The sequence below is a fragment of the Chlamydotis macqueenii genome, chromosome 3 (assembly GCF_036417535.1).
Source record: "Chlamydotis macqueenii isolate bChlMac1 chromosome 3, bChlMac1.mat, whole genome shotgun sequence".
Lineage (NCBI taxonomy): Eukaryota > Metazoa > Chordata > Aves > Otidiformes > Otididae > Chlamydotis > Chlamydotis macqueenii.
This window is the reverse complement of record NC_141558.1, coordinates 91105749-91249087: the sequence shown is the minus strand read 5'-3', so window position 1 is coordinate 91249087 and position 143339 is coordinate 91105749. Positions and strand designations below refer to the sequence as shown.

Here is a 143339-nt window from a genome sequence, read left to right as displayed (position 1 = left end):
ATTTAGAACAGTTATCATTGATAAATCAACATAGCTATAGTGTGAGTGTCTGTAAAGACTATCTTCTAGTTCCGATTCTTGCAGGTCTGATTGAGTTCTGTCCTCCTTTTAACCTTTCATTTCATGTTTAACTCTTTGAGAGAAAAGATGTTGATTAAGGAGCATTCTTCTAGTGAACAGTTACATTCTCCAGATATGTGTCTCCTCTGGAGTTCCCTTCTTAGTCTTTCTGATGCTCAAGGAAAGCTAATTCTCTTATTTGGTTGCCAAAGGAAAATATGACTTGTGTCTCCAGTGTACAATTCATTATTCTTCTAGAACAGAATAGAATATTTCAGATGGAAGGGACCTACAACAATCATCTAGTCCAACTGCCTGAGTAATTCAGAGCAGACCAAAGTTAAAGCATGTTATTAAGGGTGTTGTTCAAAGGCCTCTTAAACACTGACAGACTTGGGGCATCGACCACCTCTCTGGGAAGCCTGTTCCAGTGTTTGACCACCCTCTCGGTAAATAAATGCTTCCTGATATCCAGTCTGAACCGTCCCTGGCACAGGTTATATGTTATAGGATAGGCAGGATTTTTTGGTTTTGTTATGGCTGGAAATGGTTAACAAGTTCTTCAGGTTGGAAGCAGAGATGGAGTTATCCTAGTTGGTGTTGACTTTGCTTTTGTGTTGCCCAGCTGGTGTTGGATTGTCACCCTCTGCATGCTTCCCTGTAACTCCTAGAACATTCTTCTTGATGATACCCTTAAACACCTGGCAAGCAGTCCTTGTAACCTCACCTAGCATATGCCTTTGTGATTTCTAATCTTTACAGGACATGTGCAAATTGAAGTGTTATCTAAGGGTAGGTGTAGCTGCCCAGGTCTTGCCACTCCTGTAAAACCAGTAGAACAGTATTTGATGGAGGGGCCCAGGAATGCCTGAGTGGATGAGAAGTAAACTTATGTTAAGATGGGGTAGGTTACTAAAGGTGACACTAACACACTTTCTGACAGCTGTTAGCTTAGCAAAATTTATGTTGTTTTATGAACAAAGTCTTTAGAAATCAGCTCTTCAGGAATGCTAACAAAAAATATTTTGGGATAAGCATAGAGGGCAGTCACAGAGGGCCAGAATAATTGAAAGTAGCGAAGAAATGGACAATTAAGAAAAGTTAATGCTGTAAAGTCTCTACTGGCTGTGTACCCTGACAGCTAGTGTAGATGGTCAGCAGCAATTGCAGTAGCTCATATGCATATGAGCACAGGATAGTTTCTGTGTTGTCCTCTTCACCTCTGCAGTCCCGCATCCTTCCTTTTCATTCCCTCCTGATCCCACAAATGAAAAAATAAATTGAAGAATATTTTAGCATATCCTTAGATTAACCCTGCACACACTTTTGACTTCAGAACATAGTGTCTGAGTGAGTCGTTAATAGAAGGAATGTATGATTTACACCTGTTTTTTCCCCTCCTCAGAACTAGCAAATTTGATTTTTAATATGAGCGTTTTGATAAAGAGTAGTTTAAACCTTGTACAAAAAGCAAATACAGGAGGAATTTTCTCTTTGTGATGTGGCCCATGTCTAATTAATGATCCCAGCATTCACAGTCATAAAACTATAGGATGGTTAACACTGGAAGGAACCTCTGAAGATTGTCTAGTCCAGCCTCCCTTGCTCAAAGCGAGGTCAGCTAGAGTGTGTCACTCAGAACCGTGACTAGTGACCAGTTGGGCTTTGGTGGCAAAGATGGCAGTTCTACGACCTGTATTCTGGGGAATCCTTTTCCAGTGTTCAATCACCCTTACAAGTAAAGCTTCTTTTTATGTTTAAACAGAGCTTCTTGTATTCGGTTTTTGTCCATAGCCTCTTATCCTTGTACTTGATACTACTGAGATGAGTCTGACTCTGTTGTCTTTATTTGCTCCTGTCACATTTGATTTAATCCCTCTTGAGCTTTCTGCCAACTGAACAATTACAGCTCTCTCAGCCTCACCTCCTCAGTCATCATCCAGCTGCGCACTGGACCTGCTGCAGTAAGTCCATATCTTTATTGGACTTGGGAACCCAGAACTGGATCCAGCACTCCAGGCATATCTTGCCAGTGCTGAGTAGAAAGGAAGGATCACCTCCCTTGGCCTGCTTTTCCCAATGCAGCCCAAGATGCCACAAGGGTGCATTGCTGGCTCGTGGTCAGTTGTTGTCTAAGTCTGTTTCTGCAGGGATGCTTTCCAGCTGGGTGGTCCCTGGTGTCTATCGGTGCATATGCAGATGCAGGACTTTGTATTTCCTGTTATTGAACTGTATTAAGCCCATTTCTGCATCTTGTCAAGGTTCCCATGAATGGCAGCACAACCATCTGGTCTATCATCTGCAAACTTGCTAAGGGTTGTCTCTGTCCAAAGTCCATATCATTAATGAAGACATTAAACAGTACTGGCCTCACTGTCAACTCCTGGATGCACACCATGAGTGTCTGGCCTGCAGCTGGACTTCATTTGGCAGATCACAACACTCTGGGCCCAGACATTCAGTCAGTTTTCGATCCACCTCACTGTCTGTCTATCTAGCCTGTACTTTGTATGCCTGTCTGTGAGGGTTGTATGGGAGACAGTGTCAAAAGCCTTACCAAAGTCAAGGTAAACAGCATCCTCTGTTCTCCCCTCCTCTACTGAGCCAGTCACCTCTTTGTAGAAGCCTATCAATTTGGTTAAGCATTATTTACCCATCATAAATCCATGCTGACTACTGTTGATAACTTTCTTGTCCTTCATATGTTTGAAAATGGTTTCTAGGATTACTTGGTATATCACCTCCCAGGGACTGAGGTGAGGCTGAGCAGCCTGTAGTTCCGTGAATCCTCCTTCTTGTCCTTCATTAAGGTGGGAGTGTGATTTTCTCGGTTTTTTTTCAGTCCTTTTAGCAACTGCAAAGGTTTGGAGGAATAATTTGGGGAAAATCTTTTTATTAATCTTTAACAGAAATATGTTTCTGTATATGAAGGAAACCCTCCTTATTCTACAAGGCATTCTTTCAGTTTTTCTGCAATTTGAATTCTTCTAGCAAGTAAAATGAAACATTGTCTTGCGTATTTAACAAGTGTGTCTGTTATTTCAGTTGTATATAACAGGACATAAGACTGAAGAAAGCCTGGTGAAGGCAGGTTTCCTAAAATGCCTTTTCATTTCAAGGAAAGGATAGGAAGCTGCTGTGGGAGGCTTGTCTAAGCTCTTCGGTAATACAAGAGTGCTTGCTGATCTTTGGCTTCGCTATTTAAAATATGTGAGCTAAATCTAATGAGATGTAGATAGTGGAGCTGTATTTCATCTATGTAATTGCTAAGATAAACCAGCAGTATTGCCATGCTTCCTAAAAGCTAAAGATAGGAACTGATACAATTACAGTCCTGTATAAGTACTGTGTAACTCTGCTGCTAAGAGTTATCCCTTTTTCCCCCTGTGAATAAACATCTAATTGCAGCATTGATTAGAGTTGCAAGGGAAAATTGACCCTTGTTGAGGGTAGGTGGGGGATTAGGTTTTTTTTTTATTAACAAACCATCTGCTTCAATGTATACTGAAGACATATTGAAAGTTTTCTTGAAAATAAAGGGACAATCTGAGTCAGTGAAGAGGTTCCACTTGCATAATCTATCTGCATATTTGATGTGATACTATCACTGACAGAATCGAAAGTTGTTCTGCTTTTATTTTTCCCTGGTTTATTTTTATTTCAGGCAAACTATGATCTTATGTCACAAGAATGCTTTTGTTTTAGCTATGGATTTAAAGGGAGGGTGGAGGGGGTGGTTTCCGTTTATCTTTTTGGTTTTCTCGTTACCTCCGCTGTAACACAGTGAGCACTGCTGTAAAAATCAGCTGTGCTGTTGGTCAAGTAACTTGATCTGATTATAATTTCATAAAAATACAGGTTCATATATAGTTTTTTGTATGTAGATATGCTTTGCTTTAAGACTTAAAATGGGGCAATGGATTACTGTTTGAAAGAATTTCCCCATGCTTTCACACTGTATCACTTGGCTAATGTGATTCTTCATTGGCTGGCATTAAGTACGAGGTTATTTATGTATTATAATACATATATTATAATTACTTCTTCTGATTTTATATTTTAGGTCTAAAAATATTTGGAGGGAGATTAAGTGGTTCAACAAGTAACGCTCTAATGGATGACAGAGAATTTCCACCAAATGATCTACAGATAGACTCAAAGGATGGTCTTCCTGCTGACTATAGGGTGGAAAGTTTGGTATCTCATTTGGTTTCTTCAGCTGATGAAAATAAAAATCAACTGGACAATGATGGGAATGAGGTTCTGACCACTAGTAGCATTGCTATGGGACGACAGGATAAAGGTCAGCAGGACAGCATCAATAATAATGAGAATATGGACAGTGGAGACTGTACCCCGAGCTGTAAGGAAGGTGAGACTGAAAGGAGATCTATAAAGGTCCATATGGACCCCCAGCTGGAGGAAAAGCCGATTACAGAGAAACAGCCAGGTGGAAAAAGAAGCCCAAGAGGCAAAAGAAGCTCCAGTAAAAAATCCAAAGGTACTTTATAAAAAATGTTTTTGTTCTGTTGGCTTAAAATAGTAACACTGTAGTTCTATTCTGTAATCTAATAAGAAAGATATATTTTAGTCATCATACTAATTATTTTTAAAATTTCACTGAAGTTTGTTGTTGTTGTTTCTTTTTTTTTTTCCCCCCGAGCTGTTAATAGTCCTAAATCAGATGGCAATTCTAGATGTATTCACCTTCTGTATTTCATTGTTGGCTATGTAGCAAATAGAACATATCAAGGAAGTATGAGTAGAGGGAGGTGCAGAGTTTCAGTATGGAAATTGGGCTGACTTCCAAGTCAGAATAGACAGAAATTCAAGCAATATGGTTTTGTTCATTTGATCATTGTGCCAATTGCATGATTGAGTGCAGTATTTTGGTGTCTTGATCCAGTGTCCAGATTTGAAATCTTAGTATGAGTACCAAACAACTTGATCTTGGCCTGCTGTTCTCAAAATTTATTTATGTTTTTCAAAGCTTAATAGGTAGTCCTAGGATATGTGTTTTGGGTGTGAACTGTGTAACAAATGTGTTTCTGCCAATTTTTTATCTTACTTCTCCATTAGATCTTTTGGATATTAATTGGATAAGGAAAATGTAAATGTTTATTACATTATCTTATTTGAGATCCTTCTTCCCTTTTTGAATGAGTAGGATTTGTCTGCATCAACACAATGTGTTAGTATATTAAGTTTTTGCCATAAATCATAAAGCTTGTGTGTCAGAGTGCTGCAAATTTATTAGTTAAAATGTGTTTCATCACTTAGATATCTTTGAAAGTTGCTTGGAACAACTGAATCATGCCTACTTCCCCCCCCCCCCCCCCCTTGTATTCTTTTTTTCATCTAAAGACTAAGATGGGGAATTTGGCTACTTAAAATAGCTAGTTTTAAAACACAGTTTTCCTGCTAAACAGCAAGTGTTTTATGGCCTAATCTGAAAACTGATGGTGATCTCAAAGGATTATAAAATAGGTAAAGAAAGGAAAGGAAGGGAGCCTTGCAATTCATATCTTGTACTTTAGGCAAAATCTAGAAGAGAAAAATTATGTTTTCTAGTAGAGATAAGAGGATCCTAAAACCTGTCATTATAGGGAGAATAAGTTTTCGTTAATTTGTGCATAAAGTCATTAAGTATATATTTCAACTGTAGAATTAATGTTTAAAAATAGAAGAAAGTACTTAATTAAAACAAGAGATTGGCAGAAGTAATTGAGAACCAGTCATCTGTATGATGGGAATAAAAAAAAAAATCAAGTTGATGAAATGTGATACAGGCATGTGGACATAATTATCTGAAGCACGATGAGAGGAAGAAAAGGAGAATTCATCCAAACACTGAAAGTTAAACTTTGCCTGTATTCTCTTTCCTTTAGTTTGTATTCTTGTTGATAAATACAATCAAATATGCAGAAGTACCACAAAACAAGCTGTGCACAGTAGATGGCAATTTAAAGGCAAAAAGCAGAAAGTTGAAATATAGAAAATTTAATGGAAAAAATCTAGAGGTAATTTTTACAACTGCCTCTAGAGTACAACAGAGAATGACCTGCCTCCAAACTCTCCAGAGTTTTGTTGAATTCCTATGAACAAACTCTTACTACTTTATTAATAAAGAACCTTGACTGTTACGGAAGGAAGATCAAAATACAAAATTACATTATATCTCCTGTTGCTTACAGGCTAATTTACATTAAGCTTGTTAGATAATCTCACATAATGGTTCTCCTGTTTTCACACAATGCAGTGACTGTGTCACAATTTCTTGACGTTGCAAATGTCTTTATTTTAGTGAGAATCTTCCTTTTAATTGTTGACACCAGCTATTTTAAACAATTCCTGAGTATCCCTCTACATAAAAGAACCAAACTAGCTTTCCTGTCCTTATACCAACTCAGAGATAACGGAGAGAATAATCAAACCAGACTGGAAGATCCCTGAGTGGGTGACAGCAGAGCACCACACAAGCAAGCTGGAATCACAAACTAAATACTTGCATAGCATGTGTTATAGTGATTTTTTTTAGTTTTTATTTTTAAAATCATGAATGAGTTCCTTTGACTTATAGCTAAATAAGAAATTTATGAATTTTCTCTTTCTTACAAGCAAACCTGTTAAGAGTTACTGTTAAAATGTTGCCATTCTAGAAAAGGTGACGTTTCACTTAAAAAGCATGTTGTTGATATTCCTTATCTTGCTAGTGATTAAAACAATGAACCTAGAGTATGGAAAATTACACTTTACTTATTTTCATTTATTCAAGAATTGCTCAGGAGAAGATTGGTGATCCTTAGAGAAACCAATCTTCCACTCTGGATGTACGTTCTTTAGTTTAGAAGAGCGAGCTAGTGCTTGCACTTGCAATGTGTTTGAAACCCTCTAAGTATTTGCTTTAGCATAAACAGTTTTAAGTGTTTGATTATTACATTTCTGTATGTGCTTGCAATGTGTTGGAGTTAGAATTAATCCTAGCTGCTACAATCAGTAGACTGAGATGCAAGATTAAGAATCACTATATCTGGTTGAAGATTCACCTAGTTCAATATCCTTCCCCTGACAGTGGCCACCAGAGGATGGGTAGGTAAGAGTATAAGGACAAGGCAAAGAGGTAGTGATTTGTTAGTGTATTCTCCTTACCATCAGCAATTACTCATTCAGGACTTCCCCAAGTGAGAGCTGATAGACTGTGATAGCTTACAGTGAATTTGTCATCTGACTACAGGGTTTTTTTAGTCCATTTCATTGTCCTGGGGTAAGTAGTTCCAAAATTTCATATATGCATCCTTTGAAGAAGTACCTCCTTTTAGCTGTCTTGATGCTGCAGTAGACAGTGAATTCACAGATCTGTACCTTCCAGATCCCAAATTTCTTTCATCATCTTTTTGTATCCTACTAATAATTTTGAATAGACTATGATTATATCTGTTTAAGGTGGACAGTGGTGATCAAAGAAGTGATAAAAATTTAAATTGACAAATTTAAACTTTGGAGATTATTCATACTTTGATTCTTCGTAATGAATCGTACTAACTTTAGTGCCATAGAGATAGTGATTCATGAAGTGTCATCTGCTTCAATGTATTTTTGTAAATATGGACTTCAAATTATCCCTGTTCTCTGAAAATAATTTCATCTTCTTCCAAAATATCAGCCCTGACATAAAATCACAGTGTGTAATTCCTTAATGTAGTATAGCACAGTAACTTGCACTTAATCATTTTTCCTCAAGTTAAATTCTGCAACACATGCTTTTCCTGTAAATTATTCAACTTATTTCTTGAAGCAGCTTGAAGATAGAGGAAGAAAGTGGAGTGGTTGGGATGGATTTGGTGTTGCAGCAAATGAAATATATGAATATAAACTGGTCAAATTATATGGAAATTCAATACCACCAACGCTCCTGTCTTAAAGTATCTTCTCTTAAAAATGAATTATTTTTAAAACTACTTACTGGTTGTCTTTTTTGGTGGGTTTTTTGTTTTTTTTTTTTTTTTTTACTCTTGAATGAATCAGTCTGAACCAGCTTTCTGGTATTCAGTACCAAAGAATCATAGAATCATAGAATGGTTAGGGTTGGAAGGGACCTTCAAAGGTCATCTAGTCCAACCCCCCTGCAAGGAGCAGGGACATCCCCAACTAGATCAGGTTGCTCAGAGCCTCATCCAGCCTAGCCTTGAACGTTTCCAGGGATGGGGCCTCCACCACCTTTCTGGGCAACCTGTTCCAGTGTTCTATAACCCGCATCGTAAAAAATTTTTTCCTAATTTCTAATCTAAATCTACCCGCCTCTATTTTAAAACCATTACCTCTCGTCCTATCGCAACAGGCCCTACTAAACAGCCTATCCCCATCTTTCTTGTAGGCCCCCTTGAGGTACTGGAAGACCACTGTCAGGTCTCCCCGGAGCCTCCTCTTCTGCAGGCTGAACAGCCCCAACTCTCTCAGCCTGTCCTCATAAGAGAGGTGCTCCAGCCCTCTGATCATCTTCGTGGCCCTCCTCTGGACCTTCTCCAACTGGTCCATGTCCTTCTTGTGTTGGGGGCTCCAGAACTGGACACAGTACTCCGGGTGGGGTCTCACCAGGGCAGAGACCTGCTGGCCACGACCTGCTGGCCACGCTCCTCTTGATGCAGCCCAGGATGTGGTTGGCCTTCTGGGCCGCAAGGGCGCATTGCCTGCTCATGTTAAGCTTCTCGTCCACCAGCACTCCCAAGTCCTTCTCCTCAGGGCTGCTCTCGATCCATTCCCCGCCCAGCCTGTATTTCTGCCTGGGATTGCCACGACCCAGGTGCAGGACCTTGCACTTGGCCTGGTTGAACTTCATGAGGTTGGCACGGGCCCACCTCTCCAGCCTGTCAAGGTCCATCTGGATGGTATCCCTCCCTTCCAGCGTGTTGACGGCACCACAGAGCTTGGTGTCATCGGCAAACTTGCTGAGAGTACACTCTATCCCACTGTCCATGTCGCTGACAAAGATGTTGAACAGGGCCGGGCCCAGCACAGACCCCTGAGGGACGCCACTCATGACCGATCTCCACATGGACACTGAGCCGTTGACCACCACTCTCTGAGTGCGGCCATCCAGCCAACTCCTTATCCACCGAGTGGTCCGTCCATCAAACCCATGTCTCTCTAGTTTAGAGAGAAGGATGTCGTGTGGGACAGTGTCAAAAGCTTTGCACAAGTCCAGGTAGATGATGTCAGTTGCTCGTCCCTTGTCCACTGATGCGGTCATGTTTAAAAAAAGAAATTACCATATGTTTTCTGTACTAGAAACTTCTGTTACTGGTGACTTGAGCTAATGCTACTGAATGTGAATATTAAAATTCAATTAAAAAACAGAGGACAATATTCTTTTGATAGCAAATGCCTCATACTGGTACCTCTGACTCATTGTCAGGTGGCAAGAGCATCTTAATTTCATATACATGCAGTACTGACAAAGCAAAAACAGGTGAGACATACTGAAAAATGCATTTGTCATTTTTATTCACAAGGTGTGTCAAAATTGGATCTTCTTGCAAACAAGAGGCTGCTTCTGTGAGCTCTTAGGGAAATTCTGAGAAAGTTTACTTCTCCCAGTGTCTTAGGGACATTGGCGCACCCAGCTGGGCATAGAAGATGTCAGTTGAAACCTCTTTGAGTCTAGCAGAGCAGAAACTTGAACCCAGCTCGCTGCCACGTTCCTAGTGGGTGCTCTGGCCATTGAAGAGTTTGTATCTTCTGGGATTTTTTTCACATTTATTTTCATAAAGGCTTTGGTTGCATTCCAGTATGGAACTAAATATCAATATATGGATTAAATATCAATGCTTTGCAAAGTGAAAAAACTTAATTCTTGCTTCTTAAAATATCAGAAATATATGTAAGACATATTTAGTCCTTAGTAAAAAAATTAATCTGCTTTGAACAGTAAGATTGATAACAGGAAAAAGCAGTGTTGTGTGCCCTTTTCAAGAGCATGGAGAAAAAGAAAATAAATAGGGATCTTAGCCCATAGCACCTTTATGATGAAATAGCATTACTAAGTGTTACTGCCTCAAGAAAAGTTCTTAGTTATAGTGCTACTAAGGCACAAATGCTGTCTTGTGTTTAAAATGGAGCAAGGTGGAATTAAACTGAATGGCTGTAAGGCCTTGCTTCAGAATCAGAGGAGTAATTTGAGAGCAGAATTTGTTTCCAAGTGAGTGACAACTCAACTATATGTAGGAATAATATGCAGTTTATAAACTATGTGTTAGCAACAGTACCACAATAACATTAAGGTGAAGGTTTTTCATGATAGTTGCTATTGAGCATGTTTCAGTCAACATTCATGTTTTGATATGACAGGTAATTATTAACTGCTTAATAAAGTGCAATTTCAAGTGGCAGGGTTTTGTTTGGTTTTGCTTTTTTTTCTGAGAGAAAAGATTTGCCAGAACATGTGGACCCTCTTTTCTGATTTCATGGTCACGTGCTGAATATAAAGCTGTGTTTTTAAAGACAGCTTTAGTTCCATCTCTAAAAGTACTTCCTGGTTTGTATCTTGCATCCAGTTATGTCTCTTGTTGCTGTTGGTCCACAGCGAGCCCAAATAAATTCTGGAAAAGCAGAGACATGCATTAATATTGAAAAAGCAGTGTTAAGTTACACCCATATTTTGTCTGGCAGTAAGCCCTGTGAAAACAGCCACCCACAGAGATTATTAGTACTTCTGACCTGGATAGTTTACTTAATAAAGAGTTTCAAATAACCAAAAATAGAATGCTGGAGCCTTCAGTGGACAAGCTAATGCCTTTCTTAAGCCCTAAATCTTAAACCTGAATCATCACTATAGGGTTTCAGTTGCAATAAACACAAGGGGGTCTGAAAGACGCTGAGTGCCCAAGCTGTAGATACAGTCAAAGTGTGATGGTTACTTGAAACAGTGCTCCCACCTGTCCTGCGTTTAAGTGATAACAGGATCTTCAGAAAATGGGTGTAGTTGGGGAAGAATAACATACTCATCATAACTTGAGTTTATAAAAGTTTATTGTGCACATTTCAATGGCCAGATTCTTTGTTTTAAAAAATTATAGGATTATTTTTTTTTTATTTCAGTCCTGTGTAAATGTGTTAAATTCAATGTTGTTTTATGGAAAAAAAAAAATTCATTACTTGACAGAACAAGCTGTAGTTTTCTGGTTACTCCTAAGACTCTATGTTATAGGAAGCCATCATTTATTGCTTTTATTCCCTGACCTTCATGATAAACTGGGTCCAGTCTGTATATGGGTAGTTGATTTATCCCACTACTACTGCCTGCTGTACACTTCTTCCCTAATCTCATTTAACCTTTCCTGATAACTATAATATTAATGATCAGCACTATAGTACACATGTTGCATTTCTAGCAATAAAATGTGTGATTTGCACCCAGAAAGTTTTGCCTGTAGTATTTTTATACTGTTATGCTTTACATTATCCTTCATATATGTTGCTGGTCCTCCACCTGTATGTCTGACTTTTTTGGCTTGTATACAATTGGAGACAGGCAATGGTGGACTGCTAGGGAATGTACCACAGAGGACCTAGTTTTCTGCCGTTTACACTTCCTTGTGTCATTGTTACCAACGTGGATCACCACTACTGGGTCATTTCCCAGGCTCTGAAATAAACTATCCAGCTATCTAGGAAGGGTTTACTCAGCAGGACAGTCCCCGTGGTCATCTATTCCCCACAACAGAATCCCCCACTGTTAGCATCTGCTTCTTCCTGTCCTTTAAGATCCTGTCATTACTGTGAGGAGCCACTGTGTTGTCATCCAAAGAACAGGTCGAATTGTCCATCCTTCCTTCCTTCCCTGGAACATCTCCCCATACAAGGTCCTTGGCAGGAGTGAAGAGACAAACTGAGAACCTTATTCACACTCACCTTGCCTACCTTCTTTTTGCCCGTTTTGAACGAATCTGTGTTGCAAACAGCCCTGCTTTCTGTCTCTGTCCACTTAGATCTAAGTATTGATTTTTTTTTTTTTTTAGCTAAAACTGTAACACCAGTCACAACACTTCTTATTTTAGGTCATCCTGATTTCTTATTAATAATTCTGTAGAACAGTTTAGACTAGGTGGGGTTTTTTAGCCCCAAGTTAAAGTCAGGTCCCAGTTAGAAGCGTACAGAAAAAACTGATGTATGTTTTTGTGTTTTTCCAGGTAGAAGAGACAGACCTATCACAACTAATTTTGACAAGACCAGTATTTTATTTTCTTGCAGGGGTGTTATTTAAGATACTAAGTTTTTATTCATAGCTTTTTTATTGAGGTTTCCTGAAAAAGCAACTTGATGTATTTTTTGAATCCTAACCTACGTACTGCTTCTTTTTAAAGGAGTTCCTACAGCAGCAACCACAGCAACCAAGGAGGAAAATACTCTTATTACAGATACAGATTCTGTGCGTGCTGAAGGTGCTGTTGAAGCAAATGAAAACTTTCACCAGAAAGAACAAAAACAAACGTTGCAGTCTCTTTTCTCTTTGCTCCGAGAAGAGGTTGAGCAGCTGGATTCAAAGATACTGCCCCTGTGTCTCCATCAGGTACTTCTTATGATTGTGGGGGGCTGCACACAATTTTGTTTTTATTTGAGACATTTATTCATTAGGAAAAAATATATTAATTAAACATGCCAATATTCATGTCTGGACAGTGTATTTTGATGTATAACAGATGGTCAAGGGAAAGATCTCCTCTAAGGACTTCTAATATATGCTAAATTATAAATTACCTTTAAAGTATATTCAGCGGTTAAAGGAAACTCTTAAGGACGGGTTTTCTAATTCCCCAAATGATGAAATTCTAGTTTGGCAGGAAGATTTAGGAAAATGACACTACAACATACCTTAAATATGGTTTGGAAGACACTGGTATAGATAGAAGACAGCTGATGTCTAAACATTTTAAATCTGCAATTATTTTTACTGTTGCACACTTTTTTCTAGCATGACTTTCAAGCATAAAGACTAAGATTCAAGATTTCTTAAGTGTATTCTTTTTTATAGCACAGTTGCCACACCTGCAAGATCAAAGGAAATACTGTGTGATTTGAAAAGCAATCTTTTTTACTTACTGGCCAGTATGGTTTTCTTTCTGGAGATTATGATCCAAGATGAACATGTTGATAGGACTTGACACAGTATAAATTTCTAATTTAGTTGTGTCATACTAACAGTGCATTAGAAGACTTTTTGTTGTCTGTAGTGTCTAGTCTAGACTATTTACATAGATACTATGCAGTGTCTGATTTGACTTAGTTGCATTACCTTTATTGTGGAATATTGGATTATGGTAATTTCAAACTTCTAAACTGGGATGATGCTTCTGCATTATTTTTTCTCTTTGATATAAATAAGCGGTTATATTTGAAAAAGAAGTTTCTCTTTAATAGTACAAATTATAGATAATTTACATTTGACACAAAAATTTAATTTTTTTTTTTAAATCTATGTTTGAGTGAAGATATTCGATATAATTCCTTAATTTATTTTAAACTTAGCATTAGGGTTAACTTTTAGCCATGCCAAATTTGGTGGTCATTCATGAGTCAGTACAAAGGTGTCTTTTGGAAAACAACACAGGGCAAAAACTTAAAAATACTTTACAAACATTAAGGAGTATCGTCAAACATGATGGAGGTAAATCAATTTGCTGCTTTTTAGATGAGGAAGCCAAACCATAAGGGTAACAACCTTTTGAAAGTCATACAGGAACTGTGACAGAACTGAGAACAGAATCTACACTTCCGAATTCAAACGTGATCAAACACCATCTCTTTTTTTCCTAAGAAGTATCAAGTGTTTTGAATGGAGTGTTTGAAAGAAAGCTAAAAGAACTTACAAGGATCATAACACACTTTTTAATCTGAGGAGAAATAAAGGATTTTAAAGTTAGCATTCATGTGTGCATGTAAAGTGAGTCTATTTAGAATTTTTTTTTCCTTTTCCAGCAAATTAACCTGTCATCTTCAGTCTTCTTTTCAGATTGCTAATACAGCTTGCCAGTAACTTTTTTTTTTAATGCCACGTCTAGCAAATACTCTTCTGTCATGTTCTCTTTTTATTTTGTATGACAAAATTAAATGTAAAATAAAGAGCTGTGTCAGATGTTCTGGAGTATTAACAATCCACGTTTAAATTATATATTAAATATTTAAAGGCTGTGGGATATTAGGGGCTGTTCTAACGGTTAACTTTTAATTAAAAATAGCATGTAATTTTTTTCTTGTCTTGAATGGGATTCCTGTGATTTGTTTAGCATCTAACACAGAATCTAAGAAGTACTTGTATATAAAACAGATACAGAGCTTTGACAGCTCCAGAAATCCTTAGGAGACTGCTGTGGGTAGCAGACAGAATGTGCAGATAAAGAACCTTAGAAGTCACTTACTAATTCTTTTTTTGAGGCACTAGGCTCAGAATGGTCTAGTGGTTAGTAATAAGGCTTAGAGCTGATAATACACAGCTGGTAATCTAGACTTCTCGATCAGGTTGCTGTCTTTTTTGAGCAATGATCTTTAGACTTTTACAGAAGTGCCCACTTGTTAAGCTGTTCACATTATGAGTGCCTAAATTGATATGCCCCAAAGACTTTGAGACTGACTATGTGCTCCCACAGAAGTCATTTGAGTATCAGTTATAAGGTGTCTCAACCTGAATGTTCACATAGCAGAGTACCTGCGCTTACGGGACACATTTTCCAAGCGCAGCCCTTGCCGCACCATGCATGGCAAATAGGAAAACTGAAAATATTCACGGCCCCTGAAGATTCATTAGTTAATGCTTGTAAAAGTCACTGATACTCTAGAGTTCTGTGGAACAAAATATTCTTACTTCTGAGGTTTATATTTTAGTATTTTATTCTGTTTACAAACAAAGCCATCAGTATTCTTCAGCTTCCTAGGAAAGTCTGACCAGTTTTCTAGCAAGCACAGATAAGTTTTTGTTGTTGTAAATCTCAAAGATTATTTGGTAACAGACAGGAGTTAGAAGAAAAATGTGTCAGTTACCACATTAGCATTTCTATACAGTGTTACATCTTTTCCTTTCCAGGTATCAGCTGTGTCTTTTCTATAATACTGTCCATCACCAACTCAGAGTCAAAGTGAAATCCTGATTAAAAGCATGCTTATTTTCTGACTGTCTTTGGATACTTGCTTTCTCTGACTTGATTGCATGGTGTCGTAGTTCAGCCAAAACCACAACACATGGCCTCTAGTAGGCCTCTTTTAGTCCAAAAAATAATCCTTTATGCTAGTTCAGGGGGGGGGGGCGGGAACCCAAAACAAAACCAAAAACTGATACTTTTTACTTGATTACCAGAGAAATTATTACTAACTGGCATCTCGACTTTTCTTCTGGAAGTTCTGCCACTTCCATGCTTGTAATTTTGGCTTTGAAAGCGAAATCGTCACTAGGAAGAGGATAGTAAATTTATTTCAGTAGTCTGCAATTAAAATATGTAGCTTTGATATAGCAGTAACTTGGTATACAGAACAATTCTCTCTTATGTTTGCATGCCATGTTCTTGGTTTATACACAGCTTCTCAGTGTATAAACCCTTGGTGAGGACACATTTACTGTTCCTTTTTGCAGTGATCTGTTAAAGATAGCCATTATAAAATTACTTAGCCAGGGTGAAATTATTTTTTTAGATGTTGCAATTAGACATCTTGAATGCTTGGGCATAGACATCCATTTTTCAATTCCTAGCCATCGACTAAAACAGCAGCTGCTATAACAGCATGTTGTGGTTTAGCCCTAGTCATCACACAGTTTCTTGCTCACCCTCCCCCTACCCAGCAGTATAGGGGAGAGAAATTGGTAAGAAAGAAAAACTCATGGGTTGAGATGAAGACAGTTTACTAGAACAGCAAAGGAAGATAACAATAATAACAAAATATAAGGATACTAAAATATACAAAATGAACAATGCACCATTTCTCGCTACCTGATGTCCCAATGACCGATACAGCCCGTCCCGAGCAGTGATCACGGAAATGAAACAAAGCAGCAAGCAGAGAAGTTGAGAGGGAGAGAGAAGGGATGCCAGAGATGCCCCACCCCGGGCAACCCTCACTTATACTGAACATGGTGTTTATGGCATAGAATACTCTCTTGGGCCAGTCTGAGTCAATTATTCTGTCTGAATCCCTCACAGCTTCCTGCACCTGCACATTAGCGAGACCTGAAAAGCTGGACAGTGTCCTTGGTCTCATTAGCAATAACTCATAACATCAGTGTGTTCATGAACATTCTTCCCATACAAAATCCAAAACACACCGGCTACTGAGAGGAAAGTTAACTCCATCCCTGCCAAAACCAGGACAGTATCCATCCTTTATTCCATACCATCTATGTCATGCTGTTCTGGTTTTGTTTAGTGAGGGGGACCTAAGGTGGTAGCTTCTGTAGGAAACTACTAGTAGTAGGGAGATGAGATATGAAGAGAACCTGAGAGGTGTCTGCCAGCCTGTTGTGAAGAATTTTTCTTGTGAGAGGAATGGCTGCAGACGCCAAGGTCGGTGAAGAAGGAGGAGGAGGAGTAATGCGGCTCCTGGCCAAGATTCCCCTGCAGCCTGTGGTGATGACCATGGCGGAGCAGGTTGTCCCCCTGCAGCCCATGGAGGAGCAGAGGTCCACCTGCAGCCCATGGAGGACCCCACGCCAGGGAAGGTGGACGCCTGAAGGAGGCTGTGGCCCATGGAGGGCCTGCTGGGGCAGCTGTTCTGGAGGGACTGCACCCCATGGAAGAAATGACCCACACCGGATCAGTTTCATGAAAGATTGTGGCCCGTGGGAGGGACCCCACAAAGGAGCAGGGGAGGAATGTGAGGAGTTCTTCCCCTGATGATGAAGCAGCGGTGTAGAACAACGTGTGATGGACTGACCATAACCCCCATTCCCTCTTCCCCCCTGTGCCACTCGGGGGGGAAGATGGTAGAGATAATGTTAAGCCCGGGAAGAGGGAGGGGTGGGGAGAGGTTATCTTGTTCTCTATGTCATTATCCTGCTGTTTGTAGTGATAAATGGTTTTCTCCAAGTCGAGTCTGTTTTGCCCGTAACAGTAACTTTAAGAATTTTCTCCCTGTCCTTATCTCAAACCTTCTTTTTCTTATATTATCTCCCCCTATTCTCTTGGAGGGTGGGGGGAGTGAGAGAGACTGCGTAGTCTGGCCCTGACTGAGGCTGAACTACAACACATGCTTTTATATATACATATATATATATATATATATACACACAGATATCATTCCCCCAGTCTGTCTAGCCATTAATGTCAGCTTACACATTTTGTTAAGCTAGAAGTGCTGAAGACTGATTTAGGTGTTCAAGTATTTTTTATGTAGTCTGTGTTATGTTTGATTTTCCTGGTCCTCAGTAACTGCTTTGGAATGATTTTTGTTCTCTATATTAAACCTCATTAACACTTTGAGCTCTACATGCAACAGGGAAAGGTTTGCTTATTTCTGGTGTCAACTGCCTGGTATTTCTTTGTTTTGACATACCTGTATTAACTCAACATCCATCTAAGAGAACAAGTCTTGAAGAATTGCTGTGATTTTTAGGGTTTTTTTTTCAGTAGTCGTCTTTGGCAGAGCTATCCTGTTACAAATCCAGTTTTAATTGTTCTGTTACAGAAGTGTCAACCTAAGGAGGAAGAGCCTCAGGTTTGTTCCATGTCATAACAACTACAGTACAAATCAAAGAACTGCCATCTGGCCTAACTCTGTGACTTGCTCTATTGTTGAAAAGCTTCAGATATCAAGATGTTAGCTTTAGTGAACTGACATATGAGATAGAGGATCTTTAAATCTTTTTAACACAGCAGAGCAGCTTCAGGAAACGAAGTGGCAGAAGACTGCTGCAATGGTATTGGCTGGCTTCTGCGAGTAAACTAAGAAAAAAATGAAGAACTTGAGTCCTTTTATGTTTATCTCATGAATTTAAAATATTAATCTTGTAAATATTTCAAATCCTATGTATTTGAAATATTTGTTGTAATTATTTATTGTAAATATTTACTGTAAATAGGATATAAACAAGAAATTCATTGGTATGTCTCTGATGCTGTGACAGGTGATATTTTTAGTGTCTTTTGTCCAAAGATTGTTCTTTTCTCTTCAGTCAGGAAATCTCAATTTACCCATTTTATTACATTCCACTGTAATGCTCAGGAGAGCTCAGCAGCAATCTTAATTTGGTCAAACGTAAGGAAGCAATGGTCAGTAACAGAATTCAAACTCTTCGACTCATATCAGTAAACACAGTACTTCTAGGTCATTTTAAAACTTTCTAATGTGGTCATTAGAAAAAGTTTCTGAAATAATTGTTTATTGTTGTAACAAGATAAAACCTGACTAACATTTGGGCAAAACCATTTGTGTGAGAGGACTTAATATTTCTTTGTTATCTGATATTATTTTTAAACATCTTTCCTGGAATAAGAGTACCTGTGTTTAGTCTGAACATTCGTATTTTACCCATACTAAATATGAACCTGCAAAACAGATGTTTAAAACTATGATTAAAAGATCATATTATATCCTTACCACTTTCATGAAAATTATAGAATCTAATATTTCTTTTTTCACTTTTGCAGATAGCTGAGACCTATTTTCAAGAGGAGGAATGTATCCTTTTACTTGTAGAATTTGTTACATGATGTTAAAATAATCTGGCATGATGAAACATAAAAGACAAATGCTTTACCGTTGACTCAGGTTGTGGGACAGGGTTAGAAAGAAGTGAACAGCCGTAGTTTACACATGAAAGAATATACAATATGTTAGCAAGTCCTTCTTGGTCAGACAACTGGAATATGATTTAAGTAATAAATCCACTTCCAAAAGCTGTACTAATACAATCATTAGTAGTTGTGCACAAAGAAGGAAGTAAGAAACTATTTTCAAAGAATTTCTATTTTTATAGGATAAGATCTGTTTTAAGTATTAGTAACTGGGAATATGTCCAATCTAGATAGGGTATGTATTCTATTCTTTCAAGAAGGGCACTGTTACAGTGAGAACAAAATTATCACAACAGTTAATTAGAATATGTGTTACAAGTGTCTACATTAGAATAAAAATACCAAACACACTGAGCTAAGGGAGATCAGCAAGCTGCAAACAATAGCAACATGTTGTTTGGCAAATGCTAATTAGTCAAAGTCATATCAAGGTAGTTTGAGAAACTGGAAATACGAATTTGAGGAGCTGGAATAGGAAACTATTGCTGCTGGGAACAGCTAGTTCAATGGTCCAGTTTATTTTGATTTCTTCCTAGATAATACAAATAAGATTGGTCAAAAAGTTGTAATAGTTGAACTGCTGCTAATTACTCTGATATATTTCTGTAATTGTGGGAGAGAATAAATAATCATACTGAACCTTAAAGTTAAATTATATTTTTAGAAAAGGTGGACTGGGTTTGCTTCTGTTTGCTTTTAAGGGAAAATGATGAGACTATAAAAAGAAGAGGTGAGAGAGGTAAGCCCTTAAAGTGTATATGATTCACTAAGATGCATCATAAATTACAGAACCTGTGCATACAGATTATTTCTTTATTAAGTAATTTGTTACAAACAAAATACAGCAAATAAGCCATTGTAATGGTTAAATAACAAAGCATAGAAAACCTGGAAAGGTATACCTGAAACCTAACCGAATTATATTAGCCTGTAGTACAAACCAGAGAAATAACTGTTGCAGTATTATAAAAGCAATATATAAAATAAAATATCCACCACTCTCTTAGAAGTCTACAGAAGTTTACAGACAAGAAGACAAGAAGTTCACTTCTGTCTTGATCATCCTAATTCAAAAGCATCCATCAGTAAATCCAAAATGCACAGCATAAATTATAAAGGCATGGAAAAATTCTGTAGTAAATTATGACTCTGCAGGGGGAAATACAGTAAGTTGAAATGCACTCATAAGTATGATAGAAAGGCAGTTTCTGTTTCATAGAAGTTGCTTTAATCGAAGTGCACTGTATTTAAAGCTGGTCAACGGAAATATTTTACATACAATGTACACCTGATGTGTGGAATTCAACACGACTATATGATACATATTTATGAAGCATATCTCCTCTGTACTTGCAACCATCGGTTTCCTGAGGTTAATAAAGAACTTACTTGATCATGTTGCACAGTATTAATTATCCATGACAGACATCTCAATTCATCCAGTGGAGAACTTCATATTAACAATAATTCAGGGTTTGTTGCTGTGATCCTCTAAGGCTATCTCTCTGATCTGTAATTCTGTTTCTAATAACAGATTTCTTGAAGGCAGAGAATAGTCTTTCCATTAATACTGTTGTTCGTAAGCCATGCTTATGTTGTATGAGGCTAACAAGAATAATAAGTACCGGTGGTGTTTTTGTAATAATTACTCCAGTATTTTAATTAGCATGAATAATGGAAAATATTTTTTCTATATTACTGAGAACCTCATTCACTGTACTTCTGTCCTCATTATACTGTAGAATTAAACTTCACATAGCTGGTAAAACACGTCTTTAAACAGAACAACTAACAACTCTGGCTTGATGGAACTAGAATTATCCTGACTATTACAAAATATATAACTATCAGTATACCTTTGTGAATATATTGATAACCTTAAGAGAGGCAAAAGAGTTCTTCATCTAGAATAAAAGTAAGCTGAAACTTCAGAAACAAGACAAAAGGTGAACTCAGCTGTCCATCAGTGATGTATACAATGGCTGAAAAGGGGGAAAGTATTTTTTGAAAGTTTGAGTTGGATAAATTTTTTTAATATTGTCTCCAGCTGGTCAGTAGAAAGGAGCCATATTTTCCATTAGTTTGGGTTATTGACATATAATTGTATTTCTTGAGATACACATACTGATGTTTGTATAATTGTTTTGGTTTTAATTTCCCAGAGATTTAATTTTCTGATGAGTTGTCAGCATAATAACATTTTGCTCATTTCTTTCTAGAACTTTTGTTGGACTTAAGGCATGTGGGAAGAGGTAACTGCTGAAGCAAATAGAGTTTTCATTTTTGGAACTTTTCTCAACTTCTTTTCCTTTGTACTTGCTATTTCCATGCCTGCAATTATTTTCTTCATCACACAGAAATCTGGATAGTAGCCATGATTCATTTTGATTAAATTATGTCAAATCTCAGGTACATAATGATTGCCTTTTCCAATATGGTGCCAAATATAAATAAATCATACCATGTCCATATATGTGTGTATTTTTCTTTAACCTTCCATTCAGATGAGAAGGCAATGAAGTTCATTCAGCTTGAACGACTGTATCATGAGCAGCTGCTTGCAAATCTTTCGTCCATACAGGAGCAGTGGGGTGAGTACAGGCTAAACTGCTATTGTAGAAGAAGAGTTAATTTGTTTTGTATTTCTAAATAATATACATTTTTCCAGCTTAAAAATGTTACATAGCAAAAGCAGCATTTATATCAGAATTTCTCTGAGCTTGTTACAAGAAAAGTATTCCTGCTTTAGATTTCTTGTCACATGTTTCATGAAACATGTGCAAATAGTTTGTCATTCTTTATACTATTAATTGAGACTTTGATTGATCCACAGTTGTTTTGACCTTATTTTTTGTTTAGGGTGGATGAATCTGATGTGATGGAAATAAAGTGTGTTGTGAAGAAATGCAATGCTTTTTTACATAGTCTGAAACAAGATTGTAGAGCATACACAGAAGAGTTGTCAATATTTCACCATTAATTGGTTTCACATAGATGTTTTATGTTAAGCAAGTGCTCCTTTTATAATACTTTGCATAAAAATTATTTTGGTTTAATTTAGAAAGAAGATGGAAAACAGCAGTTTCTAGTCCAGGTACAACACTGAGGAATTCAGCTAAAGAACTGAGTGGGGAAGAGTTGGAAAAGCTTACTAGAGTTTGCTCTTCGCATCAACAGTAAGTATAAGGATATGTTATTACTTTTCCAGTGCTAATATGTTAGCACAGCTGTTGCATACTTGCCAGTATAGGCGTTTTAAAATAGTCTCAAAATAAAAGTTGTATCCCGTCTACTTCAGTGAATTTGGTTATAAAGTGGTGGTTCTTTTTGATACATAACTAAAATGTTTTGTAACCTTCAATTTTCACAGTATTTTAATGTGGTTTGAGGAATGTGTAGGGACTAGATCTGAACTGTTTTCAGCAAATCCTTATTTTCCTGGAAATTGAGTTTTGAGTAAATTTGTAAATATTTTCAGCCAAAGTAAAAACTGAGTACTTTTAATTTAGAGAGAGAGGGACTGTAGAACTGATGATGGTGATTGTATCTACACCTATTGTTTTAATCATTGTTTTGAAATATAATTGCCCAGCATCTGAGACTCCAGCACTCATATCTACCCTATGGGATTTTATTTACAAATTTTCCACATTTTAGGATAATTCCCTAATACTTTAAGTCAGTCTTGTTATCTTCTGTTGATTTCATGTAGGTTGCATAAGCATTATGAAGCAGTGATTCCATAATTCCTTAGTGTGGCAGTCTCCTGAAAAGTTGTGAAAACTTAGTTCGTACCCGCTTTGCCTGATTGAGCAGCCTCCTGAATCAGTATACCACCGTATCACAAACTTCTGGACAGTGCTGAGGGTGCTCTTCTGGGCAGTAACACATACGGGATTTTAACATCAGGAAGGAGAAGATCTGTTATTTCATGGATGAACGTCCTACCTACTAGACACTGAGTTTAAGGAACAGATGGAAAAAATTATACCAGCTGCCACTGAAAAAGGATCAGCCAACGATAAAAAGGAAACTAACCACATTCAAAGACGGTGAAAAGACCAACCTATGACAGGGGAGATGCTCTCAGTCAGATGGAGAGAGAGAACTCTTTCAAATACATTGGCTTTGATAGTCTGGATGTAACAAAAGCCAAAATGCTCTTGTTGTTCATAAAGAGTATGATTTAGCTTGCACATTTTTTCTTCTGGTGACCGAAAAGAAGTTTGGAAACACCTAGGCTGACTGCCAGAACCCAGGCAGGGATTGTTTATTTGTAGTCTGGATGTATTTGGGAGGCAGTCCTTGGAAAGCATATTCTACATTTCCACGGGAGGAGGAGACAGCTCTAGCACCGTAGCTGCATGTTTACACCCACAGCCTACTGCTACTGATAGATTGCACTCTGAGTGCCTGCAGGGTTCCTCAGCCTACATTTCCTTGCACATGACCTTGCAAGCCCACAGAAAGATTAAGATTCAAGTCTATTGCAGTTTATATGCTACAACTAGCAGCACCTCCCTATTGTCACCTCGATTGTCACCTTGTTGAGAATAACTCTGCTTTCTCCTTCTAATTCTTCCATGCAGCCTCACTTTAAAATACAAAATTTCAGTTCTGTAACATCGTTCTCAGTTCTGAGAAACCCTGCAACCTGGTAAAAATTAAGGCTTGTATTCATTTTCCATGATTAGTTCTCTGGGTTTAGTATTATTACTCTTCCAAACTCTTTAAGCAAATGCCTATTTGCTTTTATTGTTTCATATTTTTTCCCTAAGTTTTAATCTCAAATTATTTTGTAATTAAAATTATACTTTAATTTTTCATTAATAATATGCAGGTCTCTGAAAATGTGAGCATTTTGCTTTTGTAATTGAAAGTAATGTAACTTTTTCTGATACTCAAGGTCTATAGCTACATACTGGAGATGTTTGCTCTTTAAAGATAACATTGCGTGTCCCTTATTTAAAGTTTAAATGGTAAAATTGAGAAAAGTCAATGCAAGTTTAGAAGTTTTTTTTTTAGAGTGCATTGTACATCAGTACTTTTCCCTCTTGTCTCTCCTACTTTTAATTTCTTTCAATAGCTTTAAACAGAATGCTCAACATTTTATCTTCATTGCTGTATGAAAGGCTGCCAGAGAGATTGTGCATGATAAAACACATCGTACGTGAATCTCTACACAGTTTGCAAAGTCCACGCTGACTGTTAGCAGTGCTGACTCACCTGTGAATCTCAGTGGAATCAGTGGGAGCTGCTGTATTTTACAGTACCCAGAAAATGTGTCCCAGTGTCAACAGTCTGTGGAGAGGGAAATACATTTGTGGGTTTTTTTTCCCATTCCTCAATCTCTGTTATAGTGATCTGTATTTTTGATACTAGTAGATACTGAGTCTTTACATGATTTTTAAAGTTAGTAGAGTTCCTTCTGAGCATAAAGTTTTACAGGAATTTAGATCACTTGATATGTTGCAGTAAATTTTCTTTGACTGCTTTCTCAATTAGGTGGAGCAATGTTTGGGCTAATTGGTCTTCTGATGATATTCACATATGTACAGATCTGTGCTTGAAAGTATGCCAGCATGCTGACACTTTCAATGTAAGAAAAGTTCTGTGCTAATATTAGAGCAGTGCAAAGGCTTATAAGATTTCAATGACATTTGTTACGAAGAATGTTGCTACTAAGTTGTTTAATTTATTCTTTTTTTCTCTATTGCTGCAGGCCACAGGCATCCAAAAATAAGGTAAGCAGGTGATAAATGCTTGCTGATAAATATATGTCTAATATTATTAGATACAATCTTTCCAGTTTAGTACACAAACTATTTGAAGTTTGGATATATCAGAAAGTCATGTTGTTCCTGTTTAATTCCAAAAATTACAGGAAATGCTATCATATTTTACAGCTAGTAGCTGCAGAAAATACATGGGAAAGCGGTTGTTTGCTTCAGTTAATGGAATCAAAAAATTTAAAGGAAAGAGAAGCTGCTGCTTCTGAATCAGGTATGTGTGTGTATGTACATGTGCATATGTTTGTTTTAAATATTATACTGTAATGACATATTCCTATAAATACTATGAAGCTATTTTATTTGAAGCTACAGCATTTGTTGGATTCCCACATATTCATCTGTTTGTGCACATTTTAGAGTTTTTTACAACTGCACAATGGACAGACTATGCAATTTTAGTTAGTTGTTGATGTTTAGAATTGTAATTAAAGTAATTCTAGCCTCATTCAAAAAAAAGTCTTTCAAATGTGCGTTATAGCAGCCTATATAAGCTACAAAACTGTGCAAAACTAGAAATAAGATACATAATTTGTAAGTATAAAATGTAAGGTAAACAATCTTATGACAAATATTCTGAGTTGTGGCAATTCAGTATAGTTAACGGTATTAGTAACTGTTTTAAATTACCTGCGATATACTTACTGATTTTGAGACATATTTTTCTGTAACAGCACAGAAAATTAAGAAGCTTAATTAACTTCAGTTAATGTTTTTCAGTACACACTTTTATGTCAGCTTCATTTTCCTCCTCCTGTCTTGGGACAGTGGCTGTTTTGTTTGAGTAATTTGTTAGAATCTTTGAGTTCTTATGAAATATTTGCAAATTAATGAATTGTAAAAATGGAGACAGAGAGGGGGAAAGAGCATTGGTAGACTACCAGGCTATGCTTTCTCTCTGCTCTCTTTGAGCAAAAAGTTAATTTTTTTTCCATGTTTCAGTTGCCAAAATTGGCCTAAAGTTAGTACCTTTCCTCAAAACAGCTAGAATTTTTCACAAGGTGAGGTGTGGTCTACATGACCTCAGGAAGTCCCTTTCAACCTAAACTATCCTACAAGTGTGTATCAGCCAGGATGTTCAGGAAAATCAGGAATTAACAAAGATACAGAATCACAGTTCTCTACATCTGTGGATCTTCCTCATCTTCCTCCTCTTCTACCTTGACCCCTATACTGCCTTCTCTCTATCTTTGTTCTTGTAACCTAACTAAACAGAAAACATTGAAAACACAAAACAAACATGTTCTGCAGCTCAGAAAGCAGATCAAAAGAACCTAATGCTTTTTATTTTTGGATGACTGGAAATCATGTGTTTCATGAAACCTTTTCTAATGAAAATACAAATTTAATAAAACCTTTAGCATAAGTTTGCAGTGTGTACATATAGACCTGTTTCCAAAGTGAGGAGAAACTGCTTATACTCTGTTTTCTTTTAGGTCATGAGATTTGCTTTTAAGTGGGAAGAGGGACAAAGGTGAAGTGTGAATTTTCCGCTGGTAGAGTGGTGTAGGTCAGTACCTAGCCTCTGCTAGGCTGTCTTAGATTAACAGGATAAAGTGGTGGCTACAGGTTTCTGTGATGAACAAAGCAAGCGTCAATTTTAAAGTAACTGTGGGGAAAAAAAAACCCAAACATTTCTTAAATTACCGTGTTTTCATTGCTAAAAAAATTTCAGTAGACACTTTGTTATATCTCTAACAGTCAGGAAAAAATTAGTGCTGTGTTTGTGGGTACACATCTTCATTTACCTTAGTAGGAAAAAGCATCTTTTCTAATTAAGTATTAAAGTATTTGTCTTAACTTGCCTTGATTCTATACCAGGCTATGGGTTGTCTAAAGCAAGTGTTTTGAAGTAGGTGTAAAGAAAATATTGAAAGCTGCTGAAAATTCAGTGTGGAATGTAACAATGATCATGACATGTCAGTTCCTGTACATCTGTAGCTAGATAACAATGCTAGGATCATTTATTACTTTCTTAGGAACAGAGCTCTGAGCTCAAGGGCCACCTTTCATGGTAAAGAATTTTATTTAATTTCCAATTCCATTTAATTTTTTTTTTTTTTTTTGCAATTGGGGCTGCCAATAAAGATGCTTGTTGTAATGTGGGTGTGTCCATTAGGAAAAACTGACAGATGGTAACAAAATCTTGTACCAATGATCCAGGCTGTGTTTGAACTCATGACCTATATGTGAAGGGCTCAGTATCCTGTTACAAATCCCTTGAGCTATCTACTCATCTGTGTCTAATTTTCAAAAAGTCTCTGTCTTATACTGTTTTCTTCTTTCAGTGTTTTACAGAAGTTAGGTTCCCCGTATCTCTTCTATCTGTTAGTGTTGTTCTGATTTTTTTTCTGCATTTTGATACGGTTCGATAGTCTCTTTTTCAATTTCCAAGCCTGTCTTTTCTATGCTGCCTTGTTATCCTTTAAAATGGGGATAGTTTAGAATTTAATAAAATTGTTCAATGCAATGAATTAATGCAAACATTTCTTCAAAGACTAACGAATGTGACCCTGTTTCATGTAACAAGTTCAGAAATTGCTCAGATTTTAAGTGAGGTGTTAACAAGTGACAAAGGATAGGATTGGCATAGACAGCTTCAGTGATTCTTATGAAAGCGTATACAGTTAATTATGGCATTGTTTGATCTCTTCATTAATCGATTCATAAGACCTTCTGGCTTTTTGCTTGTACCAGTGCAAATGAGTGTTTTCTAGAGGTATTCATTTGTTGTTTGAGGTTATTCCTATTACTGTAACAGTGGTCCTACTAAAACGTAATCTTAACTTAGTTTTATTAAAGTATGGAATAAAAGTTTTTGTCATAGCTAGCTTGCTTTGGTATTCTAATTCTAAACACTCCCTTTCTCTCTTCATAAGCCTAAAAGGGGCAATTTGGCTTTGAGCTTCTCATAATGGCTAATTTCTAACAATTTTATTGACAACTTGGGCTAACCATCTACTCTTCCGTTAGCAGATCATGCCAATAGTAGGTGAATTCACAAGCTATGCAGAATTGCCCTTGTTTATCTCTGAAACTTCAGATTTGAAAAATCAGTTTTCATTTGTATTGTAAATGCAAATACAGAAATAAGCTGCGTCTAATTACATTTTAAAATATGTAAACTAACTTACATATCCAAAAAGCAACATATTTTTATGCAGTTCATTATGTAAAATATTGTAATTGGATATTTAATTTAGGGTTAACCAAAGGAGCCTGTTACCCACTTAAAATAATTGCATTTAAAATTTATTAAATTAGTATGATTTCAGCTTCTTTAAAGGAAATGCAGATATCTCCCTGTGTGATAGATACAGTAGCATCAAAATACAGCTTTCTGTAATTAAGTGCATTTGTCTGAACTCCAGACCTCCATGAGATGCACTCTCATAAAATATACTTTAGAAGAAATGTGGCTGTTCAGAAAGGTACATACATATTGTGTTTGAAGCATGGGAGCAACTCTTTTCAGGGGGGTACTAAGGCATGTACTTTGCCTGCAAGGATGTGTGCAAATGCTTTGCTGAATCAGAAGTCAGCTTTTCAGACTACTAACAAGATTTCTATTCTGACTGGAGCATAAAATACTTGCCCTTTGTGGGAGTGCATTTTAAAGCATTAGGTTACAACCTTATCAAATCACAGTATACTCTTTCCCCCATGGGCTGATGTTTTGAATCATTTAAAAACACTGGAACTGTTTTTCCTGTTGCACTTAGGTACTGAAACTTGTCCAGGCGTTGGACCAAAGAAAGAAGATAAACAGCTGAGCACTAGTTCCCTGGGTGGAAATGGAACTGAGAGACAGACAGAGGCAGCAGGCCTTTGGGTAGCTGCAGGAAAGGACCACATGGAGGAGCAGCACTGCAGTGCTGAATCAACGTTGGAGCCACACACCCAGTCCACAGGGACAGTGGGCAGGCCTTCTTTGGGCTGTTTATCATCTGGGGATGCCGGTAAAGATAACAGTTCACAGCTGAGAGAAAGACAGCTCTCTAAGGATGCAGAAAAAATAGAAGGCACAGCTGGGGAGCCTGGAGTGAAACTTGCTCTGGAGCCAATGGTAGATGCTTTGGTTTTAACAGATGCCGATTATATGCCTACTGATTTGGTTCCTACTGATAAAGATGTGCAAGCTGATAGAAATCTGCTCAGATCAAAACATGCTGCTGGCTCTTCAAAAATTGCTAGTGGCCACCTTGGAAATAGTGATTTAAAGCAGCAACAAAAACAGCCTGCTGATGATGATGAAAAACCTTCGTGGGACAGAGCTGCCTCATATGTATGCTCTGGGTGCAACAAAGTGTCTGAGCATGAGAGCACTGCCCATTCACGAGCATGCAAGGAAATACAGAGTACAGCAGGACAGGAGGAGAAGGTAAAAAATGAAGAACAAGAAGATTTATTTCTCAAATTTTTAAATGGTAACATAATAGACACTGAAGAATCATTTGCAAACCAAGAGGACTTTCATACGGTTCCAGATATTTCACCTGAACGAGCATCTTACAACTCACTGGAAGCTTTATCACTAGATGACAGCTTTTCTTCTCTTGATGAACTTGCAAGAAGGATAGAGATTACTGAGGTAAATACTCTGAATGCTATAAAATCTTCCATGTTTATCTCAATTAAAATATTTTAGATATTGCCATCTTCAAAATGTCATATATCACTTTTAAAAATCTGAATAGAAGTCTATACTTATTTAGTTGTTCTGAGTTAATTCAGAAAAACGTTTATTTTTGCCTGTTTGTTGTCTCCTTGACCAGCAGTGCTCTGTGTTTCTAAAAATTAGATTAATTTTTACATATGTGTGTGAATACTTGGTTTTTTATTCTGACAGAGACTGTTAGGAGATGGGCTGATAATTCCTGTTAAATCACAATTTCACATCAGAGATCTGCATAATGCATATGATGTAACATGTGGTTCATTTCTATTCATATAATAAAATTTGCTTTTCTGTGCCTATTCCATATAGGTGAGAACAACATATGTAATAAACTCTGTATATGAATGTATGGGCTTCTAATTTGCCAGTTTAGGCAGTTTTGTTGTTCAGTCAAAATTAAGAAAGAATTCTGAAGCCTGAACCCACCTTTCTGAAGCACTGCTGTTAGGTCATAAGAAGGATGAGTGCTTCATAAGCTAAATTGCTCTTCTGAAAATATAGAGGCTTTATTGCTTTGGAACCTTTTTGGAGAGTATATGATGACATCTTCGCTTTATTTGTCTTCTGGTTTTGGTGCATTTGCAACCATGAAACCCTAAAAGCTTTTTCTTTAAATTAAAAAAAAAATGAGATTATTGAGAAATGATGTGATTCCAGATGCTGGAGCGGGAAGACTTGTAAAAAGGTATCTTCTTAGTTTATCTCTATTTTTAATGCATTTAAGAATACAACATCCCTTGGGAATAAAGTTAACGGTACTTCTCTATAGATCAGACGCTAATGCACAAAGACCAAGAACCCACAGTCACTCAGGGACAGCAGCCAAGCAGGGAACTAAATACTGGAGATCCTTGCTGATGTTATTACATGTTTGGCAAAATCTCCAGAGCTGGAAACAGAGCATTTTGTTTTTTCTCTCCACCTAAACAGCTTCTTATTTCCTTTCAAAATCATTCATCCTGACCTGTCCCTAAAACACCTGTATTTCTGTGGGATGTCAGGAGGCATACCATGTACTAGGACTGAGGGCCACGTGCACAAAGCTCTACACAAGCTCTTGACAACACACAGATGTGGACACCCACATACATATTTGTAAATGTAATCAAACTTTTGCACTAAACCCATTGGTTTGTGTTCACTTAGAGGATGGTTTTGAAAAAGCATTTTGTTGACAGTCTGTGCTAAGCCCATATACATGTATAATGGAAAAGTAAATTAAATATCATCCCTCAGGATTAGATGTCTTTTGAGCCCACTGGAAGTTCAGCATTTTAAGCTACAGGAGAGAACTTTTCTGTATCACACAGAAAAATCCTACAGCAACTATTTTAAAATTGCAATGTTTGTGCCATTTGCATTTTAGAGGTTGGGATAGGAAGCAACATATTGATACTGTTAGAAAAATTATGCTTGTATTGATTGGCCCAGTGACTGATGATGATGCTTTACAGAGAATCTAGTTTCATTTCTAGTTTGCTATCCTGATGCTAGGACTGCCAGTACTCCGATGGCAGAATTGTGTCTCTGGAGAGGAAAAAGTACCTTGAGTCTTTCCGTAGTACTTTTTCTGGCCATATAAGGCATAATGTTGGATGGCACTGGTGGGAATCTTTTTAAATCATTCTTAGCGAGAGGCCCGAGTTGTGTGTGAGGCAGGGGATTTAAATCAGGCAGAAGAGAAGAAGGATTAATCTCAATACCGATTAAAATTTGTAATATGCAGCATCTGGAGCTCTTTTGCAATACCTGAAATTTCTCGGTGCAGCAGGGTGTGTTAGGGACAGTACAGCAGCCTGCATTGTTTCATTATACACTTATATTTTGTTTTTCCAGTTAATCTTGGGACCTCTCATTACGCTAGAGATTGCTTTTAAAAAGTAGGGAGCATCTCCATCTTTCCAGGAAAACACAAGGAATTTAGAGAGTTTGGCACCCCTGAGAAAGCAGCACTGTTTTAGTTTCGTGCTAAAATAAGATTCCACTGATGTTTTGACAAGCAGACTGATCTTTGCACCCAGCCATAACATTTCTTCCTTTCTTGACCTCCTGAAGTCTTTGAAGCTGCATTGTTCAAGCTGTGGCCATCTAGTAAGATGACAATGTTTTCATACAGAAATACCTAGAAAATGCATTGGTAGCCACATGAATGAAATGAAATGAATTACATGAAATGTACCTGTGTGGCAGTAAAAAAAAAAACAAAACAAACAAAAAAACAAAAACCCCACACAGAAATCAATTTGACTGTGATTAAACTTGTCATGCAGTGTGTATTTACAAAATTGCCACAAAAAATGTTAGACTAGAAGGCAGAAGTAAAGATTATTTTGAAATAACTTAGGTACAAAAATCATATGGTAGGACAAAATTTCATTAATACAATTCAGTGGAGGTATAATACTAATTTACTGAAAATGGGGAAGGGTAACTACTTGTGTATGTATTTACAGTTAGGAAGTTTTGTTTGATCCCATATAGACATCAAAGAATCATTGCATGTAGTTCTCTAATTTAGATCCTTTATGTCACTTGCTTTTAGTCTACCCTTTACAGTAACTAATTACAAGACTGAAAATCCACTAAATTCTGACTCTGGCTTTAAATAATTGCAAAACTAAAATAGTACTTTACATATTGTACAGTCCCTTATACTGGTATTTCGTCACTAGTACAAACTGTGCACGACAATGTGCAAATGGTGGAAAATCACTGTCATTTTAGACACTAGATTCGTACAGCTAACAGAGAGCTTTGAAGTACGTTCAGCAGTTGGCAGCAACAGATATCAGAAGTGTATAACCTCTTCTTAGATCTCTCTGCTGTAATTTCTGTTAGAATGAAATTACATACCAGCCATCAAACACCTCAGTATTGTAAGTTGCATTTCCCGTATGAAGTAAAAGTTTTTAACATAAGCTTTTTATCTGATTGATGATTAGGGAAATGAGGAAAATCTTAACTTTTTTTCTTATTTGAAAACTATCACTTGAAATTGCTTTCAGAAAGCAAAGATAGTGAGACTTCCTACCACAACGTAAAGTAGTAGCTTTTGGTTGGCACTATTTGTACACCAAGACTTTTTAAAAGTACTGAGTATGTACTGACTAGCAGCTGACTTGACCGCAGAAATGAAGTCTCCACCTATCTGTTCTAGGTCTGGAGACAGGGCCTTGTTGAGGTCCCCTGTTCTCTTGTATGGCTTGAGTTTTGAGTTTGCAAGAATTATGCTTCTGTATGAAATGCTTACACAGCATCTGAGCTATTTATTGCTGTAGAAGGGAGCCCCGGTACTTGCGTGGCAAGCATATTAGCAGAAAAATTGTTAGAGTCTGATGCTGTGGTATGAATGCTGAATCTGCGAAGTTAGCTCCTTTTCAAAGTCAAATTATTCATGTATCTAATGTATTTTTTTAGTGAAGGGGTTTGCTGCTTATAGCTTAATCCAGGGTAGTCTTGCTTTTTGTCAGTTTGTCATACAGTTATGGATTACCCCTTTAAAAAAATGTGATATAGCTAGAAATAAAACTGTAGGCCTTTGCCAAGTAACTGGATAAGGAATACAACCCACTGAAGAATATACAAACAAAACTCCTTCTTGAGTAGCTCTCTGCATTCAGACCAAAATACTTTATACAATGAACTTTTCTTCCTAGATCCCAGTTTGCCATACCTCCAGTTTGGAGAATTTTATCTACTTCTGTGTGCTACGAATGATCCCAATAGTCAAGTTTAATCTGTTTTTTTCTAAGAGCTCGAAGAAAAGGACCTTATTGTCATAGTTTTGTCAAATATGTTTATAAATACATATACATCATATTGGGCAAAACTATGCATAATGTAAGAATTTTAAAAATATTTTATTAGCAAAAGCTGTTTAAAGCAGAGAAGAGACAGGTCGCTTAATTAGAGCTTGTTTTTCTTATTTTGCAGCCAGGATACTAAACTTTATCCAAGAAAGTTTAAAACTTTTCTGTGAAGTAGAATCACTTTGTATTAATAGTGGGGAAGAAGACAAAAGCTAAAATATTTAACAGAGTTTCAGTTAACCAGCAGTCATTGCTGCTTTCCTTTTTGACTGTTGGTCAAAATGCCATCGCGTACCTGTATGCCATTTCCAGTTTCTGTACATTAATTATAAAAGCTCCAGCCAAAAGATTTTGTGAAGGCCAGCAAAGCTGAGTGAGTAAGGTCAGTTACATAGGTGGTCCAAGAGCATTTTTTGTTAATTATCTATCTAATGGAATTAAGAAAACGTTCAATGTTTCAATAGGGTGCTTTACGTAGCTCTTTTATGTAACAAAGAACTACTTGCAGTGCAGCCTGGTGCAAGCCTGCATTTTTCCTCCTGGGCTTCAAGTCGAGGAGAGGTTGGACTTGTGGTCAACTGTATTAACCACAGTTCCCTCATTAACTTCCCAATTTAAATAATGTAGTCTGCCTTTTAAAATTCCTCCTGCCTCCTAAAGACTGAGATGGAAAACTTCATCTTGCATGGCAGCTAAGTCCCTCTCCTTGGATGTTTAATTAATGGGAGATGGATCTAATATAATCAGTTTGTATATTGCTTTGAAATATTTCTAAATGAAAGGTATGGTAGAAAAACACATTTACAGTTGTTTTAATTGAACGAGATTTTATTTGTAGCAAGATGGACTCTATTCTTATATGACAAACTTACAGTAATGTTTTTTTTATGACTAAAAATAAGAAAAATAAAATGTGATGATGTTTGCATTAAATATTTTGAGCTGCATTTGAGAATATGGTAGAAGAGAAAGTGTAAATATTGCTTTTGTTTGTATTTGTATTTGCATTTTAACAATTAACTGTATTCTGATTAGGAGGCATAGCTTTGTAGGTCCTTTGCAGAACAAAACAATAACCTTAATTATGAGACTCGTGAAACTCAAAGGCAAATGAAATATTCTAGATATAAATGACATATCATGTAAAGGGGACATTGTTAAAAATACGATCTCTGGCTTTGTCGGGACAGGAGAGTAACATTAGCCACAGTGATTTTTTTATTATTTTTTTCTTTTCCCCCAAATCAAAAGCCCTTGCTCCCCCTTTTTAAGCAAAAGAAGATCTTCAGAGTAGAGACCTGTGCTGTGTCAATTAGTTCTTTATACATTTAGAAATAAATCCTGAAACATAGCCATGTAGGCTGACAGGGAAAGTAAGTGAACCTCATTGTAGCAAGACCTTTCTTCAAAAGCCTTTTATGTAACTGTAATCACTGAAACACACATTTCCACATAATCCTGTCAAAGATAGCACTCTGGTATTAAGCTTCAAGAAGACAGAGCTTGTGACACAGTCATTTGAAAACTATCAGGAGCCAACAGACAAAATGGAGTGTCTCAGTTTGAAAGGACTATTTGCAGAGTGGACCACCACATACTAATCTTAGGGCAGACTGGTACAAACACTCCGCTGGCACTGGGTGACAATTCCCACCAAGTGCAGTCCGAGCCAATTGTGAACGTGCACGCCAGGCAACAGCTAGCCTGCTGCGTGGGTGGTGCGGGAGGAGCTATTGATCCTCTTTATGAAAGCAATGCTGTCCACAGAAGCTTAAAATAATCTACTCTTTTAAATCATGTAATTTCACCTCTGGCCCTCCCAAATAAATAAGTCAAATTAATGCACTCCTACATGATTCCTCTTCCTTGTCACAACAAGGAAGCATAAATGTTGATTTTCTGGTGGCCTGATAAATTCTCATGGCAGTTCTGCAAGGCTGATTCAACATTACCAGTAGAAGCTTCAGCCCAGTGCACTTGTCTGTTGGGATGAGACACTTGCAGGCTATTATTTCTGGTTCATTTGTGCCAAACAGTGGTCCTCCCTACGTTGACTTAACTGATTTCCACTACCTCCACACTTTCACTGCTTCGTAAGTTCTTCATTGCACTGTTTCATTAAATAATCTATTCAAGCCCTTGAGCAGGTAATCAACAGGGAAAATGAATACCAAAAGGGGAAGTGTGACGGATGTCCCCCCAGTTGTGATTTTGGGAAAAACTGGTAGACTGTAGGCATATACTCACAGTGACCAACTTTGTGAGTTTTTCAGAGCAACGTTATTTTGTCCAGTTGAGGGCTATAGAATACTGTCAGACTAGAGACCTGCAAATGTAATTGCCACATTTACCAGTTAAGTGTTGCAAATGCCAAATGCTGGTACAGTGCCTATTGGATTGTGCTCTGTGTTTCGCTGTGTTCATTCCTCCATCTCTCCAATTACAGCATACATCGATGCCTTATATAAGCTTGTAGCATGAAGCAAGTTTAGGGGCATAAGTTAGGAAGTCACTTGTTTTCTGTTTTTCCACAGCTCTTATAATTGCATTGCAAACAAGTTTTTATGCACGGTCTTCTAACTTCATTAGATTATGGGGGAAGTGAAGCAGTCAGTTGTCTGCAACTACAGTGTTATCTGAAAAATTGCTTTTTTTTCATTTTGAGTTTTTGTGAAAATTGTAGGCATTTGGGGTCATCTACATAGATGAGTTGCAAACTCAGTTGCAAATGTGATGTGTTTTCTTATCTGTTGTGATGTGTTTTCTTATCTGTAGCACAAATGTATACAGATTACTTTCCAATTTAACCAATATTATTGCTAATCTACAGAATGAGTTTTTTAAAAGTGCTACTCAGATTTATGAAGAAGTGACTAAGAATTTATTTTGGGTAAAGAGGAGCTCAAGGTAAAAAAAGGACATATCTAAATATGCTTCCTATTTTAATTTCTGTTTATTTCTAGCACACCGGGAACTTCTTGCTTAGGAAAGCATTTTTCTCTTAATATTTCCCCTACTTTAATTTCTCTAATAACTAGGAAATTACTCACTGTCTGTCCTGATAGATTGCCCCAGCAGAAGGATTGGTGTCTATACTAAAGAAAAGAGATGATAAGGAAGGAAAAACAATTGCTCAAGTCCAGCAAAGGCAAACAAAAAGAAGAGTGCGATTCCAAGAAATAGAAGACACATTGGATCAAGGTAATTTAAAGCTGTTGAGTAATGGGTTGCACTCTTGGGGTGCAAATGATGTTGATCTTTTTGTTCACAAGAGCAAAGTGGGCGTTCATTGTACACACGTCTTTGCTTTTTAAAACTTAATCGAGTAATAAGTGAAAGTGCTTGATCAAAGATTATTCAATACCAGGTTTGGGTAACAAGGCTACAGAAGGATAAAGTAAGTACATTTACGTTTTAAAGCTTGGTTGAGACTGAAATTGTAGTTTTTTTCCTCTGAGTGATTTGTAAGTGACGTCTAATGGACGTCCTTTCGTTAATGTTTAGAGCTTAGAGGTTGGAGGTGTACGCTCTCTCCCTAAATCTAATCCATGTAGGTGAAGAGGGATGCAAAAGAAACAAGTCTGTTGTGCTTTGTCCACAGGGAGCTTTCCAGCCCTTTCTAGTAGACCATAGGATTGGAGCGTGTCAGATTTTAACCTTGCTTTATAATTAAACACCCATACATATTTGCTAGCTGTTGTTAAATTTGGCTAAACTCCTTACTGCCTTTTTGATGGGTGAAGCAGCCTCATAAGAAATACAATATGTTATTTTGTTATGCTTTTCTTGGAGTTTAACATCCCTATTCTTCAAGCTAAAGAGATGTTAAGAAGATGTTAGGAAACAACATAGGAAAGATGGGGAGAAACTCTTTAGCAGGGCCTGTTGTGAAAGGATGAGGGATAATGATTTTAAAACAGAAGGAGATAGATTCAGACTGGACATAAGGAAAAAAAAAATTACAGTGAGGGTAGTGGAACAGGTTGCCCAGAGAGGTTGTAGACACCACATTCATGGCCAGGTTGGAGAGGGCTCTGAGCAACCTGATCTAGTTGAAGATGTCCCTGCTCCTTGCAGGGAAATTGGACCTTTAAAGGTCCCTTCCAACCCAACTATTCTATGATTCTATGATAAAAATACTTTTGGTTACTAATGATAGTGCTTTCTTTATCTACTGTGTCTGGCAGCCACTAAATGGTATTAATGGAGGTCTTTACTGCTTAAAAGTATATTCAGTGTGTCTCATACACTGAAAAGAAAATTAATTCACTGCCCAAAAGGAAGCTTATCCCATCTTTTTTCTATAAATTATTTTTAAACAATTTATGTTTTAAATAAATTTATGTTTTAATTAAAATTGTAGAGTTTCTTCTATGATTTTTTCCAGGGATTTAGTGATTCAAAAGGAAAGTTGTTGTTTTATTATTATTATAAATCAGATTTTGAACACACAAAAAAAAGTGCTTGAATATTTCTTCTTTTTTATTCTTCTTTTTCCCTGTTTCTTCTCCCAGATGGAGAGTGAAGGGGCTTCAGAAATTTTCTTAGAGCCTCTGCAATCTGACAGAAGATGCAGATGTTGTTCAGGCATACAAATTACCAAGGACAAGCGAGGTTGTGAGGTTCTAGCAGCACCTCTGCAACCTCTTTATTGCTCTTACTTGGAGTAAACAATCATGCAAAGCGTTACCACAGAATAACTGAAATGTAAAATAGCCTACCCTACATTAGCCTACCCTGAAGTTTTTTTTCTCTATCCTTACAGGCAAAATGAGAGAGTAAACAAACAGTTCAGGGTAGCACAATCAGTGTCAGTACAAATGAAGCAAGAATGTTTCCATTCAGTTTCAGTTTCTAAGCTTTCATTTCATTTCAACTATTTCCATGGAGGGAGGCTTTGGTTGTGCAATATTCTCATAGTTAAGTGTATTTTGCTTCAGTATGGAATGATTTCACAAGTGATACCAGCAAGGTCAGGTACACAGGTTCCAAAAATGGAGCTATATAATTAGGTTTCTGAAAAGACTAGGTAGAGAAACATATAGTTCCTGGTATGTATTATGGTCACTTTGACACAGTCAGCATTATTAAGTGTATTTACCTCCTGACCTATTCATGGTAAAAACCTATCTCAGACTTTCTCACACGCATTCATATTGCTTTGTATATCGTCCTTTTTCACCTTTTCTGCTCTTGTATTTACAGATGAAGTAGCTGGTGGCTCCTGTATTTTGCTGATCCTGCTATGTGTGGCAACTGTTTTCCTTAGCATTGGAGGAACTGCATTGTACTGCACCTTTGGTGACATGGAATCCCCTGTGTGTACTGATTTTGCAGCCAACATGGATTTCTATTATACCCAGATATTGCAGCGTATGGAAGAACTTAAACACTGGATAGCCTTCTCATAGCTGAAATGAGCAGAAACAGCACATTGAGGGCTCACCAGTGGTTACCAGAGAAGGTAGAAAAAATGGTGATTTCAAGTTCTCTAACACTTGCTGCCTGCAGGTGATGTGTATTCAATGATGTACTTACACTTTTACATAGAAATCAAGAAAATTCTAGTTTAGCAATCAGGTGGCAAAATGTTCACATCTTAAGCTGTAGCAGTGTGGTATGGGACAATAAAAAGTTACTCTCTTCACCCTTTTGAGAGTAGGCAAGTAGCATTTCGACAACTGGAGCAAGTGAAGAAGAAAGCAGAAAATTGACTGTCTTCTGTATGCTCTCCCATTGCCACACATAGTGTAAGCAATCTCTGGAAGTTTGGTAAAAGGACAGCTTTAATTTACAGCTGTTTGTGCAAAGGTGTTGCCTCCAGCTATCATGCAATAAGTCTGTGTTTTATGGAAACATTATTTTTATTCTAAGTCTTACCATTTTTCTCCATTTTAATTCTCCTGGTGAGCCATGTAATTATTTGGGTGGAGTGAGAAGAGTGCAGCGACATTCATGGAGCCCTCATTTGGTGATTAACAGGCTGACCCTGTATCTTATAGGCTCTGGTGAATATCATGAGTGGGATAAATCTGCTGGCAGATTTCACTAAATTTCCTGGAACTTTACTCACAGTATTGTGTGGGCTGTTTTAGAAAGGGAAGGTTAAAAAAGAAATCCTTGGTCTCGCTAAACACAGAAACAAAAGTAAGATGTTTAGTAATGTATTTGTATTAAATAGTAAAGTGGCTTTGGCCAATTTTAAAGCACCTGGGAGCAGGTATGGGGCTAAGTGGGTTTTCTCTCCAGCTGTGTCACTGAATTGCAGTAATCACTTTGTGCCTCAGTTTCTCCTCCGTACATGGGGACTAATGGTCCTTGCCTTTGTGAATATTTATTGCAATTAGTGCTCATGTCTGATTCATCCCAGATGAGTACACAGGATCACTGAACTGTGTGGCTGCAGCCTCTCCTAATGAGTGAATGCTTTTGTAAAGTGGGACTCATCCAACAGAAGAGATTTAGAAGCTCGCTGCAGATCTGTGGCACGTTAGTAGTCCAGGATACTCATTCCAGCAGATAAAGCACATTTGCATTTGCTCTGCGGTTCTGAGACCCGTATTGGTAAAACCTCTTCTTTTTCTATCAGCTATACAAACAAATTTAAATCAGTACAAAGAGTCATTTTAAATGGGTGTTTCTATCACTTGGTGCTCAGCCCTCCCTGTGTGGTATGTGAGAGAAACACTGACGTGACTGTGAAGGTGAGAATTAGATACCCAGGCCTTTGGCCCACACTCTTGTCAAAATGTGGCAACTCTTCCTGCACAGAGCGTAATGGCCTAGCCCTGCTGAAAGTGTTAGTGTGAATTCCTTTACATCTCAGGAAACAGCATTTTTGAGGGGTCCACTTCACTCCACTCTGTAATTTCCTGCTTACTAACATTGTATGAGGCAGTGTGTTCAGGTTTAGAGTATTGTTTTGTAAAATACTATGAAATGAAATCTTTCAAGATATTGCTCAGAATTATAACATTAAATGATCATGCTTTCTGGCATTTGCAAGCAAATTGTCCCTCTAGTGAGCTTGATTGTTCCTAACGCACTGTTATACTTAACAGGTTTTTAAAGTGAAAGTTAAAATAACTTTTTTTTTTTTTTAGAATAAATTGCATGTATGATTTTGCTTTTTGTTTTCACTTCAGAGGATTAGTTTATTTCTACCTTAGGGAGCCTTATATTAAACTAGCATATTTAAAATGCCCAAATTAATGAAAATTTTTGCTTTCAGAACGAAAATTGAGAACGGTAGTTTCGTATATTTTTTGTTTGTTGTCCTCAGAGTATTACAATGCTGGGGTAATCTAAAGGAGAAAAGGAAAGACACTTTTGTATTTTAAAGTGTTACTGGCTGGTTCAGTTTATTATTTGAAGTCTAGATTTGTTTATTTATTTAGTTTTTATTTTAAAGAGAATCTTAATTTTCTTTTTTAGTAATTTACTCACAGAATAATCAAAAAGCATGCATTCAGTTAAAATACATATTTATAGTGATTGTGTAGTTAGAATGTATTTTGGGTTTCTGTAACTTTGCATTGAGTGTTTCAAGATATTAAGTCTATTCCTAAAGAGACAACTGTTGATTTCAGCTTAAAAAAATATCTTTTTTAAGTTTTATGCACTTCATCACCAAAAAGATCAAGAGGTATATATAGAACTATTTATTCAAAAGTATATCAGATATGGAGATCAAAGATCCTCTACTTCTAGGTTAATTTAATTAAAACTATTTTAAAATAATTATTTTATTTAAAACTGTAAAGCTTTTTAAAGTCAAAGCAATTTTTAATAAGCAGTTCAATTTAAAATCAGTGGTCCAAATTCTGGTATGTCTGCTTTGTGCTATATTCCCAGTGCAAAGACTCACTGGTATCAGCAGAACTGCCTACAAGAAGATCATGAAGAGGCTGGGCACCACTTTACCAAAATGTACCTGATGAAAAATGAGTGGCCAGGTGTTCTGTGTAACTCAGCTACCTTACAGCTATTAACTTGGAGCATCTCTCCAGCCTTCCTAACCTATGCCAAGGTACCACACCTGCAAAGTCTCTCAGGATTTGAGGGAGCAGAAAAGGCACATATGCACAGGCTGCCCGCCTCCTGATCTGAGCTGTTCACTCCTCAGTTGCAACCAAACGGTTGAATCTGGATCTAATTTCTGTTGGCATTCCTTTATAAAAAGCTGATGGTACTAATTCTTGCTTTGTGTGACAATTCTGTTAGTGCAAATAGTTTGCATGGTCTGTAGTACATTATCAGTCTTGCAGCTGCCAACGTAACAAAATTTGCTTTGTGTTGAACTCCAAAGAGTGTGTGGGTAGGCCTGATATTGGCCTTCCTGGATGCTCTGTTCTCTTTTGATTGCTGGTGACCGTTTCTGCCTGGGTGACCTCAGGCATTAGGACCTTACAGTCAGGTAAATCCAAGCCAAAAGCAATAGTTGATTTGAACAGTTATTCCTCTTGACTGAGTATTTTGAGTTAAAATAATACTGAGCAACAGCTAAGATTGTTTTAAGTAGGAAGAAAACAGAAGAAATAGACACTTTCCCACTGCCCCTTTTAAAGCCATTTGTGTATAAGTTTTTATTTATTCTATTTCTTTCCCTGCTGCTGTCATTATGGCTGTTCTGCTTGGCAGTAGGGGAGACATACTACGCCAGCATAAAACCATTTGTAGTTGGTAGGAAAATTCAGGGAATGGTTCAGTACTTGACAGTAGTTAAAAGTAGTTTCTTAAAATACGACTGGATTTCAGGCTGACAGTGTACCTTCAAAGGAGCTGTGGCCACTTATTCACCTGCAGCACTCTTACAAGAAACCCCCACCTTCCAGTTTGTTCTTTGAGGATAATTATTTTGAAGAGATTTTGCAATAGAGCAGAACCAACAAAACTTTTGATGTAAATTCAGCATACGCTGCCAAAAAAAAGGGCTTTCTGATGACATAATTAACACCCTTACCCCAAATAACATAGACTACACCAAGAAGAGCACTGTGCTGCAGCGTACCCACACTATACTACAGGCTTGTTTTCAAAACAGTGTCAGTAAGGAGGAAGCAGATATTCCACAGCCCAGAAATGCCAGCAGAAGTTTGTAATCTAGACACAGCCCATGTTTTACAATTTTTACAAAATCTGTGCTTTCATCCTGGGAAAAAAGCATAGCCTGGTGACAAGCATGAGGAAGTAGTCTAACGAAAAGGGAAACTCTTACTTAGGTTTTCGGGAGTAAAGGGCAAGCTTGAACTATCAAATTAGCAGAGTAGATTTGAAGTCCAGATTCTTGTGTGACTGGGTACTATTCCACTCAATAACCTAAGGGGATGTTACCCTCCTAAGAAAACATGTTTGCCTACTTTGTACTGTAATGTAAGACCACCTGAAAGGACTAATAACTATTTGTAACAAATTTAACTTAAGCTTCCTTTAGCAAAAGGAATCATAATTGTGTTTGAAACTGTCACCTAAGCTTGTAATTTAAGGACTGTGCAAAAAAATAAAAAAATAAAAACTGTCCCAAAGAAAATATATGAACCTTTTTGGGTACTGTGATTTCTAAATGTATAAGAAGGTTGATAAAATTTTCTGTGAAATTCAAGTGAATGAGCAGTACCTCCAATAAGAATTTCATGGTCAAACCCAAACCGTAATGGAAAATGAGGATAAAATGCATAAGGTTTGTTTTGGTTTCTGGTGTAATGTAGTTTTCCTGAGTGGTTTGGTTTGGTTTTGCTTTAAGAGCTAAACGAAAACCCAGCTTCCTCACAGAGCTTGGTTTCTCTAGAGAGGTGGGTTTGAAGTACTAAAATGTTGCCTTACTGCATCATTCTGAAAACAAATTGACAGGCACTAAGTTTCAGAATTCCTAGTAACTGGGTGGGTGACCTGCATAGTGGTCACAGGCCAATCTGCTCTTTGAATTCAAATAAATAAACAGGTTATTAATAAACCCCTTCTTGTCCACAGCATCTTCCCTCATGACAGGGATCCAACATTCTCCTATTAGAATAGGGATCCTGTATGCTTCTCCCTTTCCTCTTCCATCTTTCACTCTCAAATTCAATATAAAGATTTTAAAAGCAGTAATAAGTAAGTAAGAAGCCACAGGCAAAACTGAAATAGCAATGACAACTGCTATTACATTATATCAGTGACTCTCACTGATTCATTAGTGTGTAGCAGTGATTTCAGAACGTATGCTGATTCTTGTACTAATCTTAAACAGCTGGTGTTTGAGGGATCACATGCTGACTTCCATGTGCCTTAACAAAATAATCTAAATATTTTTCTCTAAAATAGCTACTCAAGGAAGCCTAAAGGATTTAACTATAAAGCCTTTAAAAAAAAATGAATTATTTAGACATTGCTTCTTTGAGGCTGATTTATATCATTTATGATTTGTATTACTTTGAATTAAATGTCAAAGTAATTCTTCTTTGGCATATGATGAGCCTAGGTTTTACTGCATTTGGTAATGTCCAAAAATTGTGGTCATCTCTTGAAGAAAATGAAGATAGGGAGTAGATGAGTGGTGTTTTACAGAGTTGTTCTGTGACAGCTAAGATGTTACAGAATTTATATCAGTGAATTTCAACCAAAGGTCTGATTCTGCACTTGGGTTCGTCCTGAACTTGTTTTTAATGGTAAACAGGCTAAAATAAAAAATTTAGAGACAGCACTGAAGCACACTCAGAATTTCAAAGGCATGTCTGATACCAGACTGAAGTTTTCCATTAATCTTAAATTGTTGAGCTGTCCTTTCTTGAAAACAAGTTTGATCCAGCTTCACATGACAATAGATCAGTCAGCTCTCTCCTTTTGGTTTTCGCCAAGAAACTGTCTGGCAAAATGTCGTCTTTTAGCCAAGATGGGCCCCTGATGTAGGATTCATTTGTTAGGCTGCTGGGGAAGTTTCCAGTAACACTTCTGTCAAATGACAGTTAATGATTGTGTCCCAATTGCCTGGCATTGAAAATTAGTTCAAGCACCACTATTGTGCTTTCATAGGCTGATCAACTTTAAAGCTGGTACCAAAACCCATTTTCAGAGTGACAGCTATAGGCTTTTTTTTTTTTTTCAGGAAGTGCCATGTGCCAAGTACTGCAGTGAGAAAACTTCACTGGTTTTCATAGTTTTGCCAAAACATTACCAGATTCCACAATTGCTCTTTGTATTGTATGGAAGCAGTGCCAATGCAGGGTGCACCCCCTCGGCTGGTCAGTATTCATTCTGTTCTCCTGAACTGGCAGCCTTGCACGAGAGAGTCATGGTTGCATCAGAAGTGGCAGGGAAAGCATATATGCACTAGAAGTTGAGCAACATGAGGATATTGTTATTTCTACATAAACCTTACACCTAAAAATATACCTTTTTTTAAACTTTCATTTAGGAACCATTCATCAGTTTTCCTTGACCTCTTTTTCATGGAGAGAGACAGCATTAAGTAAATTCCTCCACTACTTCTCCAGGAACTGGAATTGATGCTTTTTTTTTTTCCACAGATAACATGAATCTTGCTACTTGGAATCATAGAATAGTTTGAGTGGGAAGGGACCTTCAAAGGCCATCTAGTCCAACCCCCCTGCAAGGAGCAGGGACATCTCCAACCACATCAGGTTGCTCAGAGCCCCATCCAACCTGGACTTAAATGTTTCCAGGGATGGGGCATCCACCACCTCTCTGGACAACTTTTACGTGTGCTTGCACACCTTCATACTTCTGTTTTTTCTGCCAGAATTTCTAATGAAATTGGTAGATAGTCTCTGAAGCTATGAGTGTAGCACAAATATTTTCACACTACTTTTCCTGAGCTAGCTGAATTCAGTGCAAAGGACTCACGGAAAAGAAGAGAGCTAAAAGTTTGAATTTGAATCACTAAGGATCTATAGAGTTAATTTCAGGAAGACAAAATGTCAGTATCTACCATTGTAGAAACTAGCAAAGTTGCTCCAAAAAGGCCCACCATAATTAACAGACAAGCGTATACTTGAAAAGAGTTACAAAGAAAAAAATTATATACTGAGGTTTCTCAGTGACTATTCAAAGATCTGAGGCTTTATGTACAAGTTAATAAATTAAATAAGGTGAAACAACTTCTGAAGGTTGTACAAAGGTAAAGATTGAGTATATTATGGGAAAGGTTGTACAAAGGTAAAGATTGAGTATATTATGGGGAAAAGGGTTGTAGAAAGAATGTAATAAAGACCTTTAATCAAAAGGTAAAGGATTAAAAATATTTCTGATAATGATATCTATCAGTGATGTGGGGGTTTTTTTCCAATCAGATTTTATAGAAACAGACAGAAAAAAAATGCACAATAGTTTAATGACAACAGGGAGGAGAGGGACTACTAGTTAAAATATTGCTGAATTCTTTGTAGGACTACTTAGGAGGAATTTAAGTGGTTTGTACAAGGTCACATAGCAGAAGGAAGCAAAGCAGGACCAGAGTTTATAAATCCTATCTTCTGATCTTTTGTCTGGTCCTGCTTCCCACTAAGACAACACAGATTAGGGAAGATAAATGAATACCCTGGTGTTCACATTATCTTTGACTTCACACAACTTTGAAGACTTTCTTTAAAGATATTTCTATATTCTCACAAATTTTGTGGTGATCTTAAGGAATAAAATTGACTCAAGAGATGAATTTCCTTTCTAGTATGCAGCACTAAGTCCAAATGCCATTTTAGCATATATTTAGTATTTGATATCATCATAGCCATGGTAGCTGGTTGCTGTTTACATGTATTAAAGGAAATTGTATCAACAGACCACATGGGAACACATACTATAATGGCAACTCCTATCATCAGAAAATGAGGCTCAGGCTGTCTGTAGGGACTTTGTGTTTCACCATTTAACCCTTACTACTTATGCTCTGTTAACTACCAGGAAAGTAACAATGCTCAGCAGAGCAAGCCCTATTGAGAATCCTTTTAAAAAAATCAAGCCACAATGCCACAATCTTGCAGCTCTGCTGGGCTTCACACAATACCTATCACTGGGCCAAGAGTGAGGAAACAAAGCAACGTGGAAAGAAGTAGCGGTCACGAGATTCTGTCTCCCAGCAGAAACGAAGTTCTTGTGAGGCACAGAAATGTTTTGACCATAAAGTGGATGTTGTCATCACTGTCTGCAAGTGGAAAAGATGAAAATAATTTCAAACGTTTGTGGCATCCTCAAAATGCCTTGAATAACCTTTTTTTTTTTTCTTTTAATTTCTGTATTATTGAAAGCTTTCCCTTAGTTGAAGGTAAAGAGGAAAATTAAGTAATAGTAAACACTCCTTTTTCTTTTTTTTAAATTGGCATGTACTTTTTCTATAAATAGGGCATTGCTTTTCTGAGCCAATTCACTGCTGGGTAATGGCCCATGGTTTACCTACAAAGGCAAAATAGATGGCCATTAGCAATAAGTGACTCATGTATTATAAAACAGCCCCATTAAAAAGAACCATCTCTATTGACTCATGTAGTAGGATTGTGAAACAATATTTTCAGTGAACTGGCTCAATTTTGCAATGCAGAGCAAGCCTTGCACAGCCCACCCACACTGACAGCTCAGTCTGGCGCTTTGTTCATCTCTGTACTGGGACCTTTCACAGCCACCATTTCCCAGTGCAGAGCAGCCAGGGAGGCAAGTATTCTTCCCTTTGACCACTGAGATGACCAGCAGCTGCAGGTCTCTCAAAACCAATCAGAACAGCCATGAATTGTCTATAAAGACCTCTAGAGTTTCAGTCATGAAACTCCAAAACAGCCTGTCTTTTCATACCCTCCCCACAGCTAGAGAGGTGGTGGGTGCCTGTAATGAGTCCATATCCACGCCAGCCTGGAGGACATGCTCTTTGCCACATAATTCCCTCTGTAGGAGAGCAGCAGCCATGACTGCAAGTCAAATGTTCTACTAGCAGGACATCAAGCAGTGTCCTTCAGGACTGAGCCGGAGATTGTATTGCCTCCAGTCTAGCATAAAAGAGACTGCACAGTATGTCTCAATGTCCTTTCAGAAATATTTCAGTATCATTGCTATCCTGACCACTCCCAAAAATGTTTTAAGAATCTAGACCTGCTGAGAAAGTAGAAACATGTAGTATAAGGGACAGAAGGCTTTAGCCTCCCACAACAAAGGCATCACAGAAACCATAAAAATACTTGCAGAAAGTTTTAAATGGAAGCAGTGCTGCTGAGACTGCCTCAGGATTTCAGGATCATTCAAACATGAGCAAGAAGGGCATTCTTCAAATAGTTTCGTAAGGAAAAAAGGCTCTGCTCTGTGGCATTTACCATCAGAGAACACTCAGCGTTAAAAACTCAAGTGTGGTTTAACAGGTTACACTAGAATACAGAAAGGGCAACTTTTAAATTATTTTTTTCTGGCTATTGCTCTGAACTGCACTGTTAAATAGCAGACCACTTGCTCTTCAGTTCTGTCCTTATATTATTTTCTATTTTATTTTCCTCAAACCTTAATTTTTGCCTCTGAATGACATCCCTTTTAACCAATTGGCTCAGTATTTTTTTGAGATGTCCAGAAAAAAAACTTGGCTGTGGCTGAAAAAGGGTGAGCTGTGACATCGTTTGAAGTAGTTGGAAGAGAGAGTTGATTAAGTGACAAGAACACAAAACTGGAACTTGGGAGAGTTTGATTTAACTGCCACAAATGTCCTACATGGTCTTAAGCACATCACTTAATTCTGTGTTTCAGTACCCTACCTGTGTAATAAGGACAATTCCCCTTTCATGCTCCTGTGGTGATGTAGCAATACCAATTCTAACGTTCCTTACAGTCCGTGGGGTCAGGGTGATCTCAGAAGTAAACATTTTAAGCAGTATCAGCAACTTGCCAGTCACACTCTGTCTGAAATTGTCACCCTGCATTGTCACAAGTAATTGCCATGATCCCTTCACCTGAAAAAAAAGAAGGGAAGAAAACTCTTTTTGTTTTTAACTTTCTTTTTTTGAGTTTTCTATAACTATGATATCTGTTTCAGAGGAGCTATAAGAAAGAAGTATTGAAAAACAGGAAGATGCACTTTAGTATTGCTGCCAGTTTTTGTGCTGTGCCATCAGGTGAAGAAATTGCATCTGGTTTTATTCTTTGTGAGGTTTTTTTAGCATCATAATGACTATACTGTGAGATTTTAGAGCTGTTACCCATAGAATTATAAACTGCTTTTGCATCTTAGCATTTCCCTACGGGAGTGAAAGGTAAAACCAGTTGCTGGATGATTTTCAGGATCTGGTATGTGCAGTATACAAGCTTGTTGGTCCTTCCTGCTTTCTACTATCTGCAATGGAGCAGAGCTTTTGATGGTGTTAGTATTACCAGTGGTTACCTGAGGGACGGGCAGGAACAGACTGTGGAAAATAAAATCGAGTTGTTTTTTAAAGTGTTCATACTTCTAGTATGAAGAGAGAATCTGAAAGTCTGTCCCCCATGCTCTTAGCATTTATAGCAATTAAGACTTTTGCTGCTGTGTGACTCGGTATAGTGACAGGATTAGTGGGGATTTAGTGATTTAGCTATATTTAGTGATTTAGATTCCCTGAGAAATTGCCCATGATAAGCTATTCACTGGAAAACTTGACGACATGACCACAATGTGGGGTGGCTGACATAAAGGAAAAAATTTGCCAAATTAAGGTATGGCTTCTGGTCCAAACACAACCACATCCCCAGGGCAGCCACCTCGAGAACCATCTTTCTGTCATAGATATTAGCTATAGAAACTGCCCTGAACTGTAGAAAGATTTAAGCACCTTGCCTGCTGGTTTTGTGGTTTTTTCCCCCTTTTTATAAGTGACTTCTGTGTGGGTTTTTGTGCAGAAGATAGAGGTTATAGCTTTTGCCCATTTCCTTCCTTGCCCAGGTATGGCAGAGGAGAGTGGTGCCATCATAATGTCTTACTCAAATAGAAGAAGAATATGGTCACAGCAGGTAGTTATTTTTACATTTCTGCGCACCCGTTTTTCAGACCCATGCATGTCCTATACTTCTCAGTTGATGCTGGGAGTACTGAATACAGAGAAGCCACCATTTAATGCTGCCTGTCCCTATGTCACATAGGAAAACCAGAAATGGATGTTAGATGAAAAATCCTATCAGCCCCTATTAAAATTCATTGTTATATCTTCATGAGCTTATCTCAGCACATCTCACTGAAGTAATGCTTTTCAGCACGTGTCACAATTTCCAAGGCATGTGTGAGTAAACAGCAAAAAAAAACCTTTACCGGGGGGAGGGGAAGCGTAGGTCATGTAACGAGATGAAAATAGGTCATATGACAGGGATTCTTCTTGTGATTAAATACTCATTGCTGCCAATTTATTCAAATTGGGGAGGGAGAGAGAAGGAAGGGATGTAACTGTATTGTCCTTTCTTCAGGCTATTTCTTGTTTCTCATTGTCTCTTGACCTCAAATATCTCATTGTACAAAAAAGTCACAGACTCCTGCTGCTGTTGCTTCTGTTCCTGTAGGAAGCATTGCTTTTTTTTAATAAATCACTGATAGACTAGGCTTGAAATGTCACCAGGACTGCATATTATCATTAAGAGAAGTTATTTGCTTCCTTTTGACTTTTCCTCCTTAGGAAGAATAATTTTACTTAGGTGTACTGCAAATTTCCAGTATAACTACTTTTGAATTTCAAAACCGTCTTCAAACCAACAAATGGCCCATGCATGATATCTGTACTTGGCCCAACTTGCACTACTTTAATGTGCATTGTAGAGCAGCCTTCTCTCAAATTATGTAGACTTGTTGGCAGAGACCAAGTCTTCTATCTTTTCAAGGCAATGCCTCAATATTTACAAGAAAGCCTTCAAACACTGTAGTTAAATTAGTGCTAATCCGCCACTTCAAGTGAATAGTTTCATAAGCAGAACCTGATGTGGAGGAGGCATTTTAACTAAGACCTGAATCCACTCATTGGGTAAGGAAGGCAAAAAGAATACTGAATAGCTTCCCAGTGACTGCATAAACAGGAATCCTTGGAGACAACAGGATATGTTAATATAATTAAAGACAACATCATAACACACAGGTACCACAAGCCCAAATCACAAAGTACAAGCAGCCTTATTTCTGGCATTTGAGGCACTGACTTTACAATTTTTAATAAACAGTGCTCTTCAGAGAAGCAGCAACAGAGCTGCATTACTTTAAAATATGCAGCTCCATCAAAACGAGAACACTTCTGAGTATCAGGCTATTTTCTTCCAAAACAAAATCATAGCGAAATGGGAAAGAGCGTTTTGATAGTCTTGCAACATCATCTCTAGCTAGATCAAAGCCAGATTTTTATGTTCTCACAGCTGTTCTTGCACAGAAATTCTTGTAGAGATTCATTATTGATCTTCTAATCTTGGAGCTATGCATTTTATTACTATTATAATTACTGTTTAAAGCACATGAGGTGTCATACTACTCAGCAGTGCACAGGTTCTGATGTCACGAGGTTTCTGTATATGCTTCACTTCTAGTATATGTCTACATCTCCATAAACCAGAGCCACTGAGTACACAGACAGACCTTGCTCCCCTTTCTTCCAGCTCCCAGGTACATCGTACTTACCTACAGGGAATACCAGCATAAGAGGAGCACTGCTCCCCAAGCGCTGCACTTCTGACCCATGCTTTGATAGGGCAGGACTGGGGCGTACGGGTGCTTAATTACCCTCCCACGATTGCAGTGCAGCCCTGTAGAGGAATTTCATTTCCAGTAGATTTGACATCTACCTAAAATTAGTAAAATGCTTTGAGACACTCTTGACTTTAAAAAGAAAAAAAAAGTGCTAAAAAAGAGAAAAGTATCTTACTGTTTTGAATTGACATCAACAGAAATTAATTTCATGTTATCTATAATTTTTTCAGTAAAAGACATACCAAAAGAATTCCTAACTGGCTGCTATAACTTTCTTTTTTTTCTATACGTTACTATCCTGGTGTAAATTTTATCTCCGATTCTTATAACACTGCAGTTTTGAAACTGGAAAGCAGCATGACACTGCCTAATTCCTTTTCATGACACTGATATCCTAGTTTTGCCCTTCCAGGTGGGTTAGCAAGAGAGGCTGGAAATCTATTTTAATAGCAGTTTTTAATTTTCCTGCAATTCATATTTTTCTTGCTGGCTGGGTAATTTAGTTATTGACCTAGTTCCAGTTATGAAAGATTAGACTGTTCATTATGACAGAAGTTTTATTCTTTAGCCCTTAAAATAATTAGGCTTTTTGAAAATATAAGCTATAGATTATTAAAAATTGTTACAATATTTTGATTATTGAATTCCTTGTTTCATATGAAAACATTTTGTTTGTACAGAGCCTTGATGATTATTCTTTTTTAATTGTAGGGTGTAATTACCACCCAGAAGGGTGACACTAAAATTTAGCCATGAACTAGTATTTGATCAGCATGGCACATGATATTGTTGTCACAGATAACCATGGCTTCATTGCATGAAAGTTTCCCTCCAGCAATATTGAAGCAGAAGCATCTACTGTAATTAGAAGTTTGAAACCAATGTTGTATAATTGGTTCTGCTACATTGTGCAGAATGACTGTCCCTTTTAAAAAGTGGGAAAAAAAAATAGAAAAACAGGTTATCTGAGTGATTCTTGCTAGCTTCCTGCCTGTCCTGCCATCTCCTCTAGGTGACTGATTCTTGCTTGCTTGCTTTCACTTTGCCAGTCCTGGGAGGAACAATCAGTTCTCTCCAAGTTTCTTGGCAATTTGTGTGACTTCTAATAGGCTTTGGGGAGGAGCTGGATGCAATTGACCTTGGACAAAAGGTTGCAGCTGTGAGGGTGATGGGTATGACTTTTTTGGTTCCACCTATAATGGGAATTTGCCCTGGTTCCATCAATGCGTGACTAATTTCCTGGACAGCTGAGCCAGCATAAACTTCTGGTGTAGGTAAGGAAAACAAAAAGTTATAAATTCCAGTGGACTTAAGGTAAGTTCAGCTTTTTTTACACCATGCTTGAGATTTGGGTGCAGGTCCAAGGTATTGCTGCTTGGCCAGAAGTTTACTGGAATCTTGGACAAATTCTCAAACTGCCTCCAGAAGGTTTCTAGGGTGGCAAGATCCGCAGAGCAACATTCCTGGAGCTGCTTGGTGATTAATGGGTAAGTCTGTAATAACATGTTCACTATAAATGTTTATGCTGTTTCCCCTACTAAGCATGTATTTAGAAACAGTCCATGGAGACCTTTGTGCCATTCATATGCACCAGAGTCCTTTGCTGTTCTGTTTGGCTGCCGTAGGGAACTATGTGAGTGTGAGAGAGAGGTAGCTCTATTTAATAGTGAAGCTAGCTCAGCCTGGGAGAAAGCGAAAGGGCCCAGGGGTATGGCAGGGAATAAAACTGAAAACACTGCAGCTATGGCTTTTGGATTTAAATAAGAGAGAAACTCCTCGTGGGCCTTATTTGTAAGGGTCATTTAGGGATATCTTTTTTGCAGTCCAGAATCCTTATCTGCTGCTAAGTGATTACACAATATGTTAGTTGAGATTTCAGATTTTGTGCAATCAGTTGCTTCTAGGAGACTGATAATCAGTGCTGAAGGCCTCCTATCTGTGTTGTATTTGCAACTCTTCATGTTTTATCCCAGGTCCAACAGTATTTTTGTAGTCTTGACTAATGGGTGTACATTCTTACTAGAGTCCACCTTTTCTAATATAAAAACTTCTGCCCCTTGTGGCTATGGAGAAGAAAATATTTTAAGAAGCCTGAAGATTCAGAAACAACAAGTTAAATATAAAAAGCCTCATTTTCATTAGATTTGTTTGATTGGTTTTACTGCTATTCATTGTATTTGAATATTTCAGGGTCAGTATTTATTGTCCTTTACAGTGTACACAGATATTATTTGTTTATATCCATAAAACAGTGTTAAATCAATCAGCCAGCAAAACAGATACTTCAAAGATAAGAGGTTATCAAACTCTTAACCCCAAAGTCCTTGGGAGATCTTGCAAGTGTTATCTGAGGAGTATAAATGCCATGCACACAGGAGGACTTTTTAGTTATCTGCAAGCAAAAATTTGTGCTTCCAGTTTTTGAAAGCCACTTGTGCAGAACTAAAATGAATTCTTGGTAATACATTGTCACGTCAAACTGAGGAGATGCCCTCTCCCTCCTTGTCGATCAGTAAAATGTGAGTAACTGTACAAGGTCATGTGGTCCATGTTCTGTCTGCAAATGTGGCACTTTCAGGTGCACCAGAGAGAAAGCAAAGAGGAAGCAAATTAGAAGTGGACACAAATGGAGGATGGAGACAGAGGGAGTGAACTCTGGGAACAGCTTGGTGGCCTCCAGGAACTGGAGGAAGACAGAGGGAAAAACTAGAGGCAATCTTGTTTAAGCGAGAGGCCAGATATAACAGTGCCTTCTCATTGTCTAGTTGTGTGTATGTCTTCAGTCTTATTTTTGGCAGAAATTATTATTTTCACTTTCATTCCTTCCCTCTTCTCTGCTGTCCCTTCAAGAGAAAAAAAAAAACTGGGGCACGTGTGTGAGCTGATGATTTGAGAGCAGAGAGTAGTGAGAACTGCTACAAAAATAAAGTTAACCGTAGTATCTGAGAACCCTGATAAGCAGACACCTCAAAACCAAACAAGCATCCAAACTTTTAGTTCAAAACAAATGTTGACCTCTCTGCAGCAAGTAACTTCCCAGATTGCTGCTTCAAAAACAGAACCTTTTACACACTTTGCCCTTCTTTGAATTTTTTCCTATTCCCTCCCTACTTACACCAAAAGAAGTAACACCAGCCCTGCAGTCCTGACCCTAAAGACCGACAGCTATCCTAAATAGGCCAGAGCACATACTTGCGGCCCACACACCAACGTCAGCAGGGTACACAAAGAGTGTGTCACCAAAACACAGAGGTGGCCCAGGCGAGCAGTGCCACCCGCTGGCTTTGCAGCAGCTGGGCCCAGCTCTCGGGCTCCGGAGACCGTGTCCCCTGGGATTATTACACAGAGGGGGTGTGCAAGCGAGAGGAGGTGTTTTGTATTCAGTGATAATGCTTGGGAGTAAATTTCAGGTTCTTTGTAATGTTCTCTGAACCAGATGTGCATGTTTAGCATCTGATTTTAACCGGTAATTCTGATGAGCATCTATGGCCTGTTTTCAGGTGACTTACATGCTTAAATCCTAATGAGTTCTTTTTAAGCTAAAATGTCCTAGTTTCAGTTTCAGCTTCACCTGATGGATCTTCTTTTCTTTTTTTTAATATAAAAACTTCTGCCCCTTGTGGCTATGGAGAAAAAATATTTTAAGGTGGCTGAAGATTCAGAAACAAGTTCAAATATAAAAAGCCTCATTTTCACTAGATTTGTTTGATTGGTTTTACTGCTATTCATTGCATTTGAATATTTCAGGGTCAGTATTTATTGTCCTTTACAGTGTACACAGATATTACTTGTTGATATCCATTAAATAGTGTTAATTCAATCAGCCAGCAAAACACATACTGCAAAGATTAAGAGGTTACTCCTAGAAGATAGGTAATTTTTCACAAAAAAAAAAAAAACCATCAAATTCCAGTGTTATATAAAAGAATTAAAGGGCAAGAAGGATGACAGAATAAAGCACAGATTGTGTTGTTTTGACAAAAGTATTCCTTTTTTTCCTCCCATTGTGGGGAAAAACATAGGCAGATGTGTGTGCCTGTATGAAGGAGCTAGGGCAACACTTTGTAGCCTCTGTAGCTTAAGCTCATTGTATACAAAATGGTCCCTTCCATTCCTCATTCCAGGAGAAAATAATTAAACTGGCAGGCAGAGAAATGTCATCAGGATGAACATACATGTCTCAAGCCACATGTTCCACAAAAATTTCTTTTATGGTCTATTTCAGTTTTTTAAAACTTTGGCTTTAAAAATTGAACAATTCTAAACATTTTTTTTTTTATGTCTGCAAAGAAGGAAGGACCCCAAATCCTGATACTTAAATTAATTGTACAGTCTCCTCTTCAGGCTTACAGTGGCCATGTTTCAGAGTTCATATGTTATGTAGAAAATTGATCAGTTGGGATTTTTTTTAAGTCAGTGATTCACCTGTTTGCTTATTCCATAACATATCAAGTGACCTGATTTATATGCCAGCCTTATTTCTGACATTTGTTTTGCACTCATGATGGCAAAAGCCCACACTCCATTCTGGAAATGCTACTTTAGAAAATATTTATGTTACCTACAGTAGGAAGTTATACAAGTCTGCTGCTTTTGCTTTGCAAGTGCTTTGGAAACAGTCTAGTTTCCATTTGTCTCTAACACCATTAAAACTGCATTTGTTCTTTTTTACTTTTCTGGCAACTTCTGAAAAGAAGAACTTAGATTTGTGAAGCAGAATTGATATGAATGGTTAGAGGACAGGTATAAAGATCCTTTTATGCCTCTTTATTTATTTTTAAAGTACTTGGGTTTGAATTTAGCTATTCAATCAATAGGTATACGGTAGCTAGTAGTGATCTTGGTGCGTAGAAAACCAAGACAACTCACTAGAGGGAGCTCAGACACAGTTTCTGAGAGTAGCAAGAGGCTACTTTAACTCACCCTGTTACTTGCCCTGTGTTTTGTCAGTAAATCTGTCCCGCTGATTTACTTAGCGTTTCTGTGTGGGCAGCTACACAGCCTGCATTATGAAAAGTGCAAATCAATATTGAACTGGGGCAGAGAGGTCTCAAACTTTATTTGTCAACATTGGTAGATATTACCAGAATGCTTTTTCCTAGACCATAAAAATGGGTCAGAAGAGGTTTGTTTCCCCTTGTGCCTGCCTCTCCCCTCTAGTGCATTCCTCCTCCTTCATTAGATCCTCAGATCCATGTACTGACATCCTTCTGCTGCATGTCCTGCTCCTACAAACCAATGTGTCCACCTCAGACCCTCTACTTTCCTGTCTGAGTAATGCACCTCACTCAGATGCCATCTGCTCCTGACCTAATTCCCTCGCCTACCTAAAGCACGTTAGGCTTCACCAACACCCTGTGCTTTATCTTATTCTTTCCCCACTCTTACCTTGCTCCACCATCCTGAGCTGCAAGTGCAGGTTCAGGCACCACCTGGGTTGCTGCTGGAGACGTTTTGAGAGGAGCAGTTGAAAGGCCTATGTACAGCAGTGAGGTTCTGTTGACTGGCTGTAATTGCTGTGGTGAAAGCATTTACCTAATGTTCAGGAAGTGATTAATGAGTAAAGACCTTTATAAATGTGATTCCCTTGTGGTCAGGTAGTTTTCTGCCATCAAGCAGTCCTCCCCACATCAAGTAGCTGCTGTTCACATGGAGGTATTGATTCAAGCAAGAGTCAGCACACAGCAGACTTGGAATCCACTACTGCTGCCACATAAGCTGCTTTTTCCTTTAAAAAACACTTGTAAAAAAGTTTATGTGCCACACCTTGGGAGCCTTTTTGCTGGAGTACACTAAAATACTAGTACAAGTTAGAAAAATCATCCAAACCACCTAGGACAGCCTTAGGCACTCTGCTAAATAGGAGGTGCTACAGAAGGAGGTCAGAGAAGATCAGATTGGAGCCTTTTGCCCTTACCACCCTGCACATGTCCAGCGACACAGTGAAAATGGTTAATACAGTCAACTCATTATTTCGTATGAGTTGAACAAGCTTTGGTAGGTGACAAATAAGGTGGTGTAAAGTAAAGTAAATAGCTGATTATCAGTCCAGGTTGGACACCTTGATACTACCTCAGAACATTAGAAAAGTGGGAGAGAATTGTCTCTGTTGGTAAGTAAGGCTCTGTCCTGACACAAACCGATGCAGGGTTCTACACAGGCCTTGTAAAGAGTCATCTGGGGTGTTGGAGGTATGTCAAGAACATGGCAAAACGTGCTGCACTGCAGATAATCCCCATGTTGTAGGACCATTTGGTTCTTTAGTATTTCTCAAAGTTCAGTTACTGGCCCTGCATGCCACTGAGCAGGCCAGCTCTATAAAATGAGGGGAATTTGCTGTCTCTGCATTACGTTCTGGTTTTGTTCTTTCCATCATTACAGTAAATGCTACACTGTGCTGACTGCTCAGCTCTAAACTCAGTCCTAAGGCAAGACAGTGGTCTGAAACCTAAACTTCTGCTTTCTACAGAATGAACATATATAGTTGATCATTCTTGTGGCAATTCTCAGAAAAATCTCCCTGATGAGATGTATTTGTGAACAGCAAATTTTGGAAAATGTGCCTCATTCCAACATTACAGACACTAGAGATCTGTTAGGATCTTTCCTATGAGGAAGATGTCTTCACATCTTGCCTTTGTCCATATTACAGACAGATTTAAATTCAATTGCAGCTATCTTGTGAGAAGCTCAGTTAGGGGCTATTGAATAGTAGCTATGTGGGAGAGATAGAAGCAGCAGCTTTGAAGAGTTTTTTTCTCTCCCATATTTCAGCATAGAAATACCTCTGCAGGGTAGGGTGGCTGAGAGCACAGAACATTTGGCATTCTGCTCTTGCCTCCAAAACTCTGCAGCAATTTTCCTGCACAAAACATCCACACAAAGCAAAAGGAGCTGCACAAAACTAAATTGAGTGCTCTCTTCCTTTCACAGGAGCAAGAGGGAGAAAAGCTACACCAGTGCACCATTTCTTGTCCCGTTATCAGGAATTCTCTTCCCTTCAGTTTCTTGACAGTTCATGAGCATGTAGCATTACTGGGAGAGGGTGGCTTCAAGGGAAGTTATGATGGCACCAAGGTTTTAAAACTGTTATAGGCTTAGAAGGAACAGCTACATGCTCTGCTTGCAGAATGTGAGGGGGGAGAGGTCTTTTGCACTGAGCTGCTACAGTTTCTGGGATGAAGATCAGAGTTTTGTGAAGGACCATTCTTCTTAACCCTTAGTGTAAAGGAAACAGGTGCAGCAGATAGGTGGCCTCACACAGGAGCTGTTCAAGATTGTTCTGGAAAAAGAAAAGTTTTGGAGGTCAAAAGATGGAATATATTATAAATTCAAAGACAGCTACAAGGGTTTTGAGAAGAGTAATAACCTGTGTAGTTCAGCTGTGGTTTACAAATGTGACAAAAACGGGTGGTCAAGGTTTTGCCAATGTGTAAAACTGGACAGTCTGAGAGTCCTTTGCATGTGAACAGACAGCACACAACTTGAAAGAAGAAAAAGTACTTGTGGATACTTCGCATGAACACTGACAGAGCATTCAAATGGACTGAATAGAGGCATCTGGGTGTGGGGCCCACAAGAGGTTCTGTAGGCAACTGAAGTTGGTAGAGTGCAGAGAATAACATTGAGGAACTGTACGTTTTTGCCTGCAAGCAGTTTTAGCTAATTAGAGCATACAGATATTTTTCCTTTGTAATGATCTTGCTTACATAAGATACAAGGAATATTTTAAAAACTATTAGACTCTGTTGTTATATTCACAATGTAATTGAGGAAAAGGTGGCTAGAGAATTTTATAATTCAGTCTAATACTGAAGACCGCAGAAAGTAAAGAACAGGCAATCTATCTAGCCATCCACTTACTCTTGTTGCAATCTATGGCTTCCTCACAGTTACCATTCTGGCACTTTGTCCCACTGACTTACATGCTCAGTTTCACATGTCCTGTCCATTTGCACTCATCAAATCACTGGTCTCATTCTCCTATTGACACCTCCCTTGCTGGGAGGAATGGTTTGTGCTGGTCACTCCGTCAGCCCCGTTTGCTCAGGTGCACACCTCTCTTTGTATTCCTTCACCCTCCATCCCTAGAAGTCACATCCTCAGATATTTGCAAAGTGTTATCATGCCTCTGTTGCTATTTTTAGCTTAATAATATATTCCTTGAACTTTGGATTTTTCCTGGAAGGTGTCTCTGTTCCTAGTCCTGGATAATTCATTAGTTCATGGATTATTTGCTTGAAATTGCCTGCAACTTCATAGAATCATAGAATAGTTTGGATTGGAAGGGACCTTTAAAGGCCATCTAGTCCAACCTCCCTGCAAGGAGCAGGGACACCTTAAACCTTGAATGTTTCCAGGGATGGAGCATCTACCACCTCTCTGGGCAACCTGTGCCAGTGTTCCACTACTCTCATTGTAAATTTTTTTTTCCTTATGCCCAGTCTCAGTCTGCTTCCTTCTATTTAAAAACCATTACCCCTCATCCTATCACAACAGGCCCTGCTAAAGAGTTTCTCCTCGTCTTTCCTATAAGCCCCCTTTAGGTAATTTGTCAGTCTATTCATTGTAGTGAAATGGCAGAACTGGAATGTAATGTTTTAAATTAGACTTTAAAATGGACACAAATTTTATTTCCTTCTATGCAATCTGATGCTCCTACATTGCTAGTATCTCCCACATTTGCCATCCACTGGGAAAACATCTATCCCTGCTTCTTTTAGCATAGCTGTATTCCAGGTTTTAACGTCTCCAGTACAGATTAGTTTGCATTTTCTGAAGTCTTTCACTTTAATTTTCTTAGCTGCCTTTAAATTATTTCTCTGTAGCTATGGGAAGAAGTTTCAAGTCCCTAATCCCTGTCATCGAAATGACTACTGAGCAGTGAGGTAGGGCAGAGCCCTGCAGTACCCAGCAAGAGCACTCTGGCTTTTAACTGTCTCTGTCTTAATTTACTCTGCAGCCACCTGTATTATAGAGCGTTCTAATGCAATGTTGGTTATCACTTAGTGTCATCAGGAGAATGTGCTGTTCCCCTACATTTTCTTGTTTGGTCTTAATCTACTGAAAAACCTGTACATTTATCAGTCTTTTCATACCTGTACATGTTTGAAGTTTAGTCTAAGTGACAACTGCAGTAAATACTGAATGAAGAGTCTGAACTCCAGTGGCAATCCAAAGCTTTTCCCTCTGCCCCACTTCTTTGGGTCAATGGTGCCTTAATTTTTTCTTTTAAGAGATTGTTTAGAGGTGTATGTGAATGGAAATGTGTATAGAGCTTCTTAAAAATTAAAAGGATGGGATCTGCAAGTGCCATAGGCTGCCACCTGCTGTTTTGTAATCTCTCAATTTAGAAATAAGCAAAGTAGGTGGAAATAACTTCGTTCATTTATTATTTTTATTTGGCTGAATATATCTTTGGTTGACTATATATATGTAAATACACATATTGCATTTGTGTATTTTTATATATATATATATATATATATATATATATATTAAGATGCTCCTGCATTTGGGTCACAGCAACCCCATGCAATGCTACAGGCCTGGGGAAGAGCGGCTGGAAAGCTGCCTGGTGAAAAGGCACCTGGGGATTCTGGTAGACGGCTGGCTGAACATGACAGCCAGGAGCAGTGTGCCCAGGTGGACAAGAAGGCCAACAACATTCTGGCTTGTATCAGAAACATTGTGGCCAGCAAGAGCAGGGAAGTGATTGTGCCCCTCTACTCTGCACTGGTGAGGGGTGTAAATCTCTTCTCCCAAGTAACAAGTGAAAGGACAAAAGGAAAGGGCCTAAAGTTGCATCAAGGGAGATTTAGATTGGGTATTAGGAAAAATTTCTTCACTGAAAGGGTTGTCAAGCATTGGAACAGGCTGCCCAGTGAAGTGGTGGAGTCACCATCCCTGGAGGTATTTAAAAAATCTGTAGATGTGGTTTTAGGGACATAATTTAGCGGCAGACTTGGCAGTGTTAGGTTTACATTTGGACTTGATGATCTTAAAGATCTTTTCCAATCTAAATAATTCTATGATTCTATGATTAAATTTTTTTTTCCAAAAAGGTGATATTTCATTTTAAAATAAAATAAAATTAAAATCATTAACATATTACTGAGCTGCCACATGTGGCAAGCAAATCTCTGCAGTTTTTAATTTCAAGGTCCTCTTTTTTGTCCCAATCTAAACAGTTTGGTTTATTATAAATTATTACCTTCTGTATGGGATGGCTTTGTGAAGCCTATTGCCTGTCGATTATAAAGTATTATTTGGCATAAATTAAGGCTAAGATGCACCGTGGCACTAAGAACTGTGTTCCAGTTGTCCTCACAGTTGTACAGTACTGAGTAACTGTAGCATGTATGTAGATGCCTCTCTTTTTTTTTTAATCCCTTATATACTCACCCACATAATCCTTCACACGCTACAGTGATTCATCCATGCATTGTCAATCAACCTTATTTCCCAAGACCTCTGCCTACTCTTATGCTCTATTTCTCTTGTGTTCTATAGTAACTCTTGCAGTGATGCAAGCCAGTGATCTTATTTCTTCCTTTGGGGTAGAAGACAATGACCATGCTGTATTTAAAAAAAAAAAAAAAAGCCTTTATACAGCATTGTACAATTGACACCATATTGCACTTTCTGCCACTTTATCATTATTTTAATGAAAAAGTAGTAATGGCACAACATCTGCATTTCCACTTTAATAAACAAAAAGTTATAAACGAGTATTAAAAAACCCTTTACCACAAAGATTGGTGTCCCAGAAATGTATAATTATTGATTGGAAGGATTTTACCAGAACACCTGCTGTACCATATGAAGGGACATACAAGTGCTCTTATAAATGCTTGCATGGATTCCTCAGATCCTGCCAGAGGCTCCCGGTGGAATAGGGGAAGCTAGCAAAGGGAGGCAGGCCTCTTTTACTTAAGGCATTTGAAAAGATACAGTGTGCATGTGTGTGTGTGCACGCGCACACCTGTGCTTCTCCGTCCCAAAGAAATGGGCAGAGATCTCCAGTAACTGAAGTTAGTTTAGACTGAGGCAGTCTGGCTAAATGGGGCTTTAAAGGAAGTACTGAAACCTTTAAGAATCTGTATGCAGATACACATGGGAAAAAAAAAAAAAAGCACCTTCAAATCTGAAAAACAAGATTTTGAAAGCAACAGCAATATCTTTTTTTGGGAGCTTCTGATTCAGGTGGGAACATCCTTTGCAGAACTGCACTTGGCAGCAGATCCGGCATTTCTTGTCTTCCTATTGCACAAGGAAAAACTGTAAATCATCCTACTGCTTTCCCACAGAATAGTTTTTGCAATCCTGCGTTGGCGACACTAACTAGGGAGACAGGTTAACCTTTGCCGTTAGTCAAGACTGCTGTGAGCCTTCCATTTAAAGGCAGAGCCTTGACATTGACTTGATGGTTGCTATTTTGAAACCTACCTGTCTACTTGTTAGTTGCACAGGCAGGAACATAAACTGGCTTAGAGACTTTGCTTTTTGTTCTTTTTTTTTAACCCAAGGAGCTGGAGTGAAACTGCAGATGTCTGCAAACAGAAGAACTTGTCAACCATAGCGCTCTCTCTAGAAAAAAAAAATTAGCTGGAGCTACCAGAATGGCATTTTATGCAAGCAGAAAAAACCAGCTTTGCCTTATGTTTTGATGCCCCTCTAGTTGGTTTTCAGGAGTCCCTCTGCAGCTCTGAAAGCCTGATTTCTCACTTGTGTAAGCTGCAATTTACCTGAATTATCTTGCTCTGGCAGGTGTGCTTTACTGACGCTGAAAGAGTAGATGAATTCTTGATAGTTGTGTATTGATAAACGGGGTAATTCTGCCCAATTTGATGTAAAGGTTCAGTCACTGAGAGGAGACAGGGTTCTTAGCACTTCATACAAGCTTGTGCTTGCCAAGGCACTGCCTAACACCGCAATGCAGGTCTTATCAAATACATAATGGTGCGAAGAAGCTTGTGCAGTCCCAGTTCTTTACACATTGTTGAGTCAGAGTCATAAGTTTATAAACTGCCTTGTTTTCTGTGAATGCTAGGGGATGAGATGTGAAAGGGGGACAGCACAGAAGAGAGAGAGTCCAAGGCAAAAGAGGCAAGCAAGATGGGATGAAGAAAGCAGGCTGAGGATCCCAGCCAGCCCTGCAAGCTAGGTCAAAATCCCTCTGCAGTTTGCAGGCTCCTTACAGTCTCCTGTCACTGAACAATTTAAAATGTTAATACAAAGTCTGAAGAAATAAAGATTTTTGTTAACTTCAACTCAAGGGAAAAAATACCTGTTGCTTATGGCTGCAATGTTTTTTCAAAGCTTTTGCAAAGGAGAAAAAAGAGTGGAAAACCACAGATAGCGGCCTTGAAGAAAACAGACTTGACTTTGAGAACTGGTGGCAGAAGAGCAAAATTGAGTGTAACAGGAAAGTAGCCAGAAGAGTTCAACAGCATTATGAGCACAGCTGGAAGTTATGCCAGCATGTAGGAAGGACAGGAGGGTAGTAAGAGACCAGCTTGACTAATGAGATGTTCAGGGACCTTGAACACAAGAAAGTGCTTTTGCAGGGTTGCTCTGTAAATCAGAACAACACAATGATCTGGATTAAAAAAAACCCACAAAACTCCTCTTTGTCCTTCCCTCCCCCACTCTTTGTTTATTGCTAGACTGCGTTGTTTCACTTGGTGGAGCTGATAGCGTAGGCCTACAAACAACCACATCAGCACTACTCAAGGAGTGGATGCTGCTGCTCAAAGATGAGGATCTCCTGCTGTCTCGAGATGAGACGTTCAGAATGGATTCAGAAAGGAGATTAATCTTCAGTACAAATCTGAGATGGGGACACAACCAGTTAGGCAACAGTGATTTGAAAAAGCATCTGAGGTAGAACAGATTGTGAGCTACAGGTGCATCAACAACGTGACACTTGCAAAAAAAACCCAACCCAAACCAAACCAGAAAAAGGCCAACATTTGGGGCATGTAGAAACAGGGGTAAATTCTGGCACATCACATAACCTTCTCAGTGGACTCAGCACTGACACTATGAATGTGGGGCCTCGTAGTGGACACTAGATTTTAAGAAAAATGTAAACCAGCTAGAGAGAGTTCAGAGGAGAACAGGAAAAATGTAGGAAATGCCCTGTGAGGGAAGATAAAAATAATTGCTGCTTTTTAATCTAGGAAAAACTGAGGAGACGCATGGAAGTTTGCAGCTTTGCAGCATCTTTTTTGTGTATTCCTCAGGGACTTTGTATACTCCTCTAGAAAGAGGAGAAATAGCACGTGGCTGAAATTACAGGATGTGGGGAGGACTTTGCCTGAAGGAACAGTGTGAAAGTGCCCATCACTAAAGGTTTTGAAACAGGTCAGATGGGCATCTGTCAGGAATGGTTTAAATATGACAGGTGCTCCCTGGGTGAAAGGGCCAGTGAGCGATATTCACAAGGTTGCTTCCGGCATGACTTGCTGTGAGCCTCTGGAATCCAGGTGAGCAGCCTGGCCATGAGAAGCACGGAAAACATGACCATTCCTCACTGTGCCATGCAGTGGCAGATGCTCCTTACCATCACAGCTTTACAGGGTCACTACTTCTCCCCACCGCAACAGGAGCTTCAAATGTTGCGTTGTTCTGCTGTTGCTGTTGAGTGAAATGCAAAGATTTGCTGTAGTTGTGCAGGAAACAGAGTATTTTATTTTACTTCTAGGTAAAGCAGGTTTTCGTTTCGGTTAGTAACAATTCATCTGTATTACCTGTGCTGAAGAGCTTATGGCAATAAGCCATGCTCACCAGGAGAGAGAATGTCCTCTGCAGGACCAGCAACGACAGCCTCTCTCTGCAGACGTTGCTGCTCGAACTGCTGGGCTTCAAACCCTCCCGGCCATATCTGGGTACACTTTCACACGTTCGGGGTCCCTTAAAAACGCCCCGAGCCCCTGAGAGACAGCACCTCTCCCTCCTTCCTAGCTGCTGGCAAGAGAGCAAACGCCCTGTCCCCCCGCCGTGGGCCGAGCCCTCGCGCTCACGGGCGGTACGCGGCTGCGGGGCAGGGCTGTGCCGGCGCCAGGGCCCGCCCGCGCGCCCCCGAGGCCCCAACCGCCGCCCCGCGAAGGGAGCGAGCCTCGCGCACCGCCCCCGCCGGGGAAGGGCGGGGTTTTGGCCGCGCCTGGCACTGCCTGGCACTGCGGCGGTTGGAGCGGCTCCTCCCAGACATGGCGAGCGACGGCGGCGCGGCCGCAGTGTCCGGGCGGCTCTACGAGCTGGTGGTGTTCGGGGCCTCGGGCTTCACCGGCCAGTTCGTGGTGGAGGAGGTGGCGCGGGCGGCGGCCAGCGGGGAGCTGCGCGGCGCCCTGCGCTGGGCCGTGGCCGGGCGAAGCCGGGAGAAGCTGCAGGCGGTGCTGGAGCGGGCGGCCGAGAGGCTGGGTACGGTTCGCGCCTGGGGGCCGTGTGGTGCAGCGCCCTTGTCCGAGGGCGGCGGGGCCCGCGCGGTCCTCGTATCCCGGCCCCGTTGGCGGGGAGCCGCCCGCGGGCGGGGGCGTGGGGAAGAGCTGAGGGGCGAAGCGGGGCGAGCCCGCCGGGGGCGGGGAGGCGGCGGCTGGGCCCGGGGAGAGAAGAGGCGCGGCGGGCGGTGACGGCAGTCTCCGGTGCACAGGGAAGGCGGCGCTCGGGGCGGAGGTCGGCGTGCTGCTGTGCGATGTGGGCGACGCGGCCTCGCTGGCCGCCGTGGCGAGGCAGACCCGGCTGGTGCTCAACTGCGTGGGCCCGGTGAGTGCGGCGGTGTGGGCGGCGCTCCCGTCAGAGCCGGGGCCGATGTCCGCTTCTCGGCTGCGTGCGGCGGGGCTCCCGGCTCCTCGGGGCCGGAGGAGACGTGGCGGTTTGGCGTGAAAGCGAGAGCACCGCCGCAAGCTGGAACCGCCCGGGGGTGGCCCGCCGCCGTTTCTGGCGCTGGCGTTCCCGGGCGATCCTCGCTGGAACTGCCGCAGGGTTTTTGTCGGGCTTTTAAGCCTTTGACAGGCGGCCTGAGAAACTGATGGTAAGGTGGGGCGGGCTTTCGGGTTGGCCCAGGGCGGTTTCAGTGGCGGTGAGGTTGAAAATAGAGCTGGAAAAGAAGCCCCCGGCCTTGCGGGTTTAAGTCCTCGGCCCTTGTGACGCTTTCGGCAACAATATTGCCAGCGCGTTCAGAGGGGATCAAAGTACAAGAGGTGCAAGTTGGGTCTTTGACATGAAGACGGTTCAAGCAGAGAACATGCAGATAACAGGACTGCAAAAGTCATACACTGAGATGGGAGATACCAGAGTGGCCTTGGTGATCCTACCTTATGAGAGAAACCTGTGAAGCAAATCTGTTATCAGTGGTGAAATTTGTTCTACTGTTCCTTCTCCCCACCCCCTCTCCCCTGAAATACAAGTGGTATTACATTTATGCTTTGCTTAGCAAAATCAGCACCCACTGAGTGTTTACATTTATTGGAGACATCTAGGTTAGATAAAACATGCTGGGTGCGTTGTGTCATGTTGGTTTTATTTTGTTACGGGTGGTGTTCTTCCCTTCTATAGTACAGATTCTTTGGAGAGCCTGTGGTAGCAGCTTGTGTTGAAAATGGTGCAAGCTGCATTGACATCAGTGGAGAACCCCAGGTATGTGACAGTAGCAAATGCTCCCTTATTTCAAGGATCTGTTAAAGGAGTATTTGTTTAGTATGTTTCTTGCTTCTGCAAATGTTTTTGAACGTGACTGCAAATTCTGCCTGCTGATGTACAACTGTAAGATGCATTCATTGTTTTAAAGTACATCAGTGTGTATCAGTTGTATAGTTTTCCTACTTTTAGACAAGAGCCTCTCAGGTTCTCTCTGGAAATGCGAAATGTTTGAATTCTGCTTCAAGTCTCGGTTGTAATTCTACATGGGAATTTTGTTGTAGATGTTTCTCTGCCCTGCTGTGACGCTTTCATACCATCAAACAGGAATAATATGTATCTGTCTTAAAGATCCTTGGAAGTGGTTTGAAGTATGTAGGGTGCTATGATATGACAGTACAGTGCTGATGACTAATACTGGATACGGACAAATCTGGAGTTCTGCTTAAAATATTTGTTCTGATTGTGTTTTAGTTTCTGGAAGGAATGTACCTGAAATACAATGAAAAAGCTGCGGAAAAGGGAGTCTATGTCATTGGAAGTTGTGGCTTTGACTCCATACCAGCTGATATGGGCGTACTGTACACCAGAGACAAGCTGAAAGGTGACTTAGTTAAGTGTGACCTTACACTGGAAAAGCAATGCAGGTGATGCTTTCATCTCGTTCCCTAAAGCAGCAGTGCTTATGTGGAAACTTTTTCAGTATCTCTCTTTGCCTGCCTTTACCGACTGACCAATTTCACATTTTTATCTACTGGATTTGGTTGAAAGCAAGTGATTTTCCCATTTGATTGGAGAAAACTGGTTATTAGGTAGAGGAGGCATTCAAGGAAATGTTGCTCCCTGAGAGAACAGACCCTTCAGTTGTCAGTAGCGGGCTGTTCAGCCAGCCCGTGGACGTCCCTAGGCAAGCCTCAGCACACGACCTCTTGGGCAGTGGGAATCTTGTAGGGAAGAGGCAGTGGGGACAGGAAGGCTGCGGAAGAGGGATGGCAAATTATTGGCTAATCAGGTTTTGTGAGTTTTGTTTTTTTTTTTACTGCAAGCACTGAGAAGTTGTTGTATGAGGGTAAGTAGGTGGACAGTGCCATACAATGCCTTTTTCTTTAAGAGCAGCTAGGCAGTAACTGAAAGACAAGAAAAATATTTGAGAAAATCTGTGAGATTATTTAATTCTACGCAGATAGTACTTGATCCTCCTCTCAAATGAGGCTATTGCATTCATTAGATCTGACTTTCAATTGGAAGGGCCAGTAAAAGCATCCAAATGTTTTGCTTTTATGTACTGTTAAAAATGTTATTGAGATTGCTTCACTTTGGAGTGTATAATCAGGTTTCAGTTTAAGAAAACTCGATCTGCATCTGATTGGAGGGAGAGGAAAGCCATGGAAATGAGTATCTGGGTGCTCATGGGGTTACAATTTGATGTCTGATACTTGTTTTGGATAAAGATGTCATTATCTCTTCCTATTTTGACTTTATGGTACTGCAGTTGCTTACTGTATTGAAATTTGCTCATACAAGTAAGTGTTACAATCTCAGAATGAACTGAGCAAAGCAAAACAAAGCAGAACTTGTTGTTTTGTTTTGCTGTTCATCACACCTAAGCATCCTTTGCAAAATGCAAGCTGTGCTAAAATTAAATGTTTTAGGCTATCCTGTGTGTTTTGGTTTTTTTGTGGGTTGGTGGTTTGTTTTTTTTTTTGTAGTTAAGATCTACCAAAATATGTAAGTCCATCTCGGTTTTCACAACCTACGCCATCCTTTGTTTTGAAAACTCTTAGGAAAACAAAATATGGCTCTTAATATTCCTTTCCTTTTTTTTTCATTGATTTACATGATCTCATTAGCTAGAGAAACTTTACATAAGAAGTTTGATACTTACTAACTAAAAGAGCTGTGGAACTTTATCGCAAAGTAAAAGAAACTAAGATTAAGATGTGACTTTGCCTTTGCGACTAAAAATGTCAGTGGCCTGCTCTCTGAGTTTACCAGGGTGTACCCTGCCTTTGTGAACTAATGACTGCATATGCCAAGTAATGTTTTCTCTTCCCTTAAAGGTACCTTAACTGCTGTTGAAAGTTTCCTGACAGTGAAATCTGGGCCTGAGGTTAGTTGGTTTGTACCTTCTTGGAAACTCAAGAGGTATTAGTGATAACATCACCGTAGCCTATTAGAATAGCTGTTGTTACATTAATTCAGACCAAGGAACAAGCTGTCAGCTCTTTGATGATGAGGTAAAGGACTTTATTAGGAGCTAATAAAAGTGGCCCAAACACCCTTTTGTAAGGTTCACTGGCACAGGCTATTTACCTGTTGTTGTGTTAAGCTCTTTTGAGAAATACTTAGTTTCTGCAGAGATGTAGGAAGGATTCATACACAAGTAAACTAAACAGATACACCGTATGTTGCCCGTAATCCTGGTGTTTGGCTGTTTGTGGGTTTTTTTTTTTTTGTTTGGAGGGGAGCTTTTCAATATACTTTAATGCATGTAATTGTAATACATATATGTAATAATGTGTAATATATGAAATATATTAATATATTCCATTATTACAATAATGCAACAATGACCCAAACCAAGCTGGTGTTGGTGCCCGACAACTGAATATAACTGCTTCTCCTGTCCCGAGCACCCAAGTCATAGCCTGTTCTTAGGAACAAGTAGAGGAAGACCATGGAATGGGAGAGCAGTATCTGTCTGTTAAAGCACAGGAAATAGCAGTTAATGAGAATGTATAAATCTATGTGGGGTACAGAGATGGTTTAAGTATGTAGTATAAGTTGTAAGTGTTAGTTAGAAGGGATTTCAGTCATTAGAATTAAATCCAATGGGATGGTTAGAAAAGCCTGATAGGTATTAAATTACATGGGACCTGAGCATGATGCAAGTAGTTTGGAATAAGGGACAGAGATTGTATTGGGTCTGGCCAATTTTCCCTATAGCAGCCCTGATAGTGCTGTGCTTTGTACTGGTAGCTAGAATGGTGCTGGTGACATACCAGTGTTATAGCTACTGCTGAGCAGTGCTCACACAGCATCAAGGCTGGATGCTGTGGAAAGGAGGAGGGGTGGGGGGACGCTCGTTATTACAATGTTTGTCTTCTGGAGCAACCACTATGTGTACTGAAGCCCTGCTTCCTGAGAAGTGTCTGGACATTGCCTGCTGATAAGAAGTAGGGAATAAGTCCTTTGTTTTCCTCCACTTCTGTGTGCAGCTTTTGCTTTATTAAATTATCTTTATCGTGACCCATGAAGCTTCATTTTTTTCCATTTTGCTTTCTCCCCTCCCTGCCCTACTGAGGAGGGGAGTGATAGAGCGGCTTGGTGGGCACCTTGCATTCAGCCAAGGTCAGCTCACCACATTTCAATATAGTTTGATGCATGTAATTCTAATGCATACATGTAATAATGTGTAATAATTATGTTATGATGTCATGATTAAAATATTAAAATATGTCATGATTAAAATATTAAACATTTACATCCTGAATTGATTCATGGTATGTCACCAGGGTTCTTGTATACATGATGGGACCTGGAAGTCAGCTGTTTATGGCCTTGCGGATCAGGACAACCTGAGGAAGCTTCGCAAAAAGATAGGATATGCGCCTGTTCCAGTAGTCGGTGCAAAACTTAAAAGAAGGTACAAGAAGTGTAAGATGTGAAGCATGTTGTTTTCTAACCATTCCAGTATTTCTTATATAGACTATTAACATAGTATTAAATACTAAAAAGATGCATTGAGGACTTCAGGATAATATGAATACATAGATGCTTGTTGAGTAGAATTGAAGATAAGTTCAGTTCTCCTGGTTTGCTGGTATTTTACTGAAAAAAGAACATGTCCCAGCATTTACTGGGTCTCACAGTTAACTTATTGCAAGAGACTTCTAGTGACACGGCAAACTTTTTGAGTTTGATTTCAGAAGTGATCAGTAGAATGCAAAAAAGAAATGTGAGGAGAATATTATTTTGATTATCAAATTCATCCTTCTCTAGTGCATCGAATTTTGAGTTGAGCCAGGGATAAATTTGGAATAATTTGCTTTCAGTGAAGAGAGAGGTTGTCATAAAAATGCTTGAGAAAACCCCACTATTGGTAGGGCCATTATGATCAGTTTCTTTCCGCTTGTGTGAACACCTGAACATTTGTTCTGACTTGTTTTTCATTTGCAGAGGACTTGTGTTCTACAATCAGGAATTCAGACAGTACTCCATTCCATTCATGGGCTCTGATGTTTCTGTTGTGAAACGATCTCAGCGTTATTTGCACACAGAGTTGCAGGAAACACCTGTAAGTTACTGTTATTGGTCTACTCTGTCTTTATTACACGAAGGAAAATTTTGTTGAAAATGGTGCAGATCTGTGTAGAAGGGTGTCTGTAGCCAGGTAAATAGTAATGAACTGTGATGGGCTTTTCCTTCTGTAAAGAAGGAGGCTTGTTCAGTGTATCATCTTTGGAAGCTGCTTTACCTGGTGTGGTCCTGGTTGTTCTGGGTGCATGGCCTGTTTCATACTACTCCCATCCTCTGCCTGGTGCGCTTGCTTGTTGCTGATAGCATAATAGTTCCAAGAGTCTCTTGCTGGGTTCTTGTGCTGTCTGATTTCTGGGTATGTATTTGTAAGGAATTGAAGCCTTGAGTCAGAAATATTTGAAAAGTAAGCTTCATGATTTTGGGGAATGATAAATAAATTAAATTCTGTTCCTGTGCAGAGGCTTTTTTTTTTTTTTTGTTGGATCAGCAGAGCTTCTAAAAGCATTGTAATTGTAGTCTGTGCAACTATAGTCAGGTCAATATAGCATAGTAAACATTCTGATGAAGAATTCACATGCTGCTCATTTGTATCTGGAGGCTCCTTTGACACTTAGGTCTCTGGTGTGAAGAGTAAAGGCAATGAGAAGTGGTGGTTGTGGAAAAGATGTTTAGTTTTTCTTTTCCATGGTTTCCTGAGAGAAGACCAGCACCAACAATGTGTGAAACAACTGTGTAGAATCACAGACATCAGTTAAGAGATGAGGTGAGATGGCGTTCTAAAAATATACTTGGAAACTCCTCATGAGAAAGGCTTGCCATTGCTATTTCAGAATTCTAAAGGCCTCAGTTTGTCCTAGACTAAAGCAAACAGAGGAGGAAAGAAGATCTCAAGAAAGAAGCCTGAAGTCAGATACCAAAACACATCTTTCTTTAAAGTTTTCCACTCTTGTTTACCATGCTCACTCCCTCGCCATTCTGTAGTTACACTGTCTTCCCATAATGAATTATGAAGTGAAGCATTATTCAGAGTTGTTTAGAACTAAGACAATTGTTTAAGGCGCTATCTAAACAGCTCTCTATTGTATCAAACAATTGCATCCTTATTTGGGGGTAGCTTTATTTTTACAAATTAATGGATACAAAAATTTTAATATAAATTCTATCACTGAAAATATCTTTTGCCTCAGGTGCAGTATGGCGCTTATGTGAACATAGGTGGTCTTGGCTCTGTTGTCAAGCTGATGTTTGCTGGCATTTTATTTCTTCTTCTTGTGAAGTTTAGCTTTGGAAGAAAACTTCTGACAAAAGTAAGTGTTCAAACCAGAAAAGAATTATAAGTTTGGAGATGTCTTCCCTTCTAATTTACTGTTTTTTCCCTTGTAATTTACTGTTGGTTCCCCCCCCCCCCCTTTCTCCTCTTACATAGTACCCGGAATTTTTCTCTGCTGGACGCTTCACAAGGAAAGGACCAACCCAGAAACAGGTAACTGACTGTTTTCCATTACAATTACTGAATAAATTTGTTATGGTAATGGTGGAATAGTAATCTAGAGTCAACTGCTCAGTCTCAAAGAAATAATTTCTAAATGGACACTGTGTCTGCCTGTTCAGATAACTTTGAGTATTTAAATAATAATGACTTGTGTTAGTAGATATCAAAGTATGTGGAACTTATATGAGGAAAAAATGGATCATGTTGCTGGGTCTGATATATTGTCATAGTTTAGCCCCATGTGAGACCAAGCTACACAGTCTCTCACTCACTCCCTCCACTCTCCGAGGGAATAGAGAGAGATAATAGAACAAAAAAGCTCCAGGCTTGAGATAGGACAGGGAGAGATCATTGAAGTTACCATTACAGGCAAAAGACTCTACTTCAGGAAAACTACTTATGTATTACTAAAATGATAATGATGGAATAATGAGGAAGAGAACAAAATCAACTTCCCCCTACCCCTCCCTCTTCCTGGGCTTGAGTTATCTCTACCTCCTTGCCCCGCCGGAGCTGCACAGAGGGGAATCGGGAATGGAGGTTATGGTCAATTCATCACGTATTACTTCTTTATGCTACTCCTTCCTCCTCAGGGTAAGAACTCGCACTCCTCCCCTGCTCCAGCATGAAGTCCCTCCCACAGGCTACCGTCCTTGATGAACTGCTCTGGTGTGGGTTGTTTTTCCACGGGGTGCAGTCCCTCAGGAACGGCTGCCCCAGCACGGGCCATCCACGGGCCACAGCCTCTTTTGGGCATCTGCCTGCCCCAGTGTGGGGTCCCCCACAGGCTGCAGGTGGATCTGTGCTCCTCTGTGGGCTGCAGGGCGACAGCCTGCTTCACCATGGGCTGCACGGGAATCTTGGCCAGGAGCAGCATTACTCCTCCCCCTCCTTCTTCACTGACCTTGGGGTCTGCAGCCGTTCCTCTCACAAGAAATTATTCACAATCAGGCTCAGGCAGACACGTCTCGGGTTCCCTTTGCATTTCTCTTCACTTTTCTCAGCCTGGCTGGGCAAAGTCGGGCCCAGACACTGGCCTGGCAGGAGGCCAGAGGGCGAGGGCTGCAAGGCCCACAACGTTCATGCCTCCCCCTCTCTGCCCTTTCTTCAGCTTCTTCACTTATTCCTCTTTTTATTTTTTTTCCCCTTCTTAAATACTTTATCACAGGTGTCATCAACTGAACATTCCATCACCAGTTGGCTCAGCCCTGGCAGAGATGGGTCCATCCTAGACCCAGCTGAGTACACCAGACAAAGAGGAAACTTCTAGCAGCTTCTTGCAGAAGTTGCCACCATAGCGCCACTTCACAAACTAAAACCAACACACGTATTTACGTGGATGCCTCGCACCACTCAATCTGTCAAAGGTGATGTCAGAGAGAGACTGAGTAGCAAAAACCCAGGACTGAAAGCACTGAGAGAAAAAATGGACTTTAGAACAATAACAGTTCCAACCAAGTGGAAGTGATGGGACAATTTACATGAGATTGTACCTTTTAAGCAGTAACTCAAAATAACTACACTCATGTTTAGGTGGATCATAGTATTTGGTGTAATAGATCAGACAAGCACAAGTAGCAAATAGAAGTATCTTAAGTGAGTTACTGTTTTGGTGATTGCACTTGTCTTCTTGTCTACAGATGGATGGAACCTCTTTTACAATGACTTTTTTTGGTGAGGGTTACAGTGAGGGGCAAGATCCTCAGAATGGCAAGCCAAATGTAAAGATCTGCACTGAAGTGAAGGGACCAGGTATGTACGTTAGTAGCAGCTAATTGCTTTTGCCTCACATTCCCTAATATAAAACAGGTTTTTCCCTGCTATTCCTTTCACCCTTGAGGAGCACTTGTAATATGGACAAAAGTCTTTTACAGAGTGTTACCTTGTATACTGGCATTCATTGTGACCTGTTTTATGAAACAGCCAATTCATTTCCATTCTTGTCATTATCTTCCTTCTGACTTTCCCTATTCCAATTTTCATGTTTGTGAAGTAGAGCACTTAAAGGGAGAGTACTTTAAGGATAGTTTTCAGTTGTTAGAGCCTGGACTTACTACTTGTTTATTTCCAGTCCCCTGTAAGTGCACTTGAACAGCTCTAGCATGGTATAATTTCTAGCTATAACATAATTGAATTCAAGTCACTCCTTTGAGGGAAGATGACATCTGAAGTAAAGTTTGGATACAGCAAGAACGTATGTTCAGAAGGGAGTTAATGAAGTATAGCATCTTTAAATGAGACGTAGCCAAATGCAACAGTCTCACAGCAAAAGTCTGAACTGAAGCACAGGATGGGGTCAGCTCTTACTGTAATGGACAGCCCTCTGTCACTGTGACATGGTGGTTGTGTGGTTATAGGCCTGTATTTGCAGCAGTATTTGTCCAGATTACATCTTAAGGACTTCACTAGCTACTTGGGATGCTTACAAGGTAAAAAAGCTGTTCATAAATGAAGAAGGCTGTTTCATTGTCAAAGCAATTATTCTTCAGCACATCATTACGTTCTACATTTCAACACACTGTACATCATTTACGTTTTTTGTCAGAGCCTGGCTACGTTGCTACACCAATTGCAATGGTTCAAGCAGCTGTATCTCTTCTGGAAGATGCAGCTTGTCTGCCTAAACAGTAAGTACTTTACCATGCAGAACAGCTTGATCTCCCTTAAAGCTACTGTGTGTATATGTTTCTTTTTGAAAATACAGATCTGATAACCCTGTGAATTTCTGGGCTGCCTCACCCAAATGGCTATACGAGGGAGATACTTTACCACAAGCCAAAAGCCACTTACTCTTCTGCTCAATTTGAAAGGATGTAGTCACAGGTTTTTAGTAATGCTTTTGCAGCATTTGTTGCATCAGTGTCTATTTTCAGTTAATGGAATGGGTTCTACTGAGTTTGCTGGATGCAGAAATGAAACTCTGAATATAACCAGCTTGCCAAATTCCTTGTATCCTCTCCTGTGGGACAAAGCTGCTTTTTCTTTCTTAGGCAGGGAAATAAATCTTTGATTTCAAAAAAAGGTGTCACTTAGTCACAGTACCACTAATGTTTTTTCCTCTTTTGATCTTCATTAACAGGGGTGGTGTATATTCTCCAGGAGCTGCCTTCTCCAAAACAAAACTGATTGATCGCCTCAACAAACGTGGTGTTGAGTTCTCTGTTATTAGCAAGCCTGAAGTCTGAAGTCAAAACATAACCATATGAACTAATACCTTTCCTGGGTCTGACTCAAATAAAACTCATTTGGCTGGAAAAGCCTCATCATAGAATAGTTTTGCTGTGCTATTGCTTACAGCAGAAACAGAAGAAAAATTGACCTAAAAGTTGTAATACTATTTGCTATAGTGAGGAAACTCATGAAGGGCATTGAGTTTTAATACACAAGCATATTAAATCAGTGACTTATTGGGTATTAGTTCCAGAATTTTCTTGGAGATCTCTTCCAACCTTAAGATTCTATGATTCTATGTTCCACAGGCTGTGTAAGACTTTACCTATAAGGTCTTTTCTAACCTTAAAGATTCTGTGACTTAATGGACCCACTACAGCCTCTGCCTCACGATTAACCATGGCCTTCTCACTTCGTCCCATTCCTCAATTATTAAAAGCAGGTACACTCTGGATAACAAGTTCCTCACCAGATAAAACCAGTAGTTATTCCTCACACCTGTTTGAGACAGGTGCTATTACACTGTGGTGTTCTTACTTCCAAAGCCTTAGTGCCCACAGTGAAATAAGAGAGGAGGAGCTGTTTCTCAGAGCTTAAAGAATAGTTGTTTTTTTTTTTCTCTTGGGTTATTATAAAGATCAGCTAACTCTGTACTGTTGTCTTAAGGTACGTAAGGCAACAGCCCATACCACCGCAGAGCAATCCTGTGCCATTCTTTGGCCCTCTGCCTGTTGTCCACCAGGTGCTCGCAAGGCTTGTCTACAGGCAAATGCGCATGTCTATGGTTAGTTGTTGATGCTGTGCAGGGTGCCTTCATTACCTCGCAGTTCTCCTTGCCAGGCATCCTTGCAGGCGTGCAAGCAAGCTTTAAGACAAAAGTCCCATAATTCAGTCTCTCGCACATAGCTGTCTTGAAGATTGGTTAAGTTTCAAGTGCTGCTTCTGAGGTTTGAGCCCTTAACTGCCCTCTCCTCAAGAACCTAAAGTTAAAAAATGTCAGTTAATGCCTTATTAATTACCAAACTAACATCAAACTGAGCTAGGTGAAAATGCGGACACCAAAATGCTGCTTTTCCTTTCCAATCACCACTGAACATAAAGTTAGAAACATACAATGTACTCTCTACTACAGAGGAAAGTTTATGCTTTTAAGTGACAGAGAACAGAGTATTCAGTGTCTGCCATCACATGCTCCATTTCTGGTATTTCTGTTCATCACTAACTGTCAATAAAAGTTAACAGTTTTACAGTACAAGCTGTATACACAGCTGGCAGTGATCACCACATTGCAGCACTTTCTGGACCGACTACAAATTCACACAGAGTCACTGACTCTGCATCTAACAGGGTAAAATACAATTCCGTCCCCAGTGCTTGACCTTTCAGTCCTGGCAGCTGTGACTGCAACACTTACTCAAACTGGCCAGGTATCACATCCCACAACTCAACACCGCACTTTAAGGAATCCCTTGGATTGCATGAGACCACACATAATTTCAAAATAGCTCCATCTCATGTTTTGGAGTTCCAGTTCCCTGTACTGAGCAATTATTCTTTCCTTCTAGATCCACAGGAGATACTCAAGCTTTTATGTTGAGAAGCAGCATGTTATCAGTTAGATCAGCAAGAACCAGTTCTAATGAAAGCAGAAAAACCTGCACTGTACTGCTATGTGAATGACTGCAGAAGCTTTGTGACCATCTCATGTACCTACTCCCTTCTTCCCATCACAAATTTCCTGTTTACTCCCATAAGTCATTTATGTATTCAAGTCTATCATCACCATCTTTACAGAGCTGTCCTAAATGCCAAAGCCAAGGCAAGCTGAGTAAGTGCCCATTTAACTTCATCTGAAATCTTGGACGCTAAAAAGCATTTTCTGTGACTTAAGACCAATCTATTTGTGGTACACCTACCACTCAGTTTGTATTTCCCTCTAACTATTATTAATTCCTGTGAGTATAACCCTACAGGAAATTGACAGTAGACTCTGTCTGGTACTTAGAGAACGTCCAACAAGGAAGACAAATAACTCATCAGTCCTAGTGGAAGTAAGAACCACAGGGAAAAACCTGGGACTATTGGAGAATCTGTAGTTCTAATTTTCAGTCCATGTGAACGACCTTTTTACATTCGTATTTTACAATGTGTTGATGTTTTAAAAACATAGTTTTACCAAAAAAAAAAAAAAAAAAAAGCTTTAAGGAGCTGGAAATATCTTGCCACTGAAATTAACTAGTTTCTGGGAATTCTGTTTATCTTAATAAGGAACTAACAGTAAAGGATCTAAGCACCAAAATAACCCAGAAAATAGTTTGGTTCCCACATCATTTTGTCATTTGGTAAATGATCACCAGTATCAAAAAACTGCAATCCTCAACTTCTCCTAATGTCTTTTAACATTAAACCTACTCAGTTTTTAAGTCAACTAAGACACGTTTAAGTTCTAGTATACCAAATGCATGCATGGTTATTTTAAAAAAATAGTCTAGGCTTTTTTTTTTGGTACTACTACAGCTCTCAAAGGCCCCAGTCCTGACAGGTTCTATTCTGTGTTACAGGCGCAGAAAATGCATGGGAGAAAAACATGTCTGCCCTTACATAATGAGATTTTAACTTGTGTTAACCAGCTAAGAAATAGAGACATTTTTATGTGCCTTCTAACTGTCAGTAAGACAGGCCTGTCCTTAATTTGCAAAGTATTTTTCTATTTTGTAGAAAGTGGGAAAAGAGTTTACTTACATTAATTTCCTCAGTTTTATGGAGATTCTGAGAAACAGTTATTTCTTCCTGCAGAAAAGGAACATTTTCTTCAACTTCAGCTGCTTCTAGGTTACGTTCTTTAGGTAAATCCACACACTTCCCCTCAAGGTGGTCTTCTGAATGAGTAGCAACCACATCCCCACTGTCAAGTATCCTTAGCACAGCTAGAAGAGATTTATACAATTTTTACTTAACTGCAATATAAGTGACACAGGTTTAAGCAACAGAGAGAGCAGGAGTCAACAACGCAATTCTCCATCCCGCCCCATCAACTGGGCTTCCTCCAAAAACTAGAAGCCAAAGCTATCTATCTGGTAAAGGAGGCAGCCTCACAACTAAACAAAAACAGAAAGAGCTACGGGAAAATCAGCTGGTAAGTCTGTTAGTCCATAGATCAAAAGAACAACAGAGGAAAGGGGGGCTGGAGAGGCACGCTGATCTACCCTTCACAACCTGAATACCCGGGATGCATCATCTTTTAAAACTAAATCAAGCAGCTGATGCCATAGCACACAAATGAGCAGTGCTGTTCAATGCTGCAATAAATACTGACCTCTCCTTCATATTGTTTAAATTCTACCAGTTTTCTCAACATATCTATCATGAACAGAAACACTCTCCATGCATTTTCTACAGGGACTTTCAAGGAGTTTAACCAAAGCAGCCATAACATGCCGGTAGAACTTCAGTCCGCAACACCTCTAGGGGTATGGCAAACTACACATTTTGACTTCAGGAGCTCAGCTACCTTAAATCACGCAACATCTCCAACATACTGTACATACGTTCACTGTCGGCCTTCGGGGATTCAGAAAGCTCTGCATTTGTTGCAACTGGTGGGGCTGCTTCTTCCAGTGAAGAGGACCTCTTGGACTCCTGCTGGTTTGTTTCACTTCATGAACAGAAAGAGAGAAATTCATCACAAAGCTTCAAAACAAACCTTGAAGGGCTTTACAAATTGCTTTCTCACTGTAAAATCTTCCAGTTTCAAACCAGAAAAATCAAAGAACAATTTGAAATTACGTTCCCAACATATCTACATTCACTTTGTGACTCATTTTATGCATTGCATCAAGTACTTGACATTCTTGCCCGCTCTCTAACATTAGGTGATAGCATAACAGAGTTGTCTGAAAGAATAATGTATTATTTGTCTTCTGCAGAAAGACTGCAACTGCTATATTGGAGGTTTAGAACAAACTAAAAAGTTTGTACCAGTGTAGGACCTCGCTTGCAATTAAGGGTTATTTCATTACTAACATTTTCTCTATCACTAGAGCAGTTGCAGCTTTTAAAGTATGCGGTGGGAAAACTGCTTCCCTTTCCATAACAAATAGATGCTAATTGAACACACATAGAAAACAGAAATTAAGCACATAAATGGAGCTATTTTAGAAACCCACCCTTCACTTGCAGTCCCGAAAGGAGCAGCCTCAGCAGCTTTAAGCACCAATTTACCATCCTCAGGAAGGGTAAGACAGTCAGCGTTTGATTCTTCCACAACTCCTACAAAAACAGACAGACAAATGACTTCTCTGTTGCACGTCACATCATTTCTTTTCAAACGCTCAGAGGACTCTGAAGTGAGCCTTTATGCATTTCATCCACCATAGCGATCTAACAAAACAGTGCTACCAAGACCTCAGACGCACACAAGGTCTGAATTCTTCTTTCCACTACAACAAGAACTCGGATGCCTAACTTCAGTCAACAAAAGGACCACTGATATTCTGTCTACAAACTAACCTTGCTATGTCACTGACCCGATACATAAAAACTTGCACATCTTCTCCCTGTTCCTGCACTACTTTCATTCCCAGCTCTTCATCGCTGCTCATCAAATCGTGAGCTACATCTCTTCTTGTCTGCCAGCAGACCTGCTCGTACAAACACAGCCTCAGCAGCTGGACTGTCCTGGATGAGTTGTACGGAGCTGAATTACCAAAGACCAACGAAAATAGGTCTGGAAAAGGCTGTGTAAGCCATTGAGCCAGCAAAATGAGCAAGTATAGCTGTAATGAGAAGCAAACACACAAGCAGACTCTCTTCCAGAAGAAAACTATTCAACTCAGTATTAATGAGCTGGTTTAAAAAATTAGAACAACAAAAAAACCACAAATCTATCTGGTCAAAGCACACCATACACTACACTTGCTGTAAAAAACCTGCAGCCTACAGCAGTATCCCTAAAACATAAGCAGAAGCCTATGTTTCCAACTTTCATCAAAAAGGACTCAAGACACAGTGGCAATTTTAAAAGTCTAGGACAAGGAAGTGCCTGGGACACTTGTGAAAACTCATCAAGAACTGTTGCACTCATCAAAAGTTCAACCTCTTCACGACATTTCAAAAATTCAGAAATTTAGGTTATTACAGACCAAACACACCAGCTTTGCTTTTTAGTTCTGACAAACCTGGTTGTTCCATCTGGAAAGGTTTCTCTTCAACAACTTCGCTGTCTTCTTCCTTCTCAGATCCTTGAAAAGTGGCAGTTTCCTCAGTGGAAGAATGAGCTGGTTTAGCAGCTATGACATCATCTTCAAAATCGCCAGGTGATTGTGCATCTTGATACTCCAAAGTAGTTTGGTCTGACCTGGCAGAAAAGTTACTGTTTTCTTTGCTGACATCCATTTCCCCCAAACCATCTCCAGGTGTGCATTCTGAAGACTCTTCCATTTCAGCATCATCATCCTCAGGACTGCTCAGAGTAGACTGAGTTGGTTTTTCTCTACTCTCAGACCAAGCATCCTCCACCATTCCACGATGATGCTCAGGTGAAGCTCCAGACAGTGCTTTGTCATCTTCTGTTACCTTTTTAAAAAAAATAATAAAGTTCACAATCAGTAACATGCATATGCTTTTTGTCAAGTAAAAAAAAAAAAAAAAGGAGAGAGCGCCTCTTGTAACAGTTGAGCAGCTCTTTGTAACAGGCAATGAAAGTGATAATAAAAACAGATGATGATAATTTGTCAGTACATGTACAGAAAGCTCGTACAGTTATATACTGGCACCTGTCCCTGCTCTGCCCGATTTTGGTACATTACTTGGACAGCTGCATAAGCTGAATCAGGGAATCCAACTGACAGGAGAAAAAGAGAAGGAGAAGGAGGCAACATTCAGATGGACGACCTTCCTTTGACAACTAGACAAATACTATCACTGGTGCAAGGCAAAAAACAAAACTGAGAACTATAGGATTAGGGAACAGCAGAGCTCTCTTCATCAGGAGTCTATTTCCACCATAATTTAAGGAAAGCCAGCCTTGTCAAAAGAGAGACTCAAAGTAAACGCAGCTCATGACTTCTCTTGTTTTCAAAGACCTTTATTTCACAAAGCCAAACAAACCCACACAATTGGCTCAATATTCATTCCCTACCTTCAAGTCATACTACCACTTGCTAATGTATAGCAGGAAGCTGAACTAGCTATTTGGAATAATCACAGCTCCTAACACCACTCGAGGAAAAACCGCCAAGGTCACCGGTAGTTATGACCACTATGTTCCTGCAGGCACGTGATGTTACAGAAGGTCTAGCGCAAGCTTTTTTGACCAGACTCAAGCCTGCTGCTCTGATTTGCAATTCCAGTTCTCAATAGGAGGAGTTTTGGCAACCTTTACAACATCTAAATCAAATCACTCTCCAAAAAGCCTTTAGCTGTAGAAATCACTAACCACAGCCCAGCTCGACAGTCCATTTTGCATTGGAGCTCTCTTCCCTGAAAGATACTCCAGGTTCCTCCGCGCGCAGAGGAGGAGTAACTGATCCTCCTCCTGGAGATGCCGAGGGAGTTGCTCGGGGTGCGGTGGGAAGGCTGGCTCTGAGACCGGACTGAGGAGTAAACCCAGGAAAACCAGAAGCAGATGTCGCCAAAACTTTAGCTCTCTATGGCAAGAAATAAAAACATTGAGTTTAAAACCAGTTACATTGTCAAAACAGAAGACTGCACTTGTCAAAAGTATTACTTTAAATAACAAACTGAGTTTGTACCAGCAGAGAGGACAAAGTTTAGCCTCTGTGCTGCTCTTTTTCCAAAGGTACGAAAAACCTTGATGAGGAAAACACATGCTTTTTATGACTCTGTTGGCTTTTTTTTTTTAATGCCAACATAAGATGTTGTTTTTCAAAGTAATTTCCAGCAGAAACCAGAATATGGCACCTTGTTGTCTGCAATGTTACCTCCCATCCCAGTCACTCCAGCAACTTCTACACTGCTCTTCAAAGAGCCATTCAACTTCCAGTGTTACCCCGCATACAGTGACTGAAATCACTGCCGTGCAAACGGGCAACCAGCAAAGCAACAGCCATAGCCTCTTTCTTCACTAACTCATCAGTCAATCTGCACGCGAGGCTAAACGTAGTGACACTGCTGTAAAAATACCTACACATCTTCATCTAGAAGCGTTCAGCTCTTCCTACCTCAGCTCAAGAAAGATTTTACGCTGCTGGAAGTGTTTAAAGGGAGGATAAAGAAACTGGCGGAATGAGATGGACAGTACCGAACAAGAAGAAACAGGCTGCCTAGGAGGTAAAGATAAGTTGAAATGAAATTAAGCCCAGGAGGAGAGCAGAAGTTGTTCTCTCATTATCCCACTTCTGTTTTATTAAGTTGAAATAGTTTTCCCCAAGTTGAGTCTGTTTTGCCCCGAACGGTAATGCCAATGACCTCTCCCTGCGCTTATCTCAAACCTCAAGCTTTTTTGGTGCATTCTCTCTCCCTCATTCCCTCAGAGAGCGGGGAGAGGGAGTGAGAGGCTGCGTAGCCTGGGACAAATGGCATCCCTGCATCAGTCTCGCTGGGGAGGCCGGTGAGGGAAAACAAAGGGCTCTTTCTTAAGGGGAGTAACACAGGAGTAAATCACAAGCAGCCTTCAGTAAGCAGGGTGGCATTTTTGTTGACAGAAGGCACTACTGCACGAGAGTGAAGCTTTCTTCTTTGCAGCAGCGCGAGGATCCACTGCACTACAAGTGGAGAAGGATGCTGATGGAGTGGTCCAGCAGCTACACAAGCTGTCCTGCAAGGCTAAAAACATCGCTCCTACTGTACAGAACAGGTACGGCACTACAAAGGTACTTCCATACGCTATAAAGGTGTACAGAAGAAAGCATTTGTGTTTTTGCTGAGGTGCTGGAAAGCCTTTCTCAACGCCCTGCGCAAGAGTGGCATGAGGAAGCGCAGCGGAGACTAAAGATCAGCTCACTTTATGGTAGGTAAAGGAAGATCAGGGTTTGACCAGTTGTTACAAAGCGTTTACTAAAACCTAATGTTTGGTTCTCATGTTAGAGATCAATTAATTACACCTGCGACAAGTTATCATTTCAGGGTTCATCTGTAAATCTAGCTGCATCACATCAGCTCTTGGTTCCACACTGGTTTAGAGGATCCACTATGGCTTGTACCATAAGCAGCTCCGCAGAGTCACAGGTTCTATTTTTGTTAATTTGAACACCACTCGGTCTTCTAAAGTTGCACCTGGAAAGATCCTGGAAGGAAGTGACACTTCGTGCTAGTCTCACCTGCTCCTGCTTGTTCTTTTCCCAATTCCACAGGGCTTTGAAGAGCTCTTTGCACACAACACACACCAGACTTCTGTTTGCACCCTATCCGATCATCGGATCTACCTCTTCCCTGAGCTGGTCTCACCATACGCCAGCAGAGCAGTTATAACCTTGCCGGGCGATCTCCAGCACTCCGTCACCAAGATCAGAAAAAACCTCTCTCTAGTAAACAACCAAGTGCATCCTCCTCATAGATGAGCAAGAAAACGCATACACAAGCACCGCTGTGCAGCAGTGGTTGCAGAAGCGCAAGACTGGAACGTATTCTGAAAACAAGTTTTTCAATGGTATCAAAACAGAACTGTCAAATTGGACAGCAATGTTATTATTTCAAACGCTTCAGTGGACACAACTTATTTACAGGCTCAGGATGTCAGCTGAGAACTGTTACTACAGTAACAGCATGTAACCGAATCTAAGCACAGCACGATGGCTCAAAACGCACAACCGTTCACCTCTCAGGCAAGGACACTCAGCCCTGGGGAGTTTCCTTGGAGGCTATCCCAATCCAAGGGGAGAGTTCTCCACCTGCAGACCTGCCCCTCCAGGGAAGACTGGCTCAAAGGGGTCTCCTGGTGGGCTCCATGAATACCCTAAGCCGCATCGGGGCTTCTGGTCAGGTATCGTCACGTTAGTTCTCATTGCCTGGAGACCCCAGGCACCACCGCATGGACTCCGCTAGAACTTCCCAGGGTTTTCCAGGCACACGAGCCTTTAGGCACAGGAGTGGCCCCCCCACCAGTTCTAATTAGGACTCCAGATGTGCAAACACACTTAAAACTAATACTGAGCTCCCAGATCACAGAAACGTAGCTAAAATCTACACAATGCTTCAAACCAGTCAACGGATAAAGGCCAGTCATTTGCATTACGCTTACGTGAATGCTGCTAACGGGAGATAAGCAAACTGACCAGTCTACAACTGTGCAGGAGCTAAAACGGCTTTAACTGAACTGCTTCCTTGAATAAAATCTTCCCTGGCCTCCTTACCCGTTGCATCCTGCTGAGACCACCATACCGTTCTCATCCTTTAGGAAGCCACTGCGAGACCAACAGGCCAGACCAAAACAAACGGTTTTCCTGTGCCCTGGATTCCTAGGGTCATCTGTGCTCATGCTGTCGGAGTTCACAGGAATCGCACACCTACTTCCTGCATCCTTCTCTCTCTCTCTCTCTATTAGGACTATGACTGTAGTATCAAAACGCCAGCGACCAGTCATTCACTCATCATTCATGCTTTAGGCTGGATTTAAACCAACCTCAACAGCAATGCACACCACACCAGTGGCTGCTGGGGGATAAGCCTGCTCTTGAACCACGCCGGGCGACACACAGCCAGGGAGTGAGTGACCTGAACGGACGGACACGCCAGTAACAGGATCTTGCGTTTTTTCCCTCTGCCTCTCATATTGGTCATCTGCATAGCACAGTCCTTTGGAAAACGCATTTTATTTTAGCAGCAGCTTTAGTTCAGAAGGAGGCACAGCACATTTATCTCCAAGCGTCTCAAAGAGACTCATTATCTTGAGTATGGATTGGCTTCTGCGGCCTCAAGTAAGGCTTGCATACTGGGCATGTCCTTGTAATATAGTCCATTAAAGCTCTTAATATTTCGCCCTGTCCCCATGGGCTTCTAGAGATGGATTCTGTGCCTGCCAAGAGATGTTGTGCCGCCTTCCGAGCACTTCTTCTAGGAGCAACAGGAAGCTTACATTCTGTGGGAGGAAGTAATGATTTAGGCAGATCAAGGTCAGAATTTTCTGAAACTTCTGAAACTTCTGATGAACTCCTCTTTCTTCTTTCGCCTCTTTCAGCTGGCACACGGAGGAGGAGTTGGTCACTCGGCTGCACCTCTTCATCCTTGACAACCATTTCAGTAAATTGTAAATGAATGCTTTTCCCTTTTCTTGCACTTTTGCTGGGACCGACTGCTGCTGTTCTCTTCGGATCAGCGTCAATCCGGACAGATTCTGGACTGCATTCACCATCAGGCAAATCACAGGCAAACTGTTCCTCTAGAGTATCACAGCTGTCTTGAAGACTGCCTGATGGGTGTAGTTCCCTGCATGGTGATGCTTCGGGTGCTGCTTCTGATGTTTGTGGCTTAACCGCACTCTCTTCAAGAACCTAAAGTTAAAAAATGTCAGGTAACACCTTATTAGGTACCAAACAGACTAACCTGAAACTGAGCTAGCTCAAACTGCGGACAGCAAAATGCTGCTTTTCCTTTCCGATCACCACTGAATGCAACATTAGAAACATACCATGTACTCCCTACTGCAGCTCCTAACACCACTCGAGGAAAAACCGCCAAGGTCACCGGTAGTTATGACCACTATGTTCCTGCAGGCACGTAATGTTACAGAAGGTCTAGCGCAAGCTTTTTTGACCAGACTCAAGCCTGCTGCTCTGATTTGCAATTCCAGTTCTCAATAGGAGGAGTTTTGGCAACCTTTACAACATCTAAATCAAATCACACTCCAAAAAGCCTTTAGCTGTAGAAATCACTAACCACAGCCCAGCTTACCCCGACAGTCCATTTTGCATTGGAGCTCTCTTCCCTGAAAGATACTCCAGGTTCCTCCACGGGTAGAGGAGGAGTAACTGATCCTCCTCCTGGAGATGCCGAGGGAGTTGCTCGGGGTGCGGTGGGAAGGCTGGCTCTGAGACCGGACTGAGGAGTAAACCCAGGAAAACCAGAAGCAGATGTTGCCAAAACTTTAGCTCTCTACGACAAGAAATAAAAACATTGAGTTTAAAACCAGTTACCTCGTCAAAATAGAAGACTGCACTTGTCAAAAGTATTACTTTAAATAACAAACTGAGTTTGTACCAGCAGAGAGGACAAAGTTTAGCCTCTGTGCTGCTCTTTTTCCAAAGGTACGAAAAACCTTGATGAGGAAAACACATGCTTTTTATGACTCTGTTGGCTTTTTTTTTTTTTTAATGCCAACATAAGATGTTGTTTTTCAAAGTAATTTCCAGCAGAAACCAGAATATGGCACCTTGTTGTCTGCAATGTTACCTCCCATCCCAGTCACTCCAGCAACTTCTACACTGCTCTTCAAAGAGCCATTCAACTTCCAGTGTTACCCCGCATACAGTGACTGAAATCACTGCCGTGCAAACGGGCAACCAGCAAAGCAACAGCCATAGCCTCTTTCTTCACTAACTCATCAGTCAATCTGCACGCGAGGCTAAACGTAGTGACACTGCTGTAAAAATACCTACACATCTTCATCTAGAAGCGTTCAGCTCTTCCTACCTCATCTCAAGAAAGATTTTACGCTGCTGGAAGTGTTTAAAGGGAGGATAAAGAAACCAGCGGAATGAGATGGACAGTACCGAACAAGAAGAAACGGGCTATCATTCAGAGAGGTCACAACTACTTTGTTCAGGTAGGAAAAGGCAAAAAGATCAGCACCAAGATAGTTCAAATGTTATTTCATTGCGTGGTAAGTGTTTGAGGGCAGTGAATGGAAATACAGCTTAACAATTAATAACAAAAATTAATGCAAAAAGTCATCACTGAACTGGACAGAGACTGACATTACTTAACTGACATCACTTCGCGGTCACTTGCTTAACTGGACTAACACACTGAAGCATATACATTCCCGCTCGCAGGTATGCAAGTCAAACGGTGCAGAGCTATTGGGCACTTAGATGATGAGATGGTCAAGCTACAAATTGCATCTCTAAGTATCTCACTCTATTGAAACGTCCAATTTTAACTTACTCTGTTCCATGCAATACCAACAAGTGTCTCTCACAAAGCTACGGGACAACGTGCATACTGCAGCTGAATTAGAACTGAACTTTCCCTCCTCAAGACGGCTCCCAACGTACTGCTTCCAAAAGGACTGCGTATACAGTAACCGCATGCATACCGGACATATTGCACAACTGGAATCCAACAGTGCTTGTGTTAAGTCCTTTGGTGGCTTCCTTTCAAAGGGAGCTCACAGGCTCTTGGTTTGGTTGGTTTTGTTACTGGCTTTTTAAAATACAAACCTTGACCACAAGAGGAGTCTCTAGTAACTTCAGCTCTGACACTCCCAAAAAATTCCTTTGAGAGATGGAAGCATGCAGATTTGATTGCAATGGGCTGGCTGCCGTGAATGAAGTAGAAGCTCTGCACGCTGACTGCGCTGCAGAATATGAAGGAACAGGACGAACCACCGAATCCAGCAATCTGTTAAGACAATCAAATATATCAAAAGAAATAACTCAATGAAAAAAGTCATGCTGTGAACAAGACATCTGACAGGATCCTTAACAAAAATATTTTCTTTTCTTTTTTTTTTATTATTTCTCCACATTTCATCCTTGATTTCCTAAATCACTGCCTCTAAGGCAACAGTAAGCAAGTTTTAAGTTGCACAAGCAATGGAATTCTCACAGCAGAAGAAAATTCATCTACGTTTCCCTGCACGGACCACTTCAGCTTCTCCACCTACTTGCTGACCTTTTCTTTAACAGATACAAAACTGAATGCAAACAGAACACTTTGAAAACACAGGAGGTATACACACACATGCATACTTAGATATACAGGTATACGAGAAGCAACACCTTTGTGAAGGATTCATTCTGTAGATCTACTGTACCTGGAACGTTCTCTTGACAATTTTGTAACTGGTCTCCCAGTAAATGCATCGCGCAACTCTGCATCGGGGAGCGGACGTGTTATGCCTGGCGGTTCTGTAATTCTAGGAGGAGAATTAAGAGGAAAATGTAACTGACCTTCATCCCCCTGAAGTCCAAACCTACCAGAAGTCCAGGTGATTTGACCCTACCACCTGCAGGAAAATCACCGGGCAACTACTAGCCTCTTTTCCGCTCTTTAGAATGCTGCCTCTTTTCAAGTAGAAAAGGCAGAAACTAAGCAGAAACTGGGCAGGAAGTGGTGAAACATTACTCTCTGATCACACTTGCACATCTATTCAAATCTGTACACCAACAGCTTGATGGTAACCACAGTTTTGTTTCAGCTACCTTCAGTTCTGTAAACACGTGGACCATCACGCAAATATCTGTAGTTGCATAGATAAGGTTATCACAGCAGAAAAACTCTCGCTCCAAATATTGCTTAGGATGGATTGGATCTTAAAGGTCATCAATTGTACGTGCAAAACTGCCAAACAAAGCTTTACTCCGGTGCACCTTCCCTCCTAAACACTAACATCATTCACACGTATTTCTCGCTCTCTCTCCAAACACGGAGCTCAAGGCTAAACTTGGTTAAAAGGCTGCTTACCTGCCATCTTGGGAGAAACTGGTTTTCTGCTCATTTCCTGTGAGTACTTCTCCAATTTTGGACAACACGTTACTGATGAAAGTTGCTCTTGAATGCACATTTCCTGCATTAGCTTGTTTTGTTGCTGTTGACAATGGCTTTGGTCTTGCAACTGTAAAACAAGAGGGAATAAAGATCAGCCTTGTGGCATCAAAGTGGTGGCTGGTTGTCCACTGGACTTCTTCCCCTAAAAATTACCTTCTCTGAAGGCCGGTGAAGACAAATGGTAAGGCTTGGCTCTCTCTGCAGCCAGCTTCCTGTAAACTCTAGGAAGGACCTTGCCATATTGGTCTAATAGGGAATTTCTGACACCCACTCTCTCTCTCAGGCCAGGATCACGATCATGCTGATGAAGGAAAAACGTAAAGCAAAAAGTTAACCAAGTACAAGAGACTCATTGCACAGAACTAGCTCTGCTCTTTCTAAGGAGTGAATAAATTTCCCCTACTGAGAGAGTAAGACACATCCAGCGCACAGAGGAGCAGCAAGTTGGAACCAGCAGCACACCCCAGTTTCACCCGCTCTTTTGAGCAAAGTGGAAGGAACACCAGAACCGACAACTGGAAGTTCAAACAGTTCTGGCACTCGGCGGAGCCTTGTTCTGATACACTTGTTATCACCTGCAGTTTTCAAACGGCTTACGAAACAGCAGGCGTTCCCGTGTCTCTCCTGAAACACCAATGTCTGACACAACCCAATACACAGGACAATTGCAAATTCTGCTGGACAGAACCACGTGAATACTAAAACCAGAAAGAAAAGCTTGCCTACACACACCTTCCTGCTGGAGGAAAGTGTTCACATGCAGGACCTAACACTTCCAAAAACAGCTTTTTTTTGATTCCCTGGAAAGCTATGGCTCCGGAAAACTGCAAATGCATCGTAGATGCATAACAGAAGTTCACATAACCCAAAATTTCATCTGGCTATTTTGAGAAACAGAAGTTAGCTCAGAATTTCTGTCCTAAAAGTGGCAGAATGGAAGTTGTGGAATTGTAGAGCTCCCACTGTAACTTGAGGAAAGAAAACAAAAACAACCCACATGCAAACTTGACGTGGGGACTGGCATCCAGGCTGCTCTCAGCTAGAAAAAATGGTTGCGTGCAAGATACAAGAGATGACATACAACATACCCTTCATTCCACACAAAGGAATGGCACAAACAACTTTCAATGATCTAGACCCCACACAACAGACGCATCTGAATAACTGAACGGTAAGACTGGCCGATAGAAACGATAGACGTTTACTCCTCAGATGCAAACCAACTCGTTTACATGGAGTCAACAACGGTCGGTCACATTTAATGGAGAAAGGCACAGAGTAGCTTTGGAGGAGTGAAATATTTTGTTCAGCATTGAGGTTCAGCTGTAACTTTACATGTACAAACTTACTCCGAGATTTTCAAAGAATGGTATCAAACACAAAGCAGGATTTTGACTGAGTGCTATGAAAACCACTTAGCGACACCTAACAGAAACTGGCACACTTGACAGAACTTGTCCGCTTACCAGAAGATTAACGTTCATTGACTGATTCAGCTGCAGCGCTGGGATATAGTTGGCACGCTGCAGATGGTGGACTAAGAGAAGTTCTTGATTCTGACCACCAGCACTGGTCTGTAAAAACTTCTCCAAACACTCCTACGAGAAATCACACGTTTCAAAACTCTCTTACGATTCTGCCTCTTCTCTTCTCAAAGAGACAATTAAGCTTTCTTTTCTTGTCCACACATACCTGCTCAGCGTTGGTGAAAGGCAGCTTCAGTAAGGCTCCCATCAGCCCCATCTCCTGACAGGTTTCAAACACGTGTTGTAACAGCTCGTCTCTGTTCAACTGAGTGGTATGTTGCCGCAGCAGACTCCAAGCCTCCACCACGCACCTGTAATTAATTTGTTGGAGGTGTAAAGGAATATCTGCACGATAACCAACAAGATGCCCCAAAATTATCGTATTCCAAGCATAAAGGCAACTTAGGGCACCGTGATTTGTAGCATTTGCTCTCCACCTTTCCTGACCCTTGGAGGCCAAAATGGTGGGACAGATTTCTTTACCTATTGGACAACAACACACTGAGGAAAAGCCGCACTTCGCTACCGCTTGACATCGATGGCCTCATCATCTGCACGTAGCTGAGGGCTTGCTTATGCTCTCCTCGGCACATGAGGGACTGAACAATTCTCGTGTGTTGCCATGACACAGGTCTGAGTGTAGCCGGATGACAGAGCAGGGCCAGCGCATTCTGTAAACGTTAGAGACCAGATTTATTACCATCTCTACGGACATGCACGCTACAAAAACAGCCAAAAGTTGCTTAAGTAAGGCTGAACGTGTGCTAGATAAACTTAGATGACTAACTAATGAAATGCACAATAACAACCAATGAAATACAGGACATGTCAATAAAGATTCTGAAATCTTTGCAGAAAAAAACTTCAGTTACCCAGACACAACAAAATGAGTGTTTTAAAAGCAGCAATTCACACTTCTCGAGGTGAATCAAGTCTCTGCATACAAACATCACTTCTCTTAAACCCATCACTAAACAAGAAGTTGTTCTCCCAGACAAACAGATTCTATTAACTTTATGACAGGCAAAGAACAACCTGCAGCATCAGCAAGAACATGAATTAGGTTGGAAAGCCACTTTTGCCATCTCCTGTCTCAAATCTTGCTGCTATGATCAGAGGTTTAAGTACCCAAACCACTGGTTTTGAAAACTGATTTCTGAAAATTCAAGTATCGAGCAGCTGATTAGAGCCGATTTCTTCTTTGTTTTAATCCCTTTCCTGTCAAGGTAGTTAAGACACGAGATGATCGCTTTGTACTGTAATGCATGTCTAACTACCCTGCAACATACTTACTTGGTAATCATTGTGATCTAGAAGCCAGAAACCTTGAATCAGCTTAACAAGACCCCGAGGGATACCAAAGGCAGCTGGGAAGAAGTCGATTGAAGTTGCTGGTTTTGGAAAGGAATGCATGATATCTAGCAGCAAATACATGGTCTGATATCAAGTAATTAAGGCTAATAAACTTGTTAGGCCAAAAAGTAATCCCATTCCATTTAGAAAAACAGCATGAACCAAGAATATAAAACTGGCAGGAGGCAGAAAATACTCTGGTCTTAGTCTTGCCACTTTAAGCTCTTCTAACCTGAAGACGGTCAGGTCCTAACCACAAAAGTGCGTTCTGAAGAAAGAGCCAAAAGGAAATACTCTTTGCTTTCTCTAAGGCATGCAAAAAGCTGGCCTGCAGATCTGTCAATACCTCCCTTTTAAACTCTGGCTCCCTCTTTAGTCACTGGAGCTACCGCCTGGACATTCAGAACATTTCAACATCCAGTGCTTCAGTATTAAAGCCAGCCAGTTCTACACCTGCTTTTTTCCCTCCTTTCCTCAGCATATACACCAATGTAAACTATGGTCTCCTTACAAGCCATCTTAGCTCAGAAGGATTACAACTGCATTTAAACCAGTGTTGGTACATCAGTCACTGGCAGTGTCACTTTCCCCTTCTGACATCGGCTTCTAGGGACACGTTCTAAGAAGACAGCTCTGGGCTACAACCATTTTCACACCCCTCGCTCTCTACGCTCCCCTCTCGGCTTAGGCAGCAAACAGCACAAGCAATCCTGTCTATTTCAGCAGCTTCAGAGTTAAGTTTCTCCCAATGACTTTTCTCTTTTCCCTCCTTATTATTCTGTGTGCCTGCACTTTTTAGCAGAAGAAACGCCAGCGCTGTTCGCTGTGCTGGAAAACGGATGCTTTTGGCAAGAATCAGGCACTGGTATACCCCTGTTAGAAATCCTTCTGCTCTGAAGCACCACGTGGTAGCGCACCATTCCAGCAAGCAGCCATTCGCTACAGGTATGGCTGCTTTAAAACAATTTAAACCTGGGTTAAATTTTGAGAAAAGGTACGGGAAGCTTTTAGCTTTAACGCTGCTTAGCACACCTGTTTCCCCGTATCAGAAAGGACTTGGCAACAAAACACTTTAAAAGATCATAACCAAGCCACAGGACAAAGAAAGAAAACAACGCTTCTATCTACAACTTAATTCCAAACTCCAGGTTTTCCCTTGCATTGTGTTTGAAGCACACATTCCAAGATGGTATTGACTACGTAGGTGACAAACATTTAAGAGCACTTATGTGCCTATACTGAAGCTGCAATAAAAACAGCCAGGAAGGATACAATCGCATGCTTGTCGCTTTCTTCAACGCTTTCGAGCAAATAGAGATCCAGCAGTGCCTGAAATGCAAAAGGAAAAGTTTTTTACATCTCCTGTCCTTCATGAGTCGATGGCTTCTGGGTAGGGCTCGGGGGCATTTGGTTGTCTTTGTTTTCAGGGAACATAGCACTGACGTGTAAACTAGCAGGCGGATATTTCCCAGTTACTCCTTCATCTCTCCGCCACAGCTTCTCCACTTGGTCTCCCAGCTGGGACACCATTCCATCAATCATCAGGCAGTCAGAATCCCATTTTCCTCTGCAACAGAAGGTAGCAAGGATACGGACAGAGCAAAACACTAATTCCAGCCTCTCTGTGGAACACATTTCCTCCAGTCAAAACAACAACAAAAAAAAACTCCCACAGGTCAAAACCAGTAACAAACATACAAAGGCACAGTTAGGACTTGAAATGCACATGGAAGACATTTCACAGATAAATTAAAGGTGTTCTTTGGTTCCTATTACATAATGAAAGGAGTTCAAAACACAAAGTGCAGACAAAGTTTTTCAAGTGCCAAAAATAACCGCTCTACTCTCGTCTAACAGAGGAAACATTAACAGTATCAAAACACCAGGACTATTCTTTATCACAAATCTAACGTTTCCAATTGGAGCATTCCCGTACACAGCTGTGAGACAACATAACGGACATTGCAGGTTTTGTTCTCAGCATCTCACTTTGGTTCCCGGAAAAAAGATACGTCCAGGCAGCTGAGCACGCAGGTCAAGTTTAGGATCATCTTAAGCAGCATTTATGTTTCTATACACGTGCCACTATAACTACGGATGGCTGAACTTTTTATCTCCTTTAGGTCTTTCTTTAGCTTTCAGTACCATTGCTGAAGAAAAACCTGTGGTCACCTAATCCAAGGCGTATCACCTGCATGCTAGTTGAACTACACAGATGTACTGGTCAGGATGGAATTTAGGCCAATACAAGTATTACCATCTAGAACTAGTCAATACAAGAGGCAATTTTTTTTTTATTTTTGAAACCACGCTTTCTTCTCTGTCCAAAACCACTGTTCTGTGAGTCCCCTGCTTTGCTGAACTGGAGACCACTGATCCTAACCGAATCACGTGATCTTTTGCAGCAGGAACAAATTATGCCGCATAGCCAATGAATTAAGTACGCTTCAGAAGAATGACGATACCAGCCAATGTCACTAAGCAGATGTACATACAAACATCTTAACACACGAAAGCCACCTCTGCGTTCAACAGAACACAGGCATGACTGAAGCCAAGAGCATTGCCGGCCAACGCCTTGAGCATAGCAAATACAGCTGTTGACGCAAAAGCCCTTCACTTCCACTTCTGAACTGGCACTCAAACTGTTCTGGAGTTTTCCTCTAAGTCTTACCTCGACAAACGCTCAAGTTTCTGTCGATGACCAGTGTAGTAGCTCTGAAGCAGAGCATAGTTGTAGAAAGGTCTAGAGAAATGCGCAGCATCATCTACAGGCAACAAAGTAAAAGCAAGTTACACAAGTCATATTGCTTTTTTAAAAGAAATGTTTTGGCTAAAGAGACAGAAGATCATACAAGCCTCCAGCTTTAAAAGAAGGGAATGGGTTTTTAAACATGTCATGTAACAATTAAGGCTGGCCATAGAACTGATAATCCATCCAAATAAAGAACTATTTCCAAGGGGTGTTTCTTCCTCAAGCAACCAGTAAAAAGTTCAAAACACGTGCATCATGCGTTTACTCTAAAAACAAGCGTTCCAGGATTTGTTGTTTAATAGTATTGTGTTTAAAATCCCAAGTGCTTCAAGCTGTGGACACAACCACGTCCCTGAAGGCAAAAACTTATGGCTATTGCTAAGAAACATCCAGGAAAGGAACTGCTTGCATTATTCTACACTAGGTAATTGAAAAACCAGGACAATCTCCATTTCACCAAGAGACCTTCAGCATATGCCACCCGTGAAACAACACGACTTGTTCTTGATGAAACATCTACCAAAGCACGGCTAAGCACGTTTCCGTCGCAGTCACTTACTGGAGAGCCTCCCTCTTACAAACGTCTCAGAGTTTATGCTTACCTAAACCCTCTGGAAGGAGACCGGATTGACAGAACCAGATGACCACTTGGGCGTACAAAGACATGAGGCTCGTTACCACCTGCTTATTGGTCAAGTCGGCAAAACCTGAAAAAAAGCGTAAGATCATGTGTGTTACGCACTTCCTTTCATTTCTTCATCAGACTTAATAGAAAGGACCAAAATGTCAGGGCAGAAATCTTTGCCTTTTCCACTATCACTTTCTTACGTGAAGAAAAAACCCACCATCACCACCACAACAAAAAGCAACCCCTGCAAAGAACCAGATTCACTAAAGGTTACAATAAAAGAAAACAAAGCCTGAACTATTAAATACACTCATGAATAAGACCTTTGTGGCTCACGTAGCAGAGATTTTTACTATAGCCAGGGGATAGCCTTTTTATTTTCCGCAATATCCCAAGACAAATCCATCGTCTAAAAAGCTACAGAAACTCAAGTAACTTACAAGTGGCTCACCTATGCTTCCTTGATATTTTTAAGCAATTTGCAATACAATATTTGCCTGCAGTTATAAATAGCTAGCTAAGAACTGAAAAGAACAGTTTTCAGCATTACCACATTCAGCTGCGGTCATTCCAACCCAGTCACTTACAGGGCTTCCTGCTGAATGTGGCCTCCCCTACCCACTTGCACGGACCCCACAACAAACCATTTCCCTGCCCTCACTGCGCATGCAGTGCTAGTGCCAACCTCTCAGATTTAAGCCCCTTCTCCCACCTAAAGCTGACTCTCTTCCAGTCATCCCAAACAACAGCAGCTCGTGTTTCCACAATTACAACCCAAGCAATTTTCCAAGTCCTAACAAAACATACCCAAGATTTAGCCATACTGTCACAAACCTTTTCCAGTAAGCTCCAGTGCTTCCCTTGGAAAATGGTTTAGGACTTTGCCGAGGTTGCCAAAAAGCAACTGGCAGTGCTGAAGAGACTGCAATGTCTGAGGGCCAAGGAAGCTGCACAAGCCATCAAACAGCGGAACACCTGCTCAGGAATAAATAGGAGATCATTAGCCTGCAGAGCAATTTCAGAGTTTCACAGGACACTTAATGAACCGCGTGCGAGTTCATGTACCAGCAGAGCACCCAATAAGCTCAACCAGGAAGCATGATTTTCTGGTTGCACAATGACTACACTAGTACTCACAGATCTGGTCAAATTCATCTTTTGTGTTGATCACCTTGTTCCATGTCCACTCAAGAACAAACTGTAAATTAGCAGCAGAACTTGGCCGCGCTTTAAAAAAAGAAAAACAAGGAATGTATCAGCCATTTCAAACTACAAAACAGAGAACAGAAAAACAACGGAAGAAGCATTACCTTCACATGTCCAGTGTTGAATGCATCCAGTCAGACGTACTAAAGACCCTGTCTGGACAGCAGCTGACAGTATCGCTTCTAACTGCTCCTCCTAAACACAGCAGACAAAATACAATGAGAATCCTACACCCTTTCAAGATCTGAACCATCACCAGTAAATGTTTGCTTCTAACTGCCTACTCCTTCAGACATCACAAAGTCAGCTCCTTACAGCACAGGAGGTTACAGCTAGGTTTGAAGACTACACTCTGGGAGCAGCACCAAGCTACGGAAGGGAAATGTTTCCAAATAAACACAGGTTATATGAATTGTACTTCTGTGGAGAAAGGTTATGCTCTAAAGCCTGGGCAATGGAATCCACTGTATTTCGCATCACAAACACTCTACTGGAGATGGATGTTCCCGCTCTCATGCTAGAGCGTCAGGCACACCCAGGTTTCCTCTAGTAAGCCCACAGGCATTTTAAACATCTGGTTTCTAGACATCTGGCCTGGCAATGTGGAACTAGGACAATAAAATCCATAAGAAACTATGAACCGTATATACAGTGGTCTGGCTATGAGGATGCTTTACTTGCATCATTCTGCTAGATTAAACCAAGGATTACTGGGAAATCAAACCGGTCGGAACAGAGCTAGCTAGAGATAGGGTAAAGGCATGAAGCCTCTCCTTTAAGAGATACAGCCCGCACTCACTGCATTTCTGCTCTCTTTGAAAACAATGACTACAATTTCATTCCTCTTTCTGGCTGTTAGAAACCAGATTACGGGAAAACACCACAGGCTTCCTCTGTGTTCAGGAGTAAACCAGAATGCAACCTCCCAGCTCTATCCCATACCAAACTGGTCTGTGGACAAGTTGCCAAAATTACCATTCTTCTTCACCCTAGGTACGTACGACTTCCAAACATCATCACCTATTTCCAATCAACTGCATTTAAATTAGAACTAAATTTTCCCTCCTCAAGACGGCTCCCAACGTACCGCTTCCAAAAGGACTGCATATACAGTAACCGCATGCCTACCGGACATATTCCACAACTGGAATCCAACAGTGCTCGTGTTAAGTCCTTTGGTGGCTTCCTTTCAAAGGGAGCTCACAGGCTTTTGGTTTGGTTGGTTTTGTTACTGGCTTTTTAAAATACAAACCTTGACCACAAGAGGAGTCTCTAGTAACTTCAGCTCTGACGCTCCCAAAAAATTCCTTTGAGAGATGGAAGCATGCAGATTTGATTGCAATGGGCTGGCTGCCATGAATGAAGTAGAAGCTCTGCACGGTGACTGCGTTGCAGAATATGAAGGAACAGGACGAACCACCGAATCCAGCAATCTGTTAAGACAATCAAACATATCAAAAGAAATTACTAAATGAAAAAAAGTGATGCTGTGTACAAGGCATCTAACAGGATACTTAACAAAAACCTTCACTGAAGAAGAAATCTGGGTGAACCCTGACTCTTGGGGTGCTGCATCAGGCTCATGAAAAAATCTACAGACATTTTCATTGTTTTTCATTATTTCTTCACATTTCATCCTTGATTTTCTAAATCACTGCCTCTAAGCTAAAACAGTTTTAAGATGCACAAGCAATGGAATTCTCGCAGCAGAAGAAAATTCATCTACATTTCCCTGCATGGACCACTTCAGCTTCTCCACCTACTTGCTGACCTTTTCTTTAACAGACACAAAACTGAATGCAAACAGAACACTTTGAAAACACAGGAGGTATACACACACATGCGTACGTAGACATACAGGTATACGAGAAGCAACACCTTTGTGAAGGATTCATTCTGTAGATCTACTGTACCTGGAACGTTCTCTTGACAGTTTTGTAACTGGTCTCCCAGTAAAAGAATTGCGCAACTCTGCATCGGGGAGCGGACGTGTTATGCCTGGCGGTTCTGTAATTCTAGGAGGAGAATTAAGAGGAAAATGTAACTGACCTTCATCCCCCTGAAGTCCAAACCTACCAGAAGTCCAGGTGATTTGACCCTACCACCTGCAGGAAAATCACCGGGCAACTACTAGCCTCTTTTCCGCTCTTTAGAATGCTGCCTCTTTTCAAGTAGAAAAGGCAGAAACTAAGCAGAAACTGGGCAGGAAGTGGTGAAACATTACTCTCTGATCACACTTGCACGTCTATCCAAATCTGTACACCAACAGCTTGATGGTAACCACAGTTTTGTTTCAGCTACCTTCAGTTCTGTAAACACGTGGACCATCACGCAAATATCTGTAGTTGCATAGATAAGGTTATCACAGCAGAAAAACTCTCGCTCCAAATATTGCTTAGGATGGATTGGATCTTAAAGGTCATCAATTGTACGTGCAAAACTGCCAAACAAAGCTTTACTCCGGTGCACCTTCCCTCCTAAACACTAACATCATTCACACGTATTTCTCGCTCTCTCTCCAAACACGGAGCTCAAGACTAAACTTGGTTAAAAGGCTGCTTACCTGCCATCTTGGGAGAAACTGGTTTTCTGCTCATTTCCTGCACGTACTTCTGCAATTTTGGACAACACGTTACTGATGAAAGTTCCTGTTGGATCCACATTTCCTGCATTAGCTTGTTTTGTTGCTGTTGACAATGGCTTTGGTCTTGCAACTGTAAAACAAGAGGGAATAAAGATCAGCCTTGTGGCATCAAAGTGGTGGCTGGTTGTCCACTGGACTTCTTCCCCTAAAAATTACCTTCTCTGAAGGCCGGTGAAGACAAATGGTAAGGCTTGGCTCTCTCTGCAGCCAGCTTCCTGTAAACTCTAGGAAGGACCTTGCCATATTGGTCTAATAGGGAATTTCTGACACCCACTCTCTCTCTCAGGCCAGGATCACGATCATGCTGATGAAGGAAAAACGTAAAGCAAAAAGTTAACCAAGAGACTCATTGCACAGAACTAGCTCTGCTCTTTCTAAGGAGTGAATAAATTTCCCCTACTGAGAGAGTAAAACACATCCGGCACACAGAGGAGCAGCAAGTTGGAGCCAGCAGCACACCCCAGTTTCACCCGCTCTTTTGAGCAAAGTGGAAGGAACACCAGAACCGACAACTGGAAGTTCAAACAGTTCTGGCACTCGGCGGAGCCTTGTTCTGATACACTTGTTATCACCTGCAGTTTTCAAACGGCTTACGAAACAGCAGGCGTTCCCGTGTCTCTCCTGAAACACCAATGTCCGACACGACCCAATACACAGGACAATTGCAAATTCTGCTGGACAGAACCACGGGAATACTAAAACCAGGAAGAAAAGCTTGCCTACACACACCTTCCTGCTGGAGGAAAGTGTTCACATGCAGGACCTAACACTTCCAAAAACAGCTTTTTTTTGATTCCCTGGAAAGCTATGGCTCCGGAAAACTGCAAATGCATCGTAGATGCATAACAGAAGTTCACATAACCCAAAATTTCATCTGGCTATTTTGAGAAACAGAAGTTAGCTCAGAATTTCTGTCCTAAAAGTGGCAGAATGGAAGTTGTGGAATTGTAGAGCTCCCACTGTAACTTGAGGAAAGAAAACAAAAACAACCCACATGCAAACTTGACGTGGGGACTGGCATCCAGGCTGCTCTCAGCTAGAAAAAATGGTTGCGTGCAAGATACAAGAGATGACATACAACATACCCTTCATTCCACACAAAGGAATGGCACAAACAACTTTCAATGATCTAGACCCCACACAACAGACGCATCTGAATAACTGAATGGTAAGACTGGCCGATAGAAACGTTAGACGTTTACTCCTCAGATGCAAACCAGCTCGTTTACATGGAGTCAACAACGGTCTGTCACATTTAATGGAGAAAGGCACAGAGTAGCTTTGGAGGAGTGAAATATTTTGTTCAGCTTTGAGGTTCAGCTGTAACTTTACATGTACAAACTTACTCCGAGATTTTCAAAGAATGGTATCAAACACAAAGCAGGATTTTGACTGAGTGCTATGAAAACCACTTAGCGACACCTAACAGAAACTGGCACACTTGACAGAACTTGTCTGCTTACCAGAAGATTAACGTTCATTGACTGATTCAGGTGCAGCGCTGGGATATAGCTGGCACGCTGCAGATGGTGGACTAAGGGAAGTTCTTGATTCTGACCACCAGCACTGGTCTGTAAAAACTTCTCCAAACACTCCTACGAGAAATCACACGTTTCAAAACTCTCTTACGATTCTGCCTCTTCTCTTCTCAAAGAGACAATTAAGCTTTCTTTTCTTGTCCACACATACCTGCTCAGCGTTGGTGAAAGGCAGCTTCAGTAAGGCTCCCATCAGCCCCATCTCCTGACAGGTTTCAAACACGTGTTGTAACAGCTCGTCTCTGTTCAACTGAGTGGTATGTTGCCGCAGCAGACTCCAAGCCTCCACCACGCACCTGTAATTAATTTGCTGGAGGTGTAAAGGAATATCTGCACGATAACCAACAAGATGCCCCAAAATTATCGTATTCCAAGGATAAAGGCAACTTAGGGCACCGTGATTTGTAGCATTTGCTCTCCACCTTTCCTGACCCTTGGAGGCCAAAATGGTGGGACAGATTTCTTTACCTATTGGACAACAACACACTGAGGAAAAGCCGCACTTCGCTACCGCTTGACATCGATGGCCTCATCATCTGCATGTAGCTGAGGGCTTGCTTATGCTCTCCTCGGCACATGAGGGACTGAACAATTCTCGTGTGTTGCCATGACACAGGTCTGAGTGTAGCCGGATGACAGAGCAGGGCCAGCGCATTCTGTAAACGTTAGAGACCAGATTTATTACCATCTCTACGGACATGCACGCTACAAAAACAGCCAAAAGTTGCTTAAGTAAGGCTGAATGTGTGCTAGATAAACTTAGATGACTAACTAATGAAATGCACAATAACAACCAATGAAATACAGGACATGTCAATAAAGATTCGAAATCTTTGCAGACAAAAAAACTTCAGTTACCCAGACACAACAAAACGAGTGTTTTAAAAGCAGCAATTCACACTTCTCGAGGTGAATCAAGTCTCTGCATACAAACATCACTTCTCTTAAACCCATCACTAAACAAGAAGTTGTTCTCCCAGACAAACAGATTCTATTAACATTGTGACAGGCAAAGAACAACCTGCAGCATCAGCAAGAACATGAATTAGGTTGGAAAGCCAGTTTGGCCGTCTCCTGTCTCAAATCTTGCTGCTATGATCAGAGGTTTAAGTACCCAAACCACTGGTTTTGAAAACTGATTTCTGAAAATTCAAGTATCGAGCAGCTGATTAGAGCCGATTTCTTCTTTGTTTTAATCCCTTTCCTGTCAAGGTAGTTAAGACACGAGATGATCGCTTTGTACTGTAATGCATGTCTAACTACCCTGCAACATACTTACTTGGTAATCATTGTGATCTAGAAGCCAGAAACCTTGAATCAGCTTAACAAGACCCCGAGGGATACCAAAGGCAGCTGGGAAGAAGTCGATTGAAGTTGCTGGTTTTGGAAAGGAATGCATGATATCTAGCAGCAAATACATGGTCTGATATCAAGTAATTAAGGCTAATAAGCTTGTCAGGCCAAAAAGTAATCCCATTCCATTTAGAAAAACAGCATGAACCAAGAATATAAAATTGGCAGGAAGCAAAAAAAATACTCTGGTATTAGTCTTGCCACTTTAAGCTCTTCTAACCTGAAGACAGTGAGGTCCTAACCACAAAAGTGCGTTCTGAAGAAAGAGCCAAAAGGAAATACTCTTTGCTTTCTCTAAGGCATGCAAGAAGCTGGCCTGCAGATCTGTCAATACCTCCCTTTTAAACTCTGGCTCCCTCTTTAGTCACTGGAGCTACCGCCTGGACATTCAGAACATTTCAACATCCAGTGCTTCAGTATTAAAGCCAGCCAGTTCTACACCTGCTTTTTTCCCTCCTTTCCTCAGCACATACACCAATGTAAACTATGGTCTCCTTACAAGCCATCTTAGCTCAGAAGGATTACAACTGCATTTAAACCAGTGTTGGTACATCAGTCACTGGCAGTGTCACTTTCCCCTTCTGACATCGGCTTCTAGGGACACGTTCTAAGAAGACAGCTCTGGGCTACAACCATTTTCACACCCCTCGCTCTCTACGCTCCCCTCTCGGCTTAGGCAGCAAACAGCACAAGCAATCCTGTCTATTTCAGCAGCTTCAGAGTTAAGTTTCTGCCCAATGACTTTTCTCCTTTCCCTCCTTATTATTCTGTGTGCCTGCACTTTTTAGCAGAAGAAACGCCAGCGCTGTTCGCTGTGCTGGAAAACGGATGATTTTGGCAAGAATCAGGCACTGGTATACCCCTGTTAGAAATCCTTCTGCTCTGAAGCACCACGTGGTAGCGCACCACTCCAGCAAGCAGCCATTCGCTACAGGTATGGCTGCTTTAAAAAAATTTAAACCTGGGTTAAATTTTGAGAAAAGGTACGGGAAGCTTTTAGCTTTAACACTGCTTAGCACACCTGTTTCCCCGTATCAGAAAGGACTTGGCAACAAAACACTTTAAAAGATCATAACCAAGCCACAGGACAAAGAAAGAAAACAACGCTTCTATCTACAACTTAATTCCAAACTCCAGGTTTTCCCTTGCATTGTGTTTGAAGCACACATTCCAAGATGGTATTGACTACGTAGGTGACAAACATTTAAGAGCACTTATGTGCCTATACTGAAGCTGCAATAAAAACAGCCAGAAAGGATACAATCGCATGCTTGTCGCTTTCTTCAACGCTTTCGAGCAAATAGAGATCCAGCAGTGCCTGAAATGCAAAAGGAAAAGTTTTTTACATCTCCTGTCCTTCATGAGTTGATGGCTTCTGGGTGGGGCTTGGGAGCATTTGGTTGTCTTTGTTCTCAGGGAACATAGCACTCACGTGTAAACTAGCAGGCGGATATTTCCCAGTTCCTCCTTCATCTCTCCGCCACAGCTTCTCCACTTGGTCTCCCAGCTGGGACACCATTCCATCAATCATCAGGCAGTCAGAATCCCATTTTCCTCTGCAACAGAAGGTAGCAAGTATATGGACAGAGCAACACACTAATGCCAGCCTCTCCATAGAATGGATTTCCTCCAGTCAAAACAACAAAAAAAAGCGCCCACGAGTCAAAACCAGTAACAAACATACAAAGGCACCGTTAGGACTTGAAATGCACATGGAAGACAGTTTAGAGTCAGGTGAAAGGTCTTCCTTAGTTCCTGCTGGATTATTAAAGGAGTTCAAAATAGAAATCCTAAAACCTCTCTTCTTAAGGGAACAGTTGCAATGACCTTTTAGTTGCTAGCGTTTCTTGTTCATTGCGTGACTTGTACGGCAATGGAAGAGCAGACAAAGATTTTCAAGTGCCAAAAATAACCGCTCTCCTCTCGTCTAACAGAGGAAAGGTTAACAGTATCAAAACACCAGGACTATTCTTTATCACAAATCTAACGTTTCCAATTGGAGCGTTCCTGTACACAGCTGTGGGACAACATAACGGACATTGCAGGTTTTGTTCTCAGCATCTCACTTTGGTTCCCGGAAAAAAGTTACTTCCAGGCAGCTGAGCACGCAGGTCAAGTTTAGGATCATCTTAAGCAGCATTTATGTTTCTATACACGTGCCACTATAACTACGGATGGCTGAACTTTTTATCTCCTTTAGGTTGTTCTTTAGCTTTCAGTACCATTGCTGAAGAAAAACCTGTGGTCACCTAATCCAAGGCGTATCACCTGCATGCTAGTTGAACTACACAGATGTACTTGTCAGGATGGAATTTAGGCCAATACAAGTATTACCATCTAGAACTAGTCAATACAAGAGGCTTTTTTTTTTTTTTTTTTGAAACCATGCTTTCTTCTGTGAGCTCCCTGCTTTGCTGAACTGGAGACCACTGATCCTAACCGAATCACGTGATCTTTTGCAGCAGGAACAAATTATGCCGTATAGCCAATGAATTAAGTACACTTCAGAAGAATGACGATACCAGCCAATGTCACTAAGCAGATGTACATACAAACATCTTAACACACAAAAGCCACCTCTGCGTTCAACAGAACACAGGCATGACTGAAGGCAAGAGCATTGCCGGCCAATGCCTTGAGCATAGCAAATACAGCTGTTGACGCAAAAGCCCTTCACTTCCACTTCTGAACTGGCACTCAAACTGTTCTGGAGTTTTCCTCTAAGTCTTACCTCGACAAACGCTCAAGTTTCTGTCGATGACCAGTGTAGTAGCTCTGAAGCAGAGCATAGTTGTAGAAAGGTCTAGAGAAATGCGCAGCATCATCTACAGGCAACAAAGTAAAAGCAAGTTACACAAGTCATATTGCTTTTTTAAAAGAAATGTTTTCACTAAAGACACAGATCATACAAGCTAAGCATCAAGAAGCAGAGGCAAGCCTCCAGCTTTAAAAGAAGGGAATGGGTTTTTAAACATGTCACGTAACAATTAAGGCTGGCCATAGAACTGATAATCCATCCAAATAAAGAACTATTTCCAAGGGGTGTTTCTTCCTCAAGCAACCAGTAAAAAGTTCAAAACACGTGCATCATGCGTTTACTCTAAAAACAAGCGTTCCAGGATTTGTTGTTTAATAGTATTGTGTTTAAAATCCCAAGTGCTTCAAGCTGTGGACACAACCACGTCCCTGAAGGCAAGAACTTATGGCTATTGCTAAGAAACATCCAGGAAAGGAACTGCTTGCATTATTCTACACTAGGTAATTGAAAAACCAGGACAATCTCCATTTCACCAAGAGACCTTCAGCATATGCCACCCGTGAAACAACACGACTTGTTCTTGATGAAACATCTACCAAGGCACGGCTAAGCATGTGTCCAGAGCAATCACTTACTGGAGAGCCTCCCTCTTACAAACGTCTCAGAGTTTATGCTTACCTAAACCCTCTGGAAGGAGACCGGATTGACAGAACCAGATGACCACTTGGGCGTACAAAGACATGAGGCTCGTTACCACCTGCTTATTGGTCAAGTCGGCAAAACCTGAAAAAAAAGGCATAAGATCATGTGTGTTACGCACTTCCTTTCATTTCTTCATCAGACTTAATAGAAAGGACCAAAATGTCAGGGCAGAAATCTTTGCCTTTTCCACTATCACTTTCTTACGTGAAGAAAAAACTCACCATCACCACCACAACAAAAAGCAACCCCTGCAAAGAACCAGATTCACTAAAGGTTACAATAAAAGAAAACAAAGCCTGAACTATTAAATACACTCATGAATAAGACCTTTGTGGCTCACGTAGCAGAGATTTTTACTATAGCCAGGGGATAGCCTTTTTATTTTCCGCAATATCCCAAGACAAATCCATCGTCTAAAAAGCTACAGAAACTCAAGTAACTTACAAGTGGCTCACCTATGCTTCCTTGATATTTTTAAGCAATTTGCAATACAATATTTGCCTGCAGTTATAAATAGCTAGCTAAGAACTGAAAAGAACAGTTTTCAGCATTACCACATTCAGCTGCTGTCATTCCAACCCAGTCACTTACAGGGCTTCCTGCTGAATGTGGCCTCCCCTACCCACTTGCACGGACCCCACAACAAACCATTTCCCTGCCCTCACTGCGCATGCAGTGCTAGTGCCAACCTCTCAGATTTAAGCCCCTTCTCCCACCTAAAGCTGACTCTCTTCCAGTCATCCAAAACAACAGCAGCTCGTGTTTCCACAATTACAACCCAAGCAATTTTCCAAGTCCTAACAAAACATACCCAAGATTTAGCCATACTGTCACAAACCTTTTCCAGTAAGCTCCAGTGCTTCCCTTGGAAAATGGTTTAAGATCTTGCCGAGGTTGCCAAAAAGCAACTGGCAGTGCTGAAGAGACTGCAATGTCTGAGGGCCAAGGAAGCTGCAGAAGCCATCAAACAGCGGAACACCTGCTCAAGAATAAATAGGAGATCATTAGCCTGCAGAGCAATTTCAGAGTTTCACAGGACACTTAATGAACCGCGTGCGAGTTCATGTACCAGCAGAGCACCCAATAAGCTCAACCAGGAAGCATGATTTTCTGGTTGCACAATGACTACACTAGTACTCACAGATCTGGTCAAATTCATCTTTTGTGTTGATCACCTTGTTCCATGTCCACTCAAGAACAAACCGTAAATTAGCAGCAGAACTTGGCCGCGCTTTAAAAAAAGAAAACAAACAAGGAATGTATCAGCCATTTCAAACTACAAAACAGAGAACAGAAAAACAACGGAAGAAGCATTACCTTCACATGTCCAGTGTTGAATGCATCCAGTCAGACGTACTAAAGACCCTGTCTGGACAGCAGCTGACAATATCGCTTCTAACTGCTCCTCCTAAACACAGCAGACAAAATACAATGAGAATCCTACACCCTTTCAAGAGCTGAACCATCACCAGTAAATGTTTGCTTCTAACTGCCTACTCCTTCAGACATCACAAAGTCAGCTCCTTACAGCACAGGAGGTTACAGCTAGGTTTGAAGACTACACTCTGGGAGCAGCACCAAGCTACGGAAGGGAAATGTTTCCAAATAAACACAGGTTATATGAATTGTACTTCTGTGGAGAAAGGTTATGCTCTAAAGCCTGGGCACTGGAATCCACTGTATTTCGCATCACAGGCACTCTACTGGAGATGGATGTTCCCGCTCTCATGCTAGAGCGTCAGGCACGCCCAGGTTTCCTCTAGTAAGCCCACAGGCATTTTAAACATCTGGTTTCTAGACATCTGGCCTGGCAATGTGGAACTAGGACAATAAAATCCATAAGAAACTATGAACCGTATATACAGTGGTCTGGCTATGAGGATGCTTTACTTGCATCATTCTGCTAGGTTAAACCAAGGATTACTGGGAAATCAAACCGGTCGGAACAGAGCTAGCTAGAGATAGGGTAAAGGCATGAAGCCTCTCCTTTAAGAGATACAGCCCGCACTCACTGCATTTCTGCTGTCTTTGAAAACAATGACTACAATTTCATTCCTCTTTCTGGCTGTTAGAAACCAGATTACGGGAAAACACCAAAGGCTTCCTCCGTGTTCAGGAGTGAACGAGAATGCAACCTCCCAGCTCTATCCCATACCAAACTGGTCTGTGGACAAGTTGCCAAAACTACCATTCTTCTTCACCCGAGGTACGTACGACTTCCAAACATCGTCACCTATTTCCAAAGAAAGGAACATGCCACTAGTCACAGAGTGATGATGGATTTGGGGATTTAAAAGCCCCAGCAAAAAAATATATATACTTATACTGAGTAATTACATGTTCAAGCAGAATCACGTACTGCCGAGGCAGAGTTCTAGGATGCCAGGTTTGACTGACAGTAGTACATGAAAATCACTTTCAAAGGCCAACCATGTTATGGGCTTACTGAAGAAAAAGCTGAACATATGGTCAGCCGCAGCTGAAGATAGGACATCACAAAACACGTGGACTTCACTGCCACCAAAAGAGAGGCCTTGCTGACGCCTCCCGTCTCGCCGGCTGCTCCTTTGTCCTACTCCTGTATTCCTCTGGCTTACCCTGCACTGACCTGAACACTTTTAGAGCACTTGGTGAGCCAAGCTCACTCCCTAAGCAGATGGGAAATTAACCCAAAAAGTAGATGGTTTTCCACCAGGTGAGAGAGTTGAACTGGCTTGCAGAGAGAACTAGCAAGCATAAAAGACGGCACAAGGAAGGAGGCAGGCCAACACACTGGGAAGAAGGAGAGGGAATTTGTCCGTCTCCATCTTACGGCAGTACGCTGTTATACTAGCTCATACATGTGTGAAACCACACACTCTGTTTGCAAGGAGACCTAAAATGCCCTTTACATTTAGAAAAGACACCACCCAAGACACAGTCCATCAACTGGCAACTCCCTTTCCAACACAGAGACTCGCTGTCTCCCTGAGAAAGGCTGCACCTGACAGGCGTCATTCTTTCATTCTGACAGATGTGGAAGCTAAAGGGATTTCAGGGAAGCGTTGCTTGGTCATCAGAGTATGGACAACACGGTGTGACGCTATTCAGATCACGTTTCCTAAGGAAACAGGACAGAGAGCGGGAAGAAGCCAGAGGAGAAGAAGAAATGGAAGAAAACCTATGTTCCTTTGAGAAAAACAGCATCCGCTTGCTTAATTACATCTTTAGAGACGACAAATATAGATCTTTTGGAGTTGTTATTAAGGACTGAGTCAATGACATTTTCCCCAGAAAAACAGGAAGCAACTCACAAGCATTGGAACAGCGGAGATGGAAAAGACCCTTTCTGCGCCTTAGCAGTCCGGTTCAGCGAACTGGCACTTTGCCGTACGTCACTCCTGCAGAAAGAGGATTTAGCGAGTGAGTTAGCAGGTGCTTTAGTGAGTACCACCGGGTCATTTCTTTCCCACTTCGGCAGAAAGCCTCCCCCTGACGGTTTAGGCAAAACCCCTACGCTTAATCCAAAACCTAACTTTTAGTCTAAAGGGCCACTAGCATAACAGAGGGGATCTGTGTCCAAACTCCACTATCAGCCTTATTTCACTCAAGTGCAGCCTACAGATTGTCTTGCAGAGTTTGCACGGAAGCTCCACAAGCTCTCAGAGAAGCACAGATCTACAGCAGAAGGTGAGAAGAAAAAAGAATTTCAGCTCTCTATCCCAACAGCCCCCAGCAGCTAAGATCCTGTATCTGATGCAGACCATAGGTTTGGTTTCCCTTGAAATGGAAAAAAATAAAACTAAACCAGCACAGATCAGAATTTGACACTCGCGCCAGTTTACCCAGCTACCTCCTATGGTTATTCTCTAAATCGACTAGACTTTCATTCAAGAGCTGCAGTCTAACGTGGCTAAGCTAGCAAAAGTTCCTAAAGTCCCTTCTGGAATGACGCTCTTTTTCACGTGGCTTGCCGCACCTGGACAGACAGACGTAGGCGCCAAGTGTCTCAGTACAAAACACGCACGCAGCCTCCCTAAGAGCGGGAGGCAGCAGCCAGCAAGACGTTTCCAGCACACCACGCCGGAATGCCACTGCGCAGGTATGCCACCAGAGTGCTGGGCCCTCCCAGCACGGGTTCTGGAATCACAGAATCACAATGAAGAGAAAGGCGGTCCAGAATCTCTGCAGGTCGTCTGGCCCAACCCCCCTGGGGATCCCAAGCAGGGTCACCTAGAGCAGGCTGTCAGCTAGAGCCAGGACCATCTCCAGATGCCTTTTGAATACCTAATTCCAAAACGGGCTTTTGCCAACAGCAGCCAGACAACCTGAACTGCAAAAACATTTGCAACACACACTACAGGCCCAGATTTTTGAGGGCGCTCTCCTGCCGATTCAAGGATGCTCTCCAGCACACAAGTGAGTGAAGGTGCGTGTTGAAGGATTTAGCAGTCAAGTCACCATCAGGGACTCCCACCACTCATTCTCAGACAGCAAAAACCACAGATCAAGGTCACACCTTTCTGCAACTTCTGACAAACTCCTCTTTCTTTTTCTGCCTTCTTTTAGTTGGCAGATGTAGGAGGAGTTGGCAACTTGGCTGCACCTCTTCATCCTTGACAACCATTTTAGTAAATGGAAAAATATACTTTTCCATTTTCTTGCCCTTTTGCTGGGACTGATTGCTGTTTTTCTCTTAGGATCAATGTCATCTGGCCAGTTTCTTGATTGCATTCACCATCTTTAGTATCAGGCAAATCACAGGCAAACTGGTGATCCAACTGCAGACAGCAAAATGCTGCTTTTCCTTTCCGATCACCACTGAATGCAACATTAGAAACATACCATGTACTCCCTACTGCAGCTTCTAACACCACTCGAGGAAAAACCGCCAAGGTCACCGGTAGTTATGACCACTATGTTCCTGCAGGCACGTGATGTTACAGAAGGTCTAGCTCAAGCTTTTTTGACCAGACTCAAGCCTGCTGCTCTGATTTGCAATTCCAGTTCTCAATAGGAGGAGTTTTGGCAACCTTTACAACATCTAAATCAAATCACTCTCCAAAAAGCTTTTAGCTGTAGAAATCACTAACCACAGCCCAGCTTACCCCGACAGTCCATTTTTTCATTGGAGCTCTCTTCCCTGAAAGATACTCCAGGTTCCTCCGCGCGCAGAGGAGGAGTAACTGATCCTCCTCCTGGAGATGCCGAGGGAGTTGCTCGGGGTGCGGTGGGAAGGCTGGCTCTGAGACCGGACTGAGGAGTAAACCCAGGAAAACCAGAAGCAGATGTTGCCAAAACTTTAGCTTTCTACGACAAGAAATAAAAACATTGAGTTTAAAACCAGTTACATCGTCAAAACAGAAGAGTGCACTTGTCAAAAGTATTACTTTAAATAACAAACTGAGTTTGTACCAGCAGAGAGGACAAAGTTTAGCCTCTGTGCTGCTCTTTTTCCAAAGGTACGAAAAACCTTGATGAGGAAAACACATGCTTTTTATGACTCTGTTGGCTTTTTTTTTTTTTAATGCCAACATAAGATGTTGTTTTTCAAAGTAATTTCCAGCAGAAACCAGAATATGGCACCTTGTTGTCTGCAATGTTACCTCCCATCCCAGTCACTCCAGCAACTTCTACACTGCTCTTCGAAGAGCCATACAACTTCCAGTGTTACCCCGCATACAGTGACTGAAATCACTGCCGTGCAAACGGGCAACCAGCAAAGCAACAGCCATAGCCTCTTTCTTCACTAACTCATCAGTCAATCTGCACACGAGGCTAAATGTAGTGACACTGCTGTAAAAATACCTACACATCTTCATCTAGAAGCGTTCAGCTCTTCCTGCCTCAGCTCAAGAAAGATTTTACGCTGCTGGAAGTGTTTAAAGGGAGGATAAAGAAAGCAGCGGAATGAGATGGACAGTACCGAACAAGAAAAAACGGGCTGCCTAGGAGGTAAAGATAAGTTGAAATGAAATTAAGCGCAGGAGGAGAGGAGAAGCACAACCATTCACCTCTCAGGTGAGGACACTCAGCCCTGGGGAGTTTCCTTGGAGGCTGTCCCAATCCAAGGGGAGAGTTCTCCACCTGCAGACCCGCCCCTCCAGGGAAGACTGGCTCAAAGGGGTCTCCTGGTGGGCTCCATGAATACCCTAAGCCGCATCGGGGCTTCTGGTCAGGTATCGTCACGTTAGTTCTCATTGCCTGGAGACCCCAGGCACCACCGCATGGACTCCGCTAGAACTTCCCAGGGTTTTCCAGGCACACGAGCCTTTAGGCACAGGAGTGGCCCCCCCACCAGTTCTAATTAGGACTCCAGATGTGCAAACACACTTAAAACTAATACTGAGCTCCCAGATCACAGAAACGTAGCTAAAATCTAGACAATGCTTCAAACCAGTCAACGGATAAAGGCCAGTCATTTGCATTACGCTTACGTGAATGCTGCTAACGGGAGATAAGCAAACTGACCAGTCTACAACTGTGCAGGAGCTAAAACTGCTTTAACTGAACTGCTTCCTTGAATAAAATCTTCCCTGGCCTCCTTACCCGTTGCATCCTGCTGAGACCACCATACCATTCTCATCCTTTAGGAATCCACTGCGAGACCAACAGGCCAGACCAAAACAAACGGTTTTCCTGTGCCCTGGATTCCTAGGGTCATCTGTGCTTGTGCTGTCGGAGTTCACAGGAATCGCACACCTACTTCCTGCATCCTTCTCTCTCTCTCTCTCTCTCTATTCGGACTATGACTGTAGTATCAAAACGCCAGCGACCAGTCATTCACTCATCATTCATGCTTTAGGCTGGATTTAAACCAACCTCAACAGCAATGCGCACCACAGCAGTGGCTGCTGGGGGATAAGCCTGCTCTTGAACCACGCCGGGCGACACACAGCCAGGGAGTGAGTGACCTGAACGGACGGACACGCCAGTAACAGGATCTTGCGTTTTTCCCTCTGCCTCTCATATTGGTCATCTGCATAGCAGAGTCCTTTGGAAAACGCATTTTATTTTAGGAACAGCACTTCAGAAGGAGGCACAGCACACTTATATCTGAGCATCAAAGATTAGTGTAATGAAATGGACAGCATCACAGAGATCATAATTACTTTGTTCAAGTAGGCAAAGGCAAAAGATCAGCACCAACAAGATAGCTCAAATTTTATTTCCATGTGCTAGACAGAGAGTTTGAGGGCAGTAAATGGAAATACTGCTTAACACAATTAATAACAAAAATTACGGCAAAAAGCCATCACTGAACTGGACAGAGACTGACATCACTTACCTGACATCACTTAGCGGTCACTTGCCTAACTGGACTAACACACTGAAGCATACACATTCCCGCTCGCAGGTATGCAAATCAAACGGTACAGAGCTGTTGGGCACTTAGATGATGAGATGGTTATAGCTACAAATTGCATCTGTTAAGTAGGATAGCCGAAGTGGGGTAAGAGAGAAACAACAAAAAACGGCATGGGCTAGGGACGGAAGGGGACGGGTTAGGGAGGTCACAGGGTTCCGGGGCGGTTGGGTGTACGGGTGGGGCGCGGTATATAAGGCGATGTGACGCAGCAATAAATTGTCATTCGGAGTTAGATGCGATGTGTCTGTCTCTGCGTGTCCCTCCTCTGGGAGGGCAGATGAGACGGGTCTGAGCGCTAGTATTCAGGACCTCCTAAGGAGCGCCCTGGAGAAGTATGCTACATCTCACTCTATTGAAACGTCCAATTTCAACTTACTTTGTTCCATGCAACACCAACAAATGTCTCTCACAAAGCTACGGGACAACGTGCATACTGCAGTTGAATTAGAAATGAACTTTCCCGCCTCAAGACGGCTCCCAACATACCGCTTCCAAAAGGACTGCGTATACAGTAACCGCATGCATACCGGACATATTCCACAACTGGAATCCAACAGTGCTCGTGTAAAATCCTTTGGTGGCTTCCTTTTAAAGAGAGCTCACAGGCTTTTGGTGTGGTTGGTAGTTACTGTTTTTTTAAAATACACACCTTTATATAAGGCATGCAAAAAGCTTGCCTGTAGATCTGTCAATACCTCCCTTTTAAACTCTGGCTCCCTCTTTAGTCACTGGAGCTACCGCCTGGACATTCAGAACATTTCAACATCCAGTGCTTCAGTATTAAAGCCAGCCAGTTCTACCTCTGCTTTTTTCCCTCCTTTCCTCAGCACATACACCAATGTAAACTATGGTCTCCTTACAAGCCATCTTAGCTCAGAAGGATTACAACTGCATTTAAACCAGTGTTGGTACATCAGTCACTGGCAGCGTTGCTTTCCCGTTCTGACATCGGCTTCTAGGGACACGTTCTAAGAAGACAGCTCTAGGCTACAACCATTTTCACACCCCTCGCTCTCTACGCTCCCCTCTCGGCTTAGGCAGCAAACAGCACAAGCGATCCTGCTCTGAAGCACCACGTGGTACTGCACCATTCCAGCAAGCAGCCATTCGCTACAGGTATGGCTGCTTTAAAAAAATTTAAACCTGGGTTAAATTTTGAGAAAAGGTACGGGAAGCTTTTAGCTTTAACACTGCTTAGCACACCTGTTTCCCCGTATCAGAAAGGACTTGGCAACAAAACACTTTAAAAGATCATAACCACGCCACAGGACAAAGAAAGAAAACAACGCTTCTATCTACAACTTAATTCCAAACTCCAGGTTTTCCCTTGCATTGTGTTTGAAGCACACATTCCAAGATGGTATTGACTATGTAGGTGACAAACATTTAAGAGCACTTACGTGCCTATACTGAAGCTGCAATAAAAACAGCCAGAAAGGATACAATCGCATGCTTGTCACCTTCTTCAACGCTTTCGAGCAAATAGAGATCCAGCAGTGCCTGAAATGCAAAAGGAAAAGTTTTTTACATCTCCTGTCCTTCATGAGTCGATGGCTTCTGGGTAGGGCTCGGGGGCATTTGGTTGTCTTTGTTTTCAGGGAACATAGCACTCACGTGTAAACTAGCAGGCGGATATTTCCCAGTTCCTCCTTCATCTCTCCGCCACAGCTTCTCCACTTGGTCTCCCAGCTGGGACACCATTCCATCAATCATCAGGCAGTCAGAATCCCATTTTCCTCTGCAACAAAAGGTAGCAAGTATATGGACAGAGCAACACACTAATGCCAGCCTCTCCATAGAATGGATTTCCTCCAGTCAAAACAACAAAAAAAAGCGCCCACGAGTCAAAACCAGTAACAAACATACAAAGGCACCGTTAGGACTTGAAATGCACATGGAAGACAGTTTAGAGTCAGGTGAAAGGTCTTCCTTAGTTCCTACTGGATTATTAAAGGAGTTCAAAATAGAAATCCTAAAACCTCTCTTCTTAAGGGAACAGTTGCAATGACCTTTTAGTTGCTAGCGTTTCTTGTTCATTGCGTGACTTGTACGGCAATGGAAGAGCAGACAAAGATTTTCAAGTGCCAAAAATAACCGCTCTCCTCTCGTCTAACAGAGGAAAGGTTAACAGTATCAAAACACCAGGACTATTCTTTATCACAAATCTAACGTTTCCAATTGGAGCGTTCCTGTACACAGCTGTGGGACAACATAACGGACATTGCAGGTTTTGTTCTCAGCATCTCACTTTGGTTCCCGAAAAAAAGTTACTTCCAGGCAGCTGAGCACGCAGGTCAAGTTTAGGATCATCTTAAGCAGCATTTATGTTTCTATACACGTGCCACTATAACTACGGATGGCTGAACTTTTTATCTCCTTTAGGTCTTTCTTTAGCTTTCAGTACCATTGCTGAAGAAAAACCTGTGGTCACCTAATCCAAGGCGTATCACCTGCATGCTAGTTGAACTACACAGATGTACTTGTCAGGATGGAATTTAGGCCAATACAAGTATTACCATCTAGAACTAGTCAATACAAGAGGCAGTTTTTTATTTTTGGAAACCACGCTTTCTTCTGTGAGCTCCCTGCTTTGCTGAACTGGAGACCACTGATCCTAACCGAATCACGTGATCTTTTGCAGCAGGAACAAATTATGCCGCATAGCCATGAATTAAGTACGCTTCAGAAGAATGACGATACCAGCCAATGTCACTAAGCAGATGTACATACAAACATCTTAACACACGAAAGCCACCTCTGCGTTCAACAGAACACAGGCATGACTGAAGCCAAGAGCATTGCCGGCCAACGCCTTGAGCATAGCAAATACAGCTGTTGACACAAAAGCCCTTCACTTCCACTTCTGAACTGGCACTCAAACTGTTCTGGAGTTTTCCTCTAAGTCTTACCTCGACAAACGCTCAAGTTTCTGTCGATGACCAGTGTAGTAGCTCTGAAGCAGAGCATAGTTGTAGAAAGGTCTAGAGAAATGCGCAGCATCATCTACAGGCAACAAAGTAAAAGCAAGTTACACAAGTCATATTGCTTTTTTAAAAGAAATGTTTTCACTAAAGACACAGATCATACAAGCTAAGCATCAAGACGCAGAGGCAAGCCTCCAGCTTTAAAAGAAGGGAATGGGTTTTTAAACATGTCATGTAACAATTAAGGCTGGCCATAGAACTGATAATCCATCCAAATAAAGAACTATTTCCAAGGGGTGTTTCTTCCTCAAGCAACCAGTAAAAAGTTCAAAACACGTGCATCATGCGTTTACTCTAAAAACAAGCGTTCCAGGATTTGTTGTTTAATAGTAACTGTGTTTAAAATCCCAAGTGCTTCAAGCTGTGGACACAACCACGTCCCTGAAGGCAAGAACTTATGGCTATTGCTAAGAAACATCCAGGAAAGGAACTGCTTGCATTATTCTACACTAGGTAATTGAAAAACCAGGACAATCTCCATTTCACCAAGAGACCTTCAGCATATGCCACCCGTGAAACAACACGACATGTTCCTGATGAAACATCTACCAAAGCACGGCTAAGCATGTGTCCAGAGCAATCACTTACTGGAGAGTCTCCCTCTTACAAACGTCTCAGAGTTTATGCTTACCTAAACCCTCTGGAAGGAGACCGGATCGACAGAACCAGATGACCACTTGGGCGTACAAAGACATGAGGCTCGTTACTACCTGCTTATTGGTCAAGTCGGCAAAACCTGAAAAAAAAGGCATAAGATCATGTGTGTTACGCACTTCCTTTCATTTCTTCATCAGACTTAATAGAAAGGACCAAAATGTCAGGGCAGAAATCTTTGCCTTTTCCACTATCACTTTCTTACGTGAAGAAAAAACTCACCATCACCACCACAACAAAAAGCAACCCCTGCAAAGAACCAGATTCACTAAAGGTTACAATAAAAGAAAACAAAGCCTGAACTATTAAATACACTCATGAATAAGACCTTTGTGGCTCACGTAGCAGAGATTTTTACTATAGCCAGGGGATAGCCTTTTTATTTTCCGCAATATCCCAAGACAAATCCATCGTCTAAAAAGCTACAGAAACTCAAGTAACTTACAAGTGGCTCACCTATGCTTCCTTGATATTTTTAAGCAATTTGCAATACAATATTTGCCTGCAGTTATAAATAGCTAGCTAAGAACTGAAAAGAACAGTTTTCAGCATTACCACATTCAGCTGCGGTCATTCCAACCCAGTCACTTACAGGGCTTCCTGCTGAATGTGGCCTCCCCTACCCACTTGCACGGACCCCACAACAAACCATTTCCCTGCCCTCACTGCGCATGCAGTGCTAGTGCCAACCTCTCAGATTTAAGCCCCTTCTCCCACCTAAAGCTGACTCTCTTCCAGTCATCCAAAACAACAGCAGCTCGTGTTTCCACAATTACAACCCAAGCAATTTTCCAAGTCCTAACAAAACATACCCAAGATTTAGCCATACTGTCACAAACCTTTTCCAGTAAGCTCCAGTGCTTCCCTTGGAAAATGGTTTAGGACTTTGCCGAGGTTGCCAAAAAGCAACTGGCAGTGCTGAAGAGACTGCAATGTCTGAGGGCCAAGGAAGCTGCAGAAGCCATCAAACAGCGGAACACCTGCTCAAGAATAAATAGGAGATCATTAGCCTGCAGAGCAATTTCAGAGTTTCACAGGACACTTAATGAACCGCGTGCGAGTTCATGTACCAGCAGAGCACCCAATAAGCTCAACCAGGAAGCATGATTTTCTGGTTGCACAATGACTACACTAGTACTCACAGATCTGGTCAAATTCATCTTTTGTGTTGATCACCTTGTTCCATGTCCACTCAAGAACAAACCGTAAATTAGCAGCAGAACTTGGCCGCGCTTTAAAAAAAGAAAACAAACAAGGAATGTATCAGCCATTTCAAACTACAAAATAAAGAACAGAAAAACAACGGAAGAAGCATTACCTTCACATGTCCAGTGTTGAATGCATCCAGTCAGACGTACTAAAGACCCTGTCTGGACAGCAGCTGACAATATCGCTTCTAACTGCTCCTCCTAAACTCAGCAGACAAAATACAATGAGAATCCTACACCCTTTCAAGAGCTGAACCATCACCAGTAAATGTTTGCTTCTAACTGCCTACTCCTTCAGACATCACAAAGTCAGCTCCTTACAGCACAGGAGGTTACAGCTAGGTTTGAAGACTACACTCTGGGAGCAGCACCAAGCTACGGAAGGGAAATGTTTCCAAATAAACACAGGTTATATGAATTGTACTTCTGTGGAGAAAGGTTATGCTCTAAAGCCTGGGCACTGGAATCCACTGTATTTCGCATCACAGGCACTCTACTGGAGATGGATGTTCCCGCTCTCATGCTAGAGCGTCAGGCACGCCCAGGTTTCCTCTAGTAAGCCCACAGGCGTTTTAAACATCTGGTTTCTAGACATCTGGCCTGGCAATGTGGAACTAGGACAATAAAATCCATAAGAAACTATGAACCATTTATACAGTGGTCTGGCTATGAGGATGCTTTACTTGCATCATTCTGCTAGGTTAAACCAAGGATTACTGGGAAATCAAACCGGTCGGAACAGAGCTAGCTAGAGATAGGGTAAAGGCATGAAGCCTCTCCTTTAAGAGATACAGCCCGCACTCACTGCATTTCCGCTCTCTTTGAAAACAATGACTACAATTTCATTCCTCTTTCTGGCTGTTAGAAACCAGATTACGGGAAAACACCACAGGCTTCCTCCGTGTTCAGGAGCAAACCAGAATCCAACCTCCCAGCTCTATCCCATACCAAACTGGTCTGTGGACAAGTTGCCAAAACTACCATTCTTCTTCACCCGAGGTACGTACGACTTCCAAACATCGTCACCTATTTCCAAAGAAAGGAACATGCCACTAGTCACAGAGTGATGATGGATTTTGGGATTTAAAAGCCCCAGCAAAAAAAATATATACTTATAATGAGAAATTACATGTTCAAGCAGAATCACGTACTGCCGAGGCAGAGTTCTAGGATGCCAGGTTTGACTGACAGTAGTACATGAAAATCACTTTCAAAGGCCAACCATGTTATGGGCTTACTGAAGAAAAAGCTGAACATATGGTCAGCCACAACTGAAGATAGGACATCACAAAACACGTGGACTTCACTGCCACCAAAAGAGAGGCCTTGCTGCCGCCTCCCGTCTCGCCGGCTGCTCATTTGTCCTACTCCTGTATTCCTCTGGCTCACCCTGCACTGACCTGAACACTTTTTAAAGCACTTATAACACTCGAAACTGCTATCAACTCTCCCATCTGAGCACCTCCCTCACCTTCTGTTACAATCTGGTCCCCGCAACCAACATGGATGGTTACTGCTCCATATTTCCACACCTTCCCCCCTCCTCCAGAGCCACCACCAGTGAGCCACACGCTCCCTAGGCGAGGCTCAAATCGAGGGGTAAGTTTTAGATAAGGAGGATAGAAGGACGGCAGTAGTGGTCTAGCTGTTTTCATTTCCTCACTGTTTCTCGCTGTGCAAGCCCTTAAGGGGGTGGGGTCCTGGCCAGCACCAGTTTCAGGACCTCGGAGGGTCCCCACAGAATGATGGGCTGCCGCCGCACTATTCTCTCGGCCTCCTGCAAACCTAGGCCAACCGCAAAGAGGCCCCTCTCCCAAACTGAGTATCGCTTTTCTCTGCATTCTCAAAGCTACACGAATAAAACCCAACGGGATGAATCGCATCTTCAGGGCCACTTGCCACATACGTACGGACAACCCTTGAACTGCAAAGCCCCATGCAATATGGAGTGCATCTGTCGGCTGTATTGGTCCTAAAGCCTGCTACACCCCAGCCTCAAAGATTAGCAGTTTTAAGGCTTCCTCATGGACAACAGTCCAATCCCAGGCAGATCCTTTGCGTGCCACGTCATATAAGGGTCAGGCTATGAGGGAGAAATCTGGAATGAGTTTTCTCCAAAACGCCAGCAGGCCCAGGGCATGTTCAAGTTCCCTCTTGTTTCCAGGCATTCCCACCTGGTCAAGGGTAGTCAAGGTTTCAGGGGGAATACACTCTGTCCTGCCCCTCCACCAAATACTCAGGAACGCTACCTCTGAGGAAGTGGGTCGCACCCTCTCTGGTGCAATTTGGAGTCCTAAACTCTCCAGGTGAGTAATAATTTCTGTTTGTGTTTGTCCCACTACATTACTATATGGGCCACCAATCAATACATCATCAATATACTGATACACTTTAACCCCCTCCGCAGGAGTAATTTGGGCAAGCTCTTGTGCCAATGTACAATGAGCAGTGGTCGATGAATGACAGTATCCCTGCAGAAGGCGTGCAAAAGCAAACTGCCTGCTCTCCCATATCAAAGCAAAATGACCCCTGTCCACCTACGCAGGGGAACCACAAAGAATACATCTTTTACAGTGACAGCCACAAAGACTTGGTGGGCCCCTTCCTGCACAGCTGCAACCAACTTGGCCACGCCAGGCCCAGCAGCAGCCAAGGGGCCCTCACCAGCATCCAGCTGTCGACAATCAACTGTCAATTGCCACCCTCTGCTGGGTTCAGGGACTGGCCAGAGAGGGGAGTTAAAAGGTGCTGCTCTTGCAATTCAGTTATAACAGGGACCACCCCCCCACACCAGATCCCCAAGGGAAGGGGGCAGGGCCCAATAGCCACAATCCCAAAAGGGGGCACAACTCTGAAGCCAGATGGAGCAATTGCACATGAACAGCTGAAAGACAGAATACCCACCCCCACAAGCAGATCAAGCCCCAGAACACCTGCTGGAATTTCAGGGAGCAACATATGGCCACCCCCAGCAAGAGGCACCTTCCACACATACTCCGTTTCCAGCTCCTTAGGCCCCAGGGAAGATTTTTACTGAATTTTAGCCAAATCAGTAAGGGAATCGGGAACAGTACCAACAGGGACTTGTCGAGCTCCTCCATGACCATCATCAACACTTTTTGTTTTAATCAGAGGTCGCATTTTAGCTTCCTCTGTTCCAGGGAAAGGTATTTCTTTCATGTGTTCTGAATCTTAAAAAAGCATACAACAATTCTAATTCCCTTCTCATCAGACATTACATCCACCTTTCCCACATCAATTTGGGAATGGGTTTCATTCAGTTGCTCCCTTACTATCTTTTCCCGCTGGATCGTGGCAATTATTTCGGGCCCAAGTCACGCCAAAGGGGAGAAGGTCGGCTACTACAGCCCTCTAACTTCTCCAGGAGAAGTTACAACCTACAGCCCGACCTCCCTGGGAGGCCACAGGGAGCCCACAACTGCAGGGAACTGATCCCTGGTCAGGCCGCAGAGGCCCCTCAGAGAGGGGGCACAGTAAAGGCCTGGCCCTAACCGTCGCTTTAGGAGGGAGTCCTGTCCGTGACGCCCTTTTTTTGTTACGACCCAGGGCCGCAGCAGGCTCGTGATTCCCTCCGACTAAATTAAGCTCAAATGACACCAAACCATCGAGTTAACGCCGCAATGAACCCTAACGAGGAGCGGCAGAACCTCTGAAAACTTGGGAGGCACAAAGGGCTTGACAGCCGGGGCCCTTATCGCAACATTTCTAAGAAGGAAAAGGGGCAAATGGAAAAGAGCAAGAGAGACAAAGAGGTATCACCACTCTTGGGTCCAGCGACGACGATGACGGGCGGGCACACGTATGCTGCGGTGCCGGGGGCGTGGCCACGGGTGGCGGTGAGAATGGCCCGGCGGGGTGGGGAAGGGGGGGTGCGGGGGACCCGCAGGATCGGGGGGCAGAGGAGCGCTCACTGGCCGCCATGACGATCTCCCGCGGGGAAGCGCCACGCGGCTCCCTGCGGCGCTGCCTTTTATAGCCTAAGCCCCGCCCCCGGGCACGCCCCCTCAGCACTTGTATGGGCTGCTTCCAGAGCGTTCTGAGTCCTCTGCGCAGGCGCGAAACGGCGGGCGGGGGCCGAAGCCCCTTCCTCAGGTGAGCGCTGGGCGGCCCCCGCCCGCGCAGGGGCGGTCGCTGACGGGGACCTGCGGAGCCGCGCGTCCCCCACGCCGCCTCCGCCTCCTCTGTCACCGGACTCCCAGCGCCCCTGGCCGAACTGCAGCGGCCCCACAGCCGCGTCTGAGGCACCAGCGGACATTAACTCCGTCGGTGCCTGACACCATGCGCAGAGTCACACGCTAACGCCCGCCGCTGCCTGCAGCACAATTCCTCCAGTCAAAACAACAAAAAAAAGCTCCCACGAGTCAAAGACAGTAACCAACATACACAGGCACCCTCAGGACTTGAAGTGCACATGGAAGACATTTCACAGTCAGGTGAAAGGTGTTCCTGAGTTCCTACTGGATTATCAAAGGAGGTCCAGATAGGAATCCTAAAAGCTCTCCTCTTGCACGTGCCATTACAACTACGGATGGCTGAACTTTTAATATCCTTTGGGTCTTCCTTTCGTTTTGTTCTGGTTTTGTTAGTGAGGGGGGCCCTAAGGTGGTAGCTTCTGTAGGAAACTGCTAGAAGTCGCTCCCCTTTGTTCAGGGGACTCGGCCGGGCCTAGGGCAGACCCGCTGCTGGCCAGGGCCAAGCCAATTGGTAGCAGAATGTCCCGTGATAACGCCTCTGCGATAACGTATTTAAGTAGGGGAAAACAGGAAAAAGAGGAGAAGATGTGAAGCAGCTGAGCGGGGGGCAGAGCGGGGGAGGCGCGAGCCTCATGGGCCTTGCAGGCCTCACCCTCTGGCCTCCTGCCGGGCAGCCGACTGGGCCCAACTTGGCCTGGCCTGGCTGCAAGAAGTGGAGAGGAGATGAGAAGTGAATAAGATGTAGAAAGGATCCTGAGAGACGTCTGCCAGCCTGTTGTGAGGAACGGCTGCAGACGCCAAGGTCAGTGAAGAAGGAGGGGGAGGAGTAATGCGGCTCCTGGCCAAGATTTCCCTGCAGCCTGTGGTGAAGACCATGGTGGAGCGGGTTGTCCCCCTGCAGCCCATGGAGGTCCACGGAGGGACAGAGGTCCACCTGCAGCCCGTGGGGGACCCCACGCCAGAGCAGGTGGAGGCCTGAAGGAGGCTGTGGCCCATAGAGGGACCTCTGGGACAGCTGTTCTAGAGGGACTGCACCCCGTGGAAGAGATGACCCACGCCGGAGCAGTTCCACGAAGGACTGTGGCCCGTGGGAGGGACCCCACAATGGAGCAGGGGAGGAATGCGAGGAGTTCTTCCCCTGACGATGATACAGCGGCGTAAAACAACGCGTAATGAACTGACTGCGACCCCCATTCCCTTTGCCCCACCCCGTGCCGCTCGTGAGGGGAAGGTAGTAGAGATAATGTTAAGCCCGGGAAGAGGGAGGGGCGGGGGGAGGTTATCTTGTTCCCTGTCTCATTCTCCTGCTAATTTTAGAAATAAATGAATAGTTTTCCCCAAGTCGAGTCTGTTTTGCCCATGACGGTAACTTTAAGGATTTCTCCCCGTCCTTATCTCAAACCTTGAGCTGTTTTTCTTATATCATCTCCTCCTATTCTCTCGGAGGGTGGGGGGAGCGAGAGACAGACTGCGTAGTCTGGTCCTGATCGCGGCTGAACTACGACACGTTTCAGTGCAATTTCTAAAGAAAAACCTATCATCACCTAATGCCAGGCATGTCACCTGCACGCTAGTTGAATTACACACATGTAATCCTCCTCCTCCTCCCTTTGCTAAAAGACATGTGGGACACAAGACTCAATTCCTGCTTGTCTCAGGTACCATTTCGAGTTCACTGTTGATGCAGAATTCGGATCATGTAGCGTAAGCTGAAGTTCACGATAATAAAAACACCAATTCTCAAAGGGAATGGGTTTTTAAACATGTCACGTGAGCACTTCTAAGACAATTAAGGCTGGCAATAGAACTGACAATCCATCCAAATAAAGAACTATTTCCAAGGTCTGTTTCTGCCTCAAGCAACAAGTAAAAAGTTCAAAACATGCAGGCCATGTGTTTACTGTAAAGCATAACACAAATGTAGCTAAAATCTAGACAATGCTTCAAACCAGTCAACGGATAAAGGCCAGTCATTTGCATTACGCTTACATGAATGCTGCTAACGGGAGATAAGCAAACTGACCAGTCTACAACTGTGCAGGAGCTAAAACGGCTTTAACTGAACTGCTTCCTTGAATAAAATCTTCCCTGGCCTCCTTACCCGTTGCATCCTGCTGAGACCACCATACCGTTCTCATCCTTTAGGAAGCCACTGCGAGATCAACAGGCCAGACCAAAACAAACGGTTTTCCTGTGCCCTGGATTCCTAGGGTCATCTGTGCTCGTGCTGTCGGAGTTCACAGGAATCGCACACCTACTTCCTGCATCCTTCTCTCTCTCATTCTCTTTTAGGACTATGACTGTAGTATCAAAACGCCAGCGACCAGTCATTCACTCATCATTCATGCTTTAGGCTGGATTTAAACCAACCTCAACAGCAATGCGCACCACACCAGTGGCTGCTGGGGGATAAGCCTGCTCTTGAACCACGCCGGGCGACACACAGCCAGGGAGTGAGTGACCTGAACGGACGGACACGCCAGTAACAGGATCTTGCGTTTTTCCCTCTGTCTCTCATATTGGTCATCTGCATAGCACAGTCCTTTGGAAAACGCATTTTATTTTAGCAGCAGCTTTAGTTCAGAAGGAGGCACAGCACATTTATCTCCAAGCGTCTCAAAGAGACTCATTATCTTGAGTATGGATTGGCTTCTGCGGCCTCAAGTAAGGCTTGCATACTGGGCATGTCCTTGTAATATAGTCCATTAAAGCTCTTAATATTTTGCCCTGTCCCCATGGGCTTCTAGAGATGGATTCTGTGCCTGCCAAGAGATGTTGTGCCGCCTTCCGAGCACTTCTTCTAGGAGCAACAGGAAGCTTACATTCTGTGGGAGGAAGTAATGATTTAGGCAGATCAAGGTCAGAATTTTCTGAAACTTCTGAAACTTCTGATGAACTCCTCTTTCTTCTTTCGCCTCTTTTAGCTGGCACACGTAGGAGGAGTTGGTCACTCGGCTGCACCTCTTCATCCTTGACAACCGTTTCAGTAAATAGTAAATGAATGCTTTTCCCTTTTCTTGCACTTTTGCTGGGACCGACTGCTGCTGTTCTCTTCGGATTAGCGTCAATCCGGACAGATTCTGGACTGCATTCACCATCAGGCAAATCACAGGCTAACTGTTCCTCTAGAGTATCACAGCTGTCTTGAAGACTGCCTGATGGGTGTAGTTCCCTGCATGGTGATGCTTCAGGTGCTGCTTCTGATGTTTGTGGCTTAACCGCACTCTCTTCAAGAACCTAAAGTTAAAAAATGTCAGGTAACACCTTATTAGGTACCAAACAGACTAACCTGAAACTGAGCTAGCTCAAACTGCGGACACCAAAACGCTGCTTTTCCTTTCCGATCACCACTGAATGCAACATTAGAAACATACCATGTACTCCCTACTGCAGCTCCTAACACCGCTTGAGGAAAAACCGCCAAGGTCACCGGTAGTTATGACCACTATGTTCCTGCAGGCACGTGATGTTACAGAAGGTCTAGCGCAAGCTTTTTTGACCAGACTCAAGCCTGCTGCTCTGATTTGCAATTCCAGTTCTCAATAGGAGGAGTTTTGGCAACCTTTACAACATCTAAATCAAATCACACTCCAAAAAGCCTTTAGCTGTAGAAATCACTAACCACAGCCCAGCTTACCTCGACAGTCCATTTTGCATTGGAGCTCTCTTCCCTGAAAGATACTCCAGGTTCCTCCACACGTAGAGGAGGAGTAACTGATCCTCCTCCTGGAGATGCCGAGGGAGTTGCTCGGGGTGCGGTGGGAAGGCTGGCTCTGAGACCCGACTGAGGAGTAAACCCAGGAAAACCAGAAGCAGATGTCGCCAAAACTTTAGCTTTCTACGACAAGAAATAAAAACATTGAGTTTAAAACCAGTTACATCGTCAAAACAGAAGAGTGCACTTGTCAAAAGTATTACTTTAAATAACAAACTGAGTCTGTACCAGCAGAGAGGACAAAGTTTAGCCTCTGTGCTGCTCTTTTTCCAAAGGTACAAAAAACCTTGATGAGGAAAACACATGCTTTTTATGACTCTGTTGGCTTTTTTTTTTCTCATGCCAATATAAGATGTTGTTTTTCAAAGTAATTTCCAGCAGAAACCAGAATATGGCAGCTTGTTGTCTGCAATGTTACCTCCCATCCCAGTCACTCCAGCAACTTCTTACACTGCTCTTCGAAGAGCCATACAACTTCCAGTGTTACCCCGCATACAGTGACTGAAATCACTGCCGTGCAAACGGGCAACCAGCAAAGCAACAGCCATAGCCTCTTTCTTCACTAACTCAACAGTCAATCTGCACGCGAGGCTAAACGTAGTGACACTGCTGTAAAAATACCTACACATCTTCATCTAGAAGCGTTCAGCTCTTCCTACCTCAGCTCAAGAAAGATTTTACGCTGCTGGAAGTGTTTAAAAGGAGGATAAAGAAAGCAGCGGAATGAGATGGACAGTACCAAGGAAGAAGAAACGGGCTGTCATTCAGAGGGGTCACAACTACTTTGTTCAGGTAGGAAAAGGCAAAAAGATCAGCACCAAGATAGTTCAAATGTTATTTCATTGCGTGGTAAGTGTTTGAGGGCAGTGAATGATAATACAGCTTAACAATTAATAACAAAAATTAATGCAAAAAGCCATCACTGAACTGGACACAGAGTGACATCACTTAACTGACATCACTTAGCAGTCACTTGCCTAACTGGACTAACACACTGAAGCATATACATTCCCGCTCGCAGGTATGCAAGTCAAATGGTACAGAGCATACTGCAGCTGAATTAGAACTGAACTTTCCCTCCTCAAGACGGTTCCCAACGTACCGCTTCCAAAAGGACTGCGTATACAGTAACCGCATGCATACCGGACATATTGCACAACTGGAATCCAACAGTGCTCATGTTAAATCCTTTGGTGGCTTCCTTTCAAAGGGAGCTGACGGGCTTTTGGTTTGGTTGGTTTTGTTACTGGCTTTTTAAAATACAAACCTTGACCACAAGAGGAGTCTCTAGTAACTTCAGCTCTGACACTCCCAAAAAATTCCTTTGAGAGATGGAAGCATGCAGATTTGATCGCAATGGGCTGGCTGCCATGAATGAAGTAGAAGCTCTGCACGGTGACTGCGCTGCAGAATATGAAGGAACAGGACGAACCACTGAATCCAGCAATCTGTTAAGGGAATCAAACATAGAAATAACTCAATGAAAAAAGTCATGCTGTGAACAAGACATCTGACAGGATCCTTAACAAAAATATTTTCTTTTCTTTTTTTTTATTATTTCTCCACATTTCATCCTTGATTTCCTAAATCACTGCCTCTAAGGTAACAGTAAGCCACTTTTAAGTTGCACAAGCAATGGAATTCTCGCAGCAGAAGAAAATTCATCTACATTTCCCTGCATGGACCACTTCAGCTTCTCCACCTACTTGCTGACCTTTTCTTTAACAGATACAAAACTGAATGCAAACAGAACACTTTGAAAACACAGGAGGTATACACACACATGCGTACGTAGACATACATGTATACGAGAAGCAACACCTTTGTGAAGGATTCATTCTGTAGATCTACTGTACCTGGAACGTTCTCTTGATAGTTTTGTAACTGGTCTCCCAGTAAATGCATCATGCAACTCTGCATCGGGGAGCGGACGTGTTATGCCTGGCGGTTCTGTAATTCTAGGAGGAGAATTAAGAGGAAAATGTAACTGACCTTCATCCCCCTGAAGTCCAAACCTACCAGAAGTCCAGGTGATTTGACCCTACCACCTGCAGGAAAATCACCAGGCAACTACTAGCCTCTTTTCCGCTCTTTAGAATGCTGCCTCTTTTCAAGTAGAAAAGGCAGAAACTAAGCAGAAACTGGGCAGGAAGTGGTGAAACATTACTCTCTGATCACACTTGCACGTCTATCCAAATCTGTACACCAACAGCTTGATGGTAACCACAGTTTTGTTTCAGGTACCTTCAGTTCTGTAAACACGTGGACCATCACGCAAATATCTGTAGTTGCATAGATAAGGTTATCACAGCAGAAAAACTCTCGCTCCAAATATTGCTTAGGATGGATTGGTTCTTAAAGGTCATCAATTGTACATGCAAAACTGCCAAACAAAGCTTTACTCAGGTGCACCTTCCCTCCTAAACACTAACATCATTCACACGTATTTCTCGCGCTCTCTCCAAACACGGAGCTCAAGACTAAACTTGGTTAAAAGGCTGCTTACCTGCCATCTTGGGAGAAACTGGTTTTCTGCTCATTCCCTGCGCGTACTTCTGCAATTTTGGACAACACGTTACTGATGAAAGTTCCTGTTGGATCCACGTTTCCTGCATTAGCTTGTTTTGTTGCTGTTGACAATGGCTTTGGTCTTGCAACTGTAAAACAAGAGGGAATAAAGATCAGCCTTGTGGAATCAAAGTGATGGCTGGTTGTCCACTGGACTTCTTCCCCTAAAAATTACCTTCTCTGAAGGCCGGTGAAGACAAATGGTAAGGCTTGGCTCTCTCTGCAGCCAGCTTCCTGTAAACTCTAGGAAGGACCTTGCCATATTGGTCTAATAGGGAATTTCTGACACCCACTCTCTCTCTCAGGCCAGGATCACGATCATGCTGATGAAGGAGAAACGTAAAGCAAAAAGTTAACCAAGTACAAGAGACTCATTGCACAGAACTAGCTCTGCTCTTTCTAAGGAGTGAATAAATTTCCTCTACTGAGAGAGTAAAACACATCCAGCGCAAGTTGGAACCAGCAGCACACCCCAGTTTCACCCGCTCTTTTGAGCAAAGTGGAAGGAACACCAGAACCGACAACTGGAAGTTCAAACAGTTCTGGCACTCGGCGGAGCCTTGTTCTGATACACTTGTTATCACCTGCAGTTTTCAAACGGCTTACGAAACAGCAGGCGTTCCCGTGTTTCTCCTGAAACACCAATGTCCGACACGACCCAATACACAGGACAATTGCAAATTCTGCTGGACAGAACCATGTGAATACTAAAACCAGGAAAAAAAGGTTGCTTACACACACCTTCCTGCTGGAGGAAAGTGTTCACATGCAGGACCTAACACTTCCAAAACCAGCTTTGGAGTCCGATTCCCTGGAAAGCTATGGCTCCGGAAAACTGCAAATACATCGTAGATGCATAACAGAAGTTCACATAACCCAAAATTTCATCTGGCTATTTTGAGAAACAGAAGTTAGCTCAGAATTTCTGTCCTAAAAGTGGCAGAATGGAAGTTGTGGAATTGTAGAGCTCCCACTGTAACTTGAGGAAAGAAAACAAAAACAACCCACATGCAAACTTGACGTGGGGACTGGCATCCAGGCTGCTCTCAGCTAGAAAAAATGGTTGCGTGCAAGATACAAGAGATGACATACAACATACCCTTCATTCCACACAAAGGAATGGCACAAACAACTTTCAATGATCTAGACCCCACACAACAGACGCATCTGAATAACTGAATGGTAAGACTGGCCGATAGAAACGATAGACGTTTACTCCTCAGATGCAAACCAACTCGTTTACGTAGAGTCAACAACGGTCTGTCACATTTAATGGAGAAAGGCACAGAGTAGCTTTGGAGGAGTGAAATATTTTGTTCAACTTTGAGGTTCAGCTGTAACTTTACGTGTACAAACTTACTCCTAGTTTTTCAAAGAATGGTATCAAACACAAAGCAGGATTTTGACTGAGTGCTATGAAAACCACTTAGCGACACCTAACAGAAACTGGCACACTTGACAGAACTTGTCCGCTTACCAGAAGATTAACGTTCATTGACTGATTCAGGTGCAGTGCTGGGATATAGTTGGCACGCTGCAGATGGTGGACTAAGAGAAGTTCTTGATTCTGACCACCAGCACTGGTCTGTAAAAACTTCTCCAAACACTCCTACGAGAAATCACACGTTTCAAAACTCTCTTACGATTCTGCCTCTTCTCTTCTCAAAGAGACAATTAAGCTTTCTTTTCTTGTCCACACATACCTGCTCAGCGTTGGTGAAAGGCAGCTTCAGTAAGGCTCCCATCAGCCCCATCTCCTGACAGGTTTCAAACACGTGTTGTAACAGCTCGTCTCTGTTCAACTGAGTGGTATGTTGCCGCAGCAGACTCCAAGCCTCCACCACGCACCTGTAATTAATTTGTTGGAGGTGTAAAGGAATATCTGCACGATAACCAACAAGATGCCCCAAAATTATCGTATTCCAAGGATAAAGGCAACTTAGGGCACCGTGATTTGTAGCATTTGCTCTCCACCTTTCCTGACCCTTGGAGGCCAAAATGGTGGGACAGATTTCTTTACCTATTGGACAACAACACACTGAGGAAAAGCCGCACTTCGCTACTGCTTGACATCGATGGCCTCATCATCTGCATGTAGCTGAGGGCTTGCTTATGCTCTCCTCGGCACATGAGGGACTGAACAATTCTCGTGTGTTGCCATGACACAGGTCTGAGTGTAGCCGGATGACAGAGCAGGGCCAGCGCATTCTGTAAACGTTAGAGACCAGCTTTGTTACCATCTCTACAGACATGCATGCTACAAAAACAGCCAAAAGTTGCTTAAGTAAGGCTGAATGTGTGCTAAATAAACTTAGATGACTAACTAATGAAATGCACAATAACAACCAATGAAATACAGGACGTGTCAATAAAGATTCTGAAATCTTTGCAGAAAAAAAACTTCAGTTAGCCAGACACAACAAAACGAGTGTTTTAAAAGCAGCAATTCACACTTCTCGAGGTGAATCAAGTCTCTGCATACAAACATCACTTCTCTTAAACCCATCACTAAACAAGAAGTTGTTCTCCCAGACAAACAGATTCTATTAACATTGTGACAGGCAAAGAACAACCTGCAGCATCAGCAAGAACATGTATTAGGTTGAAAAGCCAGTTTGGCTGTCTCCTGTCTCAAATCTTGCTGCTATGATCAGAGGTTTAAGTACCCAAACCACTGGTTTTGAAAACTGATTTCTGAAAATTCAAGTATCGAGCAGCTGATTAGAGCTGATTTCTTCTTTGTTTTAATCCCTTTCCTGTCAAGGTAGTTAAGACACGAGATGATCGCTTTGTACTGTAACGCATGTCTAACTACCCTGCAACATACTTACTTGGTAATCATTGTGATCTAGAAGCCAGAAACCTTGAATCAGCTTAACAAGACCCCGAGGGATACCAAAGGCAGCTGGGAAGAAGTCGATTGAAGTTGCTGGTTTTGGAAAGGAATGTATGATGTCTAGCAGCAAATACAGGGTCTGATATCAAGTAATTAAGGCTAATAAACTTGTTAGGCCAAAAAGTAATCCCATTCCATTTAGAAAAACAGCATGAACCAAGAATATAAAACTGGCAGGAAGCAGAAAATACTCTGGTATTAGTCTTGCCACTTTAAGCTCTTCTAACCTGAAGATGGTCAGGTCCTAACCACAAAAATGCATTCTGAAGAAAGAGCCAAAAGGAAATACTCTTTGCTTTCTCTAAGGCATGCAAAAAGCTGGCCTGCAGATCTGTCAATACCTCCCTTTTAAACTCTGGCTCCCTCTTTAGTCACTGGAGCTACCGCCTGGACATTCAGAACATTTCAACATCCAGTGCTTCAGTATTAAAGCCAGCCAGTTCTATACCTGCTTTTTTCTCTCCTTTCCTCAGCACATACACCAATGTAAACTATGGTCTCCTTACAAGCCATCTTAGCTCAGAAGGATTACAACTGCATTTAAACCAGTGTTGGTACATCAGTCAATGGTAGTGTCGCTTTCCCTTTCTGACATCGGCTTCTAGGGACACGTTCTAAGAAGACAGCTCTGGGCTACAACCATTTTCACACCCCTCGCTCTCTACGCTCCCCTCTCGGCTTAGGCAGCAAACAGCACAAGCAATCCTGTCTATTTCAGCAGCTTCAGAGTTAAGTTTCTGCCCAATGACTTTTCTCTTTTCCCTCCTTATTATTCTGTGTGCCTGCACTTTTTAGCAGAAGAAACGCCAGCGCTGTTCGCTGTGCTGGAAAACGGATGATTTTGGCAAGAATCAGGCACTGGTATACCCCTGTTAGAAATCCTTCTGCTCTGAAGCACCACGTGGTAGCGCACCACTCCAGCAAGCAGCCATTCGCTACAGGTATGGCTGCTTTAAAAAAATTTAAACCTGGGTTAAATTTTGAGAAAAGGTACGGGAAGCTTTTAGCTTTAACACTGCTTAGCACACCTGTTTCCCCGTATCAGAAAGGACTTGGCAACAAAACACTTTAAAAGATCATAACCACGCCACAGGACAAAGAAAGAAAACAACGCTTCTATCTACAACTTAATTCCAAACTCCAGGTTTTCCCTTGCATTGTGTTTGAAGCACACATTCCAAGATGGTATTGACTACGTAGGTGACAAACATTTAAGAGCACTTATGTGCCTATACTGAAGCTGCAATAAAAACAGCCAGGAAGGATACAATCGCATGCTTGTCGCTTTCTTCAACGCTTTCGAGCAAATAGAGATCCAGCAGTGCCTGAAATGCAAAAGGAAAAGTTTTTTACATCTCCTGTCCTTCATCAATTGTTGGCTTCTGGGTGCGGCTTGGGAGCATTTGGTTGTCTTTGTTTTCAGGGAACATAGCACTCACGTGTAAACTAGCAGGCGGATATTTCCCAGTTCCTCCTTCATCTCTCCGCCACAGCTTCTCCACTTGGTCTCCCAGCTGGGACACCATTCCATCAATCATCAGGCAGTCAGAATCCCATTTTCCTCTGCAACAGAAGGTTGCAAGGATACGGACAGAGTAACACACTAATTCCAGCCTCTCTGTGGAACACATTTCCTCCAGTCAAAACAACAACAAAAAAAAGCTCCCACAAGTCAAAGAAAGTAACAAACATACAAAGGCACAGTTAGGACTTGAAATGCACATGGAAGACATTTCACAGGCAATCAAAAGTGTTCTTTGGTTCCTATTACATAATGAAAGGAGTTCAAAACACAAAGTGCAGACAAAGTTTTTTAAGTGCCAAAAATAACCGCTCTCCTCTCATGTAACAGAGGAAAGGTTAACAGTATCAAAACACCACGTCTATTCTTTATCACAAATCTAACGTTTCCAATTGGAGCGTTCCCGTACACAGCTGTGAGACAACATAACGGACATTGCAGGTTTTGTTCTCAGCATCTCACTTTGGTTCCCGGAAAAAAAGATACTTCCAGGCAGCTGAGCACACAGGTCAAGTTTAGGATCATCTTAAGCAGCATTTATGTTTCTATACACGTGCCATTACAACTACGGATGGCTGAGGTTTTTATCTCCTTTAGGTCTTTCTTTAGCTTTCAGTACCATTGCTGAAGAAAAACCTGTGATCACCTAATCCAAGGCGTATCACCTGCATGCTAGTTGAACTACACAGATGTACTTGTCAGGATGGAATTTAGGCCAATACAAGTATTACCATCTAGAACTAGTCAATAGAAGAGGCAATTTTTTTTTTTTTGGAAACCCACTTTCTTCTTTGTCCAAAAGAACTCTTCTGTGAGTCCCCTGCTTTGCTGAACTGGAGACCACTGATCCTAACCGAATCACGTGATCTTTTGCAGCAGGAACAAATTATGCTGATTAGCCAATGAATTAAGTACGCTACAGAAGAATGACGATACCAGCCAATGTCACTAAGCAGATGTACATACAAACATCTTAACACAGGAAAGCCACCTCTGCGTTCAACAGAACACAGGCATGACTGAAGCCAAGAGCATTGCCGGCCAACGCCTTGAGCATAGCAAATACAGCTGTTGACACAAAAGCCCTTCACTTCCACTTCTGAACTGGCACTCAAACTGTTCTGGAGTTTTCCTCTAAGTCTTACCTCGACAAACGCTCAAGTTTCTGTCGATGACCAGCGTAGTAGCTCTGAAGCAGAGCATAGTTGTAGAAAGGTCTAGAGAAATGCGTAGCATCATCTACAGGCAACAAAGTAAAAGCAAGTTACACAAGTCATATTGCTTTTTTAAAAGAAATGTTTTCACTAAAAAGACAAAGATCATACAAGCTAAGCATCAAGAAGCAGAGGCAAGCCTCCAGCTTTAAAAGAAGGGAATGGGTTTTTAAACATGTCACGTAACAATTAAGGCTGGCCATAGAACTGATAATCCATCCAAATAAAGAACTATTTCCAAGGGGCGTTTCTTCCTCAAGCAACCAGTAAAAAGTTCAAAACACGCGCATCATGCGTTTACTCTAAAAAGAAGCATTCCAGGATTTGTTGTTTAATAGTATTGTGTTTAAAATCCCAAGTGCTTCAAGCTGTGGACACAACCAGGTCCTTGAAGGCAAAAACTTATGGCTATTGCTAAGAAACATCCAGGAAAGGAACTGCTTGCATTATTCTACACTAGGTAATTGAAAAACCAGGACAATCTCCATTTCACCAAGAGACCTTCAGCATATGCCACCCGTGAAACAACACGACTTGTTCTTGATGAAACATCTACCAAGGCACGGCTAAGCATGTGTCCAGAGCAATCACTTACTGGAGAGCCTCCCTCTTACAAACGTCTCAGAGTTTATGCTTACCTAAACCCTCTGGAAGGAGACCGGATTGACAGAACCAGATGACCACTAGGGCGTACAAAGACATGAGGCTCGTTACCACCTGCTTATTGGTCAAGTCGGCAAAACCTGAAAAAAAAAGCATAAGATCATGTGTGTTACGCACTTCCTTTCATTTCTTCATCAGACTTAATAGAAAGGACCAAAATGTCAGGGCAGAAATCTTTGCCTTTTCCACTATCACTTTCTTACGTGAAGAAAAAACCCACCATCACCACCACAACAAAAAGCAACCCCTGCAAAGAACCAGATTCACTAAAGGTTACAATAAAAGAAAACAAAGCCTGAACTATTAAATACACTCATGAATAAGACCTTTGTGGCTCACGTAGCAGAGATTTTTACTATAGCAAAGGGATAGCCTTTTTATTTTCCGCAATATCCCAAGACAAATCCATCGTCTAAAAAGCTACAGAAACTCAAGTAACTTACAAGTGGCTCACCTATGCTTCCTTGATATTTTTAAGCAATTTGCAATACAATATTTGCCTGCAGTTATAAATAGCTAGCTAAGAACTGAAAAGAACAGTTTTCAGCATTACCACATTCAGCTGCGGTCATTCCAACCCAGTCACTTACAGGGCTTCCTGCTGAATGTGGCCTCCCCTACCCACTTGCACGGACCCCACAACAAACCATTTCCCTGCCCTCACTGCGCATGCAGTGCTAGTGCCAACCTCTCAGATTTAAGCCCCTTCTCCCACCTAAAGCTGACTCTCTTCCAGTCATCCAAAACAACAGCAGCTCGTGTTTCCACAATTACAACCCAAGCAATTTTCCAGGTCCTAAGAAAACATACCCAAGATTTAGCCATACTGTCACAAACCTTTTCCAGTAAGCTCCAGTGCTTCCCTTGGAAAATGGTTTAGGACTTTGCCGAGGTTGCCAAAAAGCAACTGGCAGTGCTGAAGAGACTGCAATGTCTGAGGGCCAAGGAAGTTGCACAAGCCATCAAACAGCGGAACACCTGCTCAAGAATAAATAGGAGATCATTAGCCTGCAGAGCAATTTCAGAGTTTCACAGGACACTTAATGAACCGCGTGCGAGTTCATGTACCCGCAGAGCACCCAATAAGCTCAACCAGGAAGCATGATTTTCTGGTTGCACAATGACTACACTAGTACTCACAGATCTGGTCAAATTCATCTTTTGTGTTGATCACCTTGTTCCATGTCCACTCAAGAACAAACCGTAAATTAGCAGCAGAACTTGGCCGCGCTTTAAAAAAAGAAAACAAACAAGGAATGTATCAGCCATTTCAAACTACAAAATAAAGAACAGAAAAACAATGGAAGAAGCATTACCTTCACATGTCCAGTGTTGAATGCATCCAGTCAGATGTGCTAATGACCCTGTCTGGACAGCAGCTGACAATATCGCTTCTAACTGCTCCTCCTAAACACAGCAGACAAAATACAATGAGAATCCTACACCCTTTCAAGAGCTGAACCATCACCAGTAAATGTTTGCTTCTAACTGCCTACTCCTTCAGACATCACAAAGTCAGCTCCTTACAGCACAGGAGGTTACAGCTAGGTTTGAAGACTACACTCTGGGAGCAGCACCAAGCTACGGAAGGGAAATGTTTCCAAATAAACACAGGTTATATGAATTGTACTTCTGTGGAGAAAGGTTATGCTCTAAAGCCTGGGCACTGGAATCTACTGTATTTCGCATCACAAGCACTCTACTGGAGATGGATGTTCCCGCTGTCATGCTAGAGCGTCAGGCACGCCCAGGTTTCCTCTAGTAAGCCCACAGGCGTTTTAAACATCTGTTGTCTAGACATCTGGCCTGGCAATGTGGAACTAGGACAGTAAAATCCATAAGAAACTATGAACCATTTATACAGTGGTCTGGCTATGAGGATGCTTTACTTGCATCATTCTGCTAGGTTAAACCAAGGATTACTGGGAAATCAAACCGGTCGGAACAGAGCTAGCTAGAGATAGGGTAAAGGCATGAAGCCTCTCCTCTAAGAGATACAGCCCACACTCACTGCATTTCTGCTCTCTTTGAAAACAATGACTACAATTTCATTCCTCTTTCTGGCTGTTAGAAACCAGATTACGGGAAAACACCACAGGCTTCCTCCGTGTTCAGGAGCAAACCAGAATGCAACCTCCCAGCTCTATCCCATACCAAACTGGTCTGTGGACAAGTTGCCAAAACTACCATTCTTCTTCACCCGAGGTACGTACGACTTCCAAACATCGTCACCTATTTCCAAAGAAAGGAACATGCCACTAGTCACAGAGTGATGATGGATTTTGGGATATAAAGCCCCAGCAAAAAAAATATATACTTATAATGAGAAATTACATGTTCAAGCAGAATCACGTACAGCCGAGGCAGAGTTCTAGGATGCCAGGTTTGACTGACAGTAGTACATGAAAATCACTTTCAAAGGCCAACCATGTTATGGGCTTACTGAAGAAAAAGCTGAACATATGGTCAGCCGCAGCTGAAGATAGGACATCACAAAACACGTGGACTTCACTGCCACCAAAAGAGAGGCCTTGCCGACGCCTCCCGTCTCGCCGGCTGCTCCTTTGTCCTACTCCTGTATTCCTCTGGCTTACCCTGCACTGACCTGAACACTTTCAGAGCCAAGCTCACTCCCTAAGCAGATGAGAAATTAACCCAAAAAGTAGATGGTTTTCCACCAGGTGAGAAAGTTGAACTGGCTTGCAGAGAGAAGTAGCAAGCATAAAAGACGGCACAAGGAAGGAGGCAGGCCAACACACTGGGAAGAAGGAGAGGGAATTCGTCCGTCTCCATCTTACGGCAGTACGCCGTCATGCTAGCTCATACATGTGTGAAACCACACACTCTGTTTGCAAGGAGACCTAAAATGCCCTTTACATTTAGAAAAGACACCACCCAAGACACAGTCCATCAACTGGCAACTCCCTTTCCAACACAGAGACTCGCTGTCTCCCTGAGAAAGGCTGCACCTGACAGGCGTCATTCTTTCATTCTGACAGATGTGGAAGCTAAAGGGATTTCAGGGAAGCGTTGCTTGGTCATCAGAGCATGGACAACACGGTGTGATGCTATTCAGATCACGTTTCCTAAGGAAACAGGACAGAGAGCGGGAAGAAGCCAGAGGAGAAGAAGAAATGGAAGAAAACCTATGTTCCTTTGAGAAAAACAGCATCCGCTTGCTTATTTACATCTTTAGAGACGACAAATATAGATCTTTTGGAGTTGTTATTAAGGACTGAGTCAATGACATTTTCCCCAGAAAAACAGGAAGCAACTCACAAGCATTGGAACAGCGGAGATGGAAAAGACCCTTTCTGCGCCTTAGCAGTCCGGTTCAGCGAACTGGCACTTTGCCGTACGTCACTCCTGCAGAAAGAGGATTTAGCGAGTGAGTTAGCAGGTGCTTTAGTGAGTACCACCGGGTCATTTCTTTCCCACTTCGGCAGAAAGCCTCCCCCTGACGGTTTAGGCAAAACCCCTACGCTTAATCCAAAACCTAACTTTTAGTCTAAAGGGCCACTAGCATAACAGAGGCGATCTGTGTCCAAACTCCACTATCAGCCTTATTTCACTCAAGTGCAGCCTACAGATTGTCGTGCAGAGTTTGCACGGAAGCTCCACAAGCTGTCAGAGAAGCACAGATCTACAGCAGAAGGTGAGAAGAAAAAAGAATTTCAGCTCTCTATCCCAACAGGCCCCAGCAGCTAAGATCCTGTATCTGATGCAGACCATAGGTTTGGTTTCCCTTGAAATGGAAAAAAATAAAACTAAACCAGCACAGATCAGAATTTGACACTAGCGCCAGTTTACCCAGCTACCTCCTATGGTTATTCTCTAAATCGACTAGACTTTCATTCAAGAGCTGCAGTCTAACGTGGCTAAGCTAGCAAAAGTTCCTAAAGTCCCTCCTGGAATGACGCTCTTTTTCACGTGGCTTGCCGCACCTGGACAGACAGACGTAGGCGCCAAGTGTCTCAGTACAAAACACGCACGCAGCCTCCCTAAGAGCGGGAGGCAGCAGCCAGCAAGACGTTTCCAGCACACCACGCCGGAATGCCACTGCGCAGGTATGCCACCAGAGTGCTGGGCCCTCCCAGCACGGGTTCTGGAATCACAGAATCACAATGAAGAGAAAGGCGGTCCAGAATCTCTGCAGGTCGTCTGGCCCAACCCCCCTGGAGACCCCAAGCAGGGTCACCTAGAGCAGGCTGTCAGCTAGAGCCAGGATCATCTCCAGATGCCTTTTGAATACCTAATTCCAAAACGGGCTTTTGCCAACAGCAGCCAGACAACCTGAACTGCAAAAACATTTGCAACACACACTACAGGCCCAGATTTTTGAGGGCGCTCTCCTGCCGATTCAAGGATGCTCTCCAGCACACAAGTGAGTGAAGGTGCGTGTTGAAGGATTTAGCAGTCAAGTCACCATCAGGGACTCCCACGTTGCCCGCATCCACCGCTCGTTCTCAGACAGCAAAAACCACAGATCAAGGTCACACCTTTCTGCAACTTCTGACAAACTCCTCTTTCTTTTTCTGCCTTCTTTTAGTTGGCAGATGTAGGAGGAGTTGGCAACTTGGCTGCACCTCTTCATCCTTGACAACCATTTTAGTGAATGGAAAAATATACTTTTCCATTTTCTTGCCCTTTTGCTGGGACTGATTGCTGTTTTTCTCTTAGGATCAATGTCAATCTGGCCAGCTTCTTGATTGCATTCACCATCTTTAGTATCAGGCAAATCACAGGCAAACTGGTGATCCAACTGCAGACAGCAAAATGCTGCTTTTCCTTTCCGATCACCACTGAATGCAACATTAGAAACATACCATGTACTCCCTACTGCAGCTCCTAACACCACTCGAGGAAAAACCGCCAAGGTCACCGGTAGTTATGACCACTATGTTCCTGCAGGCACGTGATGTTACAGAAGGTCTAGCGCAAGCTTTTTTGACCAGACTCAAGCCTGCTGCTCTGATTTGCAATTCCAGTTCTCAACAGGAGGAGTTTTGGCAACCTTTACAACATCTAAATCAAATCACACTCCAAAAAGCCTTTAGCTGTAGAAATCACTAACCACAGCCCAGCTTACCTCGACAGTCCATTTTTTCATTGGAGCTCTCTTTCCTGAAAGATACTCCAGGTTCCTCTGCGCGCAGAGGAGGAGTAACTGATCCTCCTCCTGGAGATGCCAAGGGAGTTGCTAGGGGTGCGGTGGGAAGGCTGGCTCTGAGACCGGACTGAGGAGTAAACCCAGGAAAACCAGAAGCAGATGTCGCCAAAACTTTAGCTTTCTACGACAAGAAATAAAAACATTGAGTTTAAAACCAGTTACCTCGTCAAAACAGAAGAGTGCACTTGTCAAAAGTATTACTTTAAATAACAAACTGAGTTTGTACCAGCAGAGAGGACAAAGTTTAGCCTCTGTGCTGCTCTTTTTCCAAAGGTACAAAAAACCTTGATGAGGAAAACACATGCTTTTTATGACTCTGTTGGCTTTTTTTTTTTCCTCATGCCAACATAAGATGTTGTTTTTCAAAGTAATTTCCAGCAGAAACCAGAACATGGCACCTTGTTGTCTGCAATGTTACCTCCCATCCCAGTCACTCCAGCAACTTCTACACTGCTCTTCAAAGAGCCATACAACTTCCAAGTGTTACCCCGCATACAGTGACTGAAATCACTGCCGTGCAAACGGGCAACCAGCAAAGCAACAGCCATAGCCTCTTTCTTCACTAACTCATCAGTCAATCTGCACGCGAGGCTAAACGTAGTGACACTGCTGTAAAAATACCTACACATCTTCATCTAGAAGCGTTCAGCTCTTCCTACCTCAGCTCAAGAAAGATTTTACGCTGCTGGAAGTGTTTAAAGGGAGGATAAAGAAACCAGCGGAATGAGATGGACAGTACCGAACAAGAAGAAACAGGCTGCCTAGAAGGTAAAGATAAGTTGAAATGAAATTAAGCCCAGGAGGAGAGCAGAAGTTGTTCTCTCATTATCCCACTTCTGTTTTATTAAGTTGAAATAGTTTTCCCCAAGTTGAGTCTGTTTTGCCCCGAACGGTAATGCCAATGACCTCTCCCTGCGCTTATCTCAAACCTCAAGCTTTTTTGGTGCATTCTCTCTCCCTCATTCCCTCAGAGAGCGGGGAGAGGGAGTGAGAGGCTGCGTAGCCTGGGACAAATGGCATCCCTGCATCAGTCTCGCTGGGGAGGCCGGTGAGGGAAAACAAAGGGCTCTTTCTTAAGGGGAGTAATACAGGAGTAAATCACAAGCAGCCTTCAGTAAGCAGGGTGGCATTTTTGTCGACAGAAGGCACTACTGCACGAGAGTGAAGCTTTCTTCTTTGCAGCAGCGCGAGGATCCACTGCACTACAAGTGGAGAAGGATGCTGATGGAGTGGTCCAGCAGCTACACAAGCTGTCCTGCAAGGCTAAAAACATCGCTCCTACTGTACAGAACAGGTACGGCACTACAAAGGTACTTCCATACGCTATAAAGGTGTACAGAAGAAAGCATTTGTGTTTTTGCTGAGGTGCTGGAAAGCCTTTCTCAACGCCCTGCGCAAGAGTGGCATGAGGAAGCGCAGCGGAGACTAAAGATCAGCTCACTTTATGGTAGGTAAAGGAAGATCAGGGTTTGACCAGTTGTTACAAAGCGTTTACTAAAACCTAATGTTTGGTTCTCATGTTAGAGATCAATTAATTACACCTGCGACAAGTTATCATTTCAGGGTTCATCTGTAAATCTAGCTGCATCACATCAGCTCTTGGTTCCACACTGATTTAGAGGATCCACTATGGCTTGTACCATAAGCAGCTCCGCAGAGTCACAGGTTCTATTTTTGTTAATTTGAACACCACTCGGTCTTCTAAAGTTGCACCTGGAAAGATCCTGGAAGGAAGTGACACTTCGTGCTAGTCTCACCTGCTCCTGCTTGTTCTTTTCCCAATTCCACGGGGCTTTGAAGAGCTCTTTGCACACAACACACACCAGACTTCTGTTTGCACCCTATCCGATCATCGGATCTACCTCTTCCCTGAGCTGGTCTCACCATACGCCAGCAGAGCAGTTATAACCTTGCCGGGCGTTCTCCAGCACTCCGTCACCAAGATCAGAAAAAACCTCTCTCTAGTAAACAACCAAGTGCATCCTCCTCATAGATGAGCAAGAAAACGCATACACAAGCACCGCCGTGCAGCAGTGGTTGCAGAAGCGCAAGACTGGAACGTATTCTGAAAACCAGCTTTTTAATGGTGTCAGAAAAGGGAAGGACACTCAGACCCGAGGAGTTTTCCTTGAACGGCGTTACCTGTGGCCTTAGTAGCACACTGGGCATGTACAAGTATTAAGGCAAACGAATTAAGTCAATAGGAATCAGTTAACGCTTTAAGCACTAAGTGGCTATCAAAAGGTGGATTTGCTTTGACTCTCCTTCATGTTGTAACCTGGAATCAATACTTTCTTTAGCCTTAATTTCTAAACATTCAAAGAAGAAAGTCTTAGGAACATTGGTGTTAACTCTCTGAGGTAACTCAGGGAACCACTGCTACTGCAACTTTTATTTATTTTACAAATTACCTTCTAACAACAGCCCTCAATCTCTGTGTTTCCTGTAAGTAAAATCTGCCATTACACCTCTTTTCATTCTTTTTGAAAGGTGACAGTCTGTTATCTCAAGGCAGTCAGTCTTCCAGTGGAACTTTCTCTGACATTACAACAAAGCAGATGCAGCAAAACACTCTTGAGAAATTCCAGCTTTTCTTTAGGGGGATAAAAACACACACCCCTCAAGGAATTAAATTTCCTCTAGAGAAACTTCAGAATTGCTGCGTTTCGTGATGAACTGTACCAAGTAGCTCCTAGGAAACTCTCATCTTGATCACTACAGAATTGCCGCTCTACGCCCCTAAAGCTTTCTGCACGCATCCACACCGATGCATCACCTTCTCCTGCTGTCACGGGCCCCTCGTGCCCTTCTCTGGCACCATGAATATTATCTTCCCCTCAGATATGTGCGCAAACACCTCCAATTCTCTGTTAAGACTCCTAGTCTGCTCAGCCACTCCGCCCCCAAGCCCTTTCAGTCTTTTAAAAGGCAGTCTCCTTCCCAATTCCTCCTCACCCTTAAGAAGCACTGACCGTGCACCGGCTCTCTCTCACCCTTCTGGAAATGATCTTTCCCACTCTAGCCTTTACATACTTGCAGCGCGACTACAAGTACAATCTATTTTCTCCACTTCATTATAAACTCATCCTTGAGTTGCCATCTTGATGCTGTTAGCTAGCTTCCCTTCCTTTTCTCAGGCTCCAACAACAACACCGCCAGTGCCTGGTCTTGCTTCCGCTTCCTTCTATGTCCTTCAACTTTCTCAAATCCCGTCCCTTGTTACGCATTACGCTTACACGCCCGTTCTTCGTCAACTGCTCCCTGGGTAACTGCCCAGCACCAAAGAACTATGCACTGAACCTAAGTTAATTGAAACACAAAATGGAGGAAAACATTTTAACATAGAATTGGATTAAAACTCCTTTAAACTAAAAAAAATCACTGGACTATTATAAACCTTTAGGAAGTTACTAAACCCCGTGCCAGTTTTCTTGTTATTGCTATTGCTTTCTTTTTTTCTCCAAAGCCCTGCCAAATGAGGGAAATGCAGCTGAGCTGGTTAAAAAATACAGAAGCTAAAAATCACTATAAATTATTAATTAAATCAGCTAATATCATGTTTTCATTTGTTCTAATTGATTTCCATACCAAAAGCCATACTGTAAGCAACAGAAGCATTGCTAGACCTTCCTCCTCTTTCATGGTATTTATACTGCAGTTCAAGTACAAAATAGTCAAGAACAAATAATTACTGATCTGACTGAAAAGGTCTCACTCGTGCTGCCACCTTCCCCTCT

General features: G+C 41.7%; 5 protein-coding genes and 2 long non-coding RNA genes across 18 annotated transcripts in view; 3 read left to right on the top strand and 4 right to left on the bottom strand.

Annotated features, from left to right (window-relative positions):
• CNST (consortin, connexin sorting protein) overlaps positions 1-42643 on the top strand; it is a 54190-nt gene extending 11547 nt beyond the window's left edge. For 10 of the 12 annotated variants that reach the window (XM_086743894.1, XM_086743893.1, XM_086743892.1 and 7 more), the window contains 10 exons: positions 4124-4561; positions 12420-12625; positions 18684-18714; positions 21335-21421; positions 21892-22006; positions 24553-24574; positions 24737-24833; positions 28342-29210; positions 36172-36307; positions 38312-42643. In XM_086743894.1, the coding sequence (XP_086600020.1) occupies positions 4174-4561; positions 12420-12625; positions 18684-18714; positions 21335-21421; positions 21892-22006; positions 24553-24574; positions 24737-24833; positions 28342-29210; positions 36172-36307; positions 38312-38517 (2157 nt within the window). In that variant the 5' untranslated portion in view covers positions 4124-4173 and the 3' untranslated portion in view covers positions 38518-42643. Of the gene's footprint in view, positions 1-2783; positions 2871-4123; positions 4562-12419; positions 12626-18683; positions 18715-21334; positions 21422-21891; positions 22007-24552; positions 24575-24736; positions 24834-28341; positions 29211-36171; positions 36308-38311 lie in introns of all 12 variants that reach the window. The other 2 variants (XM_086743884.1, XM_086743895.1) reach the window with 2 other exon arrangements.
• Positions 42644-43775: 1132 nt separating this feature from the next.
• Positions 43776-45359, top strand: LOC147601356 (uncharacterized). Its single transcript, XR_015258223.1, has 2 exons — positions 43776-45221; positions 45260-45359. It is a non-coding gene; the product is annotated as an uncharacterized LOC147601356 (long non-coding RNA).
• Positions 45360-64930: 19571 nt separating this feature from the next.
• On the top strand, positions 64931-75418 carry SCCPDH (saccharopine dehydrogenase (putative)). Its single transcript, XM_086745459.1, has 12 exons — positions 64931-65180; positions 65410-65522; positions 66315-66395; positions 66870-66999; positions 68456-68505; positions 69911-70041; positions 70575-70692; positions 71843-71962; positions 72082-72138; positions 73788-73899; positions 74693-74774; positions 75227-75418. Exons 1-12 carry the CDS (start codon positions 64970-64972, stop codon positions 75330-75332), a joined length of 1311 nt encoding a protein of 436 aa, XP_086601585.1. The 5' UTR covers positions 64931-64969; the 3' UTR covers positions 75333-75418.
• Positions 75419-78735: 3317 nt separating this feature from the next.
• On the bottom strand, positions 78736-80526 carry LOC147601355 (uncharacterized). The gene is made up of 3 exons (XR_015258324.1): positions 80496-80526; positions 79485-79587; positions 78736-78973 (listed from the first exon to the last, which is right to left on the bottom strand). It is a non-coding gene; the product is annotated as an uncharacterized LOC147601355 (long non-coding RNA).
• Positions 80527-80592: 66 nt separating this feature from the next.
• On the bottom strand, positions 80593-97586 carry LOC147601354 (protein ELYS-like; the record flags this gene model as incomplete). The annotated part of the gene is made up of 17 exons (XM_086744616.1): positions 97539-97586; positions 96556-96646; positions 96383-96472; positions 96080-96220; positions 95220-95324; positions 94537-94630; positions 93306-93429; positions 93135-93191; positions 91803-91946; positions 90993-91180; positions 90676-90820; positions 90450-90581; positions 89137-89284; positions 88900-89050; positions 87654-87834; positions 81755-81965; positions 80593-80885 (listed from the first exon to the last, which is right to left on the bottom strand). Coding segments are annotated over exons 1-17 (2343 nt in total), but the record flags the coding sequence as incomplete, so codon positions are not given.
• Positions 97587-97679: 93 nt separating this feature from the next.
• Positions 97680-119544, bottom strand: LOC147601353 (protein ELYS-like). The gene is made up of 24 exons (XM_086744615.1): positions 119112-119544; positions 118589-118666; positions 117575-117664; positions 117272-117412; positions 116410-116514; positions 115704-115797; positions 114409-114532; positions 114238-114294; positions 110534-110735; positions 107602-107679; positions 106588-106677; positions 106285-106425; positions 105423-105527; positions 104718-104811; positions 103419-103542; positions 103248-103304; positions 101913-102056; positions 101102-101289; positions 100785-100929; positions 100559-100690; positions 99252-99399; positions 99015-99165; positions 98365-98466; positions 97680-97884 (listed from the first exon to the last, which is right to left on the bottom strand). The coding sequence occupies exons 1-24, from the start codon at positions 119542-119544 to the stop codon at positions 97680-97682; spliced, it is 3228 nt and encodes a 1075-aa protein (XP_086600741.1).
• A 4926-nt stretch (positions 119545-124470) lies between these two features.
• LOC147601352 (protein ELYS-like) lies at positions 124471-140150 on the bottom strand. Its single transcript, XM_086744614.1, has 19 exons — positions 140001-140150; positions 139522-139723; positions 139062-139234; positions 135749-135839; positions 135573-135662; positions 135270-135410; positions 134408-134512; positions 133701-133794; positions 132473-132596; positions 132302-132358; positions 130969-131112; positions 130158-130345; positions 129841-129985; positions 129615-129746; positions 128313-128460; positions 128076-128226; positions 126837-127017; positions 125492-125692; positions 124471-125091 (listed from the first exon to the last, which is right to left on the bottom strand). The coding sequence occupies exons 1-19, from the start codon at positions 140148-140150 to the stop codon at positions 124471-124473; spliced, it is 3138 nt and encodes a 1045-aa protein (XP_086600740.1).
• Positions 140151-143339: the final 3189 nt, after the last annotated feature.

What these genes read in the sequence shown, in the direction of transcription:
- SCCPDH (XM_086745459.1), top strand. Translation starts at nt 64,970, where the DNA reads ATGGCGAGCGACGGCGGCGCGGCCGCAGTGTCCGGGCGGCTCTACGAG. An exon ending in TGCTCAACTGCGTGGGCCCG is followed by an intron (nt 65,523 to 66,314) that starts GTGAGTGCGGCG and finishes TCCCTTCTATAG; the next exon opens with TACAGATTCTTTGGAGAGCC. An exon ending in CAGTGAAATCTGGGCCTGAG is followed by an intron (nt 68,506 to 69,910) that starts GTTAGTTGGTTT and finishes GTATGTCACCAG; the next exon opens with GGTTCTTGTATACATGATGG.
- LOC147601353 (XM_086744615.1), bottom strand. Translation starts at nt 119,544, where the DNA reads ATGTGGCAAGTGGCCCTGAAGATGCGATTCATCCCGTTGGGTTTTATT. An exon ending in ATCCGCCTGCTAGTTTACAC is followed by an intron (nt 103,305 to 103,418) that starts GTGAGTGCTATG and finishes TTTGCATTTCAG; the next exon opens with GCACTGCTGGATCTCTATTT. An exon ending in TTCACCGGCCTTCAGAGAAG is followed by an intron (nt 99,166 to 99,251) that starts GTAATTTTTAGG and finishes CTTGTTTTACAG; the next exon opens with TTGCAAGACCAAAGCCATTG.
- LOC147601352 (XM_086744614.1), bottom strand. Translation starts at nt 140,150, where the DNA reads ATGGCTGTTGCTTTGCTGGTTGCCCGTTTGCACGGCAGTGATTTCAGT. An exon ending in TAGATCACAATGATTACCAA is followed by an intron (nt 130,346 to 130,968) that starts GTAAGTATGTTG and finishes TAACGTTTACAG; the next exon opens with AATGCGCTGGCCCTGCTCTG. An exon ending in CTTTCACCAACGCTGAGCAG is followed by an intron (nt 129,747 to 129,840) that starts GTATGTGTGGAC and finishes GATTTCTCGTAG; the next exon opens with GAGTGTTTGGAGAAGTTTTT.